The sequence below is a fragment of the Hyla sarda genome, chromosome 7, assembly GCF_029499605.1.
Source record: "Hyla sarda isolate aHylSar1 chromosome 7, aHylSar1.hap1, whole genome shotgun sequence".
Classification (NCBI taxonomy): domain Eukaryota; kingdom Metazoa; phylum Chordata; class Amphibia; order Anura; family Hylidae; genus Hyla; species Hyla sarda.
In genome coordinates, this window is record NC_079195.1 from 116192760 (window position 1) to 116336938 (window position 144179).

The 144179-nt window shown below is 43.7% G+C and overlaps 2 protein-coding genes and 1 long non-coding RNA gene across 18 annotated transcripts; 2 read left to right on the top strand and 1 right to left on the bottom strand.

The window, feature by feature from the left end:
* Nucleotides 1-1219: 1219 nt before the first annotated feature.
* Nucleotides 1220-74145, bottom strand: LOC130282353 (uncharacterized). 2 transcript variants are annotated; one of them, XR_008846355.1, is made up of 3 exons: nt 73498-74145; nt 33157-33313; nt 1220-2232 (listed from the first exon to the last, which is right to left on the bottom strand). It is a non-coding gene; the product is annotated as an uncharacterized LOC130282353 (long non-coding RNA). The 2 variants fall into 2 exon arrangements; XR_008846354.1 differs by having other exon boundaries at nt 32987-33313.
* On the top strand, nt 35885-91853 carry SCD (stearoyl-CoA desaturase). 2 transcript variants are annotated; one of them, XM_056530506.1, is made up of 6 exons: nt 35885-36040; nt 64409-64670; nt 69211-69341; nt 71937-72142; nt 73067-73299; nt 86138-91853. In XM_056530506.1, exons 2-6 carry the CDS (start codon nt 64427-64429, stop codon nt 86335-86337), a joined length of 1014 nt encoding a protein of 337 aa, XP_056386481.1. In that variant the 5' UTR covers nt 35885-36040; nt 64409-64426; the 3' UTR covers nt 86338-91853. The 2 variants fall into 2 exon arrangements, with proteins under 2 accessions (XP_056386481.1, XP_056386482.1); XM_056530507.1 differs by lacking the exon at nt 35885-36040 and adding an exon at nt 52647-52882.
* A 4981-nt stretch (nt 91854-96834) lies between these two features.
* Nucleotides 96835-134307, top strand: LOC130282350 (serine/arginine repetitive matrix protein 4-like). Of its 14 annotated transcripts, none has more exons than XR_008846349.1 (6): nt 97201-97256; nt 132659-132753; nt 132999-133076; nt 133149-133253; nt 133342-133404; nt 133580-134307. XR_008846349.1 is itself a non-coding variant. In XM_056530516.1 (6 exons), the coding sequence occupies exons 2-6, from the start codon at nt 132704-132706 to the stop codon at nt 134126-134128; spliced, it is 804 nt and encodes a 267-aa protein (XP_056386491.1). In that variant the 5' UTR covers nt 102421-102743; nt 132659-132703; the 3' UTR covers nt 134129-134307. The 14 variants fall into 14 exon arrangements, 8 of the variants coding, with proteins under 8 accessions (XP_056386487.1, XP_056386491.1, XP_056386485.1 ...); XR_008846352.1 differs by having other exon boundaries at nt 133002-133076; XM_056530516.1 differs by lacking the exon at nt 97201-97256 and adding an exon at nt 102421-102743 and having other exon boundaries at nt 132659-132712.
* The last annotated feature ends 9872 nt before the right edge of the window (nt 134308-144179 follow it).

Here is a 144179-nt window from a genome sequence, read left to right on the forward strand (position 1 = left end):
AGTGCACTGGACTGAAATGACTGGCACTGTGCAGAGATATTATTAATAGGGCAGTAATATAGACAGAATGTGAGGATTTTAAGTAAGTTATTGATGTCTTGGGTTTGCAAGATGCTATATGAGCAAACAGGAAAGAAACAGCAGCAGCACAGCAAGGACAATGTGTAAAATGATTTTCAAACATGTTAAGAATCCCATAGCCTATGAAACAGAGGGAAGCTGTTTAAAACAACAGTGACCATGTTTACATATTTATATCACCAATAGAAAAGAAAAAATACGAAGCACTCACTTAGGTCTTGCTGCAGTGGACTTCTTTATTCGTTCATAAGAACAGATGCGGGAGACAAGGTGCGGGGAGGCAGGAGGTGGAGATGCGGGGATACAGAGCGACGGGCCGTTATCGTGCAGAGGCGCTTCGTCAGGAAGCCTGACGAAGCGCCTGGGTGCGATAACGGCCCGTCCCTCTGTACCCCCGCGTCTCCACCTCCTGCCTCCCCGCACCTTGTCTCCCGCATCTGTTCTTATGAAGGAATAAAGAAGTTCACTGCAGCAAGACCTGAGTGAGTGCTCCGTATTTTTTCTTTTCTATTAGTGATATATTATGCTACTAGCTTGCACGTAGCTAGCACCACATCCAGGTACTGCATTACTTCCAGGGAACCGTACTGGACATTCCATCTTATTGCGTGCAACCAGCTCAATGTCTAGGTAGTGCCCGGTACTCCTTACTACGATGTTTGCAAATTTGTTTTGCCATATGAGCCCATCTTCTCTATGTATAAACCCAAGTCCAATTTTTATCTTAGTGTCATATCATGTGCTATGCGATTTTATATTGTTGAAGGATATTGCACTCTGTTCTCACTAGGATTTTGCCATGCCAACTGTGCTAAAAACCATTTTCCAAAGGATACTGCAAATCCTGAAAGGTCCATCAGGTTTCCATTGGGATTCCAGTATTTTTCACATCAAGGTTTATATTGCAGAATACAATATTCTCACTACCAAAAATACTGGAAATCCAGACAGAAAGCAATGTAAAAGTCAGTTTATACATAATGTAATTCTTCTTTAGCAGAAAACAAATTGGACTTTGTTTTCTAACGCAGTAAATTTGGCTGACCATGAGAGCGGTAATGGATATCACGTATATTGTCATCAGTCATCCTGTTTTTACTAGCTGCTTGTAAAAGTCATTGGCAATGCACCAAGTTTTACAAAGAGAAAAGGACACACATCTGATTGTGGTGCAGAATATAATCTTAGAAGATTGTTAGCCTACTTTTTATGGGCCTATATGTAAGAGCTGGTCGAGGGTTCCACTTTATAGTCAGTCACAGACCTAGCTGGTAAAGTGAATGAACTTACTGTGAATTAAACAATTGTGAAGTAAGCTTGATGGTTGCAGTTTACATTTAGGGCTTAATAAGCTTGCTGGTTGCAATACACTGTAGATGGTACTGTAACTGAACATCCCAGTACACTTTATTGATCCTTTCACACACTTATCACAGTTAAAAACTCTAAATGTAATTTCACAGCAACTTGTATCCATTTAAAGAGAACGTATTACCTAGAATATTTTTTTCCAATTAGAGCCAGATACTTAAACATGATCTTTTTTCTAATCAGATCATATTTTCGGTCTGCACATTTTTTTTGTTTAAAGGGAAACTGACAGCAGGATCCCCCGCACTAACCTGAATGTACAGTACTTCTTACCAGCAAAAACGGTGCAACAATTTTGGAGATACCATCTTGTTGCTAAACTGATGACTTCCTAAGTGCAATGGAGGTGGGCTGCTGCTATATGTGCAATGCTTTCTCCTGCCTGTTTCAGGGATAATCACACCCTCTTCAGCTGATACTTGGGCCCCACTTTAAATACTTATCACCTCTTTTTCAGCATGTCCGGGAAGGGGGAAGAGTTATCAGCCAAAGGGACAGGATTTCTTCCGAAGTGGGGGGAAGCATTGCACATACAGCAGCAGCCCCCTCCAGTGCAGAAGTCATTACCACATTAGCAACAAGATGAATATCTCTGAAACAGCTGAACAGATTTTCATCAGTGTTCCTGTAATTTTTAGTACATTATCATTAAGGCATCTGTCTTACCAAAGCTGGAACAGACACTATTCACTTGGATGGGAGAGGTTTCTAGGTATGTTCTGTGACCTGTGCAGAGGTCATTCCATGGAGCAGAGAAAGGAGTTGAGCACTGACCATCACCTGTGAATGGTAGGAGATTATATGTTATCTATACACTGGTGACATATTTAACTGTAATCTTGTTTGTTAGATAAGGAGGACACTGCTAAAAAGTAATCATTACATAACAGGAAGTGCCAGTTTCAGTTTATCAAAAGGTTTAGTGGCCAGAATGAAAACTGCAAGATTTTGAGATTATATTATAATATATGGAAACTAAAAATAAATAAACACCCAAAATTCTTTAAAAAATACAACAAACTTGATTTGAACAACAGGTCATTTTTTGATGACACATTTGCTTTACATTACAAGTTGGGACTTCCATGATGAAGATTTTCCCAATACACTCCACAGGATTAAGATCTAGAACATTTTTGGATTTTTTCCAAGTCAATACCTTGAACTTTTTGTCATGTCCTTCAAACTATTCTTGAACAATCTTGGCAATCCGGGATTTTCTACTGGCCTTACGGAATACCATTAGAATGAAGCTGTGTACTTAGTCTATGGCAATGTTTAGTGAGGTAATAGATGTAACATCCACATGAATGGAATGAAAGTTTAGAGGCAGAACATTGCCTAGTACATCTCACTGCCTCTTCTGCATTGCCATTTTGAATGCCATTGAATCTGTCAGTTTGAATGCCAATTTGCTATTCACTTGTCTAATACATCCCATTCCTTAACATGTAATTGTCAGAAGATAATCATTGTCATTCATTTTTCCTTTCATTGTTTTCAATGTTATGATATAAGTATTCAGGGCCTTTCTATCAAACTTAAGATATAGCTCTGGGGACCTCCCATTTCTCTTCATTATTTTTTAGATGTTTCTACACCATCAATGGAGTCACCTGTGGTTAATTAAGTTCATTGGACATAACTTGGAAAGAAAGAGCCCTTTCTATATAGTGTCACATAGTTTACAATGCATATCAGAACAAAAACCAAGCCATGAGATGGAAAGAACTGCATGTACAGCTCAGAGACCGGATTGTGTGGAGCCAAGGATGTGGAGAAGGGTACAAAGATTTTTTTTTTGCTTCACTGAAAGTCCATAATTCATAAATTGAAGACGTTTTAACAACCAGGATTCTTCCTAGAGCTGGCTGCCCCACCAAACAAAGTAATTGGAGGAGAAAGGCTTTGATAACAGAGGTGACCAAGAAACCAAACCTGGGCTTTATGGGAGGGTGGCCAGAAAGATGTCTGTCACGATTCGGCTGGCAGGAGGTGGATCCTCTGTGCCAGAGAGGGATTGGCGTGGACCGTGCTAGTGGACCGGTTCTAAGTTACTACTGGTTTTCACCAGAGCCCGCCGCAAAGCGGGATGGTCTTGCAGCGGCGGTAGTAACCAGGTCGTATCCACTAGCAACGGCTCAACCTCTCTGACTGCTGAAGATAGGCGCGGTACAAGGGAGTAGACAAGAGCAAGGTCGGACGTAGCAGAAGGTCGGGGCAGGCAGCAAGGATCGTAGTCAGGGGCAACGGCAGGAGGTCTGGAACACAGGCTAGGAACACACAAGGGAACGCTTTCACTGGCACGATGGCAACAAGATCCGGCGAGGGAGTGCAGGGGAAGTGAGGTATACATAGGGAGTGCACAGGTGAACACACTAATTAGACCAACTGCGCCAATCAGCGGCGCAGTGGCCCTTTAAATCGCAGAGACCCGGCGCGCGCGCGCCCTAGGGAGCGGGGCCGCGCGCGCCGGGACAGGACCGACGGAGAGCGAGTCAGGTACGGGAGCCGGGGTGCGCATCGCGAGCGGGCGCCACCCGCATCGTGAATCGCATCCCGGCTGGAGGCGGTATCGCAGCGCACCCGGTCAGTGGATCTGACCGGGGCGCTGCAGTAGCGAGGATGTGGCGAGCGCTCCGGGAAGGAGCGGGGACCCGGAGCGCTCGGCGTAACAGTACCCCCCCCCCCCTTGGGTCTCCCCCTCTTCTTGGGGCCTGAGAACCTGAGGACCAGACTTTTGTCAAGGATGTTGTCCTCAGGTTCCCAGGATCTCTCTTCAGGACCACAGCCCTCCCAATGGACTAAAAAAAATTTTTTCCCTCTGACCGTCTTGGAGGCCAGTATCTCCTTAACTGAGAAGATGTCAGAAGAACCGGAAACAGGAGTGGGAGAAACAATTTTGGGAGAGAAACGGTTGATGATGAGTGGTTTAAGGAGAGAGACATGAAAGGCATTGGGAATACGAAGAGAAGGAGGAAGAAGAAGTTTGTAAGAGACAGGATTAATTTGGCACAAGACTTTGAAAGGACCAAGATAGCGTGGTCCCAGTTTGTAACTGGGGACACGAAAGCGGACATATTTAGCGGAGAGCCATACCTTGTCTCCGGGAGCAAAAATGGGGGGAGCTCTTCTTTTCTTATCGTCAAACTTTTTCATGCGAGATGAAGCCTGAAAAAGAGAATTTTGGGTCTCTTTCCATATGGTGGAAAGATCACGAGTCACTTCATCTACAGCGGGCAAACCAGAGGACAAGGGAATAGGGAGGGGGGGAAGAGGGTGACGGCCGTACACCACGAAAAATGGGGATTTAGCAGAAGATTCAGAGACTCTGAAGTTGTATGAAAATTCGGCCCAAGGTAGAAGATCTGCCCAGTCATCCTGGCGGGAGGAAACAAAATGCCGTAAATAGTCACCCAGGACCTGGTTAATTCTTTCTACTTGCCCATTGGATTGAGGATGATAAGCAGAAGAGAAGTTTAATTTAATCTTGAGTTGTTTACAGAGAGCCCTCCAGAATTTTGACACGAATTGGACACCTCTATCCGAGACAATCTGCGTGGGCAAACCGTGAAGACGAAAAATGTGTACAAAAAATTGTTTTGCCAACTGAGGCGCAGAAGGAAGACCAGGAAGAGGAATAAAATGTGCCATCTTGGAAAATCGATCAACGACCACCCAAACAACAGTGTTGCCACGGGATGGGGGTAGGTCTGTAATAAAGTCCATACCAATCAGAGACCAAGGCTGTTCGGGGACAGGCAGAGGGTGAAGGAGACCAGCAGGCTTCTGGCGAGGAGTCTTATCCCGGGCACAGACAGTACAGGCCCGCACAAAATCAACAACATCTGTTTCCAGAGTCGGCCACCAATAGAAACGAGAGATGGGTTGCAAGGACTTTTTGATCCCCGCATGGCCTGCGAGGTGGGAGGAGTGACCCCATTTGAGAATCCCGAGACGCTGGCGTGGAGAAACAAAGGTCTTCCCTGGAGGAGTTTGCCTGATGGAGGCTGGAGAAGAGGAGATCAGACAGTCAGGAGGAATGATGTGTTGCGGAGAGACCTCTACTTCCGAGGCATCCGAGGAACGAGAGAGAGCATCGGCCCTAATGTTCTTGTCGGCAGGGCGAAAATGAATTTCAAAGTTAAAACGGGCAAAGAACAACGACCACCTGGCCTGGCGAGGATTCAGCCGTTGGGCAGACTGGAGATAGGAGAGATTCTTGTGATCGGTGAAAATGATAACTGGAAATTTTGATCCCTCCAGCAGATGCCTCCATTCCTCAAGTGCCAATTTAATGGCCAGTAGTTCTCGATCCCCGATGGAGTAGTTCCTCTCCGCCGGAGAGAAGGTCCTAGAAAAAAAACCACAAGTAACAGCATGCCCGGAATAATTTTTTTGTAGAAGGACCGCTCCAGCTCCCACTGAGGAGGCATCAACCTCCAATAGGAAGGGTTTAGATGGGTCAGGTCTGGAGAGCACGGGGGCAGAAGAAAAGGCAGACTTGAGCCGTTTAAATGCGTCTTCCGCTTGAGGAGACCAGGACTTAGGATTGGCATTCTTCTTGGTTAAAGCCACGATAGGAGCCACAATAGTGGAAAAATGTGGAATAAATTGTCTGTAATAATTGGCGAACCCCAAAAAACGTTGGATAGCACGGAGTCCGGAGGGGCGTGGCCAATCTAAGACGGCAGAGAGTTTATCTGGGTCCATTTGTAGTCCCTGGCCAGAGACCAAGTATCCTAGGAAAGGAAGAGATTGACATTCAAACAGACATTTCTCCATTTTGGCATAAAGTTGATTGTCTCGAAGTCTCTGAAGAACCATGCGGACATGCTGGCGATGTTCTTCTAAGTTGGCAGAAAAAATCTGAATATCGTCCAGGTACACAACAACACAGGAATATAAGAGATCACGAAAAATTTCATTAACAAAGTCTTGGAAGACGGCAGGGGCGTTGCACAGGCCAAAGGGCATGACCAGATACTCAAAGTGTCCATCTCTGGAGTTAAATGCAGTTTTCCATTCGTCCCCCTCCCTGATGCGGATGAGATTATATGCACCTCTTAAGTCCAGTTTGGTAAAGATGTGGGCACCTTGAAGGCGATCAAAGAGTTCAGAGATAAGAGGTAGGGGGTAGCGGTTCTTTACCGTGATTTTATTAAGTCCGCGGTAATCAATGCAAGGACGTAGGGAGCCATCTTTTTTGGACACAAAGAAAAAACCAGCTCCAGCAGGAGAGGAGGATTTGCGGATAAATCCCTTTTTTAAATTTTCCTGGATGTATTCAGACATAGCAAGAGTCTCTGGGGCGGACAGAGGGTAAATTCTGCCCCGGGGTGGAGTAGTGCCCGGGAGGAGGTCAATAGGACAGTCAAAAGGCCTGTGAGGGGGTAAAGTCTCAGCTTGCTTTTTGCAAAATACGTCAGCATAGTCCATATAAGCCTTAGGGAGACCGGTTACAGGAGGAACCACAGGGTCACGGCAGGGAGCACTGGGAACCGGTTTAAGACAGTCCTTGAAACAAGAAGTACCCCAGCTCTTGATCTCTCCTGTGGACCAATCAAGGGTTGGGGAATGGCGTTGAAGCCACGGTAGTCCAAGGAGAATTTCGGAAGTGCAATTGGAGAGGACCAAAAACTCAATTTTTTCGTGATGAGGTCCGATGCACATTAGGAGGGGTTCCGTGCGGTAACGCACGGCACAGTCCAATCTTTCATTGTTAACACAATTGATGTAGAGGGGTCTGGCGATACTGGTCACAGGGATGTTGAACCTGTTGATGAGAGAGGCCAAAATAAAATTTCCTGCAGATCCGGAATCCAAGAAGGCCTTAGTAGAGAAGGAGAAGGTAGAGGCAGATATCCGCACAGGCACAGTAAGGCGTGGAGAAGCAGAGTTGACATCAAGAACTGTGTCACCTTTGTGCGGAGTCAGCGTATGTCTTTCCAGGCGGGGAGGACGGATAGGACAATCCTACAGGCAAAGATTCTCCATGCGGCGTCGTGTCCTCTCTTGAGGTGTCAAGCGAGACCGGTCAACTTGCATAGCCTCCACGGCACAGGAACGGATTGCAGAGGACCAGAGGAGAGAGGAGCCGGGGAGAAAAAACGCCTCGTGCGAACAAAGTCCATATCCTGGCGGAGCTCCTGACGCCTTTCGGAAAAACGCATGTCAATGCGAGTGGCAAGATGAATGAGTTCATGTAGGTTAGCAGGAATTTCTCGTGCGGCCAGAACATCTTTAATGTTGCTGGATAGGCCTTTTTTAAAGGTCGCGCAGAGGGCCTCATTATTCCAGGATAATTCGGAAGCAAGAGTACGGAATTGGATGGCGTACTCGCCAACGGAAGAATTACCCTGGACCAGGTTCAGCAGGGCAGTCTCAGCAGAAGAGGCTCGGGCAGGTTCCTCAAAGACACTTCGAATTTCCGAGAAGAAGGAGTGTACAGAGGCAGTGACGGGGTCATTGCGGTCCCAGAGCGGTGTGGCCCATGACAGAGCTTTCCCAGACAGAAGGCTGACTACGAAAGCCACCTTAGACCTTTCAGTAGGAAACTGGTCCGACATCATCTCCAAGTGCAGGGAACATTGTGAAAGAAAGCCACGGCAAAAGTTAGAGTCCCCATCAAATTTATCCAGCAAGGATAGTCGTAGGCCGGAAGCGGCCACTCGCTGCGGAGGAGGTGCAGGAGCTGGCGGAGGAGATGATTGCTGAAGCTGTGGTAGTAGCTGCTGTAGCATCACGGTCAGTTGAGACAGCTGGTGGCCTTGTTGCGCTATCTGTTGCGACTGCTGGGCGACCACCGTGGTGAGGTCGGCGACAACTGGCAGTGGAACTTCAGCGGGATCCATGGCCGGATCTACTGTCACGATTCGGCTGGCAGGAGGTGGATCCTCTGTGCCAGAGAGGGATTGGCATGGACCGTGCTAGTGGACCGGTTCTAAGTTACTACTGGTTTTCACCAGAGCCCGCCGCAAAGCGGGATGGTCTTGCAGCGGCGGTAGTAACCAGGTCGTATCCACTAGCAACGGCTCAACCTCTCTGACTGCTGAAGATAGGCGCGGTACAAGGGAGTAGACAAGAGCAAGGTCGGACGTAGCAGAAGGTCGGGGCAGGCAGCAAGGATCGTAGTCAGGGGCAACGGCAGGAGGTCTGGAACACAGGCTAGGAACACACAAGGGAACGCTTTCACTGGCACGATGGCAACAAGATCCGGCGAGGGAGTGCAGGGGAAGTGAGGTATACATAGGGAGTGCACAGGTGAACACACTAATTAGACCAACTGCGCCAATCAGCGGCGCAGTGGCCCTTTAAATCGCAGAGACCCGGCGCGTGCGCGCCCTAGGGAGCGGGGCCGCGCGCGCCGGGACAGGATCGACGGAGAGCGAGTCAGGTACGGGAGCCGGGGTGCGCATCGCGAGCGGGCGCCACCCGCATCGCGAATCGCATCCCGGCTGGAGGCGGTATCGCAGCGCACCCGGTCAGTGGATCTGACCGGGGCGCTGCAGTAGCGAGGATGTGGCGAGCGCTCCGGGGAGGAGCGGGGACCCGGAGCGCTCGGCGTAACAATGTCTCTCCTCATTCATAGACATACAAAAGCCTGCCTGGAGTTTGCAAAAAAAAAGCACCTAAAGGACAATCAGACTGTAAGAAACAATATTTTCTAGTCTCATGAAACCAAGATTAAACTTTTTGGCCTCAATTCTATGTTTCATATCTGGAGGAAACCAGGCACTGTTCATCACCTGCTCAATACCATCCCTACAGTGAAGCATACGGCGGAAAAATCATGCTGTGAGGTGTTTTTCAATAGCTGGGACAAGGAGACTGGTTAGGGTTAAAAGGGGTATTCTGGTGAAAAACTATTTTTTTTTTCACACCAACTGGCTCCAGAAAGTTAAACAGATTTGTAAATTACTTCTGTTAAAAAAATCTTAATCCTACCAGTACTTATCAGCTGCTGAAGTTGAGATGTTCTTTTCTGTCTGACAACAGTGCTCTCTGCTGACACCTCTATCTGTCTCAGGAACTGTCCAGAGTAGGAGCAAATCTCCATAGAAAACCTCTCCTGCTCTGGACAGTTCCTGAGACGGACAGAGGTGTCAGCAGAGAGCACTGTTGTCAGACTGAAAAGAACAACTCAACTTCAGCAGCTGATAAGTGGTAGAAATAATTTACAAATCTGTTTAACTTTCTGGAGCCAGTTGATATGAAAAAAAAGTTTTCCACCAGATTAACCAGTTAAGGGGAGGCTAAATTGAACTAAATATATATATATATATATATATATATATATATATATATCTCAATGGGGGACATGTATCATTATTTGTGTATGGTAGAAGCAGTTTACCCCTTTTCCCGAATTCTAAACTATGCGCAGAAGCACTAAATTTATCAATCAAGCGCAATGAGTTTCATAAATTGCGGGCAAATACAGTAATCTCCTCAATCCACTCTTTGAATAATAGAATCGATGATTTAGAGCATCTTGCTACGTTAAGTCCAAGATGGCTAATATTTGCGCAAAAAAAACAGCTCTTGCTGCTAAATTTTTGGTGTAAAGGAAAAGTACGCAGTTAATAAATCCATGCTTACTATATATGGCACTCCAAGGTGCCCCGATTCGGCCACATCTGGAGGACATGCTCTACCATAACGTGCACAAAAAAATGCACTAAAAAAGGGCTTGCGCAAAATTTGGCGCAAAAAAATACACACAAAACAGGGGTAAAATCTTTGATACATGTCCCCCAATGTGTGTATGTGTGTATGTATGTTCCAGCATCACGTCCAAATGGCTAAAGATACAAACATGAAACTTGGCACACATGTTACTTATATGTCAACAACAAACATAGGATAGGTGATTTAACCCTTACTCACCCCCATTTGCCAGGGGCGGGGTTTATGATTAAAGTCCCATACAAGTCAATGGGAAATATATGTTACTGCATAGCTTCCAAACGGCTGGAGATATTTTGATAATACTTGGTCACTTGTTACTTATATGTCCACTTAAAATATAGGATAGTTAATTTAACCCTTAACTACCCCCATTTGTGAGGGTCAGGGTTTTTGTTTAAATTCCCATGCAAATCAATGGGAAATGTATGTTCCCACATAACTGTGGGAGATATTTCAATACCTGGTACACATATTACGGTTCGGGATAGGAGGTCGGGATATGTGGACGGAATATGAGGACGGGATAGGAGGTCGGGATAGAAGGACAGGATAGGAGGTCGAGTTAGGAGGTCGAAATAGGAGGTCGGGATAGGAGGTCGGGATAGGAGGTCGAGATAGGAGGTCGAGATAGGAGGTCGGGATAGGAGTTCTGGATAGGAGGTCGGGATAGGAGGTCGGGATAGGAGGTCGGGATAGGAGGTCGAGATAGGAGGTCAAGATAGGAGGTCGGCATAGAACGGCATAGGAGGTTGGTATAGGAGGTCGAGATAGGAGGACGGGATAGGAGTACGAGAAAGGAGGTCGGGATAGGAGGTCGGGATAGGAGGTCAGGATAGGAGGTTGAGATAGGAGGTCGAGATAGGAGGACGGGAATAGGAGGTCGGATAGGAGCTTGGGATATGAGGTCAAGATAGGAGGTCGAGATAGGAGGATGGGATATGAGGAAGGGATAGGAGGAAGGGATAGGAGGACGGGATAGGAGGACGGGATAGGAGGTAGGCATAGGACGGGATAGGAGGTCGGCATAGGAGGTCGGTATAGGAGGTCGAGATAGGAGGACAGGATAGGAGGACGGGATAGGAGGTCGAGATAGGAGGTCGGCATAGGACGGGATAGGAGGTAGGGATAGGAGTACGGGATAGCAGTATGGGATAGGAGGTCAAGATAGGCGGTCGGGATAGGAGGACGGGATAGGAGGTCTGGATAGGAGGTCGAGATAGGAGGTCGAGATAGGAGGACGGATAGGAGGTCGGGATATGAGGTCGGGATAGGAGGTCAGGATAGGAGGTCGGGATAGGAGGTCGAGATAGGAGGTCGAGATAGGAGGTCGAGATAGGAGGTCGGGATAGGAGGTCGAGATAGGAGGTCGGGATAGGATATCGAGATAGGAGGTCGGGATAGGAGGACGGGATAGGAGTACGAGATAGGAGGTTGGGATAGCAGGTCAGGATAGGAGGTCGAGATAGGAGGTCGAGATAGGAGGACGGGAAAGAAGGACGGGAATAGGAGGTCGGATAGGAGGTTGGGATAGGAGGTCGGGATAGGACGTCGAGATAGGAGGTCGAGATAGGAGGACGGGATATGAGGAAGAGATAGGAGGACGGGATAGGAGGTCGAGATGGGAGGTTGGGATAGGAGGTCGAGATAGGAGGCAGGCATAGGACGGGATAGGAGGTCGGCATAGGAGGTCGGTATAGGAGGTCGAGATAGGAGGTCGAGATAGGAGGTCGAGATAGGAGGTCGAGATAGGAGGTCGGCATAGGACAGGATAGGAGGTCGGGATAGGAGTACGGGATAGGAGGTCAAGATAGGAGGTCGGGATAGGACGTCAAGATAGGAGGTCGGGATAGGAGGTCTGGATAGGAGGACTGGATAGGAGGTCGAGATAGGAGGACGGGAAAGGAGGACAGGATATGAGGAAGGGATAGGAAGTCAGGATAGGAGTTCGGGATAGAAGGTCGAGGTAGGAGGTCGAGATGGGAGGTCGAAATAGGAGGACAGGATATGAGTGAGGACGGGATATGAGTACGGTATAGGAGGACGGGATAGGAGGTCGGATAGGAGGACGGGATAGGAGAACGGGATAGGAGGTCAGGATATGAGGACGGGATATGGGGTTGGGATATGACAATAATATATGAGGACAGGATACAAAGCTTCCTCCTTTGTTTATTTTCCTCCCCAACAAGGATTAGGAAGGAAAAACCGGGCAACGCTGGGTACTCAGCTAGTTCAAAATAAAAATATGATCTCATGGGAGTTCTAGACCTCAGACTGGGCCGAAGGGTCCCCTTCCAATAAGACGAAGACCTCAGCACACAGCCAAGACAACACAGGAGTGGCTTAGGGGCAACTCTGTGAACGACCTTCAGTGGCCCAGCCAGAGCCCTGACCTGACCCCAATCAAACAACCTGGTCCACGGGGACGGATTATCGTGATGTCACAACCCCGCCCCTGTGTGACGTCACACCCGCCCCCTCAATGCAAGTCTATGGGAGGGGGCATTGAGGGGGCAGGGCATGACGTCACACAGGGGCGGAGTCGTGACGTCACGATAATCCATCCCCGTGGTCGGGAGGCAAAAGACTGACAACCTCCAGTGCTTCCGGCAGTACTATAGGGGATAAGATGTCTTGGGGCCGGAGTACCCCTTTAACAGGATTTGCAGAGAAGAATGGCAGAAAATCTCCAAATCCAGGTGTACAAACCTTGTGGCATCATACCCAAGAAGACTGGAGGCTGCAATTGTGATTCAAGTAAGTGCTGAATAAAGGATATATCTTTTTACATTTAACATATTAGTTTTTCCTTTTCAATAAATTAGCAAAGATTTCTAACATTCTCTTTTTACTTTGTCATTATGGGGTATTGAGAAAATAATCAATTTTATTTTTTTTTTAAGAAAAGGTTTAAAGACTTTCCAAATGTATATTTTTTTTCAATTTCTATTACCATCCCCTGCGTAGTTTTTTAACCCCTTCAGGCAGAATGCCTCTATATATACGGCAGGTGATGTGATACCTTCGCGCATACCGCCATATTAATACGGCATTCAGTAGATAAGTGTTCCTGCGGCGCTGTGCGGGCTATTAGCTGAAGTCCCGGAGTGTCCGGCAGGAGACCACTTCCGCCTGACACCCCAGGACCACATCTGATTAATCACGGTCAGTGATCGGGTGTGCAGGTCCGGCAGGTGAGCGGAGGTCGGGCGGCAGCAAAACTACAACTCCCAGCATGCCCAGACAGTTTGGGCATGCTGGGAGTTATAGTTTTGCTACATCTTGAGGACCACAGTTTGGAGACCACTGTGTAGTGGTCTCTAAACTGTGGCCTTCCATATGTTGGAAAACTACAACTTCCAACATGCCCAGACAGCTAACGGCTGTCCGTGTATGCTGGGAGTTGACAGTCTGGGCATGCTGGGAGTTGTAGTTTTGCTACATCTTGTGGACCACAGTTTGGAGACCACTGTGTAGTGGTCTCTAAACTGTGGCCTTCCATATGTTGGAAAACTACAATTTCCAACATGCCCAGACAGCTAACGGCTGTCCGTGTATGCTGGGAGTTGTAGTTTTGCAACATTTGGAGGGCCACACTTTGGCGACCACTGGTCTGCTGCCTGCCCCTAGCTTTTCATGGGGTGCATTTTTTTTATTTTTATTTTTTACAGTTTATTTTTTTGATTTATTATTGATCAACACTTTTTTTAGGGTACAGGCTTTTTTTTTTTTGCTCTTTTTTTGGAGGGGGGAGTTAGCGGTCCGGCCTCACAGCGCGGAACAGTCGCTAGTGGCACAGACCACAAATGCCCACAAATAAACGCTAAAAAAAAGCCTGCACCCAAAAAAAGTGCTGATCAGCAATCAGCACAAGTCTGCACATGGGGCACGGTATGGCCACACAGCTCATAACAGTTGCTGGTGGCACAAACCGCAAACGCTCCCCAAAAAGTGCAACAAAAAAAACCTGTACTACAAATTGAAATAAAGTGAAAACACTACACATTAACACACTTACACCCCCCCCCCCCCCCGCCCCTATAAAATATAAATACCCCAAAAGCTTTGCGGTGGAGGAGGCATACACCATGCGCTTGCCTCCAACACCTAGACCGCCAATGAGGGAGAGGAGAAAGACCCCACATTTCTTCCTCCTCCCCTCGTCATTATCCAGTGATGATGGGACCCCCAGAAGGCAGCGCCGCAGGGCAATGCTAGTAGAGGTCCCCATACTAGTGACCCTGTCCCCTATACAATTCTCCCATCTCCCCATATAGGTGACCCCGCCTGGACCCCTGTCCAGACAGTTATGAGCCACTGATTCCTGTGTCCACTGAAATGGACTTTCAGCGAGGACTTTGTCAATGTAATGGCGGCTGAAACAAACTTTTGCACTCCGATGCTTTCTTGTGCATGCGGCGGATGTTTTCCCTTCTCCGGAGTCCGCAGAAAGAATAGACATGTCTATTCTTTCTGCGGAGTCCACACAGAAATGCATTGCGGTCTATGAGACGTGTATATGTCGTCTATGTGCACTTCCGAGCAGACCAGAGCAGAAGATGACCGATAGCACTGAACAGCATTAGCAATCGAATGATTACTATAAATAGTCCCCTATGGGGACTATTAAAGTGTAAGAATAAAAGTAAAAAAAAGTTACAACATTTAGTTAAAAAAATATGTGAAAAAAAACCCTCCCCCAATAAAAACGTGTTTTGTCCCATTTTCCCTATTTCACCACCAAAAAGTGTTAAAAAAATATTTTATATACATATTTGGTATCGCAGCGTGCGTAAATATCTGAACTATTAAAATAAAATGTTAATGATACCGTACAGTGAAAGGCGTGAACGTAAAAAAAAAATCCAAAATAGCTGCTTTTTTATAACATTTTATTCAAAAAAATGTATAAAAATGGATTAAAAGTTTTATATAAGCAAATATTATGGTATCAATAAAAAGTACAGATCACAGTGCAAAAAATGAGCCCTCATACCGCCGTTTATACAGCAAAATGAAAAAGTTATAGGTCTTCAAAATAGGGTATTTTAAACGTACTAATTTGGTTAAAAAGTTTGCGATTTTTTTTAAGCGCAAGAGTAATAGAAAAGTATATTATCATGGGTATAATTTTAATCGTATTGACCCAAAGAATAAAGAACACATGTCATTTTTACCGTAAATTGTACAGCGTGAAAATAAATTTCCCCACACAAATAGTATTTTTTTGGTTGTGTCATATATTTTATGGTAAAGTGAGTGATGGCATTACAACGGACAACTGGTCGCGCAAAAAACAAGCCCTCAAACTAGTCTGTGGATGAAAATATAAAAGAGTTATGATTTTCTGAAGGCGAAGAGGAAAAAACGAAAACGTAAAAATAAAATAGTCCTTAAGGTCCAAATGAGTCCCTAATTCCCTATCTGGGAATCAAATAAATAAGTAAAGGCATCTCAGAGTTATTAATACATATTAATTAGTGTCCTTAAAGCGTACCTGTCAGATCCAACCAAAAAATTTTTTTTTTTAATATATCACTCAGTACCTAATCCTGACCATGTACATCTAATTTTTATGTGTCTAGCACCTTTATATATATTTTTTTATTACACTTTTAATTTAGCTCACTAGTCTGAATTCCTCTCAAAGGGAGGGGGTGTGGCCTCACTGTGCAGGTTTCCGCCCCCTCCCTCAGTATGCTGTCTGCTCACATCTCCCCTAGCATTAGCAAAACTACAACTCCCAGCTTGTCCTCACTGACAGTAGAGGGACACAAGATGACAGTGGGAGGATTTTTCCTCCAGCTGTGAACCCTGCACTCACAGCTGTCAATCAAGGAAGTGTGTCCATGACATAGGTGATGATGCATGGATTACAACATATCAAAAGTTTTGTATCTGACAGTGCCCATTTAAGGAGAAAATGGTCTTCGTACTTAAAGGGGTTATCAAGCATAAGGTAATTTTAGTACGTACCTGGCAGACAGTAATGGAAATGCTTAGGAAGCATCTGCGCTTGTCTTGGGGCTAAATGGCTATGTAGTGAGATTACCATATCACTGTGGCTAGCGTTTTGTGAACTGGTATTTCCTGTTTGACTTTTCTTTTTTTGACTACAAATCTCACAATTCCATTTTCCTCCCTCCCACACATCAGCCACCCCACCCATTTAAAAATAAATGAGCTGCATCCATTCAAAATACCTGTGGTTTTCAATCAGGGTGCCTCCAGCTGCTGCATCAGTTGCAGATTGATCTCTCTCCCACCAAGCGATCCCTCCACCCATTGAAGCAGACAGGCTCCCTGTCATCAGCTGACTAGTGAGTCAGGTCTCGGCCGCACTGCAACCTGGGAAAAATCTGAGACAACAGTCATTTTGTATGCTGTTAAAAATAAATATTGGGGCGAAAATCACAGAAGAATTGTGAGAAAACCATCACACACAGGTACAGACACTATATTATGAACTACACTAACTTTACAGCCCCTGTAGCAAAGCCAAATAAAAAAAAAATCCTGAAATACCCCTTTAAGTGGTTAATTAACCCAGAAAACCCTTTTAAAGGGGTTGCCCTATAACAGTGTTTCCCAACCAGGGTGCTTCCTGTTGTTGCAAAGCTACAACTCCCGGAATGCCTGTACAGCCAAAGGCTGTCCAGGCATTCTGGGAGTTGTAGTTTTGCAACATCTGAAGGCACCTTGGTTGGGAAACACCGCCCTATAAGGACAAATGAATGTCATAAGAAGGGGCCTGGCTGGCTTCCAAATAGAAAGAATTGTTATCGTGAGGCATCTCTGTAAGGGACATTCTGTGGGCCGCACACACGGGCAAAACAAGCTGGCACTATGAACGTTCTAGGAACGCTTGGAAATGCGCCATCTCCATAGACAGCAATGCCTTTTCAAGTAGATTCTGCTGAAAAAAATCTATGTTTCTGTGGAGTCCGGAATTTAAATTTCCACAGCAGGCATTTCCGCTGCAGATATTCTGCCATGTACACGGTGGAGCCAAATTCTATTGCAAACAATGGGAGGCTGCTGGCATGGAATTTCAAAGCAGAATTACCCCGCCGTATTTCGCTCGGAAATTCCGCTGAGTGAATGGGGCCTTAAAGGGATTTCTTGATTTATAAGATATGATGGAAAATTGTAAACAGCAGGAGATCATCAGCAGGGACACTATGTTCTCTAGCTACTCATTCCTCTACTGATTCCAAGAACAAGGAATCTTGGGTCCCTTATTTTTCCAGCATTCCCAATGGTTTGACCTTTACATTCTTATATATAGCGTTCATAAGTGGTAAACCTCTTTAACAGTAACTGTAACTCTACATCTGACCTCTGGTAACACAAGTTTCTTAATATCTGTCAGGGAAGTTGAAACCACTGTGATCATCTGATCATTATAATGACTTTATTCTGCCCTCTGTAATACTTAACAGTAGTTATCAATTTTACATCTGCACTTTACAATGGTTATAGAAGCAGCTTCCTCTAAATCAGCCATATTGGTTACATCACTGTTTTTCAAAGATATACAAAGGCTATTCTACCCACAGAGACAACAAAGTCCATTTACAAATGTTATGGCGAGCTGAGGTTACTGCAGGGTGCAATGTGACATCACTCAAAAGGTTACTCAAAGTTGCATTCTGTAGCTGGCAGCCAACCATCAGTACAAAGTCTGTCATTAAGAGAGGACGTGGAGAGCACATCACTCACAGATTTCAACACCATATCATATCATGGAGGGGGTGGATAGGCCATTTTCCCCAATGCAAAATAATGGGGGAAAGCCCACTGACTACTCAAATAGATGTAAACTCCGTAGGGACAAAAGTTGAACATGGGAAAGATTGGGTGTTAATATTCTTAAACATATCTTTCTTAAAGGGGTACTCCGGCGATTAGACATCTTATCCCCTATCCAAAGGATAGAGAATGAGATGCCTGATCTCGGGGGTCCCGCCGATCTTGCACGCCGCACCCCGTTACAATCAGTCTCCAGAGCGTGTTCGCTCCAGGTCTGATTACTGTCGATCACGCGGCCGGAGTGTTGTGACGTCACGGCTCCGCCCCGTAATGCAAGCCTATGGGAGGGGGCGTGACGGCAGTCTCCTCCCATAGACTTGCATTGAGGGGCGGGGCGTGACGTCACACGGGGCGGAGTCGTGACGTCACGCTCTTTCGCTCACGTAGTCGGGATCCAAAGCCTCCAACGTTGCCGGAAGCCGTTGAGGTGGGTGCTGCAGCCAAGATCCCAGGGGTACCCAGCAGCGGGACCCCCGCGATCTGACATCTTATCCCGTATCCTTTGGATAGGAGATAAGATGTCTAACGGTGGAGTACCCCTTTAAGTTTTTCAACCTTTTACACAAAGTGAAAAGTCCCACACCCATCAAGTACAAACATATTTAGTGTCTCAGAGGAATGTAAAATCTTAACTCTTTCGGGGTAATGTATTAAGGCCAAAATTGGTCAATATTTCCGCCTCATGTGATGCACACTGTGGCCGGCATTTATCATTGTAGGTGTAAGTGAAGCATTTCTCTACACCTTTTTTTGTGTGCTGGTGATGTGTAGGAGCACCACATTTATTAAATGGTCACAGAGCATTTGTGCAGGTCACATTTTATGAAATTTCTCTCTTCACATACACCAAAAGCTAAGCTAAGTCTGGGCTGGTGTAGTTTTAGAGACTTTTCAGTGGCTTTGCGCCTTTTTTGCACCTTTTCACAAAAAGGTGCAGTTCATAAAACCCTTCCATATCATGTGTATTGCCAAAATCAAAGGCTAAGTTTCCACTTGTTTTTTTTCTGGCAGTTTTTGGAATGCTGCCACTGCAGTTTTTGAGCCAAAGCCAGAAATGTATTCACAAGGAATAGGACATATAAAGGAAGGACTTATACTTCTCCTCCCTTATGGATCCACTTCTGACTTTGGCTCAAAAACTGCAGTGGCAGATTTCCAAAAAATGCCAGAAAAAAAACCAAGTGGAAACTTAGCCAAAATCTGCAGAAATGTGTAAACCAAAAGGCACAAAAAAGGCACAAATAAACCCTGCTTGCACCTTTTGTGCGACTTTTCTAGACACAAAAAACTGTGTGTATTAACCTAACATTCAGAAGGGTGGGTATTTGGTAGGAGTTTTCATCCTGGTGTATTATCTACACTAGGGTGTATTATGTGTGACTTTGGAAAAATGCTTCAAAGGTAACACATAAAACTGCACAGCCCATGCCAGCCAGGACCTGGTCAACAAGCCAGCATTCTTCTGGCACAGGCTGTGTGCGGCGCATGAGATGATACATTTCGTGGTTGGCCTGTACAGCACCAGAGTAGGACTCCTGTTACTAATAATGGGAGTCCCACTCTGGTGGGGGCCCTAGAATAGTATACAGCAGTGGGTACAGCTCAGCTGAGCTGTAGGTATACATAGTCTATACATTGCTGGATAATGTACCCTGCCGCTGGTCTTAGCGCTCTGTGCTGATGAAAGGAGCTGTACACTAACTCATTTGTGTTTCTGTACAGCATCTTCTTTCTTCTGTAGCCCTGCCCTGTCACGTGTAAACAGCTGAGATTCTCCGTGTTGAGGGGTGGGAGGGACTCTATTGTTCATTGTCGGGGATGACCAGCCGTCAAACACCTTATACCTTTTTTCTGCCACTATGATTTTGTGCTGCTTATCATTGTGTTGTTAATGTCTAATGCATCACTTGTACCAATTGTTACTTTGTTTAAGGCCTAACTGGGCCATTGGTTCCTTTTCATTATTTCCATGCTTTTCCTTACATGTTATCTGTGAGCCTGTCAATAAAGCATCTTTGTTTGACTCTTAAACAGCCGAGATAACTTTGTGGAGAGCGCCCAAAATGTAATAACCATTTTTTGTGTTTTTTTCCTTCTCATTTCAGACACGTATACAATTAAAATAAAATTGCAAATGAGGGATGCATGCAGAGTCATTTTTTCTAAATATATATGAGTTTTCTTATTCTAAACTTTACTGACTGGAAAGAGCTGGGTGGGAGGGTCTAAAATGGTGCTCCTGGGCGGTAACAGGCTAATATTACTTGGAAGCCCTGCTGTGAAATTCTGTGCATAGCGGGACTTTCAAAAGTCGGGCATAGGTATATGCTGGAATTTATCAAGAGGTGCAACCTCTTGATAAATGCCGACCATGCACTACTGCCCTATATCAGGTGCGCAGCAGGAGCACAACTTTTAAGTACATGAACCCCTTTTTTTCCCCTTAATACTAACTCTGGAGCCATGTTCCAATAGCTTAAAATACAGCATGAAATAAGAGGTAGATATCTTAGGCATATCCTTGGATTTCTGCCATGTATTTTGTTGCAGTTTTGGACTAATTTGTGACTTTTCTTCCCATCATGTTTTCCACAATAACAGTGTACAAATAAATGGCATGCCGCTTATCACCACCAAAGAACAATGTGAACTACAGCACATATTTCAACTAGAAACAATTGGACACACGTTGCAACTAATGGAACACAGACTTTCTGTAAAGATGGAAGTCATACAAAAAAAGAAAATAAGAGACTTCAACGGCCGTTCTCGACGGGGAGCAACGGCAGTGTGAAAGGGGCCTAAAATGCATAAAGACTAAAATGCATCAAAATATTGCTGACTGCTAACCGTATGTGGTGTAATAAACATTTAGTATGGTGATAAGGAATTATATGCATGTAGAATTAACATTTAGGAATAATGCATGTAATGTGTGCATCTGGGTTACAGGGACCTAGAATAATGGATCAGGTTTGTAATATATCTGGATATAATCCACAACATACATTTTTAAGCAACAGTAATAATCCAAAGCTGGAGCAGAAGCAGTAGAGAAATCCAATATCCTGCAGCTTAGGTGGGGGAGGCCCATAAGGAAATCATCTTATACTTTGCTTTACTTCAAATATGATTCCTTTTTTCTGGTTATAGTGACCCTCCTGTTCTACCTAAAATTTCCCTATAAAATGCTAATTTAGTAATGTGATCCCGATTCTTTTTTCAAATTGTGGCGCATGTTTTGTGGCGCAGATTTTCAACCGAAAAATCCAAAAAAACACAACTCTCCATTTTACTCAGAAATCAAGCAAGGGCTTGGCCAATGCAAAAGGGGGCATGTCTCAGAATAAGGGACGTGCCCCAAAAGTTTTGAAAAAATAACAACAAATTTACTAATGTTTCAATACACAATTGACCTCTGAAAAACCTGATGGCTCAAAGCAGTTATAAAAAAACATCAAATTTGATCTTGGAAAAACCCCCCACAAAGAAAACAACACTCAACTCTCAGTAAGTCCCCCCCTGAATGTGTAACTTTTTCTTCTTTCTGCCAAACTTTCATGTCCCCTCTTTATATATGTAAATATCTCCCCAATTAGTAGCTGCCCTAAGCACAATGGGGGAGATTTATCAAAATCTGTGCAGAGGAAAAGTTGCTGAGTTGCCTATGGCAACCAATCAGATCGCTTCTTTCATTTTTTGAAAAGGCCTCTGAAAAATGAAAGATGCAATCTGATTGGTTGCTATGGGCAACTCAGCAACTTTTTCTCTTGACAGGTTTTGATAAATCTCCCACCATTGTGTTTGGTAAGAGGGGACATGAAATTCCAGGAACTGCAGCAGAAATAGGCTCTTCTAAGGCCCCTCCTACTAATAGGGTTAAAATTACCACAACACTTCTACATGTACAGATACTTAGTTAAACAAACTATCACACCTAAGAAATATACTGCCTACATAGTATAGTTCATTATATACTGTATATCAGAGTCCTAGACATCCTAAAGTGCCTAGGTGATACACTGATGTAATAATGGGCATGAGATAGAACAGGTAGAACAATGGTGGAGTCTGAAGGAGTGCAGGGATTCCTGGATTCAGTCCACTTAAATGGATGTGACAAACACTATATGGATAAATGTATTGGTCAACAAAACTGGAGTCAGTTGGATCGAGTCACTCAATATTTTGTTCTAGTAGTAAAATATACTTAAAGGGGTACCCTGCCCCTAGACATATAATCTCCTATCCAAAGGGGGATAAGATGTCTGATTGCGGAAGTCCCGCCGCTGGGGACCTCTGCGATCTCCCTACTGCACCCGGCGATGCGGGGTGGAGGCTCGTGACGTCACAGCCACGGCCCCTCGCCGTCAAGCCTCCTTTCATAGACTTGCATTAAGGCGGCGTGCCCGTGACACCACGAGGGGCCATGACTGTGATTTCACAAGCCTAAACCCTGCATCACCAGTCATCCCGCACGGAGCGAAGTTCGCTTCGTGCACTGTATGTCTGGGGTGCCGCAGCCAAGATGGCGGGGGTCCCCAGCGGCAGCACCCCCGGGATAAGATGTCAAGGGGCGGAGTACCCCTTTAAGGTTGACAGGTTTGCCAGCCTTAGTATAGAGAATATGTGTATGCAACCATACTCTGTGTATATTTTAGGGTTTTACACTGTTGAATGTATCCATCTATACTATTGTACTATTGTATTTGCATTCCCCTCTGTGCCAATATGTCAAGTACAGAGAATGCGGAATCTCTGAGAAACCTTCCTGGTCTTTTTACCCAACTACAGAGAATGCATATTTCTATACTAAATTAGGATGAAATTGTAATTGTTACACATAACCTTTACTCTTCTCAGGTGATATGAGAAGTTTCCTCCTAAACATCACCAGTTAGCTCTGAACTTTGTGTCTGGTGATAGGCATGGACATAATTCTACCTGGCACTAAGTGATGAAAAAGGACTATCATGTGCTGCAATAGTAATCTTGGCAACTAGACAAGTAATTGCAATGAGCATAGCAAAGTAATGATTTGGGATAACAATACTCTGCCAATGGATTTTATGAAAGATATTTCATAATGTACCATGAGACATAATGGAGAGCTGAGACAAAAAATATTCTCCCTTGCTCTAGAAAGTCCTGTCAAATCCATGTGCCTTTTCTATTTTGGGAGATGGTAACTAGAGACAGGGCCGGCCTTTGGGGTGTGTGAGCTGTGCGGCCGCACAGGGCGCCATACTAACAGGGGCGCCGGGCGGCCGACACAGCTCGCAGTCAGGGGCGGACTGACCGACCGCTCCATTCGGCCGAGGTCTGAAGGGGGGAAAGGGCCTGCTGTCCACCGCCTGTCGTATAAAATAAAAATGTAAAAAAATGTATTTATTCTTTTTAAATAGTCGGTCCAGCTCCGACCTAGCGGCCGCGGCAGTCCCTTTGCCAGTGCCGGGCCCGGAGCTGTAACAGTTATTCCACTCCCAGAAAGCCACTGTAGCGGCGGCCCTTTAAGAGAACCACAGTGGCTGCTTGGGAGCGGCGCTTAGGTCACGTGAACTTCCGTCTAAGTGCGGCAGTGCAGGAGTTCACTGCTGCCGCAGAAGACCAGTGCGCCTGGCCTGCTTGTCCTCAGTGTAAAGAGCCCCGCTTGTCTTCAGTGTACGGGACTCCTGCTTTTCCTCAGTCTAAGGAGCCCTGCTTGTCTTCAGTGTACGGGAGTCCTGCTTGTCCTCAGTGTAAGGAGTCCCGCTAGTCCTCAATGTAATGAACCCTGCTTGTTGTCAGTGTACGGAGCCCTGCTTGTCCTCAGTGTACAGAGCTCTGCTTGTCCTCAGTGCACAGAGCCCTGCTTGTCCTCAGTGTACAGAGCCCTGCTTGTCCTCAATGTAAAGAGCCCTGCTTGTCCTCAGTGTACAGAGCCCTGCTTGTCCTCAGTGTACAGAGCCTGTACAGAGCCTTGCTTGTCCTCAGTGTACAGAGCTATGCTTGTCCTCAGTGCACAGAGCCCTGCTTGTCCTCAGTGTAGTTGTATGCATCTTCTACCTGCCTTTCACCGCTCCCTACGTGAAATATAACTTATATCTCTGACTGTGCCATCATGCAGGGGGCGGTGAAAGGCAGGTAGAAGATGGAGTAGGCTTCCCAGCAGCACAGAGTATTTCTGGCAGGGACTGTAGTGAAGCAGACAGTCTGACTCACAACAGTTCCCTCCAGAAATACTCTGTGCTGCTGTGCTATTTTTGTAATATCTAAGAGGCCTCAGCCTCACCCAAGCAGGGGGCAAAAAAGGTAAAGTGTGTGGCTTATGAATGGACTAGTAGCTATTTTCTACCTGCCTTTCACTGCTCACTATAAGATGGCACAGTCAGAGACATGAGTTATATATCTGACTGTGCCATCATGTAGTGAGCGGTGAAAGGCACTGGTGCCAGAAAGTTAAACAGATATGTAAATTAATTCTATTAAAATGTTATAACCCTTCCAGTACTTATTAGCAGCTGTATACTACAGAACAAAGTCTTTTCTATTTGGGATTTCTTTTCTGTCACGACCACAGTGCTCTCTGCTGACACTTCTGTCCATTTTTGGAACTGTTCAGAGGAGGAGAAAATCCCCATTGCAAACATATGCTGCTCTGGACATTTCCCAAAACGGACAGAGGTGTCAGCAGAGAGCACTGTGGTCATGACAGAAAAGAAATCCCAAATAGAAGAGAATTTCCTCTGTAGTATATAGCAGCTAATAGGTACTGGAAGGATAAAGAATGTTTAATACAAAGATTTTTTTTCCTCTTTTTGTATGTTTATGGGGTAATAGGGGGGAGGGGGGGCGCCACAAGGCTAGCTCGCACAGGGCGCCTGAACACCTGAGGCTGGCCCTGACTTGAGATGAGCGAATTTTTGAAAAATTGGATGCGGCGAATCAATATTAAAAACTTCTATTTCTGGCCTACAGAGAGCCTCAATAAGGGTGTAGAACACTTTGCCTTGCTGTAACACGCATAGGGTGTATGCTGGGCTAGTGAAATAATACTGTTATTCAGTATGACATGCAGATCAGAGGCGTCACTATTAGAATCACTGGCGCAGAGCGGCACAATAACAGAGCCTGAAGGTGGCATCAGTATGAGGAGACCATATAGTGGCTGAATGACACAGCCTGGAGGTGGCAGCAGCATGAGGAGACCATATAGTGGCTGAATGACACAGCGTGGAGGTGGCATCAGTATAAGGAGACCATATAGTGTCTGAATGACCCAGTATGGAGTCGTCAGCAGCATGAGGAGACCATATAGTGCCTTAATGACACAGCGTGGAGGAGGAGGCAGCATGAGGAGACCATATAGTGGTTAAATGACACAGCCTGGAGTTGGCGGCATCATGAGGAGGCCATATAGTGGCTGAATGACAAAGCTTGGAGTTGGCAGCAGCATGAGGAGACCATATAGTGGATTAATGACACAGCCTGGAGTTGGAGGCAGCAAGAGGAGAACATATAGTGGCTGAATGACACAGCCTGGAGGTGGCAGAAGCATGAGGAGACCATATAGTGGCTGACTGACACAGCCTGGAGGTGGCAGCAGCATGAGGAGAACACATGGTTGCATTATGAGACAGCTTGGAGCTGGCATCAGCATGAGGAGAACATATGGTGGCAGAATGAGACAGCCTGGAGCTGGCATCAGCATGCGGAGAACATATGGTGGCAGAATGAGACAGCCTGGAGGTGGCATCAGCACAAGGATAACATATAGTGGCAGAATGAGACAGCCTGGAGGTGGCATCAGCACGAGGAGAACATATGGTGGCAGAATGAGACAGCCTGGAGGTGGCATCAGCACAAGGAGAACATATGGTGGCAGAATGAGACAGCCTGGAGGTGGCAGCAGCAGCATCAGGAGTCCTGAAAGTGACCCGGTGACAGGGTGGTGCGGTGGGTGGCAATACGAGTATCCGTGATGAAGGTGGGTGAAAAAAGGAGAACAGTATCTGAGTAGTAGATCAGAATAGTAGCTGAGGCAGATAGGCAGAAGAAAATAGTCTCTTTTGTAAAAGTGTTAGAGTGCACAAGTAAGTATTGGGGATAAGCATTACGTAAAACTTAACTTTTAATAATATGCTTAGGATAAAATGTATGGACCCAAATTTTTTTTTTAAGTTAAACAAAAAACACCATGTGCCACCTACACCACCAAGTATTAATGTGATGAAAAGACCTCTAAAAAGGTGTAAGGGAACAATGTATGGTCCAATGTAACCGGAGGGGTAAAAACTTCCCCTGTAATGCTCTACTCTCGCATTATTAATTCCCTTCTTGGAAAATGTTACTCACCCTAAAAGGGTGGCCCCACACAGGAACCTCTCCCTATTTCCCCCTACAAACACTGCCATTTCCCAGGGTTTTTAGGTGGAAATAGGGATTGGTTCCTGTGTGTGGCCGCCCTTTTTAAAACGAGTAACACTTTCCTCGAAAAGGTGGAATGTAACAACGTATTTTCCATTGTAGCAGGTGGGGTACTCTATTTCCACCTAAAAACCCTGGGAAATGGCAGTGTTTGGAAATAGGGAGAGGTTTCTGAGTGGGGCCGCCCTTTTTAGGGCGAGTAACACTTGCCAAGAAGGGAATTAATAATCCTAGAGTAGGGCCTTACAGGGGAAGTTTTTACCCCCACTGGTTACAATGGGTCATACGTTGTTCCCTTCCACCTTTTAGAGGTCTTTGCATCACATCAATACTTGGTGGTGTAGGTTGCTGTCAGGATCCGGACTGGTATGCGGAGAGGACACTGGTGGTGGATCCTCTGTGTCAGTGAGGTGATGGTGTGGGCCGTACTAGGGGAACGGAGTCTAAGAGGTTACTGGTTTTCACCACAGCCCGCCGCAAAGCGGGATGGACTTGCAGCGGCAGGTAACCCCCAGGTCGTTCCACCCGATAGCGACTCAACCTCACTGACAGCTGAGACAGGCGCGGTACACAAGGACTAGACGTAGGCGAGGTCAGACGTAGCAGAAGGTAAGGGCAGGCAGCGAGGTTCGTAGTCAGGGGCAACAGCAGACGGTCTGGGTACACAGGCTTGGGAACACACTATAACGCTTTCACAGGGCACAATGCAACAAGATCCGGCAAGGAGAGGAAGGGGAAGTGGGTTTATAAATGTTTGGGAGTGATTACCACTGATTGGGCCAGGCACCAATTAGTGGTGCACTGGCCCTTTAAAATTCAGAGAGCCGGCGCACGCGCCCTAGAGAGCGAGGCCGCGCGCGCCGGGACATGACAGCAGGGGAACGGGACAGGTGAGATGATTGGGATGCGACCCGCGGGCGGGCGCGTCCCGCTACGCGGATCGCATCCCCGCCGGCGATAACAGTGCATATATTTTATCCTAAGAAAAGTTACGTTTTAGCTAATGCATATCCTCAATATTTACTTGTGGTTTGATGCCAAGGAATGTCTGTAACTGGGGAACAGCACCTTAAATATGTTTTGCACTATCCATATTTGTGAAGTGTTGGTGTGGCACCATGGTCAATCTACTCTGATGCATCAGACATTAGTGGGTGGAAATCCTGTCTGATCCATGCCTGATTCATCTTCACAAAGGTCAGTCTCTCCACATTTTTTGTGGACAGACGAGTTCTCCTTGGGGTTACTATTGACTAGTGTTGAGCGGCATAGGCCATATTCGAATTCGCGAATATTCGCGAATATATGGACGAATATTGGTCATATATTCGCGAATATTCGCATATTCGTTATATTCTCGTTTTATTTTCGCACATGCGAAAGTTCGCGTATGCGAAAATTTACATATGTGAAATTAGCATATACGAAATTAGCATACACGAAAATTCGCATATGCGCAAAGTAGCATATGCTAATTTTCGCATTTGCGAATTTTCGCACGCCAGTCTCACACAGTAGTATTAGAGCCTTCTTTACACCACACAAGCTGGAAGCAGAGAGGGATGATCACTGTGATGTGTACTGTGAAAAAAAAAACAAAAGAAAAACGAATATTCGTAATTACGAATATATAGCGCTATATTCGCGAAATTCGCGAATTCGCGAATATGCGATATTCGCGAATAATATTCGAATTGCGAATATTCGCGAGCAACACTACTATTGACCCCGCTGCACTAAACATCAGCTCTGATGGAACACTACTGGCTGGGCAGGACAGCTTTTCCAGGGCAAACTCTGCTAGTTGCGGCCACAAATCAAGTTTGGCTGCACAGAAGTCCAGCGGATCTTAAAGGTGTATTGGCATGGTCATGTCAAGGTATGCCAACACCTGCTGGATCAGGTCCTGCTCAAGGTGTACCTACTGCTGATGAGTTGCTTCACTATGCGGGTGAAGAAAGCTACTCATCAGCGACTGTAGACTCAGGCTCCTGCTGATGGAGCTGGTACTGCTATTGCCACCCCTCCCCTCCCCAGCGGCCAAGGCAGTGGATGGTGAGCACAGAGGGCCCCCCGAGTCAGACCTGCAAGAGGATGGACGATGGCGCAGATAGCCATCGGCCAACTGACTACATAGGATGTCTCTGTAGTAGGTCAGTTTGCCCTCCCTCTCAATGGGTGTAAAAAAGGCCCCCATTTTGTGCCAGTAGCAAGGGTCCAATAACGTGGAGAGCCAGAAGTCATCCCACTGCCGAATAGTGACAATTCGGCTGTCACTATGCAAGCCAGTGAGCATGCATCGTGCCATTTGTACAAGTGACTTGGAGGGACTCCCTGCCTCAAGCTCCACTGCATACTGCCACGGTGTGTCTAGGTCCTGTCTTGCCTTCCTCATAACCCTCTAGCTCCTCTGGCTGCTCCTGCTCCTCCTCTCCTTGCAGATGACAAGGAAAACCATCCATCTTGTGAAACCTAAACTGTGCTTCACTGTGCCACTCATCCTCCAGTTCAGCCCCCACAGGGCTCATGTGGCCGTGAGATGTAGGTGCCACTTCTCCAGTGCCCTTTCCACATGTTGTAGTAGATGAAGCAGTGGAATGACGTTCTTCATCCCTTTATCCTTGTGATTGACTAATAATGTGGCTTCCTCAAAGGGCCTGAGCAAACGGCAGGTGTCACGTATGAGCTGCCACTGGTAGACATTGAAGTTACACAGTTACACTATCCGCTTGGATAATCAAGAAATCGGTGATGGCTCTTCTCTGTTCGTATAGTCGGTCCAACATATGGAGGGTGGAATTCCAACGTGTGGAAATGTCGCAAATCAGACTATGTTGGGGGATACCTTTCTGATACTGCAGCTCAAGGAGGGTGTGCTTTGCGGTGTACAAGTGGCTGAAGTGCATGCAAAGCTTTCTTCCCATTGTTAGGATGTCTTGCAGATGGGGGAAACACTTCAGAAACCGCTTGACAACCAGATTGAACATGTGTGCCATGCTGGGCGCATGGCTCAGGCTTCCTTGTTGCAGCGCAGACAAGATGTTATTCCCTTTGTTGGTCACCATGGTTCCCATTTCCAGTTTTCGTGGAGTAAGCCGTAACTCGATTTCTTGATGAATAACTTTTAGCAGTTCCTCCCCAGTATGACGCAGTTTGCCAAGGCAAACTATGTAAAGAACAGCGTAACACTGCTGTGTCCTGCACACATGGTATTCTGGAGGGGCACTGAGACTTGTCTGTGCAGTGTAGGCTAAGGACACGGTGGAGGATGAGGAGGCGGAGGTGCTCACAGGACCAATGGCCTGAGAGCGTGGAGGCAGATGCGGCGTGACCTGTCCAAGTTGCTGTTGTGGCTGTGCAGGAACCACATTCACCCAGTGGGCTGTAAAGGACATGTATTGTCCCTGACCGTAGTTACAGCTCCACACGTCGGTGCTGCCGTGCACTTTGGTACACACTAACAGGCTAAAGGACTGGCACACTTTCTGTTCCACAAAATTGTGCAGGGTTGGTACTGCCTTCTTCCCAAAGAAATGACGGCTTGTGACTCTCCACCTCGGCTTGGCACAAGCCATCAGTTCTCTGAAAGGTGCAGAGTCCACCACTTGAAAAGGCAGGGACTGCAGCACCTGCAACTTGGACAGGAGCACATTCAGCTCCTGTGCCATTGGATGAGTGGGCGCATACTGTTGTCTCTTGGTCATGGCTACGCTGATAGCTTGATGGGGGAATGACTGACTTGAAGTAGGAGGAGCAGGAGCATCTGGAGCGACAGAAGATGGGTATGACACACAGCTCCCTTCGGCTGAGGTGGTGGAGCTTTGGCTGGCTGAAACAGGGAGCGGTGTGCCACTGGGTGAGCAGGCTGGACCACGGCATCGGAGCCATAGTTCTCCCAGGCTGCTTTATTTTGATGCTGCATATGTTGACACAGGGCCGTGGTGCCAACATTGGGACCCTGGCCACGATTCACCTTCTGTCGACACATCTTGCATGTGGCCAGGTTAACGTCCTCCGGATGCTTGATGAAAAACTGCCACACCGCCGAGTAGCTGATTTTCCCACCAACAGTCCGCACTGATTGACTGCTACTACTGCCGACTTCAGGAACCCCCGTTCCACTTCCTCCCGGAAAGGTAGGCTGCCGCGAAGCAGGTGGTCTACCCCGGGCGTGTTTGGCTCCAGATTTTCCACTTCTGCCACCATGCAACCACCATGTTGCCAATCATGCTACCACCTTGCTGGCTCAGCTGCTGCCTCACGAGGCAACCCTATTCTCCTGATGATGATGAAGCCCCTTCTGCACCGGATCACAAGTGCAATTGGCTTTATAATCATCAAGTTGTGTCTGCACCTCACTGATGTCCTCCTCATGTTCCTCAACAGTGTCTGCTTCAGGAGCCTGAACACTCAACACCACCTCTAATGCCATTCTCATCACTACTTGCCCACCTAGCGGAGGAAGCGGCGGATGTCTCCTCCAGTTCTTTGCTGTCCATTAGCTGCTGACTGTCCTCTAGTAGATCGTCCTCACTAAATAGTGGAGCTGAACCCATAAGATACCTCTGTGGGAGAGGGAACAGCATAGGACAGAGGCAATGGAAGGACAGGGACTGCTCCCAGGCCATGCCAACTGAGGGTTGTGTCTGAGGTACCCACCGACTGTTGACTGGGGGTGTCAGAAGTCACTTGTGATGAAGTAGATGACCGTGTTAAACAATTGATGACGGCAGATGGTTTGCTGGTCGAGACAAGACCACTAGTTGATACCGGGAGCTCAGGCCTCTCACTGCGACTCCTGCTGCCACTCGCCCCTAGTCTGCTGCGACCTCTGCCTGATGAATTTAGGCCTCTGCTACTCCTCTGTGCACGTCCTGGCACTGGAGTACAATACGCTCCACTACGCTTAAAACAGTATTTGTCTATAACACCAGTAGGTGTGTACTTTTGCCAGGCCTATCACAGTATCTAGACCCTTAAGATTTTAACAGGAACAAAATGGTACACAACTTAGATGTACGTATGTGGTATGCACTTATAAGGGGAGGACAATGCTCTCCAGTACGCTTAATACAGTATTTGTCTACAACACCAGCAGGTGTGTACTTTGGCTGGCCTTTCACAGTATCTAGGCCCTTAAGACTTTAACAGGAACAAAATGGTATACCACTTAGAAGTATGCACAGGTTACACCTAATAGAGGACAATATGCTTTTAGTGCTCTGCTCAACCTCACTGGCTGGCTACTATTAGCTTTTCAGTTGTTGTACACACCAGTGCTGCAGCACACAGTCGCTGTGCACTACACTCAAAATTGTACACTCTCTCTCTCAATCTCACTCCCTTCCCTATCAGTGCTTCTAGGTTGCATTTGGGCTTGAGGTGAATCACTGCTATAAAAAAGCTTTTCTGTGCAACACACTGCTCTCTGTCCTTCTCTGCAATAGAACGCTGATGTGACTGGGTGGTGAATCGCTGCTGTAAAAATGCCTTTCTGTGCAACACACACTGCTCTCTGTCCCTCTCTCTCTGTAATAGAACGCTGATGTGACTGGCCGCAAGATGGCTGCCAATTATATAGGGCTGTGACATCACAGGAGTGGCTGGCTGCTGATAGGCTGCATGCTGCATGTGAATCAGGGTCATCCCGCCAACCCTTGTTCCCGTATTCCCAGGACTCCTTGCCCCGTGTCCTCACATGTGGATCCGCCATTTTAGATGCCCTGGAGCCTGGACCAAACTAAATGGAGTTTAATGAAGCGATTCACGCGATCGAAACGTGGTGATATTCGCATTCGTTGTGATTCAAATTTTTCCTGAAATTCGTAATGAATTCGGATTCATCACTTCGATTCGCTCATCCCCAATGGTAACCACGGCAGTTGCTTTTTTAGCCATGACATCAACAGAATGCTGGATACAGGGACTATAACATCTATCAGGCAATAAAAATAAAACTTGCAATTTTTTTTGTTACTTAATACCTCTTATATTGACATTTAGGCTATGTTTACACAATGGAATTTCGGTGCGTAATTCCACATTGGAATTCCGCATAAAGATTCCGCAGAAGCAGAGTCCAATTGATTTCAATGGGATGCTGCTGCATTGTTCACGTAGCAGAATTTCCACGCTGGAAATATCTATCATGGAAATTCAAATTCCAGTGTCCACGGAAAGAATGGACATGTCTATTCTTACTGTGGACTCCACGCAGAAATGCATTGCTGTCTATGAGAAGGCACATTTCCGGGTGGTCCTAGAGCTGGCATGTTCTGCCGGAGCTCCGCCATTGGGGCAATGTGTCGATGGAAATTTTCGGTGCAGACATTGCCTGTGTGAACATAGTTTTAGACTATTCAGGGTTGAGGGAAAGCTGAGAAAAGTACAGAGATATTATTAATGAGAACCTTATCCAGAGTGCTCTCGACTTCATACTAGGTTGAAGATTCACCGTACAACAAGACAATCGGGGGTATTTACAAATAATGGCTGTGCTATGTGTTTTTTTACTCCTTTTTTTCATGGGTGGCTTTTTAACTCACTGCCCTAAATTTACAAAAAGGCACAAGTAGGGCTATAAATTGGGCGCAATTTCAGAAATGTCATGTGTAAATTTACCCACCTCTCAGGTGATAATTCCAGGAAGCTCTTTCAGAGGGGATTCCTTGTGTATTACTGCAAGACACTTTAGTAGCTCTATTGTGAATGTCCTTTATTTTAAATTTTATTTTACATCTTTTCATTAGCTCACAAGGTTAAAAATCCTATGAGGGGAAGGGGGTGTGTCCCTACCTTGTAGTGGTGGGAGCTGATTGGTTTATCTGCTCATCCAACCTTGTCCATGAGTTATTTCTTGTCCATGACTTATGGACAAGCCTGAGACTGCTGCAGGACTAGTTTGTGTACCAGTAGGTATGGGGACCCCTAGTGGTGTGATTCTGATGATAAACTACAAAAAAAAAAGAAAAAAAGAAACAAAGTTAGATTTTTTTAGTTATATTTATTGATAGGAAATAAAGTTATTTCAAAAATTTTTGTAATGTGCGTTTTCTATGCTGCTTTTTTATGAAGGTGATTTGCGCCTTTTTAAAGGGTTTGCGCCAAATTTTGCGCCTTTTTAAAAAGTTTGCAGAAATTCCTGACCACTGCAAAATCCAACTCAAAACACACGTACCACAGCCAAACACAGGAATGCACATATATGAAAAGTCGCAAAAAAGTTGCTAAAAACACACTGCGCCAAAATATTGTGACAATTTTACCCAAGAAAACAAGGGTAAAAGGCTTCATAAATACCCCCCAATGACCCTAAGCACACAGCCAAGACAACACAGGAGAGGCTCAGGGACAACTTTATGTCCTTGAGTGGCCCAACCAGAACCCTGACTTCCACCCAATCCAACATGCATCAAATTGAAATTTTAGAGGATCTGCAGAGATGAATGACATAAAATCTTCAAATTCAGGTGTACAAAGTCAAAGCAAAATTATAGTTTTTCCATTTCAATAAATTAGCAAAGATTTCTGACATTCTATTTTCGCTTTGTCATTATGGGGTATTCAGTACAGAATGATGGGGGGAAACTTTTTTGTTTTATTTTGGCACACAACCTAAAAAAAATTGAAAAAAGTCAAAGGGTAAAAGCCTTCCATATGCATTGTATATCGCCACACTACAGACCTTACATTTTAATAAAATACTGAATACTGGGGTGAGAGAAGATGGCCTATTTTATAAAGGGAGTTGGTTTTATTACACAATATGTCAAATGTTATAGCTACAAAAGGCTCTACCTAGTAACACCAGCATCTTGACTTCCATCTATAACAATGCCATGATGCCATGGTGAGTTTGTTTTCTAATGGACACTGTCAGACCTATTGATTATATTTCGTTCCAGCATTTTTGACAGGAATAAAAGTGATGAACACTGAGAAACTCATGCCATCAACATAGCGGAAAGTTTCAACACATTCCTCTGGATCAACACAGTAGGGGCACTATAGGCATCTAGGTTAAACTTGATGGATTTTGGTCTTTTTTCAACCTTATGATACTTTGTTACTATGTTACCATAACCTAAAAAATGCCTATGTAAACAAAGTAGGTAAAAGAATCCAAAAGAGACTGCACTCACCATCCACGATGCTTTATTCAGGTGCGTGTAGGCATGTGTTGACACAAGCAAGGGCAGACCAGGACAAGTTGTTTTGTGCGGTCTTGCGCCTCTCCAAGCCTGATTGCACTCCGGCTTGAAGAAGTGAGAGACGGCACCAAACAACTTGTCCCGGTGCCCCTGCCTCTGTAGCAGCATCCCTACACGCACCTGAATAAAGCATCGTGGATGGTGAGCGCAGTCTCTTTTGGATTCTTTTACCTGTATTGCATACTTGTTGTGATTTGCACCACTTTGATCCACACCCGCTTCCAGACTACAGCGTTATCCCTCCTACCTTCTCTATTTACCTTAGTCCTGCAGGTGCCGGACCTTTGTTTCTAAGTCATCCATACCTACGTAAACAAAGCCCAATGCTCTCTGCTGAATTCACCATGTATGCACAACAGCAATGTGTCATATATAAACCCACTGACCTATTTTCATGTATGCATAAAAAGAAGTCAAAGGGGTAAGATGTCCGATCGCGGGGGTCCCGCCGCTGGGGACCCCCGCGATCTCGGCTGCGGCACCCCAGACATCCGGTGTACGGAGCGAACTTCGCTCTGTGCCAGATGACTGGCGATGCAGGGCGGAGGCTCTTGACATCACGGTCAGGTCCCGCTTGTGATGTCACGCCCCCTCCCATAGACTTGCATTGAGGGGGCGTGGCTGTGATATCACGAGCCTCCGGCGCTGCTCCCGATGCTCTAAACGCTGAAGATCTCTGGCGTTTAAAGCATCGGGTGCAGCGCCGGAGGCTTGTGACATCACGGCCATGCCCCCTCGTGACGTCACAGCCACATCCCCTCAATGCAAGTCTATGGGAGGGGGCATGATGGCCATCACGCCCTCTTCCATAGACTTGCATTGAGGGGGTGTTGCCGTTCTGTCACGAGCGGGGTGTGGCTGTGACATCACGAGCCTCCGCATTGCCAGTCATCCGGCACAGAGCACTTTGCTCCGTGCACCTGATGTCTGGGGTGCCGCAGGCGAGATCATGGGGTCCCCAGCGGCAGGACCCCTGCGATCAGACATCTTATGCCCTATCCTTTAGATAGGACATAAGATGTCTAGGGGTGGAGTACCCCTTTAAAGAAAAATATTTAAATATTTTTGCTCTCTGATATGTTATAAATATAATAATACAAACAAATCTATAATTGTACAAATTCATATATTAAAAAAGCACAGTACATGTTCTGTATATCTGAAATAAAAAATATTTATGTAACACAAATGATCACATGAATTTGTGTTTCATATCTGGAGTTAAGTAACATATAGCTGTCTTATCAAAAGTATGACAAGGTCACTGTTTAATGCTGATATGCCAGAGGGATGGACTTCTAGATAGTAGATAAGATGACATGCAGATCAGTCCTGGTGTATAAAACTGGTGATTTTGTCACTGCATGTCCCAATCTGGATCAGGGGTGGCACAGACATTCTTCTCCACACTGTGCAGCACTTTCACCTCCTGCTGCAATAGATTCTGGAGAAGAGAAACCTTCAGAATTGTAAGTATGAATTACTTTTTATGATTTTTTTTAATATATATTCTTTGTTGCCTTTAACAGTAATTATATATACTGTATATAAATGATGTATCCTTCCCTTTGATATCCATGCCATTCCCTGGTAAAGTTACATTTGCATTAGGTTGACAGGGTCAGTGGATCTTGACTACTTATCACAAAATCTATCTAAGTTTTATTTATGTGTCACCGAGGGCTGTACACCTTTCATTTATCCATAATACAAAAATAATTGAACATGTCTAGCACTTCAGCTACTTCCACATTTTTATAAAGTCAAACACACATTTTAGGGAAATATGTCAGAGTGAAAATGCAGTCATGTAAACAACATTTTGTAAAGCAGGACAATTGAGCAGAATGATAGTTTAAAAAAAAAAAAAGGATAAGGCTATGTTCCCACGGCCGTTGTCCCCCGTCCCGCTTTACTCCCGTCGCTGCCTCTTAAATGGACTATACTACTAACGGATGCAAACTGATGCAAAAGGATGCCATTTAGTGAAAAGTCAGCTTCCTACAGACTCCCGCAGCCGGATTACTACCACTCCTATCATGGAACAGACTTGTTTCCATGATGGGAGTAGTAGTTTCCTGGCTGCGGAGTCTGCCGGTGGCTGGGGAGGCTATATTAGTGTTTGTACTACTACCCCCATCATGGAACAGAGTCTGTACCATGTTGGGGGTAGTAGTACAGGGGCTGAGGGATTGATCCTACCATGTCTCACTTCTGAGACCCGATGGGATGAGCAGTTATTAAACAATGGAGCTGGCAGCATGCTCCGCTCCCCTGCGATGTATATACTTTCATATTTAAATCCCCCGGCGGGAGCCCTGAATGGCCGACACCGAGGAGCCACTCAGGGCTCAGGGGTTTTTAAACTTCAGTGTACCAACAGAGATAAGCAGTGGGGAATAGAATGGCCGGGAACCGCCGGAGACAGTGAAAAAATGAAGCTGAATGACAGCGAACAGCGGGGAAAAGAACCCCCGCTGGGAGCCCTCAATGGCTCCTTGGTGACGGCCATTCAGGGCTCCCAGCGGTGGGGGGGATTTAAAAATGTAATTATACATAGTACATACTGTATGTTGCAGGGAGCGGGGCATGCCGCCCGCTCCGCTGCTTAATCACTGTGCTCATGCCATCGGGTCTCAGAAGTGAGACCTGGTAGGATCAATCCTCAGCCCCTGTACTCCTACCTCCAACATGAAACAGACTCTGTTCCATGATGGGGGTAGTAGTACAAACACTAATGTAGCCTCCCCAGCCGCTGGCAGACTCCCGCAGCTGGGGGAACTACTACTCCCATGATGGAAACAAGCCTGTTCAATGATGGGAGCAGTAGTAGTCCCTCAGCACTGCAGGAGTCTGCTGATGTCACCTCTTCTGGGCATGCTCAGAAGTAATAATGGTTCAATAAAGGATATCATAAACCAAGTGAAAACGGATGACATTAAAGGGTCATCCTTTGCCATAGACTTAAATGTTAAATTTATAATATCCGTTCCTATTCCGTTATTTTTGAGGGGAGAAAAAATTCTGCATGTAACGTCTTTTTCCCGTCAAAAAAAAAAAAAAGGGACAGGAAGCAAACGGGTGCAAATGGGTGATAAAGAATTGTAAAAAAATCCCATTGACATCAATGGCATTATTTTACAGTCATTTTCAACCTGTTTAAAAAAAATTATCAAACGGATTGATAATGGGCATTTATTAACGGGGCAGATGGTAATGTGAACGAGCCTTATAAATTCTTACTCATTCTGGAGTCCAGTGAGCAGTCCTACTCAATAATGGACAGCTATCTCTAGGGAAGGGAAGAGTGTTGATTATTTCATAAGACAGTCCATTGGATGCCTTATTCCAGAATAACAATGGATTTGAATGAATAAAATAAATGTTAGGCCAAAAAAGCCAGACAAAAGTTTTGTCTGTTCCTAGCCTAGCTTAAGGCTGCATTAACACTCCGTTTTTCTGCAGTTTCGAATCCAAAACCAGGTGTGGGTCAAAATGAATTCGAAAATATAAAGATCCGATGCTACTTAAAAAAAGAGTAGAAGTAGCAACTGCTCTTTATATTTTCTAATTCAATCTGATCCACCCCTGGTTTTGGCTTCAAAACTGCAGCTAAAATGGCATAGTGTAGAGCCGCCTCAGGCTATATTCACACGTCAGAATTTCCTAACTGCAGTTCTTCCTCTTCTCCATGCAAAAACCAATGCACACAAGTAATTTGAAGCAGATTCAAGCAGAAATTCCATGTGGAAAGCCCCATTGATATCAATTGACATACATTCTTGAAGCAGAAAATTCTCCTTATCAGGACCTTCCATTGACCTCAATGGGGCTTTGATTCCAGGCAGAATTTTGCCTGACATCTGCTTAGAATTAGAATTACTTGTGTGCCATGACCTTAGCATGGAAAGCTAGAGAAAATTCTGTGAGTAAATTCTGCCTTGTGAAATAGCCTTAGGCTAGGAACAGACAAAAGTTTTGTTTGGCCTTTTTTTGGGGTCAGAAAAAAAAAAAAAAAAGCCACAAAACATAAAAATAGAAGAGACAAGAAAAAACAAAACAAAAAACAGGCACTCTACCTCCCATCTCCCTTGCCCTCCATAGACTTGTATTGGTTGTAAGTTGAACCCCTAATGAGCTGCAAGATGTAAATACTTTTTTGAGTGGATGATAGTTCTTTTTTTTTTTTTTTTTTTTTTTTTGGGGGGGGGGGGGGGGGGGTAGAAGCTTGGTAACAGGAGAAAGAAGCATTCTTGTCTAACAAGATATAATACAAAGTTTCTTATATTTGCTTGTACTATTCATCTCTGAAAAGTTGTTTAAGGGTGCGTTCCCACATGGCGTATACGCAGCGTATTTGAAGCTGCGCAAAATTTATGGCAGCAGCGGGAAATACGCTGCGTATTCCTTGCTCACTATACACACAGGGCTTTCCGAGCGGCTCCGCCTCCAAAACTCACTATACACATTGGGCTGCTGCCGGAAAGCCCTGTGTGTATAGTGAGCAAACAATACGCAGCGTATTTCCTGCTGCTGACGTAAATTTTGCGCAGTGTCAAATGCGCTGCGTATACACCCTGTGGGAACGCACCCTTAATGATAATGCCTATTTAAACATTCAGTGTATTTTGATCTCCCATTGGTGTCATGGTGTCAATGTGAAAAATCTGCAATAACTCCACATTTTAAGTCCTACATGGATTTTGTACACATTTTGTTTTTCACCCCATGTGGTAAATGCTATGGATATGCACAGCACATATGTGACCCTACTTTTAATGTTCACTAACAGTTTGGTGGTCTTACAGACCATTAATTATGACATAGAAGCATAAGTTAATAAGTTAAAATAGTGCACAATTGATTACATGGTGCATTTTTCACTATATTATTGGATTCATTTGCTAGACAGGTTAGACACATTTTACTTCCCTACACCACTTCTTGGCTGCTATAAAGGTACAAAAATAATATGCATTTTCCACAAAAAAGACACACATCTTGCTTCTTATCCTAAATCCTCACTAGATAAGCTTCAAAACTGCTGAGGTATGGATATAAAGTGTCTTAAAGGAGTCCCATGTCCGATCAGTACAGGAAAAGCTTTAGATGGCGGGGGGGGGGGGTCCCAGCACTGTGGCCCCACTCGAACATCTGTACGGAGCACCAGCTCTTCCACAGAATGGCACATCATGACCCCCACCCGAAGCGGAGGCAGTCACGCCCCCTCCATAAATCTCTATGGGAGAGCCAATGATAGCTGAATAGCTCTCCCATAGAGATGTATGGAGGGGGCGTGGCGGCGGGGGTTGTCACGGGCCACTCTGTGGGAGAGCCGGGGCTCCATAAAGACGATCATAGGGGGCCAAAGTGCTGGGACACCCCCACGATCTAAAACGTATCCCCTATCCCGTTTTTCTGTACTGTATTTTGTTTAGTAAATTTCGCTCACAATTAATTGTAGTAGCAAATTAAAACATCAAGTTTACATTAAGGACAATTGAAAAAGATACTGCATGTTCTTAAAATCTTCACATGGCGTGAATAAATAGCTTTTGCTGAGATATTGCAAACATCATGGAAAAAAAACACACAATTTGACCACACTGTAAAAAACTTAAACAGAAAAAAACAATAAATTTTGAACTCGTGAATTGTGAAGGTGACACTTTCTTATCTATTACTCATAACCAGAATATCAGGATTGTTCCTCGTCTTTGTGTATACTGTGTATATATATGAAGCAACAGCCTTCAGACAACATGTGACTTCCACATTATACAGTAGGTCATATGTGAAGGCTGAGCATGCCCCACACTGCAGAGGAGGTAAGTGCAGGTCAGCAGTCATTTGACGCATCAGCACAGCAGGTTTGAATCACTTCCTATTAAATTCCCCCTATGATCCAGCTTACAGTCCAGCTTTGGGCGCATGCTCTATTCTCACAGAGAGCAAAGCAATGAAGAAAACAGAGGAAGCCAGAAAATGCAATCCTGAGCCCGAAAATTCTCTATAGATCTGTAGAGTTATTATCCATAGCCAACACTGCAAAGTGTAAATAACATGCAAGTAACCCCACTCAACACATAGTTACAATAAACGTTGTTAATGGACGCGAACCCTTTCATTACCACTATGACTGCACAGCATGTGCAGACACTCTCAGCTGTGACACTGCTGTGACTGCATGACTATATCTTGTAACTACATAGAGAAGATACTTGAAAACTGCCTTATTAGGGTTATAGTAGTGTTGCTCGCGAATATTCGCAATTCGAATTTTATTCGCGAATATCGCATATTCGCGAATATAGCACTATATATTCGTAATTACGAATATTCTTTTTTTTTCTCACAGTAAACATCACAGTGATCACCCCTCTCTGCTTCCAGCTTGTGTGGTGTAAAGAAGGCTTTAATACTACTGTGTGAGACTGGCGTGCAAATTTTCGGTTATGCTAATTTTTTATATGCTGATTTTTGCATATGCTAATTTTCGCATATGCGAAAATAAACGCGAATATTACGAATATGCGAATTTAGCAAATATATGACGAATATTCGTCCATATATTCGCGAAATATCGCGAATTCGAATATGGCCTATGCCGCTCAACACTAGGTTATAGGGGTGCTCCACCCCTAGACAACTTATAAGATGTCTGATCGTCTGGTCTATGCTGCGGCACCCCAGACATCCAGGGGAACGGAGTGAACTTTGGGATGGAGGCTCATGATGTCACGGCCATGCCCCTTCAACGCCTCCTCCCATAGACTTGCATTAAGGGGGAGTGGCTGTGACTTCACAAGCCTTCGGCGCTCCGTCGCTGCCCCGACACTCAAAATGAATGACGGTGCAGCAAGGAGATCCCGGGGGTCCCCAGAGGTGGGACCGCATGATCATAAATCTTAACCCGTATCCTTTGGATAGGAAATAAGATGTCTAGGGGTGGAGTACCCCTTTAAACATTGGATGCTTTATGCTATGGGGAATAATGTTTTTCCCTTACTATAACCCATCTACCTCTTGGGTACTGTTACAAAAGAAATTTTTACATGGAAAATATGTCACACAGAAAATACAGGATGTCTAACGTATATGGGTACAGAATCAAAACAATAAATTCTTCAGTATACAAAAAGAGCTTAACACATAGAAATATTAAACCTTATGCCAGTAGATTTAGTTAAAAAAAAATAAAAAAAAATAAAAATATATATATATATATATATATATATATATATATATACACACACATTTGTATAAAAACATATGTTTGGCATGGTGTGAACTTTGCCTTAGTATTTATGTCTTGACCAGAAAAAAAACACTTTATGATAATACATATATACCAGAAGTGTAACATATTCAGCAACCTGCAACAAATAATGTGTGGTGTGCATGGTTGCCAACCTGAATTTTTCTATATAATGCCCTCCTGTTCTCCTCATATAAAAATGTGCTCTCTGTGCCCCCCTCATACAGTATATAATGCCCTAGTCCCCTGATTTTTAAATATACTCCCGTATATCACTCTGTGCCCCCTTATGTATAAAAATGCCCCCCTTATTATAATAAATATGCCCCCCTATATATAAATACCCCCATATATACTCCATATACTCCCCTTAGATATGCCCCCCATATATATTATATAAATTCAGCTCAAGTAAAAAAAATAAATAAATAAAATCACAACAATAATACATACCTAGTCCAGGTTCCATCGATGGATGGAGCTCTCTCTTCCAGCACTGCAGCCTATGAGCCACAGTGCTGGGACCAAACGGGCGGCGCGATGACGTCACATCATTGCGCCGGCCTGCCGGGGGTTGCGTCGCAGAGGTTCATAGGCTGCAGCGCAGAAGAGTCTGCAGTCTATGGGACAGTGAATGGCGGAGCAAGGAACTCACAGCCCACTCTGCTATTCACTGTACTGTGTGTACCCCCGCACCTCCCTGGCAATGCCACTGCTGACGGTGCTCTTAAAGGGCCGAACGCCACAGAGGTTGCCTGGGAGGTAAAAAAAAAAGGGGGGAGCACATCTGCGCCCCCTTTATGGAGACTGCAGCTGCACCTGAGGCGAGCTACGGCTCTGATCACAGACAACATTTTTCATAGACAAATTGGTAACTCATTGGTAACAAATCATAAAGATTATACATTATTCATGTTTATAGCTCAATATACTGATACAGTATGGAATCATTACCAGCGTTTACTATGACTAACATGATAACAATTACAGATACAATGATCTGCAAGAACCAACAGCGGTCAGACCCCAACCCATCACCTAGTTATACCCTAACAAGATAGGTAACAATTTTAAACTGTAGGAATACTTCTTTAACAGCAATAATGTTGTCAGTCTGTCACCTGAGTGTAGGAGGATCTCTTATACTCTGGTGACAGACTGACAACAACTGCTATCATTACCATGGCAGATAATATAAGTGTTTTTAGTGTAGTTATATCCAGTGAAGTCCCTACATAATGTCTAAAAAATATTGTCACATATTTTATATCTATAATGGTGACAGACTTTTAGCTACCATCATTACCACCACAGACCAAATAAGTGATTACAGTGCAGTTACGGTATATCTAGTGACTCACAATTGACATCTTCTTTGAACAGATGTCACGATGCCGGCTGGCAGGAGGTGGATCCTCTGTGCCAGAGAGGGATGGCGAGGACCGTGCTAGTGGACCGGTTCTAAGACACTACTGGTTTTCACCAGAGCCCGCCGCAAAGCGGGATGGTCTTGCTGCGGCGGTAGTGACCAGGTCGTATCCACTAGCAACGGCACCTCTCTGGCTGCTGAAGATAGGCGAGGTACAAGGGAGTAGGCAGAAGCAAAGTCGGACGTAGCAGAAGGTCGGGGGCAGGCGGCAAGGTTCGTAGTCAGGGGAGATAGCAATAGTTCTGGTACACAGGGTATAAACACACAAAGAACGCTTTCACTGGCACTAAGGCAACAAGATCCGGCAAGGGAGTGCAAGGGAGGAGACTAGATATAAGCAGGGAACAGGTGGGAACCAATTAAGCTAATTGGGCCAGGCACCAATCATTGGTGCACTGGCCCTTTAAGTCTCAGGGAGCTGGCGCGCGCGCGCCCTAGAGAGCGGAGCCGCGCGCGCCAGCACATGACCGCAGGAGACGGGAACGGGTAAGTGACCTGGGATGCGACTCGCAAGCGGGCGCGTCCCGCTGTGCGAATCGCATCCCCAACGGCCATGGCAGAGCAGCGCTCCCGGTCAGCGCTGACCGGGGAGCTGCAGGGAGAAGGACGCCGTGAGCGCTCCGGGGAGGAGCGGGGACCCGGAGCGCTAGGCGTAACAGTACCCCCCCCCTTAGGTCTCCCCTTCTCTTTATCGGGTAACTGCCTCCCCTGGGATGAGGACACCGGGAAAGGATGGAGGGATTCCTCAACGGCAGGCAGAACCGCAGGAGTAGGAATGGGGAGAGAGGGCAGAGGGCGAGACCTGGCACGGGGCAGTGTGACACCAGGACGAGGGCCATGAGGGGACACAGAAGCTTGCCTGATGGAACTGGGAGGGGGGGAGGGGCATTTCCTGTGGCAGGCAGAGTCCTTAATGACCTTAGGGGGACCAGATACAGGAGGAACCACAGAGTTACGGCAAGGGTTACTGGGAACCGGTTTTAGACAGTTCTTGGAACAAGAGGACCCCCAACTCTTGATCTCCCCAGTGGACCAATCCAGGGTTGGGGAATGAAGTTGAAGCCAGGGAAGTCCAAGGAGAATTTCCGAGGTGCAATTGGGGAGGACCAAAAGTTCAATCCTCTCGTGGTGAGATCCGATGCTCATAAGAAGGGGCTCCGTGCGGAAACGTATGGTACAGTCCACCCTGGCTCCGTTGACCGCGGAAATGTGGAGTGGCTTGACAAGACGGGTCACCGGAATCCGGAATTTATTCACAAAGGAGTCCCGAATAAAATTCCCAGAAGCTCCAGAGTCCAGGCAGGCCACGGCTGAGAGGGGAGAGCTGGCTGAAGTGGAAATCCGAACAGGTACCGTGAGACGTGGAGAAGCCGACTTGGCATCAAGAGACGCCACACCCACGAGAGCTGAGTGCGAGCGTGCGTTTCCCAGACGTGGAGGACGGATTGGGCAATCCACCAGAAAATGTTCAGTACTGGCACAGTACAAACAAAGATTCTCTTCCTTACGGCGATTCCTCTCTTCCAGGGTCAGGCGAGACCGATCCACTTGCATGGCCTCCTCGGCGGGAGGCCTAGGCGCAGATTGCAGTGGAGACTGTGGGAGAGGTGTCCAGAGATCTAAGTCCTTTTCCTGGCGGAGCTCTTGATGCCTCTCAGAAAAACGCATGTCAATGCGAGTGGCTAGATGAATGAGTTCATGCAGGTTAGCAGGAGTCTCTCGTGCGGCCAGAACATCCTTAATGTTGCTGGATAGGCCTTTTTTAAAGGTCGCGCAGAGAGCCTCATTATTCCAGGATAGTTCAGAAGCAAGAGTACGGAATTGTATGGCGTACTCGCCAACGGAGGAATTACCCTGGACCAGGTTCAGCAGGGCAGTCTCAGCAGAAGAGGCTCGGGCAGGTTCCTCAAAGACACTTCGAATTTCCGAGAAGAAGGAGTGTACAGAGGCAGTGACAGGGTCATCGCGGTCCCAGAGCGGTGTGGCCCATGACAGGGCTTTTCCAGACAGAAGGCTGACTACGAAAGCCACCTTAGACCTTTCAGTAGGAAACTGATCCGACATCATCTCCAGATGCAGGGAACATTGGGAAAGGAAGCCACGGCAAAACTTAGAGTCCCCATTAAATTTGTCCGGCAAAGACAGGCGGAGGCTAGGAGTGGCCACTCGCTGCGGAAGAGGTGCAGGAGCTGGCGGAGGAGATGGTTGCTGCTGCTGTAGCTGAGACTGAATCTGCTGTAGCTGCGACTGGAGTTGCTGAGTCATGGTGGTCAAGTACGACAGCTGGTGATCTTGTTGGGCAATCTGTCGGGCTTGCTGGGCGACCAGTGTGGGGAGGTCGGCGACAACAGGCAGAGGAACTTCAGCGGGATCCATGGCCGGATCTACTGTCACGATGCCGGCTGGCAGGAGGTGGATCCTCTGTGCCAGAGAGGGATGGCGAGGACCGTGCTAGTGGACCGGTTCTAAGACACTACTGGTTTTCACCAGAGCCCGCCGCAAAGCGGGATGGTCTTGCTGCGGCGGTAGTGACCAGGTCGTATCCACTAGCAACGGCACCTCTCTGGCTGCTGAAGATAGGCGAGGTACAAGGGAGTAGGCAGAAGCAAAGTCGGACGTAGCAGAAGGTCGGGGGCAGGCGGCAAGGTTCGTAGTCAGGGGAGATAGCAATAGTTCTGGTACACAGGGTATAAACACACAAAGAACGCTTTCACTGGCACTAAGGCAACAAGATCCGGCAAGGGAGGAGACTAGATATAAGCAGGGAACAGGTGGGAACCAATTAAGCTAATTGGGCCAGGCACCAATCATTGGTGCACTGGCCCTTTAAGTCTCAGGGAGCTGGCGCGCGCGCGCCCTAGAGAGCGGAGCCGCGCGCGCCAGCACATGACCGCAGGAGACGGGAACGGGTAAGTGACCTGGGATGCGACTCGCAAGCGGGCGCGTCCCGCTGTGCGAATCGCATCCCCAACGGCCATGGCAGAGCAGCGCTCCCGGTCAGCGCTGACCGGGGAGCTGCAGGGAGAAGGACGCCGTGAGCGCTCCGGGGAGGAGCGGGGACCCGGAGCGCTAGGCGTAACAACAGAGTTGTTCACTTTACTTTTTCTTCTCCATCCAGTTCAGACCATCATAGCAATTTCTTTCAGTCGCGATTCACCTCAGCAAGACCTGTCAGACAAACATTTTAGGCTCTGCTCTTTTCCTGCAACTATAGTACCCCAAACAGTAGTAATGTCCCCCTTGGAGTCCCTCACAGTAGATTGGGAATATAAGGGGGTTGGGAAAGAGTAGGTAGACCCCCCTGTATATAGTTGCCCCCTGTAGGTAGACCCATGTAGATAGATGCCCCCTGAAGGTAGACTCTCTGGAAATAGTTGCCCTCTGTAAGTAGATCTCCTAAAGATGGATAACCCTGTAGGTATACCCCCCTAGATAGACCCACAGGAGTTAGTTGACCCCTAGATAGTTGCCCCTGTAGGTAGATCCTCTAAATAGTTGCTCTCTGTGGCTACACGCCTGTAGGTAGTTGCCCCCTGTAGGTAGACCCCCTGTATAATTGCCCCCAGTCGGTATATCCTCCAGATAGTTGCCCCCTTGTCATAAATAAAAGACAAAAACAAACACCCATACTCACCTTCCTCCTGCCAGCTCCAGCCCAGTCCACAGCATTGCCTCTCTCTTCCTCCCCCACTCTACAGGCACACAATGACATCACTCACATGTCTGAGCTGCTTGTGGCCCTTTGTGGCTAAGGGAATAATACTGTCAGCAACCACAAGAGAGACTAACAGGGCAAGGAAATAATGTCTCTCTGCTCTGTCAAACATACAATCGATTGTAGCATTTAACTATTATATGTGTCATTATGTTTACAGTTAAATGCAGAGCACGTGGGGGCAGTACAGGGATGGTTAGGAGGTATGGGAACAGTGTTTCTGCTGTGGAAAAATTGAAGGAACGCCGTTCCCATGCGTTCCTGTAGGACTCAAGCCCTGTCTATACCACAGCAAAATGGCCATAACATATACAATGGCATAATGTTAAGAAAGTCTGTAATAGTAGTTTACTACTAAACACTAATATGAGACAATGGTCAAACTATATTAAGTACACAGAGTCACGTAAAATAGGAGTGGTACATTCTACTGTATTTACACCGCTTGACTGTTTCACTTTACTTTGTCTGCTAATATAGCATGACTGGTATCTCTTATTTGTGTTAGTGGTTTTCTGCTATACCATAAAATTCCTTAAAGGGGTATTCCAGTAAGGCCACATTTTTAAAGTGGAGTTAAAGGGGTATTCCAGGAAAAAAAATTTTTTATATATATCAACTGGCTCCAAAAAGTTAAACAGATTTGTAAAATACTTATATTAAAAAATCTTAATCCTTTCAGTACTTATGAGCTTCTGAAGTTAAGGTTGTTCTTTAATGTCTAAATCATCTCTGATGACACCTGTCTCGGGAAGTGCCCATATTAGAAGAGGTTTGCTATGGGGATTTGCTTCTAAACTGGGCGTTTCCCGAGACAGGTGTCATCAGAGAAGATTTAGAAAGAAAAGAACAACCTTAACTTCAGAAGCTCATAAGTAGTGAAAGGATTAAGATTTTTTAATAGAAGTAATTTACAAATCTGTTTAACTTTCCGGAGCCAATTGATATATAAAAAAAAGTTTTTTCCTGGAATACCCCTTTAAAATGTGTTAAAAAACAAAACAAAAACAAAAACATGCTAACCTACTGCAATCTCTTGCAGCTGCCGTGCCAGAGACTCCCAATCCCCACTGCTCTTTGTTTTCTCTGATGTCAACTACACAAAATAAGCCTGTCTGGGCAATCACTGGCTAAGGTGGATCACCACTGCGGCCAGTTACAGGACGTGCGGACACTTCCTGCAGGGTCAACATGTCATATGAAATAGGGAAGAAGCATGGACCAATAACAATAGGAATCACAGCAGGTGTTTATGCTTCTCCTTTTTTTTATTTTTTTTATTTATCATTTAACCCCACCAGGACCAAAGGCGTACAGGTACACCCTCACGTCCTGGGACTTAAGGACCAAGGGCATACCTGTATGCCTTCGGCGTTTTTATTCACTGCCGGTAACCGGGTGGTGAACGGAATGAGATGCCTGCTGAAATCGTTCAGACCGTCGATCTACGGCAATTCCGGGTCATGCTGGTCTCCAATCCCCCTGAAGGAATAGGAGTGAGGTGGCAGGGGTGCCACCCCTCTTATCCCTGCTATTGGTGGGTCAGAAGCGACCGAACAATGGCAGATCGATGTAGTTAAAGTTCGGTTCCTCCGCTTTGCCCACCCACGGTAGTCCGGGCAGGGGGGAACTGCTCTGCAAGCGGTGGCAGCAGTGGTTCCTTACCAGCGGTGGCGATCAGCGGCGGGAGGCCCCTGGTGCGGCGGCGGCGATGAGGTGCGGCGATATTGCCTAGCAACATCTGGGATTTGTAGTTTTGCTAAATTTAGAGGGCTACAGTTTGGAGATCACTGTTCAGTGGTCTCTAAACTGTGGCTCTCTAGCTCTTGCAAAACTACAACTCCCAGCATGCCCACACAGCAGTTTGCTGTCTGGGAAGGCTGGGATTTGTAGTTTTGCAACATCTGGAGGGCCACAGCTTGGAAATCAATGTGTGGTGGTCTCTAAACTGTGGCCCTCTAAATCTTGCAAAACTACAACTCCCAGCATGCACAAACAGCAAACGGCTGTCTCGGCATGCTGTGATTTGTAGTTGCGTGCCTCCAGCTGTACATTCACACGGGAGGGTTTACAGTGAGTTTCCTGCTTCAAGTTTGAGCTGCGGCAAATTTTCCATCACAGCTCAAACTCCTAGCGGAAAACTCGCTGTAAGCCCCCGCTACACTACATAAAATAAAGGGTAAAACACCCTTACACCCCTCACACTGTCCCCCCCCCCCCCCCCCCCCCCAATAAAAATGAAAAATGTCTTGTACGGCAGTGTTTCCAAAACAGAGCCTCCAAATGTTGCAAAGTTACAACTCCCAGCATTGCCGGACAGCCACAGACTGCCCAGGCATGCTGGGAGTTTAGCAACAGCTGAAGGCACCCTGTTTGGGAATCACTGGCATAGAATGTTTTGGTAGCGGATGCAATTGTAATGCTTGCATCCGGGTACACCGCTATGCAAATCCCTAATGTAGGCCTCAAATGCGCATGGCGCTCTCTCACTTTGGAGCCCTATAATATTTCAAGGAAACAGTTTAGGACCACATATGGGGTATTTCCGTACACGGGAGCAATTGCGTTACAAATTTTGGGGGGCTATTTCTCCATTTACCCTGTATGAAAAGAAAAAGTTGGGGTCTACACCAGCCTGTTAGTGTAAAAAAAAAAAAATATGTTACACTAACATGCTGGTGTACCCCCATACTTTTCATTTTCCCAAGAGGTAAAAAGAAAAAAAGGCCCCCAAAATTTTTAAAACAATCTCCTGATTACAGAAATACCCATTATGTGGGCGTAAAATGCTCTGTGCTGCCTAAATTGGTGATTTGCACAGGGGTGGCTTATTTTACAGCGGTTCTGACATATATGCAAATAAATAAATGCCCACATGTGACCCCATTTTGGAATTTACACCCCTCACGGGAGCATTTATACCCCACAGTTGTCCGACAGATTTTTGGAACAGTGGTCCGGGAAAACGAAAAATTAAATTTTTCATTTGAACAGCCCACTGTTCCAAAGATCTGTCAAACGCTAGTGGGGTGCAAATGTTCACTGCACCCCCTTATTACATTTCGTGAGGGGTGTAGCTTCCAAAATGGGGTCATATGTGGGGGGGGTCCACTGTTTTGGCACCATGGGGTGTTAAGGCTCACTGTACCCCCTCTTAAGTGCCTTGAGGGGTGTCCAAAATAGTATGCCATGTGTTTATTTATTAATTTTTTTGCTGTTCTGGCACCATAGGGGCTACCTAAATGCAACATACCCCTCAAAAACTATTTCAGCAAAATTCACTCTCTAAAATCCCATTGTTGCTCCTTCCCTTCTGAGTCTTGTATTGCACCAGAAGAGCACTTTACATCCACATTTGAGGTATTTCCTTACTCGACAGAAATTGGGTTACAAATTTTGGGGGCTTTTTCTCCTTTTACCCCTTGTAAAAATTCAAAAATTGGGTATAGATTCATAGTCCTAGTTAATAATATACTGTCCTATATTAATAAATAACAATTAATAATGACTAGTAATTTAAGAATGTGGTAGCACATAGTGTAAATGCGGAAATTCCACAAACAAAATTTTGTTTTGATTTTTTTTAAGCTTGTATGTGTGGAGAGTTTGTCTTTATTGTTTATTTATGTATTTAGGCATGTATTTATTTATTTATCTATCTATCTATTATTTATACTAGAAGCACACCTGCAGCGTTGGTGAATGACCTGTGGTTAGGGTTGCCACCTTTCTTACCAAAAAAATACCTGTCATGGTAATTTGCATAATTAATTATACATGTGCGACATCACAGAATTATGATTGCGGGGGAAATTTTGTTCTATTCTGACCTCTATAACTTTCTTATTTCTCCTTATAAAGGCCTGTATGAGGGATCATTTTTCTGTGCCCCAGTATCATTTTTGTTTTGATGGAACTTTTTGACAGCTTTTCTTAAAATTTTGTTAAACTAGCTGAGTACCCGGCGTTGCCCGGTTTTTCCTTCCTAATCCTTGTTGGGGAGGAAAATCAACAAAGGAGGAAGCTTTTGACTTCAAATCCCATCCTCATATATTGTTGTCATATCCCAACCCCATATCATGTCCCCATATCCCGTCTTCATATCTCAACCTCATATCCCAGCCTCATATCCCGTCCATATGTCCCATCCTCATATCCTGTCCTCAGGTGGGACTGATTTATGATGAAGATATTGTAAGCTGAAAATAGAAGGGGACGTGGCTTTTTGGGACTGGGCGTGATTTGAAAGCCAGATTGATGCACAAAAAGGGTAGAGAATAAAAGGGGTGGGGCTTAAACAGTGGGTGCAGTGCCACCCAGCTCATCAATATTCCTCCCCTCCCTCCGCCTCTCCCTCTTCATTACAGAGCGGGGAGAAGAGGGAGAGGTGGAGGGAGGGAAGGAATATTGATGAGCTGGGCAGTGCTGCGGGCAAAAACGCTGACGTCAGAGTGCCAGTTAGCCCGGCCGGTCCAAGTTAGCACCGAATTAGCATATACGAAAAATAGAAGATTACGGCCAAACGGCGAGGCGGATCCGGGCACGGTAAGCATCAAACTGATTAGCCTCCCCTGCACTACCAGCCAGTACCGCTAGTGCGAGGGGAGCAAGCTGACAATTTTCCTTTAAACAAAAACCCCAACCCTCACAAATGGGGGCAGTTAAGGGTTAAATTAACTATCCTATATTTTAAGTGGACATTTAAGTAACATGTAACCAAGTATTATCGAAATATCTCCAGCCGTTTGTAAGTTATGCAGTAACATATATTTCCCATAGACTTGTATTGGACTTTATGGGGGTGAGTAAGGGTTAAATCACCTATCCTATGTTTGTTGTTGACATATAAGTAACATGTGTGCCAAGTTTCATGTTAATATCTTTAGCCGTTTGGACATGATGCTGGAACATACACACATACACACACACACACACACACACACATTGAGTTTTATATATATATAGATATAGTATAGGTCAGAGTTTCCCAACCAGGGTGCCTCCAGCTGTTGTAAAACTACAACTCCCAGCAAGCCCGGACATCCAACGGCTGTCCGGGCATGCTGGGAGTTGTAGTTTTGCAACAGCTGGAGGCGCTCTGGTTGGGAAACACTGGGATAGTATATGATTCAACATTCCAGGAGTTGGAGGATTGGTTAGATAAATATTGGACAGTATTTTTGATATAAAAATACCGGCAGGGTGATCAAAATACCAGCTGTGCCGGTAAAATACCAGCCAGGTGGCAACCCTACCTGTGGTCTGACATGTTTCAGACCTTCAGGGTGTATTTACACATACAGTCTCCTGCGCCTATTTGATGCACAGGATTTGAAGCAGCAGATGTTATGCTGCAGAGATCAATGTTAACTAAATGACTGACCACAGCACAAAATCTGCAGCTTGAAATCCTGTGTATCACATACCGTACGTGTGAATAGAGTTTAAGGGCTCATGTATGAACTAGAAATGATTTCGATTTCAAGTGCAAGCTTCCTTGAAGCCTATAATATCCGGCCGAGTCATGCTCTGGGTAATCGAGGGTTAATAGCTGGAGGTGTGTGCTCAGATTCCGGCTTGTAGAGCAGTCAGCAGATGGCTGGCGACCAATGGTAGGATGCAGATCATGTGGCACCAAATTTCACTAACCCAATAGAATGGCCGTTCTCTTACTGGAATAATGTACAGGCATCATTACCATCTCAATCCCCTTACCGTCAGCAACACCACAACAGGCAGCAGAGTACAGCAGGGATCACATGCACCTAGCTGCCTTCATTTCCTTCTCCAGTAGCTGCAGAAGAGCCTGTGCCTCGCCTGTACACAGCAGACATCCCTGCAGTATATTACAGGATATTTCCAAGGCTGCAAAAAGAGCTGCGCAGATACCAGGATCCAGCACAAAGCAGGTACCAATGCAATGACTGCCTGGCACAAACATCTCCTGCAGAGGGTGACGACATCCACCACATAGACTGCTTTGTGCACATTACACATGAAGCTTAAATAAGGAGCGATCTAGTTTATTCTGTTATTTATTCTATTATTTATCAGTATGGACTATGCTTTTTTTTCACTACAATGTCTTTTTGTTGTTTTTTTTTTTTTTTATACCAGTTTTGTATTACTAGAGTGGGCAATGAGGGCAAAATAAATCTAGGACACAGCCATAAGATCCCTGGTGCCATGGCATTATTAATAATCCCTTTTTAGTGCGTCTATATTCGTGTAATGTTATATGGATGCTCCACTAGGAGGAGATGCATAGGATGCTGCAATATTAGACCATGCATGTATTAGCGCTGGGCTGCATTTGATTGATACAGATGTCCTCTATCCATTCTATTAGCGATACAATGTATACGATTGTGGTTGATGCAGCAGACAGGATAAGGGCCGATCTAATAACACGGAGGCAAGTGATGTCCATTTTGATGTTAATTTATGTAAATTTGTTCATTCTATATTAGGCTGCAGTTCTTCTTTGCTGCATAAATAGGCGAATGGTGCGGCACCTTGGAAAGGACATACAGTAGAATTTTTAATATGTCTGATTTCACCGTCACACCCCCCCTTAGGTAAAAAAAATTATAATAATATTGATGAACATATCATAATACATCAAAAGGTAGCCTGACAGTATTTTCTATTAAATAAGCATAAAGGGACTGTGTGTACGCAACACCTACTATACATCCATTGTGCCCTCTTTCTGCCATCATTAACCACAGGCTGGCTGGCCTGCTTTCCTGACTAATCCAGGAGGTGGGCTAGTATGCAGATGAAATAAATGATGTATACAAGTAACACATTTCAGGAAAGTTATCTGTGCTTGCATTTGTTTCTGGTAGGTGGACTTACCTGTTTAGTTTCATGTATTGTGCAAGGGAGCAGGCCTTTGTTCATAGACTGTCTTTTATGTTGCTGCGTTGCAGTCGTTTTTTTTCATTTGTGCTAATTGTTACAATGCGACATCATGTGTCGGGATTACTGCATGCAGCATCTAACATCAGTGGGAGCTCACCCACCCATTATAGGAACATCTGTCAATGTAAGAACCATATGACCACATCTGTTAGAAAAGGATCTATTAGAATATGCGGTAAAGAGTGAGAGGCTGTCTGGTTGTCACAATGGAAAGATAATCAACAACCCAAATATGGAACCTAAGCAGAAAGGGATGTTTTGAGGTGGGAGGGAATCCATGTATTTACAGGCATTAAGAATGACTTCCAATATAATATGTTTTTGGATATTAAGATATATTTGCTTTGTTGAGTTTACATAAATGTTTTCAGGAACGTCATAAATAAGTAATTGGCAGATCAATAATTGAGCAGATAAGCCGCTGGCAACTTCAGCTCCCTTATGCAGTCCTGTCTGCAGTTACTGGGTGTTTAACCGCAGGCTGCATTGTTCTGAGGGGTTTTTGCAATGCAGCATTGGGAAATCTGAATTCCAATTGTCTTGAAAGTTTATTATAGGATCCTTAAGGATCACACTGCATAATTTTTGCCGGAAAATTTCTGGCTCGACATTCTGTCTGCGGCAGGCACCAACTCATCGTTAGGTGCAAGTACCACTTGGAAATGCACCGTTTTGATAGACATCATTGCGTATGCCAGTGGATTCAGCCAAAAGAATTGGCATGTCAACTCTTTCTGCTATGGACAGAATTTGAATTTCTGTGCCAAGTGTGCATGGTGTTGCAGAATCCCATTGAAAAAAAAGGGGATTTCTGAGCAGAATTTGAACAAGGCCTTACACTTTTAATGCCACTAGATTCTTTCATACATTAAGGAGTGGCAGGTTCCCCCAAGTTTTACTTAGGACAAAAATTTTGTGGCATTTCATCATAAGCCCTTTTTTCCTGCATGTATTTTGGAACATATTTTAAAACAAAATACATGCAAAACATGAACTATACACATTCCCTTGTTTTCAACAGTAGTTCCCACCTCTTTGGCACCTAACTGCCATGGCTGCTACTTTGTCAGTCAGAACAGGAGACGTTGTATTTAGCATATGGAAAATGCTTTTATTGGGCAGCTCGAATAGCAGTTAAAGAGATTGTTGAGTTGTTGCTATAGCACCCATTGAAACACAACACTCAAAGTTCTCAGGTTTGGTTTATATGTAGAAGTGTTCTGTGTACAATACAAGGGAATGTGCTTTCTCTGAACAAACCCTTCAAAATACACAAACTGGCAAACCCTTCTGTTTGCAGCTAAATAAAGTATCTATAAGGCCCATTCACAGCATGTCTAGTTTAGCACATTGGGCAGGAAAGTCTCCTGGTGTCTCACATTGATCCTAGTAACAGATCTTAGGAAAAATTGATTTATTGTTTGGTGTCCAGGAATAAACCATATCAATCCACAGGGAAAGGTGAATTGTCATAAACCTTATTTCATAGGGCTGGATAAATTCCTTTTGACTGGCAACTATAAACAATGCATAATTTGTTCCTTTAGTCTGAAGTAGAGCTGGGCGGTATTCCGGTTCATACCTAATACCGGTGTGTCTTTTTCTTATGATATGAATTTTTCACATACCGCAATACCGTTTCCATAGCAACCAACTCCAATGCGTGATAGAAACGTAGAGCAACGTCCGGCCGCACAGCATCTCTGGGAAGTGCAGTCTGAGCCACACTGAACTGACTGTGAAAAGGTGGGAGGGGACCACAACTAAAAAAAGAAATATTATACAGCATGGTGTACATTTGTTGCATTTTCCTAAACAGTTAGAAAATAAAGTATACCAACATATACCCGTTGAGAGAAGCCATAATGATACTTTTTGGCCTCCATTGCATGAACGGAGGCTTATGGATACATATGAAAACGGCACAGAGAGTGTAGCATATACTCCAAATATAGGGCTCTGACACAGTGGGGGGGAGGTAATGAAAAAAGTGTGAAATGTATTTTGTGAAAACTGAATGACTTCATCTTTTCACACATCACTGATAAATAAATCTGTTTTTTTGTGTTTAAAATGAGGAATCCTTCTGCTTAAAACTGATATGAATTTCTGGAAATTTTCCACTGTAGAAAATGTTGGCGCACTCCATATGTAAAATGAGCCACTCTTTAAAAGAGGCGTATCATGTAATATGCATCCATATGCAACCAACTGTAAGTCCTCTTTAAAACAGAGGAGACAGCTGCCGTGACAAGTCTTCAGACCAATGTTAATAATAGGTTACAGTAAAAAAAAAAACTATAAAAAAAGGATAAAAGATTCTCTAAACAATGAAAAAAAGGTTTAAAACACCTTTTCAAATCATTCCACAACATTTCCATGTAATACAGAGCAATACAGTACACGTGGTTAGTTTGAGTGTCAGAAAACGTATGTTTTTTTGTGATTTTAGTCTACATATAACTCCGCCAAAAACCTATGCTACAAATAGAAAAATTAAACTAGGTTTGTATACGCCCTGGATAAAGTTTTCATGCGGGGATCCAAGCCACTTTTTGTGAACAAGTCTGTTTTTTGGGGAAAAAGATGTTTAATGCTGAAAACATGTCACCTATATGCTGGAAATGCACCTTCATGATTTTCAACAGTTTTCATGAGTAAACAGAACATTGATATTTTTTGTCATTTTAAGAGAGTTGTCTTCCCTGTATACATTTGAATAAGTAAGCCATCGATTATCGCGGCGCGATTACACACCATTTCCTGAAGCAAGTTCCTTTTAGATCCCATTTCTGCTGCATGGAAGGAATGCAGAAAGGCCGCTGTTGTATTTACGCGCTGCCGTTGTTGTGTATACACATCTTTTAGGGATAAGCAAATGTCTTGCCTCGTGTTCACAATTCTGTTTGTACTGAATATACTACACTATGGAGCGCTCCTCCTCTTTCTTATGGATTATCACGAAAAATGTCAAACTAGTATTACGGAGAACTCATCCTGAGGTTGAGGATTGGCTTCCCATGATGTCATCAATAAAACAGATTAAGACGAAACCTGCATTTCTACTATTCAGGATACACTGTACTTTCATCAGAGGAACACTTCTCAACAAAACAGCAATTTCCTACTGACAAAGACAGGACGTGATCCATTTACAAAAATGCAGTCATGACAGAATATTGCACTTAAACTTACTGACCTAGTTATTTATAACCACAGCATTCCATGTTCTCTGAACTCCAGTAAATCAACTGATAGAATGAGAATAAACCCCTATGTTCTCATAGTAGGCTCAGTTTACGGTTTTTATCAGTATAGCTTTACTATACACCATACACACTACACAACATGTATAGTGTCTACGGTATCAGGGAAGGCTCTAAGTGACCAGGGGAATGCTTGACCTGGCCATATTGTGAATGGCATTCAACTTTCCTGACAAGACTATTAATTGAAATACAGATATGAAATATTACTTTTATATGTACGTCTTTCTAGTATTTTTTTTTATTTCTCTCGCGTCTTTAGCTCCCCCTTCCGTTTTTTCTTCCTTATTGATTCTTTAGGGTGGCACTGTACCTACTGTATAACATTAGTAGACCACTGCTATTTTTACCCAACTATTAAAATTTGAATCCAGGCCTTAAAATCTTTCCCCATTTATTACTTTTTAAAGGGGTACCACGGGGAACTAAACCCATAGCCCATCCTTTCCCTCTCACCAACTTATGTATTTGTCTAAACATCATTTATTAGTTACATAGAGCAGTTTCTCTCTTTCGGCTGTCACTCACATGCAGGGAGTGAGAGAAAAACATAATTCTCAAATCCACCTTGTCTTGGTGAAAAACCCCTCACTCACCTCACCTAGCCCCCACCCTTCAGGACAACACCACATGATGATTTCTTTCTGGTCTAGAGCTCTGGCTGTACAGCCACACCTTCCCACCCCTCCCTGTGTGAGTAGCTTTTGAGCCGTGAGAGAAAAGCTGTGCAGATAGCTGCTGTTTTTCTGCTGAAGATCTAATCACTGACTGCTGCCATTCAGAGCACAGCAAGATTTATTGCTGGAGGAAGGATAGTCTGAAAGAAAAGACATATACAGTATGTGTGAGCTGCAGTGTAAGCATGCACACAGACAGTGAAAGCAGTTGGCTGGCAGCCATTACATAGAGCTGCACTGACTTCTGGGAGTTGTAGTCTGTGCTGCAAACAAGGAAAATGTATTTAGGAGACATCAGGGGCCAAAGGAGCTGCCAAAACCACATGGACAACTGTAGGGGGCACAGAACAGGTATTGTGGTGGCTTTGGGGCATTTTTATTTTTATTAACTTCCCTGGAGTACCCCTTTTAATAGTTGGGGTTTCCTTTATACAAACTGATACTATAGCCCGTAATGTGAGCAACATCCATTTTAAAATAGGCTCTGTATACACATCATGCTAAGGCTCACAATTTATCCATAACAGGATATCCACCAGGCCTGGAAAAACTCAGAAGGTCAAACATACACTGATTATAAAGAGATGGCCTAGTGCCCAATGATCAGGGATGGGAAAATTCCTTTAATGCAAACTACAACATTATTTCCCATGGGTAACCACAGAAGAGAAATCTTTACATGTGACAAAAACATGGTCTGCCATGACAGTCTTATTTTTTGGTAATGGTGAATATCTCACTTCAATTTATGATGCACCAGAAGTGTAACCAGTGTAACCCAACTGTTCCCATCATAATTTAAATGAAACCACTTGTTTTAGGGGAACTTGTTATAGTGATAGTGGAGTGACTCATGATAAGCTTACCTATTTAAGCATGCATATAGAGATAACTGTGTCAGGGTGCTTTGCATATGTTAATCTGAGGCAAAAACTAGGAGTAAGGTTAGCATTCCACTGAGATTTTTCAGGCAAAAATGCCCATTTTGCCCTTCAGCGTTTTTTCTATGAAAAAACACCGCTGCAAGTCATTAGTGAACTGCAAAATGCCAGATCCACTTGCATTTTTCATTTTGCCGTTTTTTTAATCCTTTGGGCATTTTTCAGCTATTTTGGCCTCAGAGGCTGGTATTCAAAAACATCCTCAAAATCCTCATTTGGCGTTTTTATCGTGAAAATCTTGGCGTTTTCCTCACATAGAAGTCTATAGGAGTGAAAAGATGCCAAGAAAAACGCCATGTGGGTTTTAACTTTGGCGTTTTTGACAGCAGTTTTTATTCTTTTTTTGTACTTTAGCGATCCAAAGAAGTGATGGAGATACCTTTTTTAGTAAAATTTTGCAGGGTACCAACATTTTGTAGGGGTAAAATTGCATTTAACGAAATTTATCTTTTTTTTTTATAAATTTTTTTAAATAAATTTTTAAAAAGGGATCAATTTATGTGTGCAGGCAGGGCACTAAGAATGTAGCCGACAATAATAAAAATGTAGCGTGAGTGTGGTTTTTTTTTTATTTTATTTTTTCTAATTTTTTTAGGTAGTACTACTACTCCCAGCATGGAACACACTGTTCCATGATGAGTAGTAGTACCTGTACTAATTGACGATCGCCCCAGGTCCGTTGCGATCCTCCTGAATAATGTATAGATGTGGCCGTGCACTCTTCTATGGTCCCCTGCACTGCCGTATATATATACACCTATTCATATTTCCCAGAAAGCTGTGATTGGCCAGATGGTTCCAGCTAATCACAACTCACTCTAAGCCTAAAAAAACACAATGCAAAAACCTCAGTGGAATCCTAATGCAGCCTAATGCAGACAAATTTTATAGGAATCTTTCCTATAAAGTTCCATTACTTTATAATCCCCTCTTGACATTGGTATAAAAAAAACTTCATTAAAATAGACCAAAGTGGCTTACAAGTAACACAAATTAATAAAATACACATTATACTGAATGGTTCCCAAAAACCGTCACACCAGTCAACACTGGTCAAACTGTTTAAAACTGTAGTTGATTAAAGAAATAGAATCTTCATTTGATATCCAATACACATTGTCAGTCTGTATATCAAAGTGCATTGAAGCAACATTGTTAATTATTAGATGCATGAAAGGGAAGAGGGTAGGCATAATTAAATGCTATTGGGGCGGGGGGGTGCAGAACGTTTATCAATGTTGGCTGTAGGATGCTATTTTTTTCTGGCAGAATTTTGGGGCCTTTTTGCCTAACTTGTGCCAAATTTACTATAAAGGCGCATTGACCTAATAAATATTGCGCCTTTTGAATTTTAGCTCATATTTCGCTGGTTCCAGCCACTATGGAAAGGTTGTCTGGACGTGAAATAAATCTTAACTTTTTTTTTTTTCTTAGATTGATGCCTCTTTTTAGATAGATGTGCCCTTTTGTTTAAAGGCGGACATAATAAATAACGTGCACTGCATCTAAAAAGGCGCACCTCTGGATTTCCCAGTTATCTTACAAAAAGGGCATATATTAAAAAGGCACATAAACACGTTGCGCACTTTTTTGCCACCACAAAAACGGTATAAATGCAATAGTAAATGTCCCCCTATAGCCCAAATGCCTGGTCAGGCCAAAAAAAGTTTAAAAGTGGAAACACCCTTCAAAGCATCATGGTCCTAAATTTCAAGACCATTTGTTAGCACTTAAAGGGGTACTCCTCCCCTAGACATCTTATCCTCTATACAAAGGATAGGAGATAAGATGTCTGATCCCTGCTGCACCTGGCGTTCGTTTAGAGCATCAGGTGCAGTGCCGGAGGCTTGCATTGAGGGGGCGTGGCTGTGATGTCACGAGTGGGGTGTAGACGTGACTAACCTCTGCCACGCATCGCCAGTCATCCAGCACAGAGTCATCCGGCTCCGTGCATCCGATGTCTAGGGTGCTGCAGCCGAGATCGCGGGGGTCCCCAGCAGCGGGACCCCCGTGATCAGACATCTTATCCCCTATCCTTTGGATAGAGGATAAGATGTCTAGGGGCAGAGTACCCCTTTTATGCTGTACTTTTAAATAGATGCAAATGGAATCCATGTATAAGTAATATCTGGTTGAAATCACTCTTTGATGTCCAAAAATACCACTAGGAGTAACATCACTTCAATAAGCGCACATCAGAGCAGCTGACTCCAAATATGTGAAAGGACATCCAGTCTGAATAAATAGTTTTGTTTGCTTTCTTAAAGGTGTACTCCAGTGAAAAACAATCTTTCAAATCAACTGGTGCCAGAGAGTTAAAGGAGTACACCGGTGCACACTTTTCTCATTTTATCCCGTCCGGGCTGCAAAATAAAAGAAAACACACTTTCTCTTACCTGCCAACGAGCCCCCGGAGCTCCGGTGCACTCCGGTACAGGTGTTGTTCGGTCCCCGGGCTGTATTCTTCTTACTTCCTGTTAGCCCGGCACGTCACACGGAGCTTCAGCCTATCACCGGCCGAGGCGGGACATCGCTGCGGTTGGTGATAGCCTGAAGCTCCGTGTGACGTGCCGGGCTAACAGGAAGTAAGAAGAATACAGCCCGGGGACCGAACACCTGTACCGGAGTGTACCGGAGCTCCGGGGGCTTGTTGGCAGGTAAGAGAAAGTGTGTTTTCTTTTATTTTGCAGCCCGGACGGGATAAAAGGAAAAAAGTGTGCGCTGGAGTACTCCTTTAAACAGATTTGTAAATTATTAACAAATCTTAACCCTTTCAGTACTTATCCGCTTGCTGTATACTACCGAGGAAGTTAAGTAGTTCTTTTCAGTCTGACCACAGTGCTCTCTGCTGACACCTCTTTCCATGTCAGGAACTGTCCAGAGCAGGAGAGGTTTGCTATGGGGTTTTGCTCCTGCTCTGGACAGTTCCTGTCACAGACAGAGGTGTCAGCAGAGAGCACTGTGGTCAGACAGAAAAGAACAACTCACCTTCCTATGTAGTATTCAGCAATTACTGGAAGGATTAAGATTCTTTAATAGCAGTAATTTACAAATCTGTTTAGCTTTCTGGAGCCAGTTGATATGGAAAAAAAATGTTTCCCACCGGAGTACCCCTTTAAAGAAAAAAAAAGTACTTTGTCTAAAAAGAGTTTTATACACCGAAAAGAACTTTCCTATGTGTATGCTCCAAAGTATGTGTAAATATGTGTAGCTCAAGGGGTTCACACAGCACAACAATTAATAATAGCACCTAAAGGTGTGAGAACCCCACCCGAAACACTGTGAAACCCCAAATAAAATAATGACAATATAAATGAAGTAGTCAGCTAAGATATAGAGGTTAAAAATATAATTATTTATTACAATGTTAAAAAAAATGCATACAGAATCAATTCATTGTAGATATAAGTTAAAAGAGTAAAAAGCAAGGTGGATGCTGGGGTGAAGGGTCCTGTGTACCTGGCCGAGAGTGTATATAAAATATATAGATACAAAAATGGTGGATAGAAAGCCTGAAGCTGCTGGTAAAGTGCTAGTGCCAATCAAGAGCTGATAAGTTGCAGCTAGAGAACGTTGTGCAAAATAGGGGGTGGTGAAAAAAACAAGCGTGTGCAGGGATATAGGGGTGCTATGTAGGTGAATAACACATCACAAATAGCACTCATTGAAAGTAAATGGTGCTAGTAATAAAGCAAGGTGTGATAGCAACAATAACTAAAAAAGTATGGTGTAAATAATAAAAAAAAATCTGTGCAGAAAAACCAGGGGAAGGTAGCACAAAGGGCAAATGGTATAGCAGCAAAGATGAAAGTAAAGGTGACCAGTGCCGATTAGCAGCAATGAGGTATTAAAGTAGCAGCAGACAAATGTAAAGAAATATATGGAGAAAAACAGGCTTAAACATAGACATAGGACACAGGACTCACCACAGCCCACCTCCACAACTCCGATGCGTTGAATAAATAGTATTGTTGGCCTTCTTAAAGGTGTACTCCAGTGAAAAACAATATTTTTCAAATCAACTAGTGCTCTTAACCCTTTCAGTACTCATCCACTTGCTGTTACTACCGAGGAAATTAAAGGACAACTGTAGTGGAACGCTTTTTATATATTTCCATTCCCGGGCCTCAAAAATAAACAAAATAAACTTATACATACCTTCCTACGAGCCCCCGTTGGTCCGGCACAGGCCTCACGGTCCGGCAGTGCTGACCTCATTCCACTTCCTGGGGACGGGGACGCCGCAGAGCCTTCGGCGTATCACCGGCCGCAGCGATGTCCCGCCCCGGCCTGTGATAGGCTGAGCCCACTGTCATGTAAGGAGCTCTGTCATGCAACAGATCTGTGGCTGTCATGCACCCAGCGCAGAAATCTAAGCCAACTCTGAGATGGTTTAAATATCTGTTACATTTGCTGTGACAAATTGGGCCTAAAGTCGCATGTGAGCTTAGCCCCCTTGCTACCATAGTTGCATGACACTTAAAGGAGATTTGTTGTGCTCTGAACTTTATCCCGCTGGGGCCCCCCCGGGATCTCCTGTGCGGGGCCGCGGCAATGTATAGGAAAGGGGGCATTCCGTCCCTGCATGATGCAGCAGTCGGCACGCCACTTCCTATACATTTCCTTTCCTGTACATTGCTGTGGCCCTGTACAGGAGATCGCGGGGGCCCCAGCACTCGGCCCCCCCGCGATCTAAAACTTTTCCCCTATCCTTTAGATAGGGGATAAATTTCAGAGTACTACAGATCTCCTTTAAAAAAAATGTAAAATACTTCAGATGATTTGGCATGTGACATGCATCAGTCCCCTAAAACACACTTTACATAGAATTGCGCAGAACTTATAAGAAAGCCATATTAGTAAGTCTTGCAAAAAACAGTACATGTTCTGACACTAATAGTTTGGTGCATGGAAATGAATGGATCCCCCAGGGGTAAACTGTGCTGGTTGGCCATTTTTCCTACATATACCACAAGTGTAGGATAGTTCTTAGATGTAAACTTAGCCTAAGTAAGAGAAGAAGAAACAAATCTGTGAATAAATACATATGACAGTAACAGCTGTGTGTATAAAGCAGGCATGGCAGGGTACAGAGGCCATATGTCTCCCAAATTCGGAGCTGCACAGCATCTGTTAACTGCTGTACAGTCTTTGTCCATTGCCATTATATGTACATATTTTCTCTTAAATAAGTGCCTTTTTACATATGGGGGAATTTATCATTGTATTTAGACTATAATTTAGCTCTAAAGTTGTCTCGTAATTTGTTGCAGTAAAAAATTTTTCATGTACCTTTTTTAAGTAGATGATTTTCTCATGACTGTGTGTGTATGGCCAAATCAAGTTGTTTTTCTGCGGTGGTCATGAACTTTATGTGAGACTTTTGGTGAAAATTGCACATTTTGTCGCATAACCCTCAATTTGTTGAATATGTACACCAGCCCTGATCTGACTTACAAAACTGGCTGTGAACAGTATTTATAAAAAGTAGCACAATAAATGTGTCCTAGTACCATATTATTCACATGCCATGCAACCATCTAATAAATTTGCTTTCCAAACTTTGACATTGTTATTGAAGAAAGAATATGATTTTTGTACCATTTTTTTCCTCTTCTTCTTAGTGTTGATCCACTGTTATTATGATGTATCGGGGGAGTCAGACAGCCACATGTGTGGAAACTCCTAAAGCAAATATGGAGGACATTGGACAAGATCGTGGAATGACAGATGACATATTTGACACAACCTATGCTGAGAAGGAAGGTCCCAAACCTCCCATGAAAATAGTATGGAGAAATGTCATTCTGATGACTTTTTTACATATTGGGGCATTTTATGGACTCTGGTTTATCCCATTGGCGAAACCTGCTACGCACGTTTGGAGTAAGACGCTCTTTTCTTTTTACTCTATTTATAGTTTTAGTTTTTTTGTTTTTCTTTTACAGTCGAATGATTCTTATGCTAAGATTATTTTTACCCACAAATTGCTGTTTATTGAAACTCCATAGATTCCCTGTTACAGTAGATTTGAGACCTCGATCTCTGCGCTACAGACAAACTTGAAACAGAGCCTGTTACATGCTGTGATAGATTTAAAGGAGTAGTCCAGTGGTGACTCAGTGGTGAACAACTTATCCCCTATCCTAAGGATAGGGGATAAGTTGCAGATCGCGGGGGGGTCCGAGCGCTGGGGCCCCCTGCGATCTCCTGTACGGGGCCCCAGCAGCCCGCGGGAAGGGGGCGTGTCCTCCGCACGAAGCGGCGGCCGACACGCCGCCTCAATACAACTCTATGGCAGAGCCGAAGCGCTGCCTTCGGCAATCTCCGGCTCTGCCATAGAGATGTATTGAGGTGGTCGTGCGGGGGTCGACACCCGCTATCTGACCTGAGAGCCTGGCCCCCGTACAGAGAGATCGTGGGGGGCCCCAGCGGTCGGACCCCCCGCGATCTTAAACTTATCCCCTATCCTTAGGATAGGGGATAAGTTTTTCACCACTGGACTACCCCTTTAAAGAATTCATGGTATTTTTACATGGAACTATTTCATGATATTATCAAATTAGTCGTTGGCATGTCCTGGATGTGTTGCACTATGGACACCAGCGGTGCGACCTCACTGAGATCCGTCAGGTTCTGGTGAGTTGCCTATTATTTTGATGGAAAGAATAGCGCTTCATGTAGTGCTGCTTTTTCATAAAGAACAACTACAAATAGTGAATCCAGGTTATTTGTGAACATATCCTTATTTACTTCCGTTTTGGGTAAAGACCAGTGGACTTTATTCATATAAGCCCTTTATTAAAATTTAATTTCTATTTCATAGTATTGTCATTTACTGCTTCTTTAGTGGTGGCCTTCACCTGTAGGGAACGGGAAACTATGCCGCCTGGCCATCTCTAACCTTTTTGCAGCCAGCAGAGATGGTCGGGCACTGAAAAGAGAGGAATCAGCTGTGTTGTACAATTTGCATAAGTCCATTGACATTAATAGGGGATGCGCAAATTGTGTAGCACTGAGAGCTACACTGTTTACGAAACTCTGTTAGTTATGTAGATAGCATAGCTCGTGGACTATGCCATGTATGCAGCTCTCATTAATGTCAATAGGAGTTATTCATATTGTATAACTAGTCAGCTCTGCTGTTTTCAGTGCCTGACTATCTCCACCAGCCACAAACAGGCTAGAGAAGACCAAGTGGCCATATTTTTTATTCGTGGGTAAACTTTCAAGGACATGGTAAAATACAATCAACAGTAATGTTAAAAGGTTTCTTTTTACTATCCATGAGTGTTACCTTAGGGTTAATAACTAGCTGTGACCTGGTGTAGAGCACTCTTCACGTCTCCATGTGGCTTAATTTGTGTTATATCTAATTATGGTTGTATCTTGCGATCATGAGCACACAAGTCATTGAAATTTTCTACTTTGCAGCTGTTGCCTTTATAAAACATTCCAAAATAAGTATTGGCTAAATCATTCATTGTATGTAGGTTTAGGAGTATTCAACAGCCAGAACAGCATTATATCAGTGGGCTGTTGGAATAACACATCAATCCTTCACAGAAGCTAAGGACATTGATTTTAGCAGTAATATCTCAGCGGATTAGATCGTTTTGAGCTATTGCCTATTCATGCGGAGTATAAAAGATGCATAATAAAATGTACTGTATTATTTATTAAGTAGAAGCTGGCCCAGATTCAGGGAGGGGAAGTTAATAGCCATTCTAGGGTAAATCTGATGATTAATCAAGGAAATATGGTTAGAATTCCTTTATCAAAGGGTTAAAGTAAAGGCATGGTTATTGTTTCAACAGGTGAGTAGCAGATATAAAATATTGTCTTGGCTTCCATTGTGGAACAAAGGTATAAGTTCTATGTTACAGCTATGGAGCCCATGGAGTCAGGGCTGAATTTGAACCTGTCACAAACATGTCAGGGTCTTCAAGCCCTCATTCAAGACTTAGACTAAGGGCAGGAAGGGCCTGAAACTTGTCAACTTCAATAGCCCTGTGTAATGTCTGCAGTGTAGACACCTTGATAATGCTAAATTTAAAGGGAAACTGGCAGCTGGTTCACCTGCATTAAACCCAATACACAGGGTTATGGTGCGAGTGAACCAGATTAAAACGATCACTTACCCGGATTGGGTAAACCTGCTTTGCATAATGGAGACAGAACCCGGTTTAACCAACATTCCTGTCTCCTTTCCCTCTGCTCCCATATGCTCACCCATCTTGTGCTTACATGGGCGAAGGGGTCCATGAATATTCATCGGATGGGTGGGCATATTGGAGCAAATGGGAAGGAGGCAGGGATGCTGGATATGCCAGGTTCTGACTCCATTGTGCAAAGCTGGCTATTTACATATTAGGAACGGAGGCTAATACTGAGTCTATCTCCAGAATGGCGGCAACAATCTGGGTGACTGATACATCATTTTAATCCAGTTCGCCTGCACTATAACCCTGTGTATTGAGTATAGTACAGGTGAACCAGCTGTCAGTTTCCCTTTAAAGCGTACCTGTAATTTACTAAAACTTTTTATATAATGTAGATAACATTATATGTATATTTGTAATATACATTGGTAAAAAAAAAAAAAAAAAAAAAAAAAAGTGTATATTTTTGGGTGAAAAAATGCCCTCTTGTCCCTGCAGCTATATTCTGTGAGTCTTGGCTGGGACAAAATACAGAAGTTGTGGGTGGGACAAGCAGGGCTCTGTGCTTGTTCCTGGCTTCTCAATCAGCCTGCTGTGTGAGCCGGAAGCATGTTATAGAGCCTCAGTGCACAGAGCCCACACTGTCTATCTGCCCACACTTCCTGTATTTTGTCTGCATGGAGACACTCAGACAATAGCTGCATGGACAGCATTTTTTCACCCAAAAAATATATACATTTTTTAACTAATGTATATTACAGACTTATCTACATTATATAAAAAGTTTTTGCAAATGATAGTGCCCATTTTACGCACCTGCTGAGCACTGGAGTCTTTCCATGATGTTTGGATCTGATGGCTTTTGGTATCTACAACACCCTTAAAGAGGTACGCCACTGGAAAACATTTTAAGTTAAACAGATTTGTAAATTAATTCTATTAAAAAATATTAATCCTTCCAGTACTTATCAGCTGCTGTATGATCCACAGGAAGTTCTTTTATTTTTGAATTTCCTTTCTGCCTGACCACAGTGCTCTTTGTTGACACCTCTGTCCATTTTAGGAACTGTCCTGAGTAGGAGCAAAACCCAATAGTAAACCTATCCTGCTCTGGACAGTTCCCAGAGAGCATTGTGGTCAGGCAGAGAGGAAATTAAAAAAAAAAAGAACTTCCTGTGGATCATAACAGCAGCTGATAAGTACTGGAAGGATTTTTTAATAGAAATAATTTACAAATCTGTTTAACTTTCTGGCATCAGTATGTTTTCCAGTGGAGTACCCCTTTAAATTATGTCAAAGCCCTCTAAAAGGATAGCACTCTATGCTACAACATAGCAATGCATTTACTTGAAACTGCAATGCAAATGGTAGGAATAAACAATATCTTTTGTAAAGCAAGCTTCTGAAAAAACCTATAGACATAAGTTTATAAAGCTGTCTGTCTGCGCCAGAACTTGTGCTAGAATTTGTGCCAGAATTGAGAAAAACCAGACTAACTCTCCATTTTACTGAGTAAACCCAAAAAAAGGCCGTGGCCGTCTGGGAAAGGGGGCATGGCTGCCAAAAAGGGCGTGTTCCCAACATTTTCACAAAAACCCAACATATTAACTAAGGTTTCCAAAGCAAATTTTGTGAATTTGAGCTGAGGAACACTCCACTCTTAGTAAATCAGGGCCAATATGTAACAAATGGTCACAAGGTCAAAAAGTCACTGTCCATGAAGAACTAATGGAGTGTATTTTTCTGTTTTCTCAATTGTTTGAGGCATTATCCTGCAAATACAGTCATTCAGCCTTTCCTGATGTAATGAGAAAGCAGTTCTGTGAGGTTGGGAAAAATGTATTCACCTTATGTCAGCAAACTGAATAATGGTTGGCCTAAATATCTTAATTTTTTGCTTATGCATTTCTGTGTTGGTACAAAGTCTAGGTGGTTTTGTTGTCTCTTTTAATGATGGGATGAACTCTTTTTGTAATGTTAAGAAAATTATGCATTTTTGCAGGCTTCTAGATACTCTCTAAAACCTGTTGTTTGTCTCATAATGAAAAGCATATAATTTATTTAAAGTACATAATTGCACTGAGGTCAGAGTAACCCTCCTGGGAAATTCTCCTCGACATTGCAGCTTAGAATCTCACTAATGTTCTCATCTTGTGAAAGTCACTGGCTAGGTTACCTGGCTAGGAAATGGGTTTAAACATGAGCATCAGACTCACATATGTCCAGTTTTATGTTCTTGCCAGTAATTCATCATGTTCCCACAGGCCTCTTTTGTTTCATGATGAGCGCCCTGGGAGTGACTGCTGGTGCCCATCGCCTCTGGAGTCATCGTTCCTTTAAAGCTAAGCTGCCTCTTAGGATATTTTTGGCAGTTGCAAATACTATGGCATTTCAGGTAAACATTTCTACGATTTCAAAGCACCCAATATAGAACTATATATACATTTTAAGAAACCTCACATTTACAAAATTAAATTTGCACTATATGTATTTGCACTCAGGGGCGTAGCTATAGAGGTAGCAGAGGTAGCAGTCGTACCGGGGCCCTGGTGTCTAAGGGGGCTCAAAAACACATCCGCCCCATAAGAGATCTTTATTTTAATTGGCATATGGGGCCCTATTGCAGATTTTTCATTGGGGCCCAGAAGCTAGGCCTCTGTTTGCACTATATATGTACTCTGTCAGCCAACCCTTGCCTATGGTAAATTGGCAACCATAAGATTTTGCTAGTTTATCCCGCAAATTTTAACAGCATCCAATAGCAATATATACTCATAGCCCTATTGTCTCCTGCTGATTTTATGGGTATGCCTAAATAAATTGACAGCCTGGGCACCTAGCAGCCTTTTATAGTTGTTTCTTTATAGAGATGGCATGCTCTTTAGGTGAGGCTGAATTGGTGTGGGTAGTCAGAGCTGTCGTATTTATTAATTTTTTCTCACACCCACAACTTTAAAGAGGTATATCCATCTAAATAATGCATGGCATTTTTTAAATTTATAAAATAAAAGCCATACCTTTTTTATTTTTTTTATTTAGAAAAGCTAATTCCAAATATCCTATTAGGAAATTGTGAGTTAACAAAGGAGTGTCCCCCACTTAAAACCCTCATCTATAAGCCAGAGCAGAGTATAGCTAAGAATGTCTCTTACAAGACGACCTGGAATGTCCAAGCATGACAGAGACAACCCACTGACTTCATTGATGATGTAGGTAATTCCTCATTTATCCCTGCAGTGATGCTGCAGGGGAACTGTACATTAGCTGTCCTGTTACTCCATGGACAGTAGCTAATGGCTGGGAGATATGCCCAGTTTGACAGTTTGACAAAAAAGACTGTCTAAAACTATGCTCCTATGTACCAATTATGGCCGTCAAGCATTTAGCCTGCACAACCTACTACAACTGTTCAACTTATAAAAGAAGTAAATAGTAATATGACCTTAGATAAAATAAAAACCATCATTTAATTTTCATACTAAATATAACCTAGTTGATGATGTTACTATTTAGCCCCTCTACAGGAGGCTTATCAAGGGACTTGGTTTAGTAGATTGAAAGACGGTTGTGTATAAGTGGCCTAAAATCTGAAAACATTGTTAAATGGGTATGGTCATTAAAATAATTTTTTTGCATATGATAAAGCGGGTAATTTAAATAAGAATTGTAATTTACTCCCTGTAAAAAAAAATGTTCTTTTATGTCACTTTCATGACCTTATAAATCTGTCTACTAGGGGTCTCCTTTCTGGTCGAGACCACATTCCGTCGAAAGCACAGACTTTGGTCTCCTGCTGGACTGGCCGGAGACCAAACTAAGGAAGTGCTGTCTGGCCAAAGGCAGTGAATAGCACTCACTCTCCCTGTTTCATACACAGGCAGAGAGTGAGTGCTATTCCCTGCCTATGTGAAATAAAATAGAAAAATATTTAAATATTTAACTATTCTGTCCATCCGATATTTCACATATCTCCCACACAGATGCGCAAACACAAATTCAATATAGCGCAGACCCCACAGCAAAGTTCTTCAGCGCTACAGTCCGGAATAAATCACAGAAATACTAACATTTATACCCTTTTAGGGCATCTTCATATTACTGCAGTATGGACCTCCCTGTCCTGCAATGAACACAGTTTTAATATTTCTGCTAATGTGCAGCACATCCTTTTGTGGAGCGCATCCTAATATCAAATCAGCATGGGCTTCCCTTTGGAGGTCTCCAGCGCTGCTTGGGAAAAAAAACCCATAAGTGTTCCGAAGTGTATCACTGAAAACTCTTACATCTATTGAAAGATAATAACTTTTACACCTACTGAAAGTAATCAGAACCAATACTACACAGACTTTTTTGTAATATGGTGGCGTGGGTTTCTTTGTGGAGACCTCCAGCGCTGAAAAACAGAATAATAAAACACCAAAGGGGTCCCAAAATGTATTCTCTTGTGAATGGTTTTAAGCAATGAGAAGTAATTTATTCCAATAAATGCCAATTATTCAGAAAATACTTTGGCACACTGTATCTTTGGGGCAGGCGCCATCCGGAAAACGCCCAGTTTTTCTTTGTTTTTTTAAAATTCATTTCTCTACCTATTCACTGCCTATGGTCAGACAGCACTTCCTGAGTTTGGTCTGCCAGGAGACCAAAGTCTGTGCTTTTGAGCAGACAGAATGTGAAGACCAGAAGGGAGACCCCTTGTGGCCAGTTTCATAAGACAATGAAAGTGACATTAAAAATACATTTTTAGACAGGGAGTACATTATAATTTTTATTTATTTTACCTGCAGTATCATATGCAAAAAATTATTTTAATGACCGTGCCCTTTTAAATGGAAATGGTAGGAAATTCTTAGACTGAGACCTATAGCACTGTATACAAAACATGAACAAGCAAAGAATCTCATAAAATTAGTCCCAAAGGTCATATGGTAGACTTTTTGTAAACAGTGTGCCCTAGTTAAAATATTTGTATTGATTTGTATTGATCTAGAATGACATTTATGAATGGGCCAGAGACCACCGTGCACATCATAAGTATTCGGAAACAGATGCAGATCCTCATAATGCATCAAGAGGTTTCTTCTTCTCTCACATTGGTTGGCTGCTTATGAGGAAACACCCAGATGTCATAGAAAAGGGCAAGAAGCTTGATTTAAGTGATCTTCATGCAGACAAAGTGGTGATGTTCCAGAGGAGGTAAGATTTCTTAAGTCAACCATAAAGCATTGTTAACAAAACAGTTCAACAACTGACTTCTGATAATATGTTTCTTAGTATACAGAAGAATAGCTCACCGTGTGTAGAATGCATTGGGGAGACTAGCTTTGTACAAATGGCAATTGATACAGCACACAACACACAAAGGCCTAATGGCTCTACATTACTTATCCACTATCCATAGTGCTGTATCTTGGGCACTCCTATAGAAATGAATAAAGTGCTACCTCTGAGAGCCGGGGCCCAGTTCTAGAGATCACAGAGGGTCCCAGCGGTTGGACCCCTGATGATTAGAGATTTATCCCCTACCCTTTAAGGTGCCATACAACCCCCATACCACTAGGCTATATTTTCTATGTTTCTCATGGACCTAGAAAGCTATCCATAAGGGCCCAATTCACAATAAAGAGTATACTTTTTGTAGCTAATGCATGTTGAGTGATGCATGTTACTGTATGGTTAGGAATTGATGTTGTCCTGATGGCCTTCCCACGTATACGTGTGACGGAAGGGTCCTATGCAATGTGAATAGGGCACAATCCTGCTGAATGCATGGAGGAGTCAATAATTATCTTCCATTTTCTGACTTAATAGCAAAATCAGAACAGAGCCCATTTGTTTTGGTTGCACCCAGTTAGTGCAACTGGAAGATTATTAATCAATAACTATTTAGTGATAAAGTACATTTTTATCAGATCTTCCACGTGAATCTTGCCTATATTTTATAGTAGCTATATAGTAATAAACTGAAGCTCTTTTCATTTTCACGTGTTTGTAGCCTCCTATGAGCTGTATAAAATAAAAAAATTACAAAGGACAGCTATGTGGTTTGTGTCTACATGAATTTGTCACAGGTCTGTATCCCCTAAAAACCAAAAATTGTATTTTTGTTTTTCCCGCCAGACACTACAAGAAATTGATCCTGTTGATGTGCTTTATATTTCCCACTGTTGTTCCTTGGTATTTTTGGGATGAATCACTGTATACAGCGTTTTATGTACCCTGCCTCCTGCGTTACGCATTGGTACTAAATGCAACATGGCTGGTAAACAGTGCAGCTCATATGTTTGGAAACCGACCATATAACAAGAACATCAACCCCAGAGAAAATAGATTTGTTGCAATAGGAGCAATAGGTAAGTATCAGCAGTGTTTACATTTTATGAGACATGTTGACAATGACAAAAAAAACGCAAAATATACCTGGCAAAACCATCCACAGTCAATTTACTCAGTAAGGAGGTTGTAAATCAATTAGAACAATGTGGATTTTTTTAGTGCCAGAACATGACAATCTTCGGAGCATTTCTCAACTGAACACACAATACACTTACCTCTCATGGGACACTGACCCTAGACAATATTTCTCAATTGCTTTCTGAACATGTGGACATAAGCCAGAGTGTCTGACAATACAACTGCATGCTTATCTATTCTAAACTGATGTCATCATTCGGCAAGCATTTCACTGTCTTAGTCTATTTAAAGTCTAGGCAATATTTCTCAAGCTGCAAAAAAAAAAAAAAAAGTGAGAGTTTTCTCTTTAACAGAATCATGAAAAGACTTTTCAGCTGTTTTTAAAGCTTAACTCAAGTAATGGTTACAGCAGGCTACCTGTTTAACTCTCCCAGCAACTTCGTAGCTCTGACCTCTAACCATCGCCTATTGTGAATGGCCTAATCACATCTTATCTATAAACAACTTAACTATATTTCTACCTGCGATAAGGAGATTGTTGAAAAGTTATTTGTATGTACATAGCAGGAAGTATTAGCTTATCATTAGGCTTAGTGTCCATTATTTTGTAAAATAGATAGTAGAATGCAAAATTATAAAAAAAAAAAAAAAAACACCAAAATATGTTAAAGGGGTACTCCGGCCCTAAGACATCTTATCCCACATCCAAAGGATAGGGGATAAGATGTCTGATTTCTGGGGACCCCCGCAATCTCTCATGCAGCTCCTACCTGTGTTAGCTGCACGCAGCGCTGGAGGCTCAGAGTTTGAAGCCTCACGACCACATGGAACAGAGTCGTGATGTCACGTCACAATACTCCGGCTCTGTGATCGTGAGGCTTCAGACTCGGAGCCTCCAGCGCTGCGTGCAGCTCACACAGGTGGGTGCTGCATGAGAGATTGCGGGGGTCCCGTGGATAGGGGATAAGACGTGCTGAGCAAGACAAACTTACACTGTAAGTTTATAAGATTCAGTCGCTAGGCTACACTTGTCTCCCTGCTTGTTCTAACAATTGATCAAGGTCTGAAGACTCAGACCCCGACCGATCAAAACTTTTGACATGTCACTACAATGGCGGTACGCTTTAATGCTACAATGGTGGAATGATATCCGCTTTTTAGTATAGCAGCAAAACAAAATAGTGTTCATGAACAAAAGAAGCTGTAAAAAAGTACATTTATGCTTGTCATTAATGGAATCTATGGAGTATGGAGGACATATATGAGGCAAATTTGCTGTGAAATTATGTTTTTTGTTGTCTTCCTTGTACCAGAAGCAGCAGAGACTGGTCCTCATTGATGTTGTTATTGTGGGATAATTTGGAATCGGTTTTTTCAATCCAAGACTTTATTTCAAAGTTGCATATTGCAGTTTCCAGATTTTTAAGGAAGCAGAACTTCTTAACATTTGGTGTTTTGAATGTCCAATGTTCTGACACTATATCAAGTGTTGGGAGCTGAGATAACTGTTGGCCAAACACCCATTTGACCAACAGCTATTTCTTCCGACTTCACCAAGAACACGCACACTTGGCATAGCCAAGTACACATGTTTATTTCAGTGGGGGGAGACAGAGTAAACCACTGCCAGATAACTCTGGCAGCTTTTTATTTCTTTTGGGAGCAAAGGATGGCACATGTTGAGATCCAACTTGTCTTACCTTTAATCCCCACAGGATGACCCCTAAAATTTTAATGTTGACCAATCCCATTGGCAAAATTAGCAAGTTAAATAGACTTGCTTTATGTGTATGAAATAATTATATATAATAGTGCAAGGCATATTTAAACATACTGTATTTTTCCCTATAATGTTTTAACCTGTTAAGGACAAAGGGCATACCTGTACGCCTACTTTCTATAATGCGGGGCCACGGGCCATGGCTAATAGCGTGCGGCACTGATCATGGTGCCGCGCGCTATGAACCCTTTAGGCGCGGTGTTCAAAGTTGATCGCCGCATCTAAAGTGAAACTAGACTAGCTCAGTGGGCTGTTCGGCACCGCTGCGATGAAATCATGGCATCCCGAACAGCTGTAGGACACGAGGAGCGGCCCTCTACTTGCCTCCTGGTGTCTGATCGCCAAATAACTGCTCACTGCCTGAGATCCAGGTATAAGCAGTCAAGCGGCAGAATCATTGATCTATGTTATCCTATGGGATAACAAAGATCAGTGTGTGCAGTGTTATAGCCCCCTATGGGGAAAAAAGTGAAAAAAAAGTTATTAAAGATCATTTAACTCCTTCCCTAATAAAAGTTTGAATCACCCCCCTTTTCCCATTAAAAAAAAAACTGAGTAAATAAACATATGTGGAATCCCCGCGTGCAGAAATGTTGTAATTATAAAAATATATTGTTAATTAAACCGCACAGACAATGGCGTACGCTCAAAAAATTCCAAAAGTCCAAAATAGTGTATTTTTGGTCACTTTTTAGATCATGAAAAAATGATAAAAAAGCGATCAAAAAGTACAATCAATACAAAAATGGTACCACTAAAAATGAGCAAAAAATGAGCCCTCGTACAGCCCCATACGCAGAAGAAGAAAAAAAGTTATAGGGGTCAGAAGATGACAATTTTAAACATATACATTTTCCTGCTTGTAGTTATGATTTTTTCCAGAAGTACGACAAAATCAAACCTATATAAGTAGGGTATCATTTCAATCGTATGGACCTACAGTATAAAGAGAACGTTTCATTTTTACAAAAAAATTTACTGCGTAGAAACGGAAGCCCCCAAAAGTTACAAAATGTAGTTTTTTCTTCAATTTTGTAGCACAATGATTTTCTTTTTCCGTTTCGTCGTAGATTTTTGGGTAAAATGACTGATGTCATTACAAAGTAGGCTTGGTGGTGCAAAAATGTACCGTATTTATCGGCATATAACACGCACTTTTAAAACTTAAATTTAAGGCAAAAAGCCTGCCTGCGTGTAATACGCCGAAAAATCTTCTGGTCACTGATTTAAAGCGGCCGCAGCAGCAGAATGATGGGGGGACATGATGAGACAGGGAGGGGGATGATGAGACAGGGGATGATGAGGGGGGAATGATGGGGGACATGATGAGACAGGGTGGGGGATGATGGGACAGGGGATGATGAGGGGGGAATGATGGAGGACATGATGAGACAGAGTGGGGGATAATGAGACAGGGGGAAATGATGGTGGGGGGAGGCACTAAATTCTTAATGTCTGTATGGCTAGTGGGGGTCTATGACAAGGGGAAATGATGAGACATGGGGGATGATGAGGCATAGGGGGGTGGCGATGAGAGGGGTAAATGTGGTACAGGGACTGATAAAAGGGAAGGAATGATGTGGCACTGGAGGGGACAGGACACAACTGAGGTGCAGAAGAAAACTAAGTTGGGGGATGATGTGGCATTTAGTCAAAGTCATTTATTTTACATTTTATTTTTTTTAACTTATTTATTCCCTGTTAAAATGGGGGTGCGTGTTATACGCCAGTGCGTGTTATACGCCGATAAATACGGTAATCATATGGAATTTTAGGTGCAAAATTGAAAAAGTTATGATTTTTTTTTTAGGTAAGGAGGAAAAAATTAAAGTGCAAAAATGGAAAAAACCCTGGTCCTTAAGGGATTAAACATAATCAGATCTCTAATATATAATGGTGCATAAAAGCTGCCTTCAGCCATTTAGCATAGCCTCTATATTATAAGGTTATTAGCTGCATCCGATAAATAGTAACATTGCTGCCTATCCTATTGTTTGGAATGCTGATACTGTGATATTTGTATTATGGAATGGCTGTAGCATCTTATCTCTCTGGAGAGAAGGCTAGATGAACAGTTTCATTTTGTCCAATTCATGACCTGTGTCCCTGGGCTGTGTTTACTTAACAATCAGTTCTGTATCGCTTGTTCCTTGTAATCTCTGCTGTTATACTGTAGCATACTAATAAAAGAGATTGTTGATTTTGTTTATCCTTGTATAAACATAACTTCTTCAGGCTTAGTGGGGAAAGACTTTGGTTGCCAATATTCACTTTTTAACCCTCTAAGGACCCAGGGTTTTTCAGTTTTTGCATTTTCGTTTTTTCCTCATCACCTTCTAAAAATGACACTTTCAATTTTGCACCTAAAAATCCATATGATGGCTTATTTTTTGCGCCACCAATTCTACTTTGTAATGACATCAGTCATTTTACCCCAAAATCTACAGCGAAACGGAAAAAAAAATAATTGTGTGACAAAATGGAAGAAAGAACATCATTTTGTAACTTTTGAGGGCTTCCGTTTCTACACAGTACATTTTTCGGCAAAAATGACACCTTCGCTTTATTCTGTAGGTCCATATGGTTAAAATTATACCCTACTTATATAGGTTTGATTTTGTATTACTTCTGAAAAAAATCATAACTACATGCAGGAAAATGTATGCGTTTAAATTTGTCCTATTTTGTCCTATTTGTCCCTATAACCTTTTTGATTATCTGAAGTTTTTATCGGTACCATTTTTGTTTTGATCAGACTTTTTGATCACTTTTTATTTTTTCTATGGTATAAAAAGTGATCAAAAAATACGCTATTTTGGAGTTTGGAATTTTTTTGCACGTACGCCATTGACCGTGCGGTTTAATTAATGATATATTTTTATATTTCATACATTTATGCACGCGGCAATACCACATATGTTTATTTTTATTTACACAGGGTTTTTTTTTATTGGGAAAAGGGAGGTGATTCAAACTTTTATTAGGGAAGGGGTTAAATGATCTTTATTAACTTTTTTTTTGCACTGTTATAGCCACCATAGGGGACTATAACATGCAGTACAATGACTCAATACACTGATCACTGCCATTGCATTGCAATGGCAGGGATCAGTGTTATCGGCGGTTGATTGCTCAAGCCTGGATTTCAGGCTTGGAGCAATCAATCGCCGATCGGATGCGTAGGAAGCAGGTAAGGCACCCTCCTGTTGCGATCTAGCTGATTGGAACATTGCGATTTTACCGCAATGGTCCCGATCAGCCCGACTGAGCTGCTGGCAAGCTTTTATTTTCACTTTAGACGTGGCAATCAACTTTGATCGCCGCGTCTCAAGAGTTAGTGCCGGACATCAGCCCGATCGATTGCTTATAGCAGGTGAGCACGTCTCATACCTCGGGAGCCGCTTATGGACGTTTATAAACGTCCATATGCGTTAAGGGGTTAAACAGAAGTGGTAGAATCTTCAAAAATGATAAACTTAAAATAATAAAAAAAAGAATAGAAAGATCTTTAAGTAAAATATATTATTATATATATTATTATATATATTATTATAAATATATTATATATATTTATTGAAGCAGATAAAGAAATAGTAATCAAAATTATATTTGCGCCCTAATTTTAAAATGAAGCATATCAGATTCACCTGAAAAGACAAGGGAGGTTTTGTCTATATTACTGCATTTAAAATCCTGTCATAAAACCATGGGCCCAGTTAAATTACCTAATGTGTAAATCATGTTTTTATGTTAAAAATAGTTTAACATTTTTTGGGTGATATCTTATATTTTGCTATTTTACTTTCTGTATTTAAATATAATCCAGAAATTTAGCAGTTTCCATTATGGCCACTAGACCTAAAACTAAGCCAAGGCTTCCTGTTCTGTGCAGACCTATCAGCAGTGCCTGCTTATCTTCATAGACAGGAGTTCAGTGAAAGATACCACCAGTGTATAGATAATAATATATAGAAAAAATAGACCGGAGCGGTATTGGAGATTACATAAGGAACAAACAAAGCTGCACTTACAATATCTGAGTGGTGGCTCATCTACCACTCACAGAATAAAAAGAGCCTTCTCTCCTAAATGTATACTGCTCAAAAAAATAAAGGGAACACTAAGATAACGCATCCTAGAACTGAGTGAATGAACTAATCATATTAAATACTTTCGTCTTTACATATTTGAATGTGCTGACAACAAACTCACACAAAAATTATCAATGGAAATTATCGACCCATGGAGGTCTGGATATGTAGTCACACAAAAAAAGTGGAAAACCACACTATAGGCTGATCCAACTTTGATGTAATGTCCTTAAAACAAGTCAAAATGAGGCTCAGTAGTGTGTGTGGCCTCCACATGCCCGTATGTCCTCCCTACAACGCCTGGGCATGCTCCTGATGAGGTGGTGGATGGTCTCCTGAGGGATGTACTCCCAGACCTGGGTTAAAGCATCCTGGACAGTCTGTGATGCAACGTGGCATTGGTGGATAGAGCAAGAAATGATGTCCCAGATGTGCTCAATCGGATTCAGGTCTGGGGAATAGGCGGGCCAGTCCACAGCATCAATGCCTTCCTCTTGCAGGAACTGCTGACATACTTCAGCCACATGAGGTCTAGCATCGTCTTGCATTAGGAAGAACCCAGGGCCAACCGCACCAGCATATGGTCTCACAAGGGGTCTGAGGATCTCATCTCGGTACCTAATGGCAGTCAGGTTACCTCTGGCAAGCACATCGAGGGCTGTTCGCCCCCCCAAAGAAATGCCACCCCACACCATTACTGACCCACCGCCAAACTAGTCATGCTGGAGGATGTTGTAGGCAGCAGAACGTTCTCCACAGTGTTTCCAGACTCTGTCACATGTGCTCAATGTGAACGTGCTTTCATCTGTGAAGAGCACAGCGTGCCAGTGGTGAATTTGCCAATCTTGGTGTTCTCTGGCAAATGCCAAACGTCTTGCACGGTGTTGGGCTGTAAGCAAAACCCCCACCTGTGTACGTTGGGCCATCATGGAGTCTGTTTCTGACCGTTTGAGTGGACACATGCACATTTGTGGTCTGGTGGAGGTCATTTTGCAGAGTGAAAGCACCGTCAGCATTCAAAAGTGACCAAAACATCAGCCAGGAAGTATAGGAACTGAGAAGTTGTCCGTGGTCACCACCTGCAGAACCACTCCTTTATTGGGGGTGTCTTGCTAACTGCCTATAATTTCAACCTGTTGTCTGTTCCATTTGCACAACAGTATGTGAAATTGATTATCAATCAGTGTTGCTTCCTGAGTGGACAGTGTGATTACACAGAAGTGTGATTGACTTGGAGTTACATTGTGCTGTTTTGTTATTTTTTTGAGCAGTGTATATTAGCCACCTGCAAATTTCCAAATGGTATATCCCCAGTATTGCTCCAACTCCCCCTATCCACGTCAACCTTAAATGATTCCTATGATTGGGAAAATGCTTGTTTGTCCACTGATCACATCATTGTTATTGGCTGCACCCCCCCCCCCCCAAGTGATTGCTTTCATGGCCACAACCTTAAATGATAAACCTCTTGGGGAAGCAGGGCGTATGCATATGCCCTGCATCCCCGATCCTTAAGGGCTCAGGGCGTACCTGTACGCCCTGAGAGTTTCCTGTCCTTGCTGCTCCCCGGACGGGGATCGGACCGGGATGCCTGCTGAAATCATTCAGCAGGCATCCCATGCAAATGCCTGGGGGGGTCCTGAGACCCCCATGTCGGCAATCGGCGCAAATCGCCGATCAATTCAGATTGGCGATTTGCGCAATTCCGGACTGAACGGGTCTCTGATGAACCGATCGCCCGGAAAAAAGGGATAATCGAAACTGTCAGTGACAGCCCCGATCATCATAAGGGATAGGAGCAAGGTGGCAGTGCCACCCCCACCTATCCCCTGCCATTAGTCAGTAATGACTACTGACCAATGGCAATTGAAGGCGGGGGTTACCATGGAAACCCCCCGCTCTGCCCACCCCTGGATGTGGTACTTGCGGTGGAGACCCGCGATCATCAGCGGAGATCAGCAGCGGAGGTAGGGAGGCGACGGCGCGGAGCAGCAATGAAGTTAGCAGTAAAGCGATCTTTACTGCTGCCTTCTAGGGGTTGCCAAACTGCAACTCCCAGCATGCCCAGACAGCCAAAGGCAGTCTAGGCATGCTGGGGGTTATAGTTTTGCAACATCTGTAGGGCCACAGTTTGGAGACCACTATACAGTGGTGCCCAAATGGTAGCCCTCCCGATGTTGCAAAACTACAACTCTCAACATGCCCAGACTGCCCAGGCATGCTGGGAGTTGTAGTTCTGTAACATCTTTCCCTTCAGATGTTGCAGTACTACAACTCCCAGCATGTCTGGACAGTCTCAGCATGCTGGGAGTTGTAGTTTTGCAACATCTGGAAGAGCACAGTTTGGAGACCACTATACAGTGGTCTCTAAGCTATAGACTTCCAGATGTTGCAAAACTACAACTCCCAGCATGCTGAGACTGTCCAGGCATGCTGGGATTTGTAGTACTGCAACATCTGAAGGGACAGATGTTACAGAACTACAACTCCCAGCATGCCTGGGCAGTCAGGGCATGCTTGGAGTTGTAGTTTTGCAACATCTGGAGGAACACTGGTTGGGAAAGACTGAGTTAGGTTGGGAAACATTGTCTGCTTCCTAACTCTGTGTTTCCCAACCAGTGTTCCTCCAGATGTTGTATAACGACAACCCTCAGCATGCACCGACAGCCAAAGGGCATGCTGGGAGCTTTAGTTTTTCAACAGCTGGAGGTTCCCCCCCCCCCACGGGGGTTTACAGTTAGTCTCTCTCTGCAAGTTAGAGATGCAAGAAATGTTCCGCTGCAGCTCAGACTCCCAGCGGGAAACTCGCTGTAATCTCCCGGCAGTCTGAATGTATCCTAAAAACACTACACTACACTACACTTACACAAAATAAAGCGTAAAACCCTACATATACACATACCTCTACACAGTTACCCCCCCCCCTCCCCCCCCACCTCCCACAATAAAAATGAGAAACCTCTGGTACGGCACAGTTTCTAAAACGGAGTCTCCAGCTGTTGCAAAACAACAACTCTCAGTATTGCCGGACACCCATTGACTGTCCAGGCATTCTGGGATTTTTGCAACGGCTGGAGGCGCCCTGTTTGGGAAACACTGCCGTAGGGTAGGCAAGTCTAATTCTTGCATCCGGGTCCGTCCCTATGCAAATATCTAATTTAGGCTTCAAATGCACATGGCGCTCTCTCACTTTGGAGTCCTGTCGTATTTCAAGGTAACAGTTTAGTGCCACATATGGGGTATTTCCGTACTCGGGAAAAATTGCACAACAAATTTTTGGGGGCTTTTTCTCCTTTTACCCCTTATGAAAAGGTAAAGTTGGGGTATACACCAGCCTGTTAGTGTAAAAAAGATTAAAAAAATTTACACATGCTGGTGTTTTCACAAGAAGGAAAAGGAAAAAAAAGACCCCCAAAATTAGTAACGCAATTTCTCCTGAGTACGGAAATACCCCATATGTGTGCGTGAAATGCTCTGCGGACGCACAACAAGGCTCAGGAGTGAGAGCGCACTATGTACATTTGAGGCCTAAATTGGTGATTTGCACAGGGGTGGCAGATTTTACAGTGGTTCTGACATAAACGCAAAAAAATAAATACCCACATGTGACCACATTTTGGAAACTACACCCCTCACGGAATGTAACAAGGTGTATAGGGAGCCTTAACACCCCAAAGGTGTTTGACAAATTTTCATTAAAGTTGGACGTGAAAATGAACATTTTATTTTCTTCACTAAAATGCTGGTGTTATCCCAAATTTTTCATTTTCACAAGGGGTAATAGGAAAAAAGCCCCTCAAAATTTGTAACCTCATTTTCTCTGAGTATATAAATACCCCATATGTGGATGTTAAGTACTCTGCGGGCGAACTACAGGGCTCAGAAGAGAAGGAGCACCATTGGGCTTTTGGAGAGAGAATGTGTCTGGAATTGAAGGCCATGTACATTTACAAAGCCCCCATGGTGCCAGAACAGTGGAACCCCCCCCCACATGTGACCCCAATTTGCAAACTACACCCCTCACAGAATTTAAGAAGGAGTGCAGTGAGCATTTTCACCCGACAGGTGTCTGACAGATTTTTTTTGAACAGTGGTCCGTGAAAATGAAAAATGTAATTTTTCATTTGCACAGCCCACTGTTCCAAAGATCTGTCAAACGCCAGTGGGGTGTAAATGCTCACTGCACCCCTTATTACATTCTGTGAGGGGTGTAGTTTCCAAAATGGAGTCACATGGGGGGGGGGGGGTTCTGCTGTTCTGGCATCATGGGAGGTTTGTAAGTGTATATGCTCCCCTACTTCAAATCCAGCAGAAATCTCCAAAAGTCCAATGGCGCTCCTTCTGTTCTGAGACGTAGTGTGCCAGCAGAGCACTTAAGATACACATATGGGGTGTTTTCTTAACTGGGAGAAATTGGGCTTCAAATTGTGGGGTCCATTTTCTCGTATTATCACTTGTAAAAAAGAGAAATTTGATGTAACACCATCATTTTAGTGTTAAAAATCACATTTTCCATTTTCACGTCCAACTTAAACGCAAAGTCGTCAGTATAAAACTGCCTAACACTTATCTACTAAATTCTGAAGTATGTGACTCCACTACTATATACATGAGGTCTCCCGAAATTAATAACCAAAAATAGAATATGAATATAATAAAAATAGAATAGGATAGGGAATAAGATGTCTGACCGCTGGGACCCCCCACGATCTCCGTGCAGCACCCGTATTCTATGCGGGGCTGTGTCTCAAGTCTTGGAAACCTCTTTGTTTCTGGGACTGGAGACATGACGTCATGTCATGCCACTCCCCCTCATGACATCATGCCACGCCCTCTCCATTCATGTCTATGGGATGACCATTACGCCCCCTGCAATAGACATGAATGGAGGGGGCATGGTGTGACGTCACGAGTGGGCATGGCATGACGTCACGTCTCCAGTCCCGGAAACAAAGAGGTTTCTGAGACTGGAGACACAGCCCCGCATAGAATGCTGGTGCTGCACGGAGATCACGGGGGGATAGGTATAGGGGATAAGATGTGTTTGGCCAAAATACCTCTTTAAAACTTCACTTTTATTATATATTTTATAAATGGCAATGGCCGCCACGGCTGCCGCTCTTACCCACTCGTATTTTTTTTTCTGTAGTGCGTCTTCTCTTAGGCTAGGTTCAGACTACGGAATCTCCGGGCAGAAAATTTCCGCCCGGAGATTCAGAGTTCTGCCTGCGCCGACTGAATTAGTCGGCGCTAGGACCGCGCAGACACTGCAGTCTCCTATAGACTGCTATGTGTTCCGCTAGGATTTCCGCCTGAAGAAAGAGCAACCCCTTTCTTCAGGCGGAAATTTTCTAGCGGATTTTTCATCTGGATTTTCCGCTTCACAAATTCCAAAGTGTGAATTTGTGAACAGAAAACCATTCACTACACTATGCATTATAGAAAGCAGAATTTCTGCCGGAAATTTCAAAGCGAAAATTCCGGCGGAAATTCCGTAGTCTAAACCTAGCCTTAGAGTCACAATTCACAGTGTTACTTCTCACTAATGAAATTGGACACAATGAAATTGGAAGCATGGATACGCTGCATGCATTATATATAATTTTTGTTACAGTCCGTCTTTATATGGATTACTGCTGCTCAAATCGCAGTGCAATAGACAGGATTTGTGCATTGGGCAGGGATCGGGACATTTACAACAGGTGAACAGTAAATATACCATTGGTTGCTGCCATATGGGACCCGATTACATAAGGGCCTTGAAAACAGAGGAGTAGAAGTCTCATATAGTATATACCATTGTATATATACATATGTACAGTGTTTTCACTGTGTTTTGAGCAACAGTAATACCACAAAAGACGGACTGTAACAAAAATGATTATACATATATATAATCCATGAAGTGTGTCAATATGAATGCGTCCAATTTTATTAGTGTGAAGTAACACTGTGAGAAGCCGCACTACAGAGAAAAATATGAGTGGGTAAGAGCTGCAGCTGGTGGTAGCCATTGCTATTTTTTAAGTGCCAGGTGTTTTTTAAAAGTAAAGTTTTAAGGTTCCTAATGTATTCTATTTTTTGGTTAACCCATTATCCACCCTATTTAAAGGGGTTATCCAGGAATCGAAAAACAGAGATAATTTTTTTCAAAGGCTGCTCCCTGTCTGTCTCCAGGTTGTGTGTTGTTCTGCAGCTCAGTTGCATTAAAGTAAATGAATCCAAGTTGTCATACAACACCCAACCTGGAGACTGACAGGGAGCGGTCTTTGAAAGAGAAAAGGTCTGTTTTTTTTATTCCTGGATAACCCCTTTAAACCTTAAAAAAAAATGTAATCAATCGGTGCCAGAAAGTAAAACAGATTTGTAAATTACTTCTATTTAAAAATCTTAATCCTTCCAGTACTTACCAGCTGCTGTATGCTACAGAGGGAGTTATTTTCTTTTCGAATTTATTTTCTGTCTGACCACAGTGCTTTCTGCGGACACCTCTGTCCATGTCAGGAACTGTCCAGAGAAGGAGCAAATCCTCATAGCAAAGTTATCCTGCTCTGGATAGTTCCTGACATGGATAGAGGTGTCAGCAGAGAGCACTTTGGTCAGACAGAAAATAAATTCGAAAAGAAAATAACTCCCTCTGTAGCATACAGCAGCTGATACATTTTAGAAGGATTAAGATTTTTAAATAGAAGTAATTTACAAATCTGTTTAACGTTCTGACACCAGTTGATTAAAAAAAAAAATAATACATTTCCAGCAGAGTACCCCTTCAATAAAAATTGGTCATTCAAAGCTGGCAAGTTCTTTAACACTGAACACAACATAATAATGTTTCCATACAGTTGTGAATGTCAAATGTATTTGTTGCTGTCAGGGCACCTGATAATTTATGCTCTCTCTTTCTAGGTGAAGGCTTCCATAACTATCATCACACATTCCCCTATGACTATACTGCCAGTGAATTTGGAATCCGCTACAACCTCACCACATGCTTTATAAATTTTATGTGCTATTTGGGCCTCGCCACTGACTGCAAGAGAGTATCAAAAGAGACCATATTGGCTCGACAACTACGCACTGGAGATGGAAGCCACAGGAGTGGCTAAAATCAACAATAAGAACAACAACAAATCTAGAGCAAGGCTAAATATGATTACTTTAACATGACCCAGCACAGTGTTCTTTTAGTTATGTACTTAAAGTAATTATATCTTCACCTTGAGTTTTCATCTCTTCTTCCATTTGCTTTCCCCTGTGTAATGTCCCTTCCTTAGGCTTTAGTATGTTTGGTTGTTTTTTCTGTATTTATATTGTTATTTTTTTTCTTTTCCAATTTACTTTTTCCTTTTACAGTTGCTGTATGTTCTCATCCTAAACTGATGAGATCTGTACCTACTGTAAATCTTATTATCAAGCACTGACCACAACTCCAGCTCTCTCTTCAGTTTTTATTGACTGCTCTCAGGCTATCTGCAAAAAGAATGAAATCCAATTAGAGGAAAACTTACAAGTGCCATTTTTAACAATTTGTACATAAGGGATAAAAGCTCCATGAGTTTTGTATCTATTTAATTTACTGTTGTACAACCAGACTGGCTTTTAGACAGTTTCTTTGCTGTCTTGCTATTTTAGCTACTGACTGTCCCACCACTTAATCCTGCTTAAACGCAGGGGTGGGTTGCAGAACTTAGGACACAGTAAATGTTTTATGAGTTGTGGCAGTATGCATACTAACATTTGCTAAGACTCCTAGTTCTTGCATAAACACCTCAAAAATGGAAATGTACAAAAACACAGAGAGAGAGGGATTCTATATATTTTTGTTGGTGTTCTCAGTAGAACTATTAGCTTTATCTTATGGTTGCTACAGGCCTATATAATGTTAACATAGCATCTTACTATATGCTAACCCATGGACATATTCTCTAACAGTTTAGAATTGTAGAACCCAACTTGTTGCCTTTCAGCCGTAACAATATCTATTAGGTAGGCATGGTTAAGTAACATTGATAAAAAGTAGTCAACCTTGATGTAAAGTATATAGTGGTAGCATGACATCACTAGTAAATGTTTAGCTCTGAAAGAGGCTCAGGAATAGAAGAGCATGCTAATTTCCATTTCATTACGTGCTGGGATGAAATGTTGACAAGGTTATTTGGTTCTATAGCTTGAGGTATTGGTCCTGATAGGCATTGCAAACTAGATTAGCTTGTTTTAGTAGTGTTTGGTAGCGTGTACAGGGGCATGGCTTTGGTCGTCCCATTTTGTATATTATGACATTTCTTCAGTTATTGTGTGGCATATTTATAACATAGTTAAAAAGAATTAATTTGAAGTCAATGGTGAAGTACCTTTCTAGAAATGCTCATAGCACTTATTCTTAATTTCTACTAGAGCTTCATAAGGAAACTTTATCTGTACCTTTTATGAACGAAAAGCACTTAAATGACTTGCACCAAAAAAAATGTGATTTTTATTTTTCTCTCCTGTGTTTCCGGTATGACGCAAACATAAAGGAATACATTCTGTGCAGAGATCAAAATAGTTATTGGTCCAATGTTCAACTGGGTTCTGGGTGCAGACACAAGAATGCAGTTGCATCACTCACAGCAATATAATGATTTTTCATCATCTTAATAGAATCGATGAATAAAAAATATGTCAACAGCTGAAAAGTGTTATGCTCTAAAATGATTTAGACAGGAAGAAAACTGTTTAAAACCAGAACGTACAGACATCATCTTATCATCAAATAGTTTTAAAACTGTAATGTATTTCCAGTGTCTGCAGTCATCTATAAAGAATATCTTTTTTCGAGAGAACAGTTGGGCATGTTGGGTTTCAACATGTCTGATGCTTTTGCTCCTTATAAAAGCCACCACCAGAAGTGTCTGGCAGTGGCTTTCTCCCTTCTTCCCATTCATGAGACATGCATGCTCAGAACATGCCTGGTGTGAGTGTCCATGTGTATGGGGGATAGGGAGCGACAGCCAAACAAACATTCAGCCGATAGCTATATGTTCATTGTATGTCCAGCTTTAAACACTTTGTCCATCTTTGGACAATCCCTTTGGTAAAAATGATCCTTGTAGGATAATCTTAAGACCCATGTAGTTAGATGTAATCCATGGGGAGAAATGGAAAGCAAGTGTATTATTTCCCCTTAGCACCATGCCACAGGAAACAAAGCATTACACAGTGCCTACTAAAATCAAAGTGCTATCCATGGAGTGCATGGATGTGCCAAGTCCTTCAGAGTGAAAGATGCTCTTTGTAGCCATTTGTTACCCTGAGGTTCTTAAATAGGGGATCCGCTCTATTAACTGATATTCCCTAAAATATATATTTAAAAATTGATTTTCTGAATAAGCCAATATAATACATAAGGCTACTTTACTCTACATAAAGTCATGTTTTTATGTGTCATGTTTATGTCTATAATATTGTAATGGCACTAATACTATCAAATTGTGTTCTCTATTGTTATGGCAAGTATTGAATGTCATAATCATAGGTTAAACATAGTATAGTAAATTACAAAACATTCAGATAGATTATTCTAAACTACTGCAAGCTTGAAACATAGTATAACAATAGTGCCATGTGATAATGTCATTGTCATAATCGTGCATACTAATATTCAATTCTTAGTAGGTTTTTGAGTGTATGCACGGCTTTTTAGTGGTTGACTTTATAGCCTAAAGCCTAATATTAGCATGAACATTGCAGAATATGAGCTGTTGTCCATTTAGAAGAAACCTACATACAATAGGGATGATAAACTTAACCTGGTGCTGTAAATGAAGAGACTACTTTAATATTTCAATTGCATTTTTATGTCATGTAAATATTTAGATCAGATGTGAAAAATGATACCAAAAATCTTTGGCCTTACACTATTTGTTCAATTGGAGATGGACGTATTGGTACACACCCATCGGCTCTTTTAGACATATTTTCAATATTTGGACAGAAGCACTTTAGTTATAAAGCACTTAACAATGTTATAAAGGTTAACTGCATTAAATAATTGCCCAACTGGAAATAAAAACTCCAACTACCTCCCCTTTACTGACCTAAATATTTTACTGTATAAAAATAAAAACACTTTTCACAACTGCCACTCATCTAGTGTTGGCAGTGCTTTGTGTAAAATGTATGTAAGTCTTATTTAAAGGAATCGCCATAACCTCAGCTCTACAGTGTTAGATAATATAGAATAATATAGGATAGGGTAAATGACTGGGCGGTTATGGGATACTATAAGCATAATAGGGTAAATGCTGGATCACCTTGAAGAAAAAGTTCATAGAATTGAATAGTGGAACAGGAAGGTGATAACCAGGAACAGTTAGAACTTTTTTGGACTAATAATAAAAAGTAAATTCATTTTTAGAATAATTTGACTAATCACAGCCTGAGATGCCAAACACTCGTGTTTAACCTGGTGTCAATGGTATACGTACAATAGAGGCAGAACATGTGACCCCCTCAATGAAGTAATTCCAGGTTGGTCTTGGGTGGTGAGAAGCTCTTCAGAGATGGGGTCTGCACAGATGCTACACAATTAGAAAACAAGTATGAGGAAAATGTACTCAAGTTATAAAAATGGTAGAGGGCACGCTACGTTGCAGGTAGTTTGCAATGTGGTGTTGTCTGGCAAAACTGCTTTTCACACTGTGGTTACTGCATAGTTAGCCTAACTTGTGGTACCCATTCACTTTATACTAAAGTCAGCTTTGGCTGACTGTCTAAGGTGCGTGGTAGCCTCCCGACTCTCCACCGAAGGGTCAGGTGTGTTGGAATACCCCCTGATCCAAATGTTCTACTGGGGTCAAGCTGATGACAGAGCTGTCTGGATGCAGCTTGCCCCTTCTCTCCCCATAGACCACACATTACGTTCATCTGCGTATGGGGAGGTCAGAAAACTGTTGGCCGAATGCTCGCCCGACAGTATTTGAAATTGTTAGGCACCTGTAGAACTGAAAAGTTGAGCCATGTCTGATAGTCTGGTTGCTAGGGACATGCAAGTAAGCAGTTGTCTTCTTAATAGGTTTTCAGGTCCTTGCAGCCAGTATTAGATTACTCATCTTTAGCTCAAGGTAAAATTGACACTGAAAGAGCAGTGATGCTACTCTTTATTCCTAATCTGCATTACCCATATTTCTGTAAAAATAAATTTAGGTAGAAAAGCCCTTGAAGGTTAGCTCTGGGAATGATATCAGCAAACAAATGAATTTGCAATAGGTTACCTCTATAGGTGCCTACGAACTCTGTAACCTGACTTAGATGATGATCTATAGATGAAATAATAGACTTCTGCTTAGATTGAATTTCACGTGTACAGCATTTATCCATGCAGTTATAGTCGCATAGACTTTTTTGTGCTTTCGCTGTCTTTGGCATGGCATTGCTTCAGCTGGTGCACGAGGTTATGTATTCATAATAGAAGGAGGCATTGTGTGAGATGAACTAAAGTGCCCTGCTGCACGTTTATAATTAATGGGTAAACTTTAATTTTATTTCCATAAAATGCCAGTCTTGTTAATGTGTTGATGACTTAAAGTTAAGGCAAAATCTAGGCCTAATTGGCATACAGTCCTCAGCTATGGTGTGATACTATATTTTAAAGTGGTCCTTGTTTACACACCAAGACATTCGGTGAATACAACTGCTCTTTGCTTCTAGAATATGTTCACATTGTTTTATTTTGCTTTTGAGGTGCCTTCTCTGCAATGCCACATTGTTTCTTTGGTGATACCTAGGGCAAGCATAGATATGATACAGGACTGGTTTGTGTGTGTTTGTGTGTACGCGTGTTGGGCTTAATGTGGTGTTTCTAAGCTCATATATGCTGGTAAGATTTTCCTAACGCCTCTTTTTTGGTTGTAGCATTCCAAGTATAGCTTAGCATTAAAGTCAAGAAGCCGACCAATATTTAAAATAAAAACTTGGTCATATAAGACTTGGGTTCTCATGACTTGACACTGTGGCAACACTAACCTTAAGATATTCACTTGACTTGGTATAATATGTTTTATGGTCCATATAAGCTGCTCTATGCCCTACTTCAGGCTTGGCTTCGGAAGTCCACTTTTGTTTTTTAGCCCAGCAACATGTTGAAGACCATTTTAATATATGAGGGATATATACTTCCATAACAGGAAAATTATTTTACACTGTACTGCTACATTTCTACCAAGAAAGGGAAGCAAGTAAATAAAATACAGACTTTCAGGGACTTTCTAGAGACAGCAATGGACGTCTTTCTTTAAACATAGAGAGTCTTTCAAGGCTATTGCTTTTCATACATGTGTAGAAATAAACATTTGTGTCATTTCAGTATAGTATGTTGTCTTGTGGTTTTGTTGGAAAAAACAACTGTGTGTCTGTCTAGATTTCTTGATTTGGGAATATCCAGTTAAATACAGGCTTCTGGGGACTGACGTCAAGAAATGACAAACTTGAAAAAAAAGAAGAGATATAAACTAGGGAACAAGCATTGGACAGCCTAATAAAAGTGACATTGAAATGTGACGCTGTTTGTATACTGTTCCAAGTACATTGTTTAAATGTGCAACAAAAAATAATGTTTTCTATTAATAAAAACATGTTAAGACAATTTTTGTGCCCGTCTCCTCTATCATTAAGTGATTTCATCTTTATTATGCTGCAGTGCATAATTGAGGGATGTATTGTAGATGTATGCCATATGGTCTATAAAAGATACCCATAAGTTTCTCTATTATCTGTTTAACACCATAACTGCAGTATAGGTGCTGCAAATTGCTACCCAAGTAAATTAATAAAGTACAAGGTGTGACATTTAAGGTCTCCTCTTATTCCCAGTTATTGAAAGGTTAATCTCACTGTTCACATTCATGTTGTGGTCCCCCCTGTCCTCCTCATAATCAAGGTGAGTCGAATGTATCTCCTTCAGTTAGCTGAACATCACAGGTGCCACAAATTGGACCCCCACCCCTATCTAATATTGATAAGCTATCCTAAAATATATAGACTTTTTTGGACCATGGTCAGTCCAAAAAAATTGTTTTTATATCTCCTTGTAGCCTTGGGTACTCTGACTCCAACTAGAGGGCTGCAGTGGGATTGGGATCCCGAAGGACCCAACCCAAAACATGCTGGCGCGGGCAGTCAGGCACTATGCCTGCGGGTTCCGCAAATCCTGCACAGCCTCCATATAACTCGAAATGAGACTGTCTCACACTCAGGTGCCCTGCCCAGTACTGTGCCGCCGCTAGGGTCTCCTACAGACACTTGGGTGCAATGCTCTGCAGTCTGCACATACTCCCACCACATGTGTATAGCAGTGTGTGTGTGTATGTACATTCCTATACGGGTGGGGGTATGTACTACAGACTACGGTGCAATGCTCTGCACATACCCCCACCTGTATAGGAATGTACATATACACACACACCCTTCTATACACATGGGGGGATATGTGCAGACTGCAGAGCATTGCCCCCTAGGGTCTTCTACAGACCCTGGAGTGCAGTGCTCTGCAGTCTGCACATACCCAATGGGAGCTATAACACAAAGTATAAAGTGTTAAAAAAAAATTAACCCCTTCCCTAATAAAAGCTTGAATCCCCCCCCCCCCCCCCCATCCTTTCCCATTTTTCCAATAAAATAATGAAAAAGGGTACATAAATGTATTTGGCATCGCCAAGTAAATGTTAATTAAATTCCATGGTTGATGGTGTACACCTATAAAAATACTAAAGTCCAAAATTGTGCATTTTTGTATGCCATTTTTATATGCCATAAAAAAATAATAAAAAGCGATCAAAAAGTCCCATCAAAACCAAAAATAGCACCAATAAAAACTTCAGACCATGGCACAAAGAATGAGCCCTCATATAGCCCTGTATGTGGAACAATAGAAAAGTTATAGAGGTCAGAATAGGACCATTTTAAGCATACTAATTTTGGTGCATGTAGTTATAATTTTTTTTTTACGTAGTAAACTAAAATAAAACCTATATAAATTGGGTATCCTTGTAACCGTATGGACCTACAGAATAAAGATAAGTTGTCATTTTTACAGAAAAGTGAACTGTGTAGAAACAGAAGCCCCCAAAATTTACAAAATGGCATTTTTTATTTCAGTTTCACCTCACAAATAAATTTACATGGGGAGTATGTGCAGAGCATTGCACCCTAGTGTCTATACATTCCTATGTTAGCGGGAGCAGGCGGGATTGGACAAACATTTTAGTGGGAGCGGGCGGGATTAGACACAAATGTTGTGGGGGCGGGCAGGAGTGGAGCAAACGCCCTATGGGAGCAGGATTGAAAAACCAGTCCCGCGCAGGGCTCTAACTCAAACTGTGTTTCCATTCTCCCAAAAATGTATACTTTATTTGGCAATAAAGTTCCCACCGATCTAACAAATTCTGTGAAAGGTACAGATAATCCAATAGTAAAACCTCCAGCAAGAAAACCCATAAGCATTATTGTGTAATTTACAGTGGAAGCATAAATGGTATAGAAGAATGAACATCCCCTAAGGTATCCGTCGGCTAAACATTGATTTGGACATTACTTTCCCATAAACATACACACTTGGTCAGCCAAGTTTGTATCTTTATTTCAGTAAGATGAGACGAGAGGTCTATAACCCCATAAGATATTTTTAGCAATCTCCCTGGGTGACAAAGGTTCAGACATAATGAAATCCAGATTGCCTGGCTCTTATTTCTCCAAAAGTCAGATGTCAGGGAACATAAAGCTGCCCAAATACATCTATCTACTGTGTATGGTCAGTTTAAAGGGGTTCTCCCTTGTTTATACTGTTTTTGTTATTATATTTGTGTGTTATGTGTGTATAAGTATGTGTTTTTTTTATGTGTGTTGTGATTATGTATATATGTATTTTCTTACCTTTTGTGAAGATCCGGAAGCTGGCCCCTTTTTCTTCCAGCGGCTTGCTGTGTAACCTCGGCCTCCGCCATGTTGTGTTCGGTAAGTGGGATGTCGGGGGGTGTGTTCTTGCTTCTGTCCTTCCTATCTTCTGACGTCCGAGGCAAATCTTTTCTTCCTGTTTCTTCCGTGGCTCAGCGACGAATCTGCGGCCTGCGGCCTAGTTTTTTTTTTTTTTTTTTTACCAATAAAGTTTTTTTGGTCTAACTGACAAACTGCGCATGCGCGAGTACGCAAGTGCTACACTAACAGCGTAGCGTACGTTAGGTCTACGCTAATAGCATAGCGCCGCGCAAGCGCAGTTTGTCAATTAGACAAAAAAAACTTTATTGGTAAAAAAAAAAACTACCTGCGCATGCGCCAGAAGAGGCCGCAGATTCGTCGCTGAGCCACGGAAGAAACAGGAAGAAAAGATTCGCCTCGGATGTCAGAACATAGGAAGGACAGAAGCAAGAACACACCCCATGACATCCCACTTACCGAACACAACATGACGGAGGCAGAGGTTACACAGCAAGCCGCTGGAAGAAAAAGGGGCCAGCTTCTGGATCTTCACAAAAGGTAAGAAAATACATATATACATAATCACAACACACATAAAATAACACATACTTATACACACATAACACACAAACATAATAACAAAAAACAGTATAAACAAGGGAGAACCCCTTTAAAGGGGCTGTCTCACAAAGAGATGAAAGCTAGCAAAGCTGGTTCAGCTTCTGATATTCCTGGGGGAATCCATACCTGTTATATGTATTGGGGAAGATCTATCAAATAATCTGGTCTGGCAGGAAGAAGTCACTGGGGACCATCCTGCTGACTTGGGAGGTTGGGTGTTTTGTTTTGTTTTTTGCATTTATGTCAGAACTGCTGTAACGATGAGCCACCCTTGTGCAAATCACCTCAAATGTACATGGCGCTCTCACTCCTGAGCCTTGTTGTGCGTCTGCAGAGCATTTTACGCCCACATATGGGGTATTTCCGTAATCTGGAAAAATTGCGTTAAAAATTTTGGGGGTCTTTTTTTCCTTTTACCTCTTGTGAAAATGAAAAGTATAGGGCAACACCAGCGTGTTAGTGTAAAAAATTTAATTTTTTTTACAATAACATGCTGGAGTAGACCCAAACTTTACCTTTCCATAAGGGGTAAAAAGAGAAAAAGCCCCCCAAAATTTGTTAGGCAATTTCTCCAGAGTACAGAAATGGAAGTGGTCAAACCTTCAGCTGTTGCAAAACTACCAGCATGCCCTTTGGCTGTCCGTGCATGCTGGGGATTGTAGTTATGCAACAGGTGGAGGCACACTGGTTGCAAAACACAAAGTTTGTTACTTAACTCAGTGTTTTGCAACCAGTGTGCCTACAGCTGTTGCAAAACTACAACTCCCAACATGTATGGTCTATCAATGCATGCTGGGAGTTGTAGTTTGCAACGGCTGGGGTCACACTGGTTGTGAAACACTGAGTTAAGTAACAAACTGTGTGTTTTGCAACCAGTGTGCCTTCAGCTGTTGCAAAAACTACAACTCTCAGAATGCAGTGACAGCTGAAGGGCATGCTGGAACTTGTAGTTATGCAACAGCTGGAGGCACACTATTAACACTACCAGCATGCCCTTTGGCAGTCCGTGCATGCTGGGGGTTGTAGTTATGCAACAGCTGGAAGCACACTGGTTGCAAAACACTGAGTTTGTTACTTAACTCAGTGTTTCCCAACCAGTGTGCCTCCAGTTGTTGCAAAACTATAACTCCTAGCATGCCCTAACAGTCGAAGGACATGTTGGGAGTTGTAGTTATGCAACAATTGGAGAAGAACAGTTTGGAGACCACTGTGTAGTAGTGTCCAAACTGTAGCCTTCCAGATGAGGCAAAACTTCAACTCCAAGCATGCCCAGACTGTCCAGGCATGCTGGGAGTTGTAGTTCTTCAAAACCTGAAGGGCCAGATATTACAGAACTACAACTCCCAGCATGCCTGGACTGTCTGGGCATGCAATGTACCCTAAAAACACTACACTAACACAAAATAAAGGGTAAAACACTACATGCGATCACACATCTTATCCCCTATCCTAAGATGTCTTAGGGCTGGAGTACCACTTTAAATTGGGCTAACCTGGCAATCTAATTATCACAGGTGTCAGAGATTGTTTTCAGTGATCAAAAGAGCCCTAAGACATAATGCCATCCATGAGTTAAACTGAAAAACAAAACATTTAATCTTTATGACACTTAAATATCATATGCATAATCATTTGGAACCGGGTGCATAGTATTTTACCAAGGTACTTCTTTGGATTCAGTTTAGTTTTTTGCAACTGTGGCAAATAAATCATTAAAATTATGCAAATCTCTAATCCCACTGCTTTTTATATCTCATACTTTTCATATTTGTCAAAAATAAATAAGCATGACTTTCAATTTGCCAAAAGAAACTATGTAATATCTGGTGTAGTTCACTATGTGCACCAAAGGACACTGGGGGAGATTTATCAAAACCTGTCCAAAGGAAAAGTTGCCCATAGCAACCAATCAGATTGTTTCTTTCATTTTTAACAAGGCCTCTAAAAAATGAGAGAAGCGATCTGATTGGTTGCTATGGGCAACTGGACAACTTTTCCTCTGGACAGGTCTTGATAAATCTCCCGCACTATGTACAGTATTAGCTGGTGTAGTTCACTATGTGCACCAAAGGACACTATGTACAGAAATAGCTGGTGTAGTTCAGTAGTTGCATTGTATTCAACTGCTGATGTGCACCATCTTGGGGAAATTATGGTACAAGTTACTTACTGTTCTCTTCTGTCAGATTTGCTTCAACTTCTAGTATATAAAATTAGGGGTGAATCTAGTCCAGGGGTTCTCAAATGGTGGTATGCGTAAGCCTTGGGGTACACCACAGGTTGAGCGGAGGTATGCCAATGGGCTGACAAATACCGGCCATGCTGCGGCCATGGCTACTGTGAGGGAGCTAAGTGGTTGCCAGGGAGACGTGTGACCTCCCCTGATATTGCACGGAGGTGACGCACAGTGCAGGAGGACGTAGAACGGGACACACTGCATACATGAGCAGGCCGGGTAAAGTAAAAAAAAAAAAAAAAAACAAGTGAAAAATAAGTGTATGGGCCGGAGGGAGGGTTTTTGTATGTGTAAATATATATATTAGCCCAGGAGGGTCGGAGGAAGGGGGGGGGGGGGGGGGGAAATAATAGCACAAGGCATTAAGATGAAGGGGGGATCAGGATGAGGGGATGGGGAGAAACAATAGCACAAGGCATCAAGATGGGGGGTGGGATCAGAGGGAGGGGGGTATGATGGCACAAGGGGATTAACATGGAGGGGAGGTGATGATTATCTCCCCCCCCCCGCCCCGCTCCATTTTAATTCCCTCGTGCCATTATTTCCCCCTCCCTCTGATCCTTGTTTGCCATATCCGATAGTAATAGCACAAGGGGATTATGATGGAGGGGGAATATTGGCACAAGGGGATTAATATGGAGGGGGGGTTGATTATCCCCCCTCCATCTGAATCCCCTTGTGCTATTATTCCCCCTCTATCTTAATTCCCTTGTGCCATTATTCCCCCTCCATCTTAATCCCCTTGTGCTATTATTCCCCCTCTATCTTAATCCCCTTGTGCCATCACCCCCCCCCCCCTCCATTTTAATCCCCTTGTGCCATTATTCCCCATCTATCTTAATCCCCTGGTGCCATTATCCCCCCTCCATTTTAATCCCATTGTGCTATTATTCCCCCTCTATCTTAATCCCCTTGTGCCATTATTCCCCCTCCATTTTAATCCCATTGTGCTATTCCCCCTCTTTTTTAATCCCCTTGTGCCATTATTCCCCCTACATCTTAATCCCCTTGTGTTATTATTCCCCCCTCCATTTTAATCCCCTTGTGCTATTATTCCTCCTCCATCTTAATCCCCCTCCATTTTAATCCCATTGTGCTATTATTCCCCCTCTAATTTAATCCCCTTGTGCCATTATTCCCTCTACATTTTAATCCCCTTGTGCTATTATTCCTCCTCCATTTTCATCCCCTTGTGCTATTATTCCCCCTCTATCTTTATCCCCTTGTGTTATTATTCCTCCTCCATCTTAATCCCCTTGTGTTATTGTTCCTCCTCCATCTTAATCCCCTTGTGTTATTATTCCCCCCTTCATCTTAATCCCCTTGTGCCATTATTCCCCCCCCCCATTTTAATCCCCTTGTGCTATCATTCCCCCTCTATCTTAATCCCCGTGTGCCATTTTTCCCCCTCTTTTAATCCCCTTGTTATTATTCCTCCTCCATCTTAATCCCTTTGTGCTATTATTCCCCCCTCCATCTTAATCCCCTTGTGCCATTATTCCCCCTCCATCTTTATCCCCTCGTGCCATTATTCTCCCCTCCATCTTAATCCCCTTGTGCCATTATTCCCTCCTCCATCTTAATCCCCTTGTGCTATCATTCCCCCCTCCCTCTGATTCCCTTTTGTCATATCGGATAATAATGGTACAAGTGGAATAAGATGGAGGGGGGGAAATGGCAAAAGGGGATCAGAGGGAGGGGAGAATAATGGCAAGAGGGGATTAAGATGGAGGGGAGAATAATGGCACAAGGGGATTAAGTATCGCATTAGTATAAAGGTAAGCACATGCCTTTTTTCTGCGGGTACCCCATACTTTAAGCCTTTGTGGGTACAGTCACTGGTCTACTCATTCTGCTGGCTGAGGCGAGAAATGAAATTGGCCATCACTCCTGCCAATGTAGAAAATTTGCATGTCAAAATTCATTCCACACAATGGAGTAGGACTTAACAAAAATCCTCTTTACCAGCTTGGGGGAAAAATCTTGTTGCGGTTCTGGCCATACATTTTATATGTTGTAATTCAAAGGGTAAAATCTGTGGTTGAATTCAGAAAAAAATTGTCAAAACCAAAGAAGCACAATGAGATTTTACTGCAATTTTTGAGTCTTTACTTCTGGTGCTAGAGAAGGCTGGGCACACCGTCTGCCTTGACTTGTATTGGCACATGCCCAGTGCAAACTAAGAAAAACAAGCATGAGCAGAATTTATTTCTGCTGGACATTTTTGCAGACAAATGCCCCCTCCCATAGGCATGAATGGAGGGGGCATGGCTGTGATGTTGCGTTTCGGTGGCAGCGGCCAGCACAGAATGCTGGGGGCTGCACCAAGATTGTGGGGGTCCAAGCGGAGGGACCCCTGCGATCATACATCTTATGCCCTATCCTTTGGATAGGGGATAAGACGTATAAAAGCTGGAATACTCCTTTAACATGGAAATCCCTAGAAGCCCCATGTACCCCAGCAGTTACATCGGTGGGAATGGAATTACCCTGTTTTTTTTAAGGTAGGCTATGGTCCCATGTAGAGCTTACACGGCCTGTTTCACACTCAGCAAAATCTGCTGTGCAGCAAACAATACGCTGCGTATTCTCCATTGAGCATACACACTGGGCGTGACTGTGAAGTGCAGCCCCATCTCCAACCCTCACTGAAAACACAAGGCTGCTGCCAGGTAGGTGTGTGTATGCTCAACGCCAAATGTGCAGTGTTTTTCCAGCTGTGCAGCGTGAAATAAGCTGGGTAAGCGCTACGTGGGACCCTAGGTCTAAATTTATAAAGGGGGAGATTTATCAAAACCTGTGTAGAGGAAGAGTGGTGCAGTTGCATCCAATCAGATTGCTTCTGTGAAAAATGAAAGAAGCAATCTGATTGGTTGCTATGAGCAACTGCACCAATCTTCCTCTGCACAGGTTTTGATAAATCTCCCCCAAAATGTTGCAGCTCTTTCCGTGCAACTTTTCCACAAACTTTTACTGCTTTATGGTCTTTTCACATGTACAGTATTCTGCGCAGATTTTATGCACAGGATTTTCTGCTGCAGATTTCAATGTAAACTGAATGACTGAACACAGCTTCAAATCCTGCGCTTCAAATCCTGTACGTGTGAATAGACCCTTAGAAGAGTTTTTGCAGTGGTTGCTGATTAATCAAGTGCGACTTTTTGAAAAAAGTTGCAAATTTGTCACACATGAGCTCATTTCCACACAAACTCAGACTGACTCCAACCAGCCCTACAAAAGCATCTGGCACCATGCTGAGGTGATGTGGCCGTGCGACAAACTTTTTATCAATTGCTGTACAACATTTGATGAGTTTGTGAGTCACATGCACGTCAAAATCACTGCAACAATTGCGTCCTAAACCTGCACGGAGAGTAGACCGTAAATGATAAATTTCCCCAGCACAGTATATTTTATTTTTAACCTCCTAGATACCTATGCATTAAAGGGGTACTCCGGTGAAAACCTTTTTTCTTTTAAATCAACTGGTAGCAGAATGTTAAACATATTTGTAAATTACTTCTATTAAAAAATCTTAATCCTTCCTGTACTTATTAGCTGCTGAATACTACAGAGGAAATTCTTTTCTTTTTGGAATGCTCTCTGATGACATCACGAGCACAGTGCTCTCTGCTGACGTTATTATAATAATAACAACGCTTTATTTATTGTTGTCCTTAGTGGGATTTGAACCCAAGTCCCCAGCACTGCAAGGCAGCAGTGCTAACCACTGAGCCACCATGCTACCCTTAGCATACATCTGCTATGCATGGTTGCTAAAATGAACAGAGATGTCAGCAGAGAGCACTGTGCTCGTGATGTCATCAGTGTTCCAAAAAGAAAGGAATTTCCTCTGTAGCATTCAGCAGCTAATAAGTACTGGAAGTATTAAGATTTTTTAATAGAAGTAATTTACAAATATGTTTAACTTTCTGCCACCAGTTGATTTAAAAGAAAAAAAGTTTTCATCGGAGTACCCCTTTAAACTGGTAGGATATGGCATTAGAAGAGTCTAAGAGCAGTTGCCCCTAGCAACCAGATTCCAATTCTTATGAAAATGAAAGTGGGCATCTGATTGGTTTCTATGGGAAACCGCTCCTCTGTAGCTTTGCATCTCAGATTATCTAGTAAAGTGCATGTAACATAAAAACTAAAAAGAAATCAGCAAATGAGAAGCTTTGAATACAACGTATACAGTGATTGCTCAACTTACAATGGCCTCAACATACAATAGTTTCAACATACAATGGTCTTTTCTGGACCATTGTAAGTTGAAACCAGACTCAACATACAATGCTACGGACAGTCCAGATCTGTGAAACATGTCAATGAACTGACCAATCAGAATGGGCATTCACTGGTAAAACTCCTGTATTACTGAAGCGTATGCACTGCCTGGTGTCTGGTAGTGCCCACTAAAGTACAGGGAGGTATTACATGTTCTGTACTTTTTACCCATGCCAGGATTAGCTGCTCTTTTGGACACCAGGTGAGGGAGACTCCATGTTACTTTTTAGGACACTGTGTACTGTACAGGACCCCGAAGAAGCTCCTGTCCTCTACATAGACCAGTGCTTCCTAAACAGGGTGCCCCCAGCTGTTGCAAAACTACAATTCCCAGCATGCCCGGACAGCCTTTGGCTGTCCGGGCATGCTGGGAGTTGTAGTTTTGCAACAGCTGGAGGCTCCCTGCTTGGGAAACACTGACATAGACAGTGATTTACAGTTCCCAGCAGATCTTTCTTACTTTTATATGTAAGGATTTGCTTTATCTATATTAGTGATCTACTTATTTTTATTTAATTCTCACTTTTTCCTATTTTTGGATGACATTTTGGTGCCTTTAGAACCAATTAACAGATTTCCATAGAGTTCTGGTCTCAACATACAATGGTTTCTACATACAATGGTCGTCCCGGAACCAATTAATATTGTAACTTGTGGGACCACTGTATATCCTCTGGATACGATCTGGTGATAATGACTGAAAATTAAACAACAGTGAGGAAGTGCTGCATAAGTCCGGATTTCATTGCAGAATTCCGCATTAGAATTCTATCGGAGGTTCCGGGGGGAGCAGAGTCCCATTTAATTCAACGGGATTCTTCTGCTCCGTGTCCGCAAAAAGAACGAACCTGTTTATTGTTCTTGTGGTCTTCGAACGAACGGCGTCCATGACATGATATGCCGGCGCCCGCAGTCTCTGGAATGTCTGCATGGAGATTATCCATGCGGACATTCCGGAAGTGTGAACATAGCCTTACAAGACACGGATCTACCTATGTGCCAAATTTGGGTCAAATGGTGATGCCTATAGAGGACACACAGACAGACATTCCTTTTACAGCATAGATTAGCAGATATGTGCTTACTTGCTGCACTTTGACACACTTGCGCCATTTTTCTCCTGCTGAGCAGAGCACCTGAGCTCATTTCTACTAGTCATACAGCTATATGGAAGGACAGGAGGCTGCTTCTAGAGACACATTTCACACCTTGCATCAGATTTGTTAGCAATGTGTTGCAGGGCGTCTGTGGTGGTTACACATATTTCTTACATTACAGACAACTGTTATTGAACACGTCCCACACTTTTTCTGTGCAAAGAGGCCTGAAAGGAGTCACTGGCTGCCAGGAAACACGCCAAGATGGCCTGACCAATAGACAGCAGCATTGTGTGTAAACCTGTGAACTCGTCAGCTAGAGGTAACTGTAGGGCATAGACTACACGTCTGTGAACAGCCTACAGCTCCTGACCCGCCTCTGGCCAATCACAGCGCTCCCTCACTTGTCCGATCACAACTAACCAATCAGCTGTCACTTGGGGGTTTCCGCCTCTTCTGCTCTAAAATATCACGCTCGACAACTGCTGAAGCTTTAACCCTTAAATTGTTAAAGATTTCCATACTAATTGATACAAACCCGTATATTTAATAGATTTAATAGATCTTATGATGTGAGTCAGTGTTTACAGGGATACAAATCTGTAAGCAGTACACAACACAAAGAGACTGTACATTATAGATATATATATATATATATATATATATATACACACAGAAACACAAATATACAGATTAAACATAAAGATATATATGTACACACACATACAATTTGATTTTAATGGACTATATATTGTACATATGTACATGAGGGAAATTTATCAAAACCTGTGCAGAGGAAAAGTTGTCCAGTTGCCCATAGCAACCAATCAGATTGTTTCTTTCATTTCTTACAGGCCTTCCTAAAAATGAAAGAAGCGATCTGATTGGTTGCTATGGGCAACTGGACAACTTTTCCTCTGCACAGGTTTTGATAAATCTCCCCCCATGGAGTATACATTAGGGCTGGGCGGTATATCGGTTCATACCGAATACTGAAATTTTTGTGCTGCACGATATTAACTTTAACCCATACCGCAATACCGGTTTGGACCCTCTCCCTCAGGAATGAATGAATTATCAGCCAAGCGTTGTCCCCACATCGGGAAACTAATCATATGTGACCCGTGAGTGCTGTTCTGCCCCCCCCCCCCCTGTCCCCATCGAGGTACTACTCACATATGTCACCTGCCCTCCTTGTCCTCCTGTTTGTTGCGTCCACCGGCGCTGACACTCTATACCAGTGGTCTTCAACCTCCAGATGTTGCAAAACTACAACTCCCAGCATGCCCGGACAGCCGTCCGCAGGTTGAAGACCACTGCTCTATACTGTATCCCTATGACCGGGCTGCAAAAGGTAAACAAAATAAACTTTAACTCACCTTCCCCGTCAGTCCAGACCAGCTTACTAGGGAATGGAACGTCGGACAGCCATCAGCCTATCACCAGCCGCAGCAATGTTCCGCCTCGGCCGGTGTCAGGTTGAGTGCACTGTCATGTAATAAGCCGGCTTCTTACATGACAGTGGGCTCAACCTATCACCAGCCGAGACGGAACATTGCTGCGGCTGGTGATAGGCTGATGGCTGTCCGACGTTCATGTCCCCAGCGTAAGGCCAACGTGGGAACATGCGTTAAAGTTTATTTTTGTTTACCTTTTGCAGCCCGGGCATAGGGATACAGTATAGAGTGTCAGCGCCGGCGGCCGCAACAAACAGGAGGACGAAGAGGCAGCGCTTGCAGGGTGATGTGAGTAGTACCCCGATGGGGACAGCGCAGCGCTGGGCTAATATTTAATTTGGGGGGGGGGACAGCATTATATACCGGGGAACCGTCATAAGTTACAAAAATACCGCGATACACATATTTGGCCATACCGTCGAGGCTTAGTATACATTGTTTCACTGGGTAGAGACGTACAGTATGCTCTCCTATGCAGCAGGGTGAAGCAGAAGAATACCGCTTGGTATGTGCTTTATACAATGGCAGTCTAGAGGTAATGTATATAGCATATGTAAGTTGTATGTGTTGGAAGTAGTTCCCCACATTTGCCTCATACATGTACACTAAGTGCAGATTCATCTTCCAGTACAGTGTGGTTACTATGAGAGGAGTATGATGAGGGTAGTAGTCTCATAATCTCATAGAAGGAGATTTATCAAGGTCCATAGTAGATTTCTTTTGCGTAAAAAAGTCGCACGTATTTGCACACGTGCGACTTTTCTATACATACTGCGACTTTTTGATTTTTGCTTATTCCAAAGCAAATTTCTGCTCACATATAGTAATTATTATTTTTTTTTTACTTTGCAGTGGTCATGTATTTATCATATGCGATAGTCGCCTTTTATGAAGAAAAAAAGTCATATTTGAATGTCGCATATGTATTCCAGGTCCAACCTGGCTTACAGAAAGTGCATACGTCCACAGAAAAGGACATTAACACCCACTTTAACTCCTTAACGACGAAGGACGTATATTTACGTCCTCCGCCGCCCCCCGGTGACCCCGTGTCATATCGGGTTGGTCCCAGCGGCCATCAACGGCAGGGACCCGCGGCTAATACAGGACATCACCTATCACGGTGATGCCCTATATTAACCCTTCAGACGCAGCGATCAAAGCTGACCGCCGCGTCTGAAGCGAAAGTGAAACTATCCCGGCTGCTCAGTCGGGTTGTTCGGGACCACCGCGGTGAAATCGCAGCGTCCCGAACAGCTTACAGGACACCGGGAGGGACCTTACCTGCCTCCTTGGTGTCCAATCGGCGAATGACTGCTCCGTGCCTGAGATCCAGGCAGGAGCAGTCAAGCACCGATAACACTGATCACAAGCATGTTAAGACACGCCAGTGATCTGTGTAAAAGATCAGTGTGTGCAGTGATATAGGCCCTATGGGACCTATAACACTGCAAAAAAAAAGTGTTAATGAAGATCATTTAACCCCCTCCCTAATAAAAGTTTGAATCACCCCCCTTTTCCCATTAAAAAATAAAACAATGTAAATAAAAATAAACATATGTGGTATCGCCGCGTGCGTAAATGTCCGAACTATAAAAATATATCGTTAATTAAACCTTACGGTCAATGGCGTACGCGCAAAAAAAATCCAAAGTCCAAAAAGCGTATTTTCGGTCACTTTTTGTACCAGTAAAAAATGAATAAAAAGTGATCAAAAAGTCAGATCAAAACAAAAATGGTACCAATGAAAACTTCAGATCACTTTCAGATCAAGTTATAGGGGTCAGAAGATGACAATTTTAAACATATACATTTTCCTGCATGTAGTTATGATTTTTTCCAGAAGTACGACAAAATCAAACCTATATAAGTAGAGTACCATTTTAACCGTATGGACCTACAGAATAATGATAAGGTGTAATTTTTGCCGAAATATGCACTGCCTAGAAACGGAAGCCCCCAAAAGTTACAAAATGGCGTTTTTTCTTCGATTTTGTCGCACAATGATTTTTTTTTCGCCGTGGTTTTTTGGGTAAAATGACTAATGTCACTGCAAAGTAGAATTGGCGATGCAAAAAATAAGCCATAATATGGATTATTAGGTGGAAAATTGAAAGGGTTATGATTTTTAAAAGGTATGGAGGAAAAAACGAAAATGCAAAAGCTGAAAAACCCTGCGTCCTTAAGGGGTTAACAACTGTTCTTGTTCTGCATCATGAAACAAAGCTACTACATTTAATGTTAATTATAGAAAAAGTTAATTATATAACTAACAACTCTCATTTTAAGGTTGAAAATACACACCTTGTTAGTTTTAGGACACGTACATGCTGGTGTACCCACTGAATTTTAAAATTAATGTTGTGTTAAAATAGAATAAGGCACAAAATAATTGTGTAAGAATATTTACAAACTAAGTAAATAACCCATATGTGGCACTAAAATTTTTCCTTAAAAAAAAAAAAAAAAAAGAAACATCCATAGTAATACAGCTTCATGCACATTTTGGGGTGGGTAACGTACTAAGCCGTTTTTTTTTTTTGTGGCTTCACTATTGTTTATGTGCCTGTTGGTGCTGCGCTGTCTTCCTTCCTGATGGAAACTCTGGCCTCAGAGCAGTGACGCAAGACTCCGCCCACCAACGACACAAAATGCAGGCTCAAAATTAAACAAAAATGCCTCCAGAGTACGGATATTCATGGTGCGGCATTTTCCGTTTTTGCATTTTCTTTTTTTCCTCATCACCTTCTAAAAATCATTTTTCTGTGTACGGGCCGGTATGAGGGCACATTTTTTGCGCCCTTTTCTGGAGTTTGTATCGGTACCATTTTTGTATTGATCAGACTTTTTGATTGCTTTTTATTCATTTTTTCATTATATAAAAAAATGACCAAAATACGTTATGTTGGATTTTGGAATTTTTTGGCGCGTACGCAATTGGCCGTGCGGTTTAATTAACAATACATTTCCACACGCGGCGAAACCACATATGTTTATTTACACAGGTTTTTTTTTATGGGAAAAGGGGGGTGATTCAAACTTTTATTAGGGAAGGGGTTAAATGACCTTTGTTAACATTTTTTTTTTCACTTTTTTTTGCAGTGCTATAGCTCCCATAGGGAGCTATAGCACTGCACACACTGATCTTTTACTCTGATCCCTGCAAAGCCATAGCTTTGCATGGATCAGCGAGATAGGGGCTCGATTGCTGAAGCCTGTAGCTCAGGCTTGGACCAATCAAACCCAGATCGGACGTGATGGAACAAGGTAAGTGGGTCTCTGCTCGCGTCCTAGCTGATCGGGACATTGCGATTTTATCGTGATGTCCCGATCAGCCCGACTGAGCTACCGGGATGCGTTTACTTTCACTTTCAGACACGGTAGTCAACTTTGATCGCCGCGTCTGAAGGGTTAATAGCGCATGGCACAACGATCGGTGCCACAAGCTGTTAGCACAGGCGTGACACCGTTTTAAACACCGGGATCGGGCTTAGGGTGTACAGGTACACCCTACATCCTTAACAGGTTAACCTCTTGGGGACAAAGGGCGTACAGGTACGCCCTTGCTCCCTGGTACTTAAGGACCAAGGGCGTACCTGTGCGCCCGGACCAGGGTGATTGCTGATATCTATCAGCAAACACCCCATGCAAATGCCCAGGGGGGTCCTGAGACCACCCCATGTCGGCGATCGTCACAAAAGGCTGGTGAATTTGAATTCACACCGGCGATTTGCGGCTACCCTGGTCATATGGGTCTCCGGTGACCCAGAAAATAAGGGGGATCGGGCTTGTCCAAGACACCCACGATCCCCCTGAAGGGATAGGAGTGAGGTGGCAGGGGTACCACTGTTCCTAACCCTGCTATTGGCCGTCTGGAAGCGACGACCAATAGCAGATCGGGGGGTGGAGGGTTAACTTTTGGTTTCCCCCTTCTGCCTACCCACAATAGGCCGGGCAGAACGGGGAAATCGACGAGGACCCATCGGCAGCAGCAGTGATCGGTGGCAGAAGAGGACGGCGATACGGCTCCCTGGATCATACAGAAGTCGGTGAGTTGCCTAGCAACATCTGGAGGGCTAAAGTTTGAGACCACTATACAGTGGTCTCTAAACTGTAGCCCTCCAGATGTTGCAAAACTACGACTCCCAGCATGCCCAGACAGCTGTTTGGGCATGCTGGGATTTGTAGCTTTGCAACAGCTGGAGGGTCACAGTTTGGAGATCACTGTGCAGTGATCTCTAAACTGTGGCCCTCTAGATCTTGCAAAACTACAACTCCTCGCATGCCCACACAGCAGTTTGCTGTCTGGGCCTGCTGAGATTTGTAGTTTTGCAACATCTGGAGGGCCACAGTTTGGAGATCATTATGCATTGTCTGTCAGTACATGCTGGGAGTTGTAGTTTTGAAACAGCTGGAGGTTTGCCCCCCCCCCCCCCCCCCCCCCCCATGTGAATGTACATTCACACGGACGGGTTTACAGTGAGTTTCCTGCTTCAAGTTTGAGCTGTGGCAAATTTTTCGTCGCAGCACACTCCTAGCGGGAATCTTACCATAACCCACCAGTGCGAATTTACCCTAAAAACACTACACTACATAATTAAGGGTAAAACACTACATTTACACCCCCTTACACTGTCTCCCCCACCCCCCCAATAAAAATAAAAAACGTATCGTATGGCAGTGTTTCCAAAACGGAACCTCCAGCTGTTGCAAAACAACAACTCCCAGCATTTCCGGACAGCCACTGACTGTCCAGGCATGCTGGGAGTTTAGCAACAGCTGGAGGCACCCTGTTTGGGAATCATTGGCATAGAATACCCCTATATCCACCCCTATGCAATCCCTAATTTAGTCCTCAAATGCGCATGGCACTCTCTCACTCCAGAGTCCTGTCGTATTTCAAGGAAACAGTTTAGGGCCACATATGTGGTATTTCCGTACTCGGGAGAAATTTGTGCTACAAATTTTGAGGGGCTTTTTCTCCTTTTACCCCTTATGAAAAGAAAAAGCTGGGGGCTACACCAGCCTGTTAGTGTAAAAAAATAAAACATTTTACACTAACATGCTGGTGTTGCCCCATACTATTTATTTTCACAAGCGGTAAATGGGAAAAAAAGGTCCCCAAAATTTGTAAAGCAATTTCTCCTGATTACGGAAATACCCTATATGTGGGCGTAAAATGCTCTGCGGGTGCACAACAAGGCTCATGAGTTAGAGCGCCATTTACATTTGAGGCCTAAATTGGTGATTTACACAGGGGTGGCTGATTTTACAGTGGTTTTGACATAAACGCAAAACAATAAATACCCACATGTGACCCCATTTTGGAAACTACAGCCCTCACGGAATGTAACAAGGGGTATAGTGAGCCTTAACACCCCACAAGTGTTTGAAGAATTTTCATTAACTCCTTGGGGACGGAGACCATTATAACCCTAGGGACGGGAGCATTTTTTGCAATTCTGACCACTGTCACTTTAGGCATTAATAACTCTGGGATGCTTTTACTTTTCATTCTGATTCCAAGATTGTTTTTTTGTGACAAATTCTACTTCATGTTAGTGGTAATTTTTTTGTCGATACTTGCATCATTTCTTAGTGAAAAATTCCAACATTTGATGAAAAAATTTAAAATTTTGCATTTTTTTTTAACTTTGAAGCTCTCTGCTTGTAAGGAAAACAGACATTCCAAATAAATGATATATTAATTCACAAATACAATATGTCTACTTTATATTTACATCATAATGTTGACATGTTTTTACTTTTGGACGACATCAGAGGGCTTCAAAGTTCAGCAGCAATTTTCCAATTGTTCACAACATTTTCTAAATCAGACTTTTTCAGGGACCAGTTCAGTTTAGAAATACCCCATAAATGACCCCTTTATAAAAACTGCACCCCTCAAAGTATTCAAAATGACATTCAGAAAGTTTGTTAACCCTTTAGGTGTTTCACAGGAATAGCAGCAAAGTGAAGGAGAAAATTCAAAATCTTAATTTTTTACAATCGCATGTTCTTGTAGACCCAGTTTTAGAATTTTTACAAGGGGTAATAGGAGAAAAAGCCCCCCAAAATTTGTAACCCAATTTCTCTCGAGTAAGGAAATATCGCATATGTGTATGTCAAGTGTTTGGAGGGCGCAGTAAAGGGCACAGAAGGGATGGAGCAACAATGGGATTTTGGAGAGTGAATTTTTCTGAAATGGTTTTTGAGGGGCATGTCACATTTAGGAAGCCCCTATGGTGCCAGAACAGCAAAAAAAAACACATAGCATACTATTTTGGAAACTACACCCCTCAAGGCACGTAACAAGGGGTCCAGTGAGCCTGAACACCTCACAGGTGTTTGACGACTTTTCGTTAAAGTCGGATGTGTAAATGAAAAAAAAAATTTCACTAAAGTGCAGTTTTTTCCCCCAAATTTACAATTTTTACAAAGGTTAATGGGAGAAAATGTCCCCCAAAATTTGTAACCCCATCTCTTCAGAGTATGGAAATACCCCATGTTAGGGCGTAAAATGCTCTGCGGGCAAACTACAATGCTCAGAAGTGAAGGAGTCATATTTGGCTTTAGGAAAGGAAATTTTGCTGAAATGGTTTTTGGGGGGCATGTCACATTTAGAAAGCCCCTATGGTGCCAGAACAGCACAAAATACCCACATGGTATACTATTTTGGAAACCACACCCCTCAAGGCACGTAACAAGGGGTACAGTGAGCCTTAACACCACGCAGAGGTACGTTCATTACCAACGTCCCTCTGTGTCGTCGTCAAGGCAACGCCTCTATTCCGGGCCCGAAGCGCGGAGAAGAGGCCCCCCGGTGAAGATGGCAGTCCGGAACCACTATCCCACCGGACGACCTCCCCACCGGACAGTCCTGCAGCACCAGACCAGCGCACCCTAACGTCCCGCCGAGCGGAGGTGAGTACAGAACTAAAGGGGGTGAGAGGGGGCTGGATGATGTCAAAGGCCGCAGTGGTCTTCAACCTGCGGACCTCCAGAGGTTTCAAAACTACAACTCCCAGCAAGCCCGGACAGCTGATGGCTGCCCGGGCTTGCTGGGATTTGTAGTTTTGAAACCTCTGGAGGTCCGCAGGTTGAAGACCACTGTATCAGACATTGACAAGCGGTGATGATGAAGGGGGGGGGCTGATGAGATGTGGTGATGATGAAGGGGGGGTGTGGGATGATGACAAGGGGATGATGAAGGGGGGGGTGTGGGATGATGACAAGGGGATGATGAAGGGGGAGGGGATGATGACAAGGGGATGATGAAGGGGGGGTTTGGGATGATGACAAGGGGATGATGAAGGGGGGTGTGGGATGATGACAAGGGGATGATGAAGGGGGGGGGGTGGGATGATGACAAGGGGATGATGAAGGGGGGATGATGACGAGGGTGATGATGACAGGTGGTGGTGATGATGATGAGGGTCTGGATGATGACAGGCGGTGATGATGATGAGGGTGTTAATGACGGGGGTCTGGATGATGACAGGGAGGATGATGTATTTCCCACCCTAGGCTTATACTCGAGTCAATAAATTTTCCTGGGATTTTGGGGTAAAATTAGGGGCCTTGGTTTATATTCAGGTCGGCTTATTCTCGAGTATATACGGTAGAATATGTCACACAAAAACATTCTCAGAATCAGAATGAAAAGTAAAAGCATCCCAGAGTTATTAATGCTTAAAGTGATAGTGGTCAGATGTGCAAAAAAACGCCCTGGTCCTTAAAGGGGTAATCCGGTGGATTTTTTTTTTTTAAATCAACTGGTGCCAGAAAGTTAAACAGATTTGTAAATTACTTCTATTAAAAAATCGTAATGATTCTAGTACTTATTAGCTGCTGAATACCACAGAGGAAATAATTTTCTTTTTGGAACACAGTGCTCTCTGCTGACATTATGACCACAGTGCTCTCTGCTGACATCTCTGTCCATTTTACAAACTGTCCAGAGTAGAATAAATTCCCCATAGCAAACATATGCTGCTCTAGACAGTTCCAAAAATGGACAGAGATGTCAACAGAGAGCACTGTGGTCATGATATCAGCAGAGAGCACTGTGTTCCAAAAAGCAAAGAATTTCCTCTGTAGTATTCAGCAGCTAATAAGTACTGGAAGGATAAATATTTTTAAATAACTTAACTTCTTGTGCAAACAGTCTTTACAATTATACAGTTTCTCCTGAGGTAACCAGGTGTGTTTATTTGTGAGATATTTTTATGTACCTATTTTTTATGAGTATAGGTTATGGGTTATGTGTACTGAACTTTGAATGTATACTAATGAGTTTTATGTACTGAGTTATGTGTACACTGAATTTTATGAATGTGAAGTCAGTCTTGATATCTGATTGGTATGTTTTTGATAAGACGCTAGTGACATTTATTGTTACTCCCAGCGGAGCTGGGAGAGCACCTTTAAGTAAACACTATAACACCTATAAGGAATGCATTTATTATTATTTATATTTCTTTTTCTTCCGTACAGAAATTTTGTACTTGTGTACAGGAATTTTATACTTCTGTACAATAACGCCACTTATAATTTTGATATTTTCTGTAACCAGACATTTGTTTGGCATACAAGGGTTACATATCAGCAGCATAATACTTGAGATATACAGGTCATATTTACCTGCTGTTGGTGTGCAAATTTTTAAGCACAAATATATATTATTACCATATCATTTACATAAACGGTCATGTAAGGCTCCACAGTCCCCCTACATTATAGAGTTCGGCATAAAAACACGACTAAGCCGGATGCCGGGTACAAACTTACTAGGATCTCCTCAGGCAAGGAGTCTCTCGGCCAGGGGCCCGGGCACAAACTTTTGGGGGTTACGTTGCTTAACAGGTGAACTTCTTGGCATAGTCCTGCCAGGCAATTTCTCTTAAACGGTTACAAAACTGAAAAACCTGTAAGACAATGAAGGTATTGGTGTACCACTGAGTTAATGACAAGCAAATAACATAGAGTTAGATGATATTCTTCCTTGTTTCCCAACCCCGCCAGTCGGAGTGCTTTCGTCCCTGGGACATATATCTTGGAGCACGGGGTTGGGGTTCCCGCATAGGAGGGACATAAGTATCCCATGTCACATTGGTTAGCCTTGACTGGGCTATCGTGGGGTTTACATTTACCACCACGTTGACCTAGGCAGCTGAGGCCACAGGAACAAGTTTAGGTGCCGGTTGGTCCAGCCACACCTCCTTGGGTGGAGTAGGCCGCGGCACATCATTTGGTGCCTGTAGATGAGGCCAAACCTCCTCCACAGGGGGAGTAGGCCTAGGCACATATGTTGGTGCCCGCTGAGTAGGCCTCACCTCCACTGGGGGAGTAGGCCTGGGCACATTCTCCGTTAAAGATGAGATGGAGCTTGACTTCATCTTTTTTGGAGCCATCAGGGGCGCCTCGGACAGGTACTGCTCCTCCTCACCATCTGTAGACCTTGTCGGCCGAATCCCGTGGGGATCTTCATCCCAATCATCAGATGGAAAGTAGGTGAATGGAATCTATGTTGGATTTTTGGGCCTAGTAATGGCTGCAGCCCATTCCCCCCACAGGCTCTTGACTGGGGTGTACTCCACAATCTCCCCTCGCTCTAGGGAGTGGTATCTTTTAGGCAGGTATTCCTGCTGAATGGCCCTCCATGCCGGCAGTCCTGGAGGGTACCAAACCCTCTTGCTCTGTTGAATTTGACCACTGTGGCGTGTCAGTGCTCTAAGGGTGGCTCACCCTCTTGAGGATAGTCAAGCATACGGATGTACATAGCTACCAGCTTTTTAGTGTCCCTCTGTTGCTCTGCCTAGACTTCATAAGGGAGGCGTTTCGGTACATATCTCTCCCTATGCTGGGCCTTTAACTTCTCAATGATGCGGGCCCTTCCGGCCTCAGCTGTAGGTACTGGTGGATGGGACTTCCCAGGCTGGGGAAGGATGTGGTCCCGCATATACTGTATGAGTGCAGGCTCATCGCCGAACACCCATTTTGGGAGAGGGGGTGAACGCGAGGGTGCACTGGCTGGAGCTACTTGTGACAAGGGGATCTCTCTCTCTGGGCTTGAGGAAGAAGAAACGGCGGCATCAGATACTTCTGTGGGAATCTCGGCCAAGGATCCCCATGTCCTGTGGTGAGGGGACAGTCTCACCGGTGATGCCATCGCTGATGTCCCTGGTGATGCCCCTTTCGGGGTAGCTGGCCACTCATCATCCTCTCGTAGCGGAGACAGGTTCCAGACCTCCTCGGCCCCCAGGGACAACTGCTGCAAGCGGTCAGCAAGTTCTTGGAAGAGTTGTGCTGCGGCCGCGGCAACTTTCCGCTTCTCCGTCTTGCTGCTCTCCTCACATGTTGCGGTGGGCTCCGCCATCTCCGTACACCTCGCCATCAGTGGCCTTGTTTCAGTGGCACTGATTTAGATTTTTACATGAGATTAGCATTTAAAGGGGTACTCTGGTAGAAAACTTTTGTTACACGCTGCGCTCCGGATGCAAGCTCCGGCCGGGAGCACAGCCTAATCTATTACACCTAATAGAGGTGGGTGGGGTGCAGGAGCCAACATGGAGGTAGCCACTCCCCTGTATGTGTAATACAACCAAAGAATAAGTTGGCCAGCACGGGGGAGTGGCTACCTCCATGTTGGCTCCTGCACCCCACCCACCTCTATTAGGTGTATATAAGGTGCCTTGGATGTTTCAGACCTTGCAATGCCTGTTGTACTGTTCACACAGAGGCATATTCACAGTGTAGGGTCCGTCCCAGAATGAGGTCACCTTACCGTGGTGGGACGGTCCATGCTATTTGGGGCCAAATTTGCAAGCTAAGTACCTCATAATTTCATAGTTTCATATCTTCATTTATTGCATTACAGCTGTATAGCTTTTCATGTTCTATCTATATACTCATGTTTTATCTATATACTCATGTTTCATCTATATCTTTGTGCTGGCAGTGTGCTGCTGTATTCTCCTGTTGCTGTATACACATACATAGATATCTATCTCTTATCCCCCTCCCTTGCAGGGTATATTTCTAACACATGCCTCGCAACAGCTGGAGGGACCCTGGGAGATCACATTGTGCAGCTTTGACAGCGCTTGTGACAGTGTGAGCGGTAACAGGGGCGTCATATTGGCCTAGTGACAGATTTACCACTACATATCACATACAGGGAAAAAAAACTAAACTAATCACAACTACACACATACAGACACACACAAACACAATGGGGCGCCGGCACCGATAGTCAGGGGGAGAGAACGGGCAGCGGCGCAGATAACCAGCGGGAGAGGAGCGGCGGCAGCAGGGCTCTAGACCCCAGGAAAGGCAGGGGGAGAGAAGCGGGCAGCGACGGCCTCTCTCCCCCTGCCTTTCCTGGGGGTCTATCAGGGTATACGCCTGCACACACACGCACCCTCATTTTACCAAGGATATTTGGGTAAAAAACTTTTTTTACCCAAATATCCTTGGTAAAATGAGGGTGCGTGTTATAGGCCGGTGCGTGGTATACCCCGATAAATACGGTACATTTCTGACTACCGTACCAGACTGACTAGGTTACACATTTTCTCACCATTAGGCAATACTGGCTGAAAACACATGACTGTAAATATAGATTTTTTAAATTTTATAAATTTTTTTATTTATTTTTTCTATTTTCACATAACATACACAAAAATAAGTCCCACCAACAGTACAAAATCACATGAATAACCCAAATTTGATCCGACACCCAGGAATAACAAAAATATATATATTTTTTTTTATCAGGATTCATTTTTCATAGACCTCTCTTTCAAACTCCCTGTCACGATGCCGGCTGGCAGGTAGTGGATCCTCTGTGCCAGAGAGGGATTGGCGTGGACCGTGCTAGTGGATCGGTTCTAAGTCACTACTGGTTTTCACCAGAGCCCGCCGCAAAGCGGGATGGTCTTGCTGCGGCGGTAGTGACCAGGTCGTATCCACTAGCAACGGCTCAACCTCTCTGGCTGCTGAAGATAGGCGCGGTACAAGGGAGTAGACAGAAGCAAGGTCGGACGTAGCAGAAGGTCGGGGCAGGCAGCAAGGATCGTAGTCAGGGGCAACGGCAGGAGGTCTGGAACACAGGCTAGGAACACACAAGGAAACGCTTTCACTGGCACGATGGCAACAAGATCCGGCAAGGGAGTGCAGGGGAAGTGAGGTGATATAGGGAAGTGCACAGGTGAACACACTAATTGGAATCACTGCGCCAATCAGCGGCGCAGTGGCCCTTTAAATCGCAAAGACCCGGCGCGCGCGCGCCCTAGGGAGCGGGGCCGCGCGCGCCGGGACAGGACCGAGGGAGAGCGAGTCAGGTACGGGAGCCGGGGTGCGCATCGCGAGCGGGCGCTACCCGCATCGCGAATCGCATCCCGGCTGGAAGCGGAATCGCAGCGCCCCGGGTCAGTGGATCTGACCGGAGCGCTGCAGTGGAGAGAGTGTAGCGAGCGCTCCGGGGAGGAGCGGGGACCCGGAGCGCTCGGCGTAACAGTACCCCCCCCCTTGGGTCTCCCCCTCTTCTTAGAGCCTGAGAACCTGAGGAGCAGACTTTTGTCTAGGATGTTGTCCTCAGGTTCCCAGGATCTCTCTTCTGGACCACAACCCTCCCAATCCACTAAAAAAAAGGTTTTCCCTCTGACCTTTTTAGAAGCTAAGATCTCTTTGACGGAGAAGATGTCCGAGGAGCCGGAAACAGGAGTGGGAGGAACAGATTTGGGAGAAAAACGGTTGAGGATGAGTGGTTTAAGAAGAGAAACGTGAAAGGCATTAGGGATACGAAGAGAAGGAGGAAGAAGAAGTTTGTAAGAGACAGGATTAATCTGACACAAAATTTTGAAAGGACCAAGATAGCGTGGTCCCAACTTGTAGCTAGGGACACGGAAGCGGACATATTTAGCGGAGAGCCATACCTTGTCTCCAGGGGAAAAAATGGGAGGGGCTCTTCTTTTCTTATCCGCGAACTTCTTCATGCGTGATGAAGCCTGTAAGAGAGAATTTTGGGTCTCTCTCCATATGATGGAAAGGTCACGAGAAATTTCATCCACAGCGGGCAGACCAGAGGGCAAGGGGGTAGGGAGGGGGGGAAGAGGGTGACGGCCGTACACCACGAAAAATGGGGATTTGGAGGAAGATTCCGAGACTCTGAAGTTATACGAGAATTCGGCCCATGGAAGGAGATCTGCCCAGTCATCCTGGCGGGAGGAAACAAAATGTCGTAAATAATCACCCAAGACCTGGTTAATTCTTTCTACTTGTCCATTGGACTGGGGAAGAAAAATTTAATTTAATCTTGAGTTGTTTACAGAGAGCCCTCCAGAATTTAGACACGAATTGGACGCCTCTATCCGAGACGATCTGCGTAGGCAACCCGTGAAGACGAAAAATGTGTACAAAAAATTGTTTAGCCAACTGAGGCGCTGAAGGAAGACCAGGAAGAGGGATGAAATGTGCCATTTTGGAGAATCGATCAACGACCACCCAAATAACAGTGTTGCCACGGGAAGGGGGTAAATCAGTAATAAAATCCATACCAATCAGAGACCAAGGCTGTTCGGGGACAGGCAGGGGATGAAGAAAACCAGCGGGCTTCTGGCGAGGAGTCTTATCCCGGGCACAGATAGTGCAGGCTCGCACAAAGTCCACAACATCCGTCTCCAGAGTCGGCCACCAATAGAAGCGGGAGATGAGTTGCACAGATTTCTTGATGCCCACATGACCTGCAAGATGGGAGGAGTGACCCCATTTGAGGATTCCGAGGCGTTGGCGTGGAGAAACAAAGGTCTTTCCTGGAGGAGTTTGCCTGATGGAGGCTGGAGAAGTGGAGATCAGGCAGTCAGGTGGAATGATGTGTTGCGGAGAGAGTTCAACTTCTGAGGCATCCGAGGAACGAGAGAGAGCATCGGCCCTAATGTTCTTATCGGCAGGCCGAAAGTGAATCTCAAAATTAAATCGGGCAAAGAACAGAGACCACCGGGCCTGGCGAGGATTCAGCCGTTGGGCAGACTGGAGGTAGGAGAGGTTCTTGTGGTCGGTGTAAATAATAACTGGAAATCTTGATCCCTCCAGCAGATGCCTCCATTCCTCAAGTGCTAATTTGATGGCTAGAAGCTCTCGATCCCCGATGGAGTAGTTCCTCTCCGCCGGAGAGAAGGTCCTAGAAAAAAAACCACAAGAGACAGCATGCCCGGAAGAATTTTTTTGTAGAAGAACAGCTCCCGCTCCCACTGAGGAGGCATCAACCTCCAATAGGAAGGGTTTGGAAGGGTCAGGTCTGGAGAGCACGGGAGCCGAAGAAAAGGCAGACTTGAGTCGTTTAAAGGCGTCTTCCGCTTGAGGAGGCCAAGACTTGGGATCGGCATTTTTTTTGGTTAAAGCCACGATAGGAGCCACAACGGTAGAAAAATGTGGAATAAATTGCCTGTAATAATTGGCGAACCCCAAAAAGCGTTGGATAGCACGGAGTCCGGAGGGGCGTGGCCAATCTAAGACGGCAGAGAGTTTGTCTGGATCCATTTGTAGTCCCTGGCCAGAGACCAAGTATCCTAGAAAAGGAAGAGATTGGCATTCAAACAGACATTTCTCAATTTTGGCATAGAGTTGATTGTCACGAAGTCTCTGAAGAACCATACGGACATGCTGGCGGTGTTCTTCTAGATTGGCAGAAAAAATTAGGATATCGTCCAGATATACAACAACACAGGAGTATAACAGATCACGAAAAATTTCATTAACAAAGTCTTGGAAGACAGCAGGGGCGTTGCACAGGCCAAAGGGCATGACCAGATACTCAAAGTGTCCATCTCTGGTGTTAAATGCCGTTTTCCACTCATCCCCCTCTCTGATGCGGATGAGGTTATAGGCACCTCTTAAGTCCAGTTTAGTAAAGATGTGGGCACCTTGGAGGCGATCAAAGAGTTCAGAGATGAGGGGTAGGGGGTAGCGGTTCTTAACCGTGATTTTATTAAGACCGCGGTAGTCAATGCAAGGACGTAGGGAGCCATCTTTTTTGGACACAAAGAAAAATCCGGCTCCGGCAGGAGAGGAGGATTTACGGATAAAGCCCTTTTTTAAATTTTCCTGGACGTATTCAGACATGGCAAGAGTCTCTGGGGCAGAGAGAGGATAAATTCTGCCCCGGGGTGGAGTAGTGCCCGGGAGGAGGTCGATAGGACAATCATAAGGCCTGTGAGGAGGTAGAGTCTCAGCTTGTTTTTTGCAGAAAACATCCGCGAAGTCCATATAGGCCTTAGGGAGACCGGTTACTGGAGGAACCACAGAGTCACGGCAAGGGTTACTGGGAACCGGTTTTAGACAGTCCTTGGAACAAGAGGGCCCCCAACTCTTGATCTCCCCAGTGGACCAATCCAGGGTTGGGGAATGAAGTTGAAGCCAGGGAAGTCCAAGGAGAATTTCCGAGGTGCAATTGGGGAGGACCAAAAGTTCAATCCTCTCGTGATGAGATCCGATGCTCATTAGAAGGGGCTCCGTGCGGAAACGTATGGTACAGTCCAATCTTTCATTGTTTACACAATTGATGTAAAGGGGTCTGGCGAGACTGGTCACTGGGATGTTGAACTTGTTGACGAGAGAGGCCAAAATAAAATTTCCTGCAGATCCAGAGTCCAAGAAGGCCACAGTAGAGAAGGAGAAGGCAGAGGCAGACATCCGCACAGGCACAGTAAGACGTGGAGAAGCAGAGTAGACATCAAGGACTGTCTCACCTTTGTGCGGAGTCAGCGTACGTCTTTCCAGGCGGGGAGGACGGATAGGACAATCCCTCAGGAAGTGTTCGGTACTAGCACAGTACAGGCAGAGGTTCTCCATGCGGCGTCGTGTCCTCTCTTGAGGTGTCAGGCGAGACCGGTCGACCTGCATAGCCTCCACGGCGGGAGGCACAGGAACGGATTGCAGGGTACCAGAGGAGAGAGGAGCCGAGGAGAAGAAACGCCTCGTGCGAACAGAGTCCATATCTTGGCGGAGCTCCTGACGCCTTTCGGAAAAACGCATGTCAATGCGAGTGGCTAGGTGAATGAGTTCATGTAGATTAGCAGGAATTTCTCGTGCGGCCAGAACATCTTTAATGTTGCTGGATAGGCCTTTTTTAAAGGTCGCGCAGAGGGCCTCATTATTCCAGGATAATTCTGAAGCAAGAGTACGGAATTGTACGGCATACTCGCCAACGGAAGAATTACCCTGGACCAGGTTCAACAGGGCAGTCTCAGCAGAAGAGGCTCGGGCAGGTTCCTCAAAGACACTTCGGATTTCCGAGAAGAAGGAGTGTACAGAGGCAGTGACGGGGTCATTGCGGTCCCAGAGCGGTGTGGCCCAAGACAGGGCTTTTCCAGACAGAAGGCTGACTACGAAAGCCACCTTAGACCTTTCAGTGGGAAACTGGTCCGACATCATCTCCAGATGCAGGGAACATTGGGAAAGAAAGCCACGGCAAAACTTAGAGTCCCCATCAAATTTATCCGGCAAGGATAGGCGTAGACCAGGAGCGGCCACTCGCTGCGGAGGAGGTGCAGGAGCTGGCGGAGGAGATGACTGCTGAAGCTGTGGTAGTAACTGCTGTAGCATAACGGTCAGTTGAGACAGCTGTTGGCCTTGTTGCGCTATCTGTTGTGACTGCTGGGCGACCACTGTGGTAAGGTCAGCGACAACTGGCAGAGGAACTTCAGCGGGATCCATGGCCGGATCTACTGTCACGATGCCGGCTGGCAGGTAGTGGATCCTCTGTGCCAGAGAGGGATTGGCGTGGACCGTGCTAGTGGATCGGTTCTAAGTCACTACTGGTTTTCACCAGAGCCCGCCGCAAAGCGGGATGGTCTTGCTGCGGCGGTAGTGACCAGGTCGTATCCACTAGCAACGGCTCAACCTCTCTGGCTGCTGAAGATAGGCGCGGTACAAGGGAGTAGACAGAAGCAAGGTCGGACGTAGCAGAAGGTCGGGGCAGGCAGCAAGGATCGTAGTCAGGGGCAACGGCAGGAGGTCTGGAACACAGGCTAGGAACACACAAGGAAACGCTTTCACTGGCACGATGGCAACAAGATCCGGCAAGGGAGTGCAGGGGAAGTGAGGTGATATAGGGAAGTGCACAGGTGAACACACTAATTGGAATCACTGCGCCAATCAGCGGCGCAGTGGCCCTTTAAATCGCAAAGACCCGGCACGCGCGCGCCCTAGGGAGCGGGGCCGCGCGCGCCGGGACAGGACCGAGGGAGAGCGAGTCAGGTACGGGAGCCGGGGTGCGCATCGCGAGCGGGCGCTACCCGCATCGCGAATCGCATCCCGGCTGGAAGCGGAATCGCAGCGCCCCGGGTCAGTGGATCTGACCGGAGCGCTGCAGTGGAGAGAGTGTAGCGAGCGCTCCGGGGAGGAGCGGGGACCCGGAGCGCTCGGCGTAACACTCCCTAGTTCTTATCTACCCATAACTCTTGTTTCTTATTACCCTTGACCAATAATTTCTCATAAGTCATAATTTTCTCAACCAAATTATACCAATAGTCAAAACAGGGGACATTAGTTGATAACTTATTCCGTACAATCAATCACCGCACAAAAAAAAAAAAAAGGTTCATGAGAAGTGTACCCCAAACTGCATTCCCTTCCTGGATTCCCAGTAGAACTTGAAGCGTAGACACATTAATTTCAACCTGAAGTCTTAACTTAATTTCTACCAAAATTTACTGCCAGAATTTATTCATCTTTGAACAGGACCAAAAGATATGCAAAAGGTCCGCTCCCTCCAACTTACATCTAAGACACCTATCGTCTGTCCAATAACCCATTTTTTTAAGTTCAACTGTTAGATATACACTGTGTAACATTTTTTATTGTATTAATCTATACGAACTATTTATTGACAATATAGTCACATTCCTTAAAGCTAACTTCCACTGTGTGTCCGTGATTACCCCTAGTGCCTCCTCCCATTTCTTTTCATATTTAAATTTTAAGTTTTTAGTCACCTCAAGATGAAGTTGTTTATAAAATCTAACCATATTTTTATTTCCCACCCCCTCCAGTGTCCTTACCTCATCAAAAACAGCATGGTGCTTAAAGGGTTACTCAGCTCCCCAGCGTCCGGAACATTGAGTTCCTGAACGCTGTGTGCGGCCTTCCGTGTTCACATCCGCCCCCTCGTGATGTCACGGCCTGCCCCCTCAATGAAAGTCTATTAAAAGGGGGCGCGACGGCGGGGGAAGCCCGCACACAGTGTTCGGGAGCGGAGTAACCCTTTAATTGTGAAAAAAGATGGGTCTTCCATTGCCCTATATGCATTCTGTATTTGAAAATATCTAAATGTATCCACCTCTCTTAACCCAAAATCATTCTGTATCTCTTTAAAAGATTATCCCCCATAATGTGCCAAATCGGTGTAATCTCTATCGCCCCCCCCCCCCCCCCCCCGTTATCCCGAAAACCCCTTTCACAAACTTCCAACCATTCTTCAGCATATTAGAATATGAAAATACAGAGCAAAGACTGTTTATTTCCAACAGGGCAGGCAAATACTCTGCTGCAAGTATGTTGATTTCATTCAATTTTTTAATCCAGTTCCCGTTCCTCTGTTTTATAGCGGTCAATATTCTGGCAATAAAATATAACTTGAACGTGGGTAATGCACACCCCCCTAACTCATAAGGGGCCACAAACTCTAAATATTTAAGTCTAGCTCTCTTTCTTCCCCACAAAAATGTATTGATCATTCTTTCAAGTCTAGGGAACCATTTTGCCGCAATCCAAATAGGGGAACCATGTCAGGTATTATTATCGTGTATGAATGTCAATACACAATTATAATTTAAATTTCAGGTCTCTACAGGACATTTCTTTAAACTGAGTGATGTTTTCATACTATTATAAATATCTATGTACACACATATGTTATAATTGTTTTTTTATATATATATACTGTTTTCTTTTTGGTCTTGTTATTGAATAGTAAAAATTCTTGAAAAATTCAATAAAAATCATTTGAACCAAATAGGGGAACCATTTAGAAAAAACAGAACTTGTGGTAAAGCCACCATCTTTAACTCCTTCAGGAGGAAGGGCGTACCTGTGACCCCACACCGTGACCCCGCATCACACCGGGTCGGTCCCGGCTGCTAACGATAGCCGGCACCCTGCACTATTAACCCTTTAGACGCGGTGATAAAAGTTGATCAGCGCATCTAAAAATGAAAATAAAGACTTCCCGGCAGCTCAGTCGGACTGATCGGGACATCACGATTTTTCGGGCTGATCGGGACATCGCGATAAAATCGCGATGTCCCGATCAGCTAGGACGCGAGCGGAGACCCCCTTACCTTGCTCCGTCACGTCCGATCAACGTTTGATTGCTCCAAGCCTGAGCTACAGGCTTGAGCAATCGAGCCCATATCTCGCTGATCCATGCAAAGCTATAGCTTTGCAGAGATCAGGGTAAAAGATCAGTGTGTGCAGTGTTACAGCCCCCTATGGGAGCTATAACACCGCAAAAAAAAGTGGAAAAAAAAAGTTAACAAAGGTAATTTAACCCCCCTTTTCTCATAAAAAAAAAAGTGGAGGATGTGGTATCGCCGCGTGCAGAAATGTCCAAACTATAAAAATATATAATTAAGTAAATGGCAGGGTCAATGGCGTATGCGCAAAAAAAATTCCAAAGTCCAACATAGCATATTTTTGGTCACTTTTTATATAATGAAAAAATGAATTAAAAGCTAACAAAAAGTCCGATCAATACAAAAACTTCAGAACACGGTGCAAAAAATGAGTCTTCATACCGGACCATACGCGGAAAAATTAAAAGTTATAGGGGTTAGAAGATGAGAATTTTTTACATATAAATTTTCCTGCATGTAGTTATGATTTTTTTCCAAAGTACAACAATATCCAACCTATATATGTAGGGTATCATTTTAACCATATGGACCTACAGAATAAAGATAAGGTAATATTTATACCGAAAAATGCACTGCGTAGAAACGAAAGCCCCCAAAAGTTACAAAATGAAATTTTTTCTTCAATTTTGTCGCACAATTAATTTTTTTTTCGTTTCGCCATAGATTTTTTGGTAAAATGACTAATGTCAGTGCAAAGTAGAATTGGTGACGCAAAAAATAAAGAAAGCGTTATGATTTTTAGAAGGTGATGAGGAAATAATGAAAATGCAAAAACGGAAAAACCCTCCATCCTTAAAGAGGTACTACCGTGGATCCTCTGCTGTCCATTTTAGGAACTGTCCAGAGCAGGAGAAAATCCCCATAGCAAACATATGCTGCTCTGGACAGTTCCTAAAATGGACAGCAGAGGTCAGCAGAGAGCACTGTGATCGTGACATCAGAGAAATCCAAAAAGATAAACATTTCCTCTGTAGTATACAGCCCCTAAAAAGTACTGGAAGGATTAAGATTTTTTAATATAAGTAATTTACAAATCTATAAGGGAAAAAAGGGGAGGTACCAAATGCCTCTAGACTAATACCATAGAATGGTACATGATGATGGAATTACAGAAAAAATAAATCGGACTGTGATTCACTTTAAATGATGTACAAATTTAATATAAATTAATATAAAATATTACAAATAAGACATGAAATAAATAATGCAAATCTAATACATAAATGCCTCCTACCACAGGGCCCTTGTGGGGAGGTATGATATTTGAATACAAAGCATATATTAAAAGATGTTAAAATATAGCATGTGGATTATATTCTACCGCTATCCCAATATATTGCAAACCGACATAGTGTACTTTTGTGCGGTACACTCCGTTCTCATGTGATCTAGAACAGTTCACAAAGTGATATAGTTACCAACTCCTAATGGTGGTTTTGGCTGGACGTCCGAGAGATGGATATGTGGGGGCTGTGTCCAGCGCTAGCGTGCGCTTACGGTGACGGGCCCGGATGCCACAGGCCAAAAAAGGTCACCGGTCACGGAGTAATTGCAGGCTCGATGGCAGATGTAGTGGAGGCTGTGTCCAGCGCTGGCATGCGCTTGCGGTGACGGGCCTGGTTGCCGCAGGCCGAGGAGAAGTCACCGGTCACGGAGTAGCTCCGGAGGTGGAGATGTACTCGGAGATAGATGGATCTTGCTCCGGAAAGGAAAGCCTCGTGGAAGATCTCTCGGCGTCTGGTGAAATGGCGGATAGATTACAGCCAGGTGTGAAATCAGCAGATAATGGAGTTGTGTCGGAGGTAAGTGATGGCGGTTTGTGGATTGCGGTGGTCATGCGGTAAATATTTCTTTCTCTAGACGCGTTTCAGGGTACTTTATATATGACCCTTTCCTCAGTAGAGATAACTCTACTTATCTCTACTGAGGAAAGGGTCATATATAAAGTACCCTGAAACGCGTCTAGAGAAAGAAATATTTACCGCATGACCACCGCAATCCACAAACCGCCATCACTTACCTCCGACACAACTCCATTATCTGCTGATTTCACACCTGGCTGTAATCTATCCGCCATTCCACCAGACGCCGAGAGATCTTCCACGAGGCTTTCCTTTCCGGAGCAAGATCCATCTATCTCCGAGTACATCTCCACCTCCGGAGCTACTCCGTGACCGGTGACTTCTCCTCGGCCTGCGGCAACCAGGCCCGTCACCGCAAGCGCATGCCAGCGCTGGACACAGCCTCCACTACATCTGCCATCGAGCCTGCAATTACTCCGTGACCGGTGACCTTTTTTGGCCTGTGGCATCCGGGCCCGTCACCGTAAGCGCACGCTAGCGCTGGACACAGCCCCCACATATCCATCTCTCGGACGTCCAGCCAAAACCACCATTAGGAGTTGGTAACTATATCACTTTGTGAACTGTTCTAGATCACATGAGAACGGAGTGTACCGCACAAAAGTACACTATGTCGGTTTGCAATATATTGGGATAGCGGTAGAATATAATCCACATGCTATATTTTAACATATTTTAATATATGCTTTGTATTCAAATATCATACCTCCCCACAAGGGCCCTGTGGTAGGAGGCATTTATGTATTAGATTTGCATTATTTATTTCATGTCTTATTTGTAATATTTTATATTAATTTATATTAAATTTGTACATCATTTAAAGTGAAGCACAGTCCGATTTATTTTTTTCTGTAATTCCATCATCATGTACCATTCTATGGTATTAGTCTAGAGGCATTTGGTACCTCCCCTTTTTTCCCTTATATATTATTTTGTACTAGTATTTTATTTGGTGTAAATACTTTCCATTTAGCCTCGATTAATTTATATTGTGAGCTGCACATACCCTATTTTTTTCGATTTAATTTACAAATCTGTTTAACTTTCTGGCACCAATTGATTAAAAAAAAAGTTTTCCACAGTAGTACCCCTTTAAGGGGTTAAAACCACCACCCTATCTGCCATACTCAATGGCAATCTTTTCCAAAGCTAATTTTTTTTTCCATTTTAGTTAACAAAGGATTTACATTTTCTTTACTATAATGTGAAGGATTAACAGTTACTTTTATTCCAAAATATTCCAGGAGCCCCCCTTCCTCCACTACTTGTATACCCAACACTGTTTGATCTAGCCTGAACCCTATAGGAAGGGCGTATGATTTTAACCAATTTATTTCGAGCCTGGACCTAATACCAAACTCCTTCAAAACAGACTTCAATTTAGGGACCATCCCCACTGGATCTTGTACATACAGGAGAAGATTGTCTGCATACAGCGCTATCTTGTCCTCCTCCCCCTGTTCCCAAACCCCCTCAGATCTGTCATTTCCCTTAATAATATCGCAAGAGGTTCTATATAGACGGTGAAGAGCAGGGGGGAGAGAGGACAACCCTGACGAGTGCCTCTAGTCAATCCAAGATCTTGTTATTACATTTCCCAGAAACAATTTAGCTGAGGGTTGATACATACGTTTTATCAGTCCAATATATCTCAGATCAAACCCATACCTTTCAAGGCAAAGCCCAGAGGAACCTCCACTCTGTCGAAAGCCTTTGTGGCATCCAGTGACAGAATAGAGCTCCCTGGGCAGACTGGACATTAACAAATGTACGCTCAATATTATCAAAAAGCCGTCTTCCAGGCACAAAACCAGTTTGGTTGCAGTGAACCAGCCATCTACTACTCTCTTTGATCTATTTGCCAAAATTTTCACTAAGATTTTAATATCTGCATTCAACAGATAAATCGGCCTATAGCTATCTACCATCAAGGGATTTATTTTATTTTTTTAAATCAGCACCATCTGGGCCTCAGACATAGAAACAAGCAGTCTCCCTTCACAATTGGCTACACTAAAGGTCTCCCATAACAATGGGGCAATTTTGAAAAATAGCATATGGAGAGGGAACAGGAGAGGGAACAGCATAGGACACAGGCAATGGGAGGACAGGGACTGCTCCCGGGCCATGCCAACTGAGGGTTGTGTCTGAGGAACCCACCGACTATTGACTGGGGGTGTCAGATGTCACTTGTGATGAAGTGGATGAGCATGTTAACCAATCGACGACAGCAGATGGGTTGCGGGTGGAGACACGACCGCTGGCTGATAACGGGAGCTCAGGCCTCTCGCTGCGACTCCTGCTGCTACACGACCCTATTCTGCTGCGACCTCTGCCTGAAGGATTTAGGTCTCTGCCACTCCTCTGTGCACGTCCTGGCACTTCTCTGCCTGACCTACTTAGTGCGTATATGAGGGTAGTACAATACGCTTCACTACTCTTAAAACAGTATTTGTCTAGAACAGCAGCCGGTGATTACTTTTGGCTGTCCTTTCACAGTATGTAGGCCCTTGACAGATTAATAGGTACAAAATAGTACACTACTTAGATGTACGTATGCAGTATGCACTTAGGAGGGCAGAAAAATGCGCTACAATGAAACTCTGTATTTTTGTAAAACACCAGCCGGTGACTACTATTGCTTGGACTTTCACAGTCTGTAGGCCCTTGACAGATTAACAGGTACAATATGGTACACTACTTAGATGTAGGTATGTGGTATGCACGTATGAGGGCAAACAAATGCGCTAAAGTACACTTGGAAAACGTATTTTCATGAAACAACGGCCAGTGATTAGTTTTCCCTGGCCTTTCACTGTATGTAGGCTTGTTACAGATTAACAAGTACAAAAAAGTGAACTACTTAGATGTAGGCATGTGGTATGCACGTATGAGGGCAAAAAAATGCGCTACAGTACACTTGGAAAATGTATTTTCGTAAAACACCATCCGGTGATTACTTTTGCCTGGATTTTTCCAGTATCTAGACTTGTTACAGATTTACAGATACAAAATAGTAGACTGCCTTGATGTAGGTATCTGGTATGCACGTATGAGGGCAGACAAATGCACTACAGTCCGCTGAATTCTTTTTATTTTTGCACAGCAGCAGGACACAACAGTGCAGCACCACAAAAAACTAAAAAAAAACTAAATTGCACTCTGTCACAGAGTATTAAGAATGGTGTGAACTGCTGGTTATTATACAGTCTACAGACTAGTATAAGCAGCTGATGATTTCTTGTTGAAAAAATACACAGAATTGCGCTGAAAAATCATTCCTGCCTCCTGTGATACGGTTCATGAAGTTAAGGCAGCTTGTTGATATGTATGAGGCAACGAAAAGCTATCTGCCCCCTCTGATAATATGCTGAATAAAGTGACTGGGAGGTTTATGGCTAGCATGGCTAGTGAGAACAAGCAAAGCACTGCACTGCTCTCTGTCCACAACGCTGAAGGGACTAACAGTTGGAAGTGGAACGCTGCGGTATGATCAATTCAGCGTGTCTGTGTAACACACAGAGACACGCAGCCGTCCTCTCTCTCTGCAGTGAATGGCATGAAATGAGCAGCCGCAAAATGGCTGCCGATTATATAGGGCTGTGACATCACAGGGGTCAATGAATACTGATAGGCTGCATCCTGCATGTGATTCATGGTCATCCTGCCTACCTCCCTTCCCGACTTCCCAGCATCCCCAGCCACGTGTACTGACATGTGGATCTGCCATTTTAGGTGTCCGGGAGCCTGGAACGCTGTAAAATTGAGTTTAATTAAGCGATTTGCGCTATAGAATCGCGGCGATATTCGCATTCGTTGCGAATCGAATAAATCCTGAAACTAATAATGAATTCGGGTTCGGCTGCTTCGATTCGCTCATCTCTAACAGTATGTTACTCAGGTTCCTACTCTTATGTTTCTCATTGAACATAACCTCAACATAACGTTCACACTACGCAAATGTTTCTATAGCAGACACATTACACATAAAATTATGTATACCTTTCTGGAGCTGTCACATTGTGCATACGTGACTATGACATTTATGCTGCATTAGTTCCGATGGCATGCATTGCCTGAGCAGATACCGTGATTCATGTTATCATATCGGTTTACAGTACCAGGAGTTGATACCATAGCTGATGTACTGTGCTCGTTTTGGTATAGTTGACACTGTGTTTACGTTTCCATAGCTGTCATATGGTGCATTAATGTCCCTATAGTGGTCATACGGTGCTTATGTTACTGTAGTTGATAATTTGCATTACATGACTAGAATCTAGATGGTATGCGCTAGTGTTAATTAACTGATATACGGTACATTAATGTTACTTGGGACTTATGTTACTGTAGCAGATATACTGGGCATTTAACATTATTTTAGCTGACATACGGGCCTACGTTACGATTGCTGGTAATTTGTGTTTGTTACTGTTGCTTATATATACTGTGTATTAGTGGTTAATTTAGCTGTTATGCTGAACACTAATGTTATTCAGGGCTTAAGTTACTATAAGCTCCTATACAGTGCCTTGATGTTACCGGAGATGTTACACGGTGCTTACGTTACTTCAAGTGATATACCATGCTTCAACGTTAATGGTTCCCTACAGTGTTACAAACATACGGTTCCCTACAGTGTGACATACATACGGTTCCTTACATTGTGACATACATACGGTTCTCTACAGTGTAACATACATCCGGTTCTCTACAGTGTCACCCACATACGACTCCCTACAATGTGACTTTCATACTGTTCCCTACAGGGTACTATGCATACAGTTCCTTACAGTGTGACAAACATACGATACATACGGTTCCATACAGTGTGTCATACCTACGATTACCTACAGTGTGACATACATACATTTCCCTACAAGGTAATAAGCATACAGTTCCTTACAGTGTACGTTTCATAGTTTATTGTCCAATTCTTTTGTTTCAGCTCTGTCATGTTATGCTTACGTTATGTACGCTAGGTTGTTTTACCTCTTAGGTCTATATGTTCTGTGTGGTTGAAGGCTGATTGCTGCCATCAATCCGTAAAGCTTCATCTTTATAGTTTCCTTTCTGGTCATTACACAAGCCTTGTTACAGCCAGTTTGACCTCGCCGTTCCAGGTAAGCTTTAAGTCATCCCTTTATATGCCTTTCGTACATCACACGCTCCCGTGAGAGAGAGGCTGCCCGACAATCCTTGAGCCTCATATTGTTGTCATTCCTTTGTACATTACAAACATTCTCATTTGGGGCAGATTTTATCATCAATCCACAAGCCTCTTGTCGTCATTTGTTTTTGTACGTTACATACGCCCCTGTTAGAGGCAGATCGCTTATGTTATACGGTGCTTACGTTGCTTTAAGTGATATACCATGCTACAACGTTAACGGTTCCCTACAGTTGGACATACATATGGTTCCCTACAGTGTCACATACGGTTACTTAGAGTGTGACATACATACTGTTCCCTACAGGGTACTATGCATACAGTTCCTTAAAGTGTGACATACATACGATACATACGGTTCCATACAGTGTGACATACATACTTTTCCCTACAGGATAATATGCATACAATTCCTCACAGTGTACATTTCATAGTTTATTGTCCTGTTCTTTTATTCTCAGCTCTGTAACGTCATGCTCAGGTTATGTACGCCAGTCAAGTATTTTAGGCTGTGGTCAAAGTATTACCACTCATGTTTTCATGTGCTTAGGACAGGTATATTAGGCTGTTATAGCGTCACGTTGTTCTTGTAGGTAGGTCAGGTATGTAAATCATTATAGTTGGCAACATTACCAGGACACCCAAGCAGGTATTATTCTATGACCAGGTTGTTTTACCTCTTAGCTCTATATGTTCTGTGTGGTTGAAGGCCATAAACCTTTATCTTTATAATTTCCTTTCTGGTCATTACATACACCTTGTTACAGTCAGTTGACCTCACCATTCCAGGTAAGCTTTAAGTTGGCACTTTACATGCCTTCGGTACGTCACCGTGAGAGATAGGCTGCCCGACAATCCTCGAGCCTTCATATTGTTGTCATTCCTTTGTACATTACAAACGTTCTTGTTTTGGGGCAGATTGTATCATCAATCCACGAGCCTCTTGTCATCATTTGTTTTTGTACATTATATACGCGACTGTTAGAGGCAGATCGTTTGACAATCAAGAAGCCTCATATTGTTTCCCTTTCTGCGTTACATACGATTCTGTCCGAGGCAGATTGTACTGTCAGTCCACGAGCTTCATGTTGTTGTCATCTCTATGTTCCTCTTATGTTGGTTACTATGTGTCTGATTGTGGTCTTAGTTGTATATGTCTTAGTGTTAAGTTCTTTGGTGTGGGTACAGCTTGTTCATGTCTTGTCACGTGTGTACCTGTTGGGAAATTTGTCATTTGTAACCTGCTGGTCATGTATATTTTCTTTTGTAATAAGCCTCAGGGCGCAGCAGTAATAATCTTCTTTACGCCTGCAAGTATGAGGATACTGCCTTACTGGTACACAAAACCTCAGGTTAAGTATGTTATATACTTTTATGTTTTGTCTATGCGGGTCTTTCTGTTGTTGTCACTTTATGTATGGCATGGTTCAATAGGATTACTTATATGTGTAGCTCGGGACACTTTGCAAATTTTCCTCCCCTGGCACTATTTATCTAAATACCTACTGACGTCTGTGTTTTGGCCACTTTTCATTCTAACCGACTCATTGTACCTTCTGTCTATCTAGCACTTCTCCAACATTTCCTATCTTTGTCACTTGGGTTACCTTTATCCATGCGCACCATGGTAGCATCATTCTGGTAGGAGCTATGGGTCCAGTAGTGCCAAGTGGTATATCCAGAATTCTGTCTTGGCTTCGGCTCCATGACAGCTGAGCCAGCTTCTGGGTAGGGGCTTCTCTGTCAGTTATCACTTAGATGTTAAAGGGGTATTCCAGGCAAAACCTTTTTATATATATATATATATATATATATATATATATATATCAACTGGCTCCGGAAAGTTAAACAGATTTGTAAATTACTTCTATTAAAAAATCTTAATCCTTCCAATAGTTATTAGCTTCTGAAGTTTTCTGTCTAACTGCTTAATGGTGATGTCACGTCCCAGGAGCTGTGCATGATGGGAGAATATCCCCATAGGAACTGCCCAGCTCCCGGGACGTGAGTCATCAGAGAGCAGTTAGACAGAAAACAACAACTCAACTTCAGAAGCTAATAACTATTGGAAGGATTAAGATTTTTTAATAGATGTAATTTACAAATCTGTTTAACTCTCCGAAGCCAGTTGATATATAAAAAAAAGTTTTGGCCTGGAATACCCCTTTCAGTAAGTTAGGGCACTGTTATTGTTCTGTTCCATTGACACGTTCCAACCTCCGGCTGTTAACTTGAGCATTTTGTCTGTTATCTTGGGTTCATATGACGTAGGTTATGCTTAACCATTAATTCATGCATTACCTAACTGAGGTATTTTTGTCCCTTTTCTTTAGGATACCCTTTACAGCCGGCCAGGCACACCTCAGGCCAAATTATTCATGCAAATGGTACTCTACTCACGGTACATGTAACCCAACCACAAGTGTAGGTTAGCTGAAAGAGTTAACCTAATTTGTGGGAGGAGTCTGGTCTTTAGATACTCACCTGATAATTTCTTTTGAAGTGCACAGTACAATTATGGACCGTGTTGCGCCACTTTGTATTTTTTTTTCAAAGGGGAGGACTATAAAAAACTAAAAAGGCACAATCTAAAAAGGTGATTTTTTTCATTTTTTTTACTGTTTTGAACATTTTTATGAAAATTAGTTCAAATTATAATTTTTTTTCTCCCAGAAGCATGTAGTGGAAGATTCCACATCATCCTCCTCTGAGGAAAAATCCAAAAGTGCCAACCATTCAAGTAGCCCAAGTGTGAGTATTTTTCTTTGAGTAATTACCATAGATTATTTCTCTATTACTTCATTTTTTTTTTTTTTGGCTCAGTCTGAAGAGGATATCATTTCACATGAGGAATCCGAGGAGGAAAGTGTCCCTCAAGTGGCGGCCCCTCGGGACTCCCAGGATAGGCCTTCCAAAGAGCCTGAACCAGTATGTATTGTACAAATTATACAGCATTTTTTTCTACATGTTGTTATACAGTAATTAAAATTATTATATATATATTTTTTTTAAATAGCGTCCCGCCCCTCAGCCAATCAAAGGAAGCGGCCTCATGATTCGTGGCAGAGGACGTGGTCGTGTGAGTATTTAATAAATAAATATAATTGTTTTAAGTGTACTTTGGAAGTCAGTTGCCCATAGCAACTATTCACATTGTTTATTTTGGTAATTTTTTTGCAATGTGATTGCTTGCGTAGTCAACTGAATACACTATAGTTTTTGCAAAACTAATAGCAGAATCTTTATATTTTCAGGGTGGTGCTTGGACATTCCAGTGTGAAGAGGGAAAACTTACGAGTAGACTCTGCTGCCGCCCTCCCCCCACTCCTCCAAACCGCCCCCCTATCAACTCCCCTTACTTGACCATGTCCCCTGCCCAAAGTAGCATCCACTCCCGTTCCCCTTCCCGTCACCACTCCCGTTCCCCTTCCCATCACCACTCCTGTTCCCACTTCCGTCACCAGTCCCGTTCCCGCTCCCGTTACCACTCCCGTTTCCCTTCCCTTTCCACTCCCCATTCATACGGCCATCACCTTTCCTCTCCCTGTTATCCCCAGTCCATTTCCCACACCCTGCCCCACTCCCTGGGACATTCCCAGCATTTGGGCCAGTTATCCACCCCTTCTAGTAGCATGGTTTCTAGTAGCATTGTGCAAATGCTGTCCCAGGGAGAACCTTCTTCCCATTCCACCCCTTCCTTCACACCTCCCAATTTCCCTCTGCTCCCTATTATTCCCACACTTTTCCCAGTCCCATTTCTACTCCATGGAAACCCCTATTCCCAGATTCTACTCACAAAGTAGAATCGACTCCTTGCAGCTCCGGAGGACCCCAGCTCCCAAGACCCTACCCATGTCCCCCTTACCCAGCTGTCCTTAACGGACTTATAGGGCTTAAAGCCCCCAAAAAATACAAAACAACTGTACATAGTTAATTTATGTTTACAAAAAAAATAATAATCTGAATTAAAATATTTTTTTCTTCACTAGATATGACTTTGTCTATTCTTTTTACACCCTACTAGGGTTTGTTTTGAGGATAGTAGAGGTCTTCTACCACCTAATGTTAGATTCACACTGGTTGGGTGGGGGGGTAGTAGGTACAACTCTACTATCCTGAAAGCCAACTTTACACAACATGGGGAAATATAACAGAAAAATTACTTTGCTAACAGACTTTGACACTGGGGCGTACAATCTACCCCCTCCCATATCCTGCAAGCAAAGTGTACCACCAACATGATATATACATAAGCACCTTGCTAGCAGGATAGGGGAGGGGGTAGATTGTACGCCCAAGTGTGATTTTGACACTAGGGTGTACAATCCACCCCCTCCCATATCCTGCAAGCAAAGTGTACACACAACATGCAAAATACATCAGCAGTCAAAAGTGACTTTAACCTAAAAAAATGTTTTTAAAAGTCCAAGAACGTTCAGAACATACGATCCTGACAAGAAACTCTGCCAGCTTCTGTCAGGAAATACTGTGAAAAATCGTCTCTAAGACACATGACAGTCTGTGTTGGTCTTCTTGATGACTGCTGTAGGCCAGGCACAGCTGCTTCTACTTCTTCAGCATCACTGGGGGAAGGCTTCTTGGATAGGATGAAGTTGTGGAGAACAGCTGCCTTAACAACCTGATCAATCACGTTCGGGTGCAGTTGGATTGGCCGTGTGAAAATCCGCCATTTGCCCGCAAAAATTCCAAAGGCACACTCCACAAAGCGTCTGGCACGGGACAGTCTGTAGTTGAAGTTCCACTGGCGGTGGTCGAGTGCTCGGCTGGAGTAAGACTTCAGCAAGTTGGCACACATCTGGAAGGCCTCGTCCACAACAAAAACTAAGGGCATTGGAGGTCCATCAGTCCCAGGAAAGGCCCTTGCTTCAGGAAGTCCCATCTCACCAGAGTAGATCCTCCTCCCCATATGACCCGATGTCCACAGCAATGAATTTGTACTGTGCATCCGCAATGGCCATAAGTATGGTGAAGAAGAACTTCTTGTAGTTGTAATACTCCGACCCCGTGTGCCCTGGCTTCTGGATCCTGATGTGCTTCCCTTCGATTGCTCCAACACAGTTTGGAAAATGCGTGACTTCCTGGAACTTCTCTGTGATTCCAAGCCAATGTTCTGCTGAAGGTTGTGGAAGAAAGTCTGCTAGAAGGCAATCCCACAGGGCCTCGCAGGTGGTCCTGACAATCCCAGAGTTGGTGGAAATTCCCAGGTGAAACTGGAAGAGGAGCAACGAAAAACTCTCACCGGATGCCAGGAACCTGAAATTAAACAGTTTAAAAAAAAATGGTTTTAGTATTTTGTAAAACACATTGGATGAACACTGCAAAAAAAAAAAAATATATAGGATTTTGACTACATACCTGAGGGTTACGATAAGGCGTTGCTCTGGCCAGATGCTCCTTCTGAGGTGGGTGTCTTGGCCACAGATCCTTTCACTGATGCGTGGTAGAAGGTAATCAAACATTGCTACAGAGATCCGTAAGTAGCTTGCGAACTTCTCAGGGTTCTGGCGCAGCTCCACGTACAAAGTACTGTGCACCCCATGGGTCATCCGTGCTGCAGTGATGGGATGGATCCAATATCTTCGGCAGCCGCGACATCTCTCATCATCTTCTGATCTTCTCCTTCTTTTTTACCACAGCAGAACATCGAACCTGTAGGCAGGGCCGCCATCAGGGGGATACAGCCAGTACTCTAGTAAGGGACCGGAGCTCCCGGGGGGGTCGGCCTCCCGCTGCACCCCTGCAGCTGCCGCAGCACAGAAGCAGGGGCACGCTGTCTCCCTGGCCAGTCCAGGACGCATTAAACTATAAGCGCGTCTCACAGACGCACCTAAAGTTCAATGCGGCACTCGTGCTCAGCTGATTGACAGAGCAAAGATCCATTGGATCCTCGCCCTGTCAATCACTCTCGTGGCCCACCCACATTATGCAGGCGCAGTAAAGAGGCCCGGACTTTCGTCCTCTGCGCTCTGGCACATGAATGATGTCATCATCATGCGCTGGAGCACAGACCGGAGAAGACAGAAGAGAAGAGGCATTGGACCGCGGGGGAGCCAGGTAAATGTTTTTTTTTTTTCTTTTTTTTATATTGTTACCTATGGGGGGCTGCTACATATTCCTACCTATGGGGGGCTGCTACATATTCCTACCTAAGGGGGGGCTGCTACATATTCCTACCTATGGGGGGCTGCTACATATTCGTACCTAAGGGGGGCTGCTACATATTCCTACCTAAGGGGGGGCTGCTACATATTTCTACCTATGGGGGGCTGCTACATATTCGTACCTAAGGGGGGCTGCTACATATTCCTACCTAAGTTGGGCTGCTACATGTAACTACTGTATATGGGGCTGCTACATATTACTACTGTATATGGGGCTGCTACATATTACTACTGTATATGGGGGCTGCTACATATTACTTCTGTATATGGGGGGCTTCAACTATATACAGGGGACCTACCTACAAGGAGTAACCCCTACTTGTAGGGGCTGCTACTGCATACAGGGAGTTACTATCACAAGGGGCAGCTATCTACACAGGGACCTAGACAAAGGAAAAGTTAGCCAGCACTATTGATTCCAAACTAATATATGGACCTGGCTTACAGGTGTACGCTGCTGGGCTAAATATACAGCGACAGAAGGATACAGCAGCACACTGCTAGCACAAAGATATAGATAAAACATGAGTATATAGATAAAATATGAAAAACTATACAGCTGTAGTGCAATAAATGAAAATATCAAATAGTGAGGTACATATCTTGCAATTTGGCGGCCAAATAGCTTGGACAATCCCACCACGGTAAGGTGACCTCATTGGGACGGACCCTACACTATGAATATGCTTCTGTGTGATCAGTTCAGCAGGCACTGCAAGACCTGAAACATCCAAGACACCTTATATACACCTGATAGAGGTGGGTGGGGTGCAAGAGCCAACATGAAGGTTAGCCACTCCCCGGTATATGTAATACAGACAAAGGATAAGTTAGCCAGCACTATTGATTCCAAACTATTACATGGACCTGGCTTACAGGTGCACGCTGCTGGGCTAAATATACAGCTCTATCAGGTGTATATAAGGTTACCGTGGTGGGATGGTCCAAGCTATTTGGCCGCCAAATTGCAAGCTAAGTACCTCAGTATTTCATAATTTCATATTTCCATTTATTGCACTACAACTGTATAGCTTTTCATATTTTATCTATATACTCAGGTGTTATCTATATCTTTGTGCTAGCAGTGTGCTGCTGTATCCTTCTGTTGCTGTATATTTAGCCCAGCAGCGTGCACCTTTAAGCCAGGTCCATATAATAGTTTGAAATCAATAGTGCTGGCTAACTTATCCTTTGTCTGTATTACATATACTGGGGAGTGGCTAACCTCCATGTTGGCTCTTGCATCCCACCCACCTCTATCAGGTGTATATAAGGAGTCTTGGATGTTTCAGGTCTTGCAGTGCCTGCTGAACTGATCACACAGAGGCATATTCATAGTGTAGGGTCCGTCCCAATGATGTCACCTTACCGTGGTGGGATGGTCCAAGCTATTTGGCCGCCAAATTGCAAGCTAAGTACCTCACTATGTTATAATTTCATATTTTCATTTATTGCACTACAGCTGTATAGCTTTTCATATTTTATCTATATACTCATGTGTTATCTATATCTTTGTGCTAGCAGTGTGCTGCTGCATCCTTCTGTTGCTGTATATTTAGCCCAGCAGCGTGCACCTGTAAGCCAGGTCCATATAATAGTTTAGAATCAATAGTGCTGGCTAACTTATCCTTTGTCTGTATTACATATACCGGTGAGTGGCTAACCTCCATGTTGACTCTTGCACCCCACCCACCTCTATTAGGTGTATATAAGGTGTCTTGGATGTTTCAGGTCTTGCAGTGCCTGCTGAACTGATCACACAGAGGCATATTCATAGTGTAGGGTCCGTCCCGATGAGGTCACCTTACCGTGGTGGGATGGTCCAAGCTATTTGGCCACCAAATTGCAAGCTAAGTACCTCACTATTTCATATTTTCATTTATTGCACTACAGCTGTATAGCTTTTCATATTTTATCTATATACTCATGTTTTATCTATATATTTGTGCTAGCAGTGTGCTGCTGTATCCTTCTGTTGCTGTACACAGGGACCTACCTACAGGTGGTACCTCCCTACTCTGGGCACCTGTGCAATAAGGAAAAATGTGAAGGGACCTGTCTACTTTCTGGAGCGACCTAACTACCTTAAAGGGTAGCTCCCACCATCCTATTTTTTTTTTCTCTTTCCCTGCCTATTGCCAATCTATCCCTAACCCCCTCCCTGCTTTTAATTTTTAATTTTACTATATTAAAAATGCTTTTTGTCTGCCTGGCAGTGTGCTCACTACCAGGCAGACTTCCCCAGCAGGCACCACGTCACTGTTGCCTGCTGGGGGGGACTTCCGCCCTTAGTTCATCTACACAGGGTGCCTCCAGCTGTTTCATCACTACAACTCCCAGCTTGCCCCGACATCTATTGGCTGTCAGGGCATGCTGGGAGTTGTAGTATTGAAACAGCTGGAGGCACCCTGTGTAGATAAACTATAAGTTACATGCGGCGCTAGCCCGTCCCCTCCGTCTAACTTTCCCCCCACCCCCCCACCCCCCCGCGCCATACCCCGTTCCCGAGCGCAGGCTGAATGAAAAAGGACCGATGCCCAGCCGCATCGGTCCTTTTTCAGGTGTGACGTCACGCCAGGCTGCAGCCGGCCACTAGGAGGGAGACCCCTAGTGGTCGGTTTTCAAATGTAAATTAAATTATTTTAATGAAAAAATAAATAATAAAAGTATATTAGAGATATGTTGTAGTACATAAGTACTACAACATATCAAAAAATAAAGTTAGTGACAGTGCCCATTTAAGGGTTGGGGGACGGACCTACCTACTCTTCCCCAACCCACTCATCTAGCCCACTCTATTATTACTGTATGGAACATTATAGGTGCAGGAAAAGTGCAGATGCTAAAATGTTTGTCTGACAGGTTCTGTGGGGATAAGTTGTGAAAGGAAGAAGTCGTCATGACGGTCTGGGCCGGAAGAAGAAGAAAAAGGGAAGGGAACGACTCTGATCAGAGAAGATGTCACGTGATGTAACATAGTAACATAGTTCATAAGGTTGAAAAAAGACCAGAGTCCATCAAGTTCAACCTATAACCCTAATGAGTCCCTACTGAGTTGATCCAGAGGAGGGCAAAAAACCCTCATACAATTCCTTCCCGACTCCAAATATGGCAGTCAGAATAAATCCCTGGATCAACGTTCTGTCCCTATAAATCTAGTATCCACAACCAGTGATGTTATTATTCTCCAAAAATGCATCCAGACCCCTTTTGAACTCTTTTCACCATGACCAGGCAAAGAATTCCACAGTCTCACTGCTCTTACAGTAAAGAACCCCCATCTGTGCTGGTGTACAAACCTTCTTTCCTCTAAACTTTGAGGATGCCCCCTTGTTATAGATACAGTCCTGGGTATAAATAGATCATGAGAGAGATCTATGTACTTCCCCCTGATATATTTATACATAGTGATTAGGTCTCCCCTAAGCCTTCTTGTTTTCTAAACTAAAAAACCCTAATTCTGATAATCTTTTTGGGTACCTCCCATTCCCCGTATTTCTCTGGTTGCCCGTCTTTAAACCCTCTCCAGCTCTTCTATATCTTTCTTGTACACTGGTGCCCAGTACTGTACACAGTATTGTATGTGTGGTTTGACTAGTGATTTGTACAGTGGTAGAATTATTTCCTTGTCGTGGGCATCTATGCCCCTATTGATGCAACCCATGATTTTATTTGCCTTTGCAGCAGCTGCCCGATACTGGTCACTACAGCTAAATTTACTATTAACTAAGACCCCTAAGTCCTTTTCCACATCAGTCGTCCCAAGTGTGCTCCCATTTAATACATAATCCCAGCCCAGATGTTTCTTCCCCATGTGCATTACCTCACATTTATCAGTGTTGAACCTCATCTGCCACTTCCCAGCCCAAACCTCCAACCTATCCAGATCCATTTGTAACAGTGCACTGTCCTCTATGGTGTTTACCACTTTACAGAGTTTAGCATCATCTGTAAAGAATGCTTCTTTACTATTCAACCCCTCTACAAGGTTATTAAAAAATATATTAAATAGAACAGGACCCAAGATGGACCCCTGTGGTACCCCACTAGTAACAGTCACCCAATCAGAATAAGTACCATTAATAACCACCCTCTGTTTCCTATCATTTAACCAGTTACTTACCCACTTGCACACATTCTCCCCCGGCTCCATCCTTCTAATTTTATGCACCAACCCTTTATGTGGCACCGTATCAAATGCCTTGGAAAAATCCAGATATACAACATCCAGGGATTGCTCCTGGTCCAGTCTGGAGCTCACCTCCTCATAAAAACTGATCAGGTTAGTTTGACAGGACTGATCTTTCATAAAGCCATGCTGATATGTGGTCATTCATTTACCATGCGCCAGTCCTGGGGAACATTCCCTGTTACTATAGATTCCCTGAATATTAAAAATAGGGGTCTGTCTATCACATTACTCAATTCCTTTAGAACACGGGGGTGAATGCCATCTGGACCTGGTGATTTGTCTATTTAGATTTTTTGTAGGCGGCACTGTACTTCTTCCTGGGTTAGACAGGTGACCTGTACTGGGGAGTTGACCTTATCTCGCTGTATTTCACCTGGCATTTCAGGTACATAATACCGTTTATGGTCTGCAGAGCCTGTGTAGAGCTGATATGTATCACTATATGGTCACTGAATGGGGGGAATATTTCCTCCTTATATACTGGAAATATTGGTCTTGGTATAGAGGATTTGGTCAGTAACCGTATGATGGTAATATGTATAGCAATAATATTCCTCCTTGTATACTGGTATTATAGGTAGTATTTGTCTCAGTATACAGGATTTGGTTAGTAACAGTATGATGGTAATACTTATGGTGATTATATTTCTTCCTTCCTCATTGAACTAAAGGGCTCTTGTTTTTCTTGTCCTGTGGCTTACATTTTTTTCTATTGATGATTGGGGTGGGCCAGGACTTGAGCTGTGTAATGCGGGTAAAATTTCTGATGGCAGGACTGCCTGTAGGAAAGGTGGGTGGGAAACATGGTGAAATTCGCAATGGTCTGAGAGCAAGCAATCTAAGCAACAGTACTCTCCCTCTCAATGCTGATATCCAGACTGCTGCCAGATCATTGTAGCACCCTTTTATACCCTTCCCTTGGAGTAGGAGGATGTAATAACGGATCATAACGAATAAACAATTATCCGTTTCAATGACGGAACTTTGGACCCTTATTAATCCGTTAATTCATCCGTTATTATATGTCCATTGTTTGATTTTACAATACATAAAAACAGATGTTTATAACGAATGAATGAACTATAGTGTGAAAGGAGCCTTACATTCTGTGTAAAGATATTGCAATGGGGAAGATTTATCAAACCCTGTCCAGAGGAAAAGTTGTCCAGTTGCCCATAGCAACCAATCAGCATGCTTCATTCAATTTGCAGAGGCCATGTAAAAAATGAAAGAAGCGATCTGATTGGTTGCTATGGGCAACTGGGCAACTTTTCCTCTGCACTGGTTTTGATAAATCTCCCTCATTGCTTCTTATCAGGGTGACCTTGTAAAGATTTGCTGATATTATGTGAAATCCATGACCATTGCCAGGAGCTGTATCAACTACTAAGAGCTATTGATTTGTTGTTATGATTCAGACAGGAAGTTGTGTGGCTGAAAGAAAAGGAAGGAGTGGTGGTTTGAGAAGACCCATAAATCAAAGCTATTGCAAGGAGCATCCAGTTTGAGAAATGTTTTTGCAGTGAGGTCACATGCTTATAAACAAGAACACATAATAATATAGTAATAACATTGATGAATGTATAAAATTAACATTTTAGGTTTAGAAAATGAATTCAAATACAAATCACCTGGTAATGCAATGGCGTAAAACTGCTAGGCCTGTTACTATGGAAGACAAACTGGGATGACGGCATTAACCCTTTAATTACCCTAGGCTACCTGGGAACCCTGAACTACCAGGGTTATTACTATCAAGATATACTAAGATGGTGCAGCTATGCTACTGTTTGTGCCAAAAATTGCTGTGGTTCTGTAACTTAATGCTCCAGTAATTTGCGGTGAAAACATACACGGTTTTTGCTGCTGCAAAGCAAAAGATGTAGCAAAACCACATAATCTAAATATGTCATTAATTTCGTTAGAGGCATAAAAAGGTATAATAAATAAGTGTCATGGCTAGAGCCTTTTCTTTTTTTAAACAAAAGTTGCATTTCATGAATCTTGCATTAATGCTAAAATATACTTAAAAGAACATGCATGGGGAGCATATTGATTGCAAAAGTCTAATTTTGAGCAACCCAGAAACTTGTGCAAAATTTGCTACATTTTGATATCAGACCTTGAGCTTTGGTAAATTCCCTGTTTACAGCAAAATGTAAATGAACATTGAACATTGCTCCGACAAGCAGGCATCTAAGGCACAATGGAGAAACAGACTACAGAAGCACAAGGCTGCTCTCAGTACAATGGGCAGTGCTGTGGTCCATAAACAGCAGAATATTCATAACCCAGTACCAGTGCTTCTCTCTTCCCTGACATGCTAATCAGAAAGGATTCTTGGACAATGCTACAAATTTTAAAGGGGTACTCCAGAAAAAAAAAATTCAAATCAACTTATGACACAGGTTATATAGATTTGTATATTACATCTATTGGAAAATCTCAAACCTTCTACGACTTATTAGCTGCTGTATGCCCTGGGGGAAGTCATATAATCAGTTCAAGTCAGACAAGGTGCTCTTTGCTGCCACCTCTATCCATATTAGGATCTGTACAGAGAAGAATTGGTTTGCCTTGGGGATTTGCTATTGCTCTAAACAATTCCAGACACGGACAGAGGTGGCCAGGGCCACCATCAATGGGGTACAGCCAGTACTCCAGTAAGGGGCCCGAGCTCCCAGGAGGCCGGGGCCCCAGCTGCACCCCCCTTCAGCAGCCTGCAGCCCCAGTACAGAAGCAGGAGACTGCTGTTTAAAGCTTCCAGGGGCAAACAGAGGAGGCCGCTGCTACCAGAGACATTTTTTCTTAAAACCTGTGGCATGTTGTACCTGTAATATCAGGGGCAGGGCCGACACTGCTGACTGTCTGCTACCAGAGCAGAGAAGGAGAGCAGAGAGGACACCCCTCCCCTCACACTATTAGTGGAGCAGGATCACATGATTTGTGTTTCCTTCTCCAAGACCCTGACACTCGGTTGCCACTGGTAATTGGAAGACTTCCCATGCCTAAGGAAGGCATCCATCAATCATAGTAAGTTACTTTCTGGACAGGGGGGGAGGGGGGAGTTTGTAATTTGGGGATTAGTAGGAGATAAATAGGCAATATCTCATGCAACAGCTGGAGGCACCTCGGTTGAAAAACAATGAGATAGTGACTACCTCCATCTCATTGTTTCTCAACCGGGGTACCCTCAGCTGTTGCAAAACTACAACTCCCAGCATGTCTTTGGCTGTGTGGGCATGCTGGGAGATGTAGTTTTGCAACAGCTGGAGGCACCCTATTTGGGAAACACTTTAATATCTATCTATTTATTTATCTATCTATCATCTATCTTTCTCATAACTATTTATCTATCTCTCTCTCTCCCCCAATAGGGCCCCTACTCACTTGACGCCAGGACTGGTTGCAGCCATATCTATCTATCTATCTATCTCATATCTATCTATCTATCTATCTATCTATCTCATATCTATCTAT

Coding starts and splice junctions, on each gene's coding strand:
- SCD (XM_056530506.1), top strand. CDS start 64,427: ATGATGTATCGGGGGAGTCAGACAGCCACATGTGTGGAAACTCCTAAA. Junction 64,671..69,210: donor ACCTGCTACGCACGTTTGGA/GTAAGACGCTCT, acceptor ATGTTCCCACAG/GCCTCTTTTGTTTCATGATG. Junction 72,143..73,066: donor GTGGTGATGTTCCAGAGGAG/GTAAGATTTCTT, acceptor TTTTCCCGCCAG/ACACTACAAGAAATTGATCC.
- LOC130282350 (XM_056530508.1), top strand. CDS start 104,351: ATGCAGCAGGGTGAAGCAGAAGAATACCGCTTGGTATGTGCTTTATAC. Junction 104,414..132,658: donor TATACAATGGCAGTCTAGAG/GTAATGTATATA, acceptor CCTTTTCTTTAG/GATACCCTTTACAGCCGGCC. Junction 132,713..132,998: donor CCAAATTATTCATGCAAATG/GTACTCTACTCA, acceptor TTTTTCTCCCAG/AAGCATGTAGTGGAAGATTC.